At 36.6% G+C, this 144,179-nt stretch overlaps 1 protein-coding gene, 1 long non-coding RNA gene and 1 other non-coding gene across 5 annotated transcripts; 2 read left to right on the top strand and 1 right to left on the bottom strand.

Annotated features, from left to right (window-relative positions):
• Positions 1–76,281: 76,281 nt before the first annotated feature.
• On the top strand, positions 76,282–76,391 carry LOC129461439 (U6 spliceosomal RNA). The gene has a single exon (XR_008650553.1). It is a non-coding gene; the product is annotated as a U6 spliceosomal RNA (small nuclear RNA).
• Positions 76,392–86,244: 9,853 nt separating this feature from the next.
• DSC3 (desmocollin 3) lies at positions 86,245–136,216 on the bottom strand. Of its 3 annotated transcripts, XM_055235438.2 has the most exons (17): positions 135,704–136,072; positions 124,990–125,074; positions 123,599–123,798; positions 122,142–122,261; positions 118,834–118,989; positions 117,424–117,568; positions 115,411–115,577; positions 111,725–111,859; positions 111,130–111,315; positions 101,051–101,307; positions 100,801–100,943; positions 99,676–99,900; positions 96,896–97,120; positions 94,390–94,511; positions 89,415–89,672; positions 87,092–87,134; positions 86,873–87,010 (listed from the first exon to the last, which is right to left on the bottom strand). In XM_055235438.2, the coding sequence occupies exons 1-16, from the start codon at positions 135,770–135,772 to the stop codon at positions 87,108–87,110; spliced, it is 2,520 nt and encodes an 839-aa protein (XP_055091413.1). In that variant the 5' UTR covers positions 135,773–136,072; the 3' UTR covers positions 86,873–87,010; positions 87,092–87,107. The 3 variants fall into 3 exon arrangements, with proteins under 3 accessions (XP_055091411.1, XP_055091412.1, XP_055091413.1); XM_055235436.2 differs by lacking the exon at positions 87,092–87,134 and having other exon boundaries at positions 86,245–87,010; positions 135,704–136,216; XM_055235437.2 differs by lacking the exons at positions 87,092–87,134; positions 135,704–136,072 and adding an exon at positions 135,046–135,227 and having other exon boundaries at positions 86,245–87,010.
• Positions 134,892–142,040, top strand: LOC134731744 (uncharacterized). Its single transcript, XR_010114307.1, has 3 exons — positions 134,892–134,914; positions 140,104–140,224; positions 141,087–142,040. It is a non-coding gene; the product is annotated as an uncharacterized lncRNA (long non-coding RNA).
• Positions 142,041–144,179: the final 2,139 nt, after the last annotated feature.

The following is a 144,179-nucleotide window of genomic DNA, read 5'->3' as shown; positions in this document are numbered from 1 at the left end:
ATTTGATAAATATATTTTTAAATATAAAAAATTAATAGACATAAAAATGAGGATAATTGTTAACACTGAAGAGAGGATAGTGTGAAGAGTGGGATATAGCATAAGAGAAGTATACATAGGCATTGTAAGTCAGCAGTCCCCAGGCTTTTCGGCACCAGAGACTGATTTCCTGGAAGACAATTTTTCCACGGACTGGGGTAGAGTGGGGATGGTTTCAGGGTGAAGCTGTCCCACCTCAGATCATCAGGCATTAGTTAGATTCTCATAAGGAGCTGCAACCTAGATCCCTCACTTGCACAGTTCACAATAGGGTTCACACTCCTATGAGAATCGAATGCCTCTGCTGATCTGACAGGAGGTGGAGCTTTATAATTCACATATAAATTACATATATCTGTATGTCCCAAATATAATATTTTTTAAAATAAAGAGAAGAAGCTTCCATTTCAAACAAGATGAGTAAATAAGGACTGGCTTTACCCTTCCATCTAATCTAAACTACTGAAAAACCAAATAAAATGCAAATAGCAATGATTTTATGGATACTGGAATTAGACAAAAATAAAAGGTAGTTTCTAAGATATGGAAAACAAATGAGGTAATTCTTATGATCGCTCTAGCTTACAACCTTAAGAAAGTTTTCTGGCTGTGGTATGAAAGGAGAACACAGATCGACAATGAAAAAGGATGGTTAGAGCTTTCAGGGCAGAATACTGGAGGAGAGAAAATTGCACAGAATATGAAATGCAGAGAGTTTACCTTGGGATTCTGCAGAGTGATAATAATCAGTGCATCTGTGTGAGGAAATGAACCATGGCCAGGAAGAGAACTATCTAAAAGGATTAGGGGAAACAGTACTCAGGAACTATACAGGGCAAGCAAGCATGTCCTTTTACCAAAAGCCAGACTGGGAAACTTCCTAAATCATGGGAAACTGGGTATAATGTTCAGACAAGTCTCGCCTTAGTGATGGAGAATAATTAGCTCTAGACTAATGGCTGCTCTGGTCCTACATAACAAACCTTTAAAGCAACACCTGATGAAACTGTTTCCAAGTAACATAGCCGTATCTCAGAATAAAGCTCAAAAATGTTTATAGGAACACAAAAAGGTCAAGCACCCAACAAGGTAAAACTCACAATGTCTGGCATCCAATACAACACTAGCAGACATGCAAAGAAGCTTTAAAAGATGATGCATAACAAGGAAAAAAACAACACTCAAAACCAACATAAAACCTACACAGGTGTTAAAATTATCAGACAGGGATATTGAAACAATTGTTAGGAGTGAATTCAGTATGCGCAGAAAAGCCAGAGAAGGATTAAACATGTTGCATAAAGACATGGACAGTATAAAATGACACCAAAATCAAAAGTCTAGTGGTAAAAAGTATACAGTCTAAGATTTTTTAAATAAACACTAAATGAAATTAATGACAGACAAAACACTGCAAAAGAAAAGATTACCAAACCTGAAGACATAGCCATAAAAATGATGCAAAATGACATGCAGAGGGAAAAATGTCTGAAAAAAAGTAAAGCATCAGTGAACTACAGAAAAACTTCAAGCTGTCTAATAGGCAGGTAATTGAAGTCCTCAGTGGAGAGCAGTAGGGAATACTATATATACATGTTATGTTAAATATGTGTGTGCACATGTGTGTTATATATGTATATGTGTATATATGAGACACATATGTAACATTTTATATATATATATATATATATATATATATATATATATATATATATATGGAAAAGTCCAGACCCCTATTGTTTTATTGGTAGTCTCTACCAAACCTTTAAGGAAAAAATGACAATATGCTACGCAAACTCGGTGGCAATATTGCAAAGGGAAGACTCAAGTCTTTCTATAAGGACAGTGTTACCTTGATACCAAAATTGGACAAAGACATTCCCAAAACAAACAAACAAAAACTACAACCTAATTTCTCTTATGAACATATATGGAAAAATTCTAAATCAAGTACAATATATAAAAGTGTAGCACATCATGATCAAGCTCAATTTACTTCAGGAATGCAAGATTGGCTTAACATTAAGAAATCAAGCCATGTAATTCGCCATGTTAACAAGCTAAAAAAAAATACACATGATCATCTCAGTAGTCACAGGATAAGCATTTGACAAAATTCAACATCCATTCCTAATTTTAAAAAACTCTTTCAGCACACTGGAAATAGAAGGGAGAAATTTCAACTTAAAAAGGGGCATCTACAAACAAGCAAGAGCTATCAGACGTAATTGTGAAAGACTGAATGTTCTCATGCTATGGCAAGGAATAAGGTAAGAATATATTTTCTCACTGATTCTGTTTAACATGCTGGAGATTCTAGCTAGTGGTCTCAGGGAATAAAAAGAAGTAAACATCACCCAGATTAGAAAGGCAGAAATAATCTTTGAAATTCCCAGATGACATAGTTATCTGGTAAAATATATGATATAATCTACTGAAAATCTGCTACAACTAATAGCGAGTTTAGTAAGATGAAAGACGAGTAAAAGAAGATATAAAATGAATTGTATAGTTCAATACTAGTAATAAACAACTGGAAGTTGAAATTAAAAAGTCATACCACTTACAAAAACATCAAATATATGTAATACTTCAGTATAGATCTGACAAAATATATGCAAGAACTGTATGCTAAAAATACAAAATACTAAGAAAAATTTAAAATGCAAATAAATCAAGGCATATATGTGTATCAATTGGAAGACTATATTGTTAGATTATCAATTCTTCCCAAATTGATCTAGAAACTCAACAAACTCTCAGTTAAAATCTCAGCACACCTACAACCATCTGATATTCATCAAAGTTGACAAAAAAAGCAATGGGGAAAGAACTCCTTAATCAATAAATGGTGCTGGGATAACTAGTTAGCCACATACAAAAGACTAAACCTGGACCTCTTACTTACATCATATATAAAAATCAACTCAAAATGGATTAAAGACTTAAAGATAAAACCCTAAACTATAAAAATCCTGGGAGACAACCTAGGCAATATCGTTCTGGACATAGGAACTGGCCAAGATTTTGTAATGACGCCAAAAGCAATTGCAACAAAAGCGAAAATTGACAAATGAGATCTAATTAAACTTGAGCGCTTCTGCACAGCAAAGGAAACTGTCGACAGAGTAAACAGACAACCTACAGAAAGGGAGACGATATTTGCAAACTGTTCATCTGGCAAAGGTCTAATATCCAGCATCTATAAGGAACTTAAACAAATTTACAAGAAAAAAACAATCCCATTAATAAGTGGGCAAATGATATGAACAGACAGTTTTCAAAAGAAGACATATATGCAGCCAACAAGCATATGAAAAAAAGCTTAACATCACTGATCATTAGATAAATGCAAATCAAAACCACAGTAAGACACCATCTCACAGCAGTTGCATTGCTATTATTAAAAAGTCAAAAAATAACAAATGCTGGTGAGGTTGTGGAGAAAAGGGAGTGCTTATACACTGTTGGTGTGGTAGTGTAAATTAGTTCAACCATTGTAGAAGGCAGTGAGGCAATTCCTCAAAGACCTAAAAATAGAACTACCATTTGACCCAGCAATCCTATTACTAGGTATATACCCTAAGGAAAAGAAATAGTTCTATCATAAAGACTCATGTGTGCATATGTTTATTGCAGCACTATTTACAATAGCAAAGACATGGAATCAACTTAAATGCCCATCAATGATAGACTGGATAATGAAAATGTGGTACATATACACATGATCATACCGTGGAATAGTATGCAGACATAAAAAGCAATGAGAGCATATCCTTTGCAAAAACATGGTTGGAGAAACTAACACGGGAACAGAAAACCAAATACCACTTGTTCTTACTTGTAAGTGGGAGCTAAATGATGAGAGCACATAGACACATAGAGGTGAACAACAGACACTGGGACCTATTTGAGGGTGGAAAGTGGAAGAAGAAAGAGGATCAGAAAAAAAAGATTGTGTACTAGGCTTAGTACCTTGGTGATGAAACAATATGTACAACAAACCTCCATGACACGTTTGCCTATATAACAAACCTGAACATATACCCCTGAACCTAAAATAAAAGTTTTTTTTAAGCATAAAATCTCAGCTTTTTTTTTTTTTTTTTTTTTTTTTTTGAGATGGACTCCCACTCTGTCACTCAGATGGGAGTGCAGTGGCACGATCTTGGCCCACTGCAACCTCCACCTCTTGGGTTCAAGCGATTCTCCTGCCTCAGCCTCCCAAGCAGCTGGGATTACAGGCACATGTCACCAAGCCCAGCTATTTTTTGTATCTTTAGTAGAGACAGAGTTTCACCATGTTGTCCAGGCTGGTCTCAAACTCCTGACCTCAAGTGATCCTCCCACCCCTGCCTCCCAAAGGGCTGCAATTACAGGTGTGAGCCACCGCACCTGGCCAGCATAATTTTTTTATAGAAATGGAGAAGCTGATTCTAAAGTTCATATGGGAAAGCAAATAACCTAGAATGACCAAAATTACTTTGAAATAGAATGAAAAGTCGGAGGGCTAACACTACCTAACAGAGATGACTACATTATTTGTGGACCCTGTGCAAAATGAAAATGCAGAGCCCTTGCTCACCTTGTGGTTCTACCAGAATTCTAATGTTCACAGGCCATTGTGAATGCAGTATGCAAATTGGGTAGCAAGGATCACCAGACACACATATTGCATGTAGCTCCTCTGCTTACATGCTTCCTCCATTGTCCCATCAGACTTCACCTACAATACACAAAGCTCAAAGATAACATTGCTGAGAATTTAAGATAGCAACAGGAGAACATTAATCCAACCATGGGACCCTGTGGGGCCCTGTGTGACTGCACAGGTTGTATGTCCATAACTTTGTCCCTGTTACCTGATTTTGACATATTATAAACATATCCTAATCTAGATGGATGACAATGGCATAAATATAGAGAAACCCTAATCAAGATGGATGACAATGGCATAAATATAGAGAAACTCATCAATTGAACAGAATATAGAGACCAGAGTTAGATCCGTGCATATACGGACAGTTGATTTTTGACAAAAGTATAAAGTCAATTGGAAGGAAAAGCATTTTCTTTTTAACAGCTGATGCTGGAAAACTGGATCTCTTATGTAAAAATAAAAACAATTAACTTGATTTATAACTCACACCATATACAAAAATGAAGTAAAAATTGGTCATAGATCTAAATGCAAAACCTAACACTGCAAAATCTCTAGGGAAAAGAAAAGCACCAAAAAAAGCTTTACAATCTAAGGTAAGACTAAGATGTCTTACATACAACACCAAAAGTGTAGACCATAAAAGAAAAATAATAAATCAGATTGTAAAGTACTGTGAAGGGTCTGAATTTCTATCTACCTTGAAAACTAGCAAATTAGCCTGCAACAGATTTGTAGATGCTGACAGAAGACACAAGACTCAAATGACTTACTGAAGACACAAATGACAACATGAGCTTTATATTTACATCAATTCTCTTTGCCACTCAAGTCCCACGGCAGTTACCCAGAGCAGTCCAGGTAGCATACTGTGGGGGTTTGCAATACAACTGCAGAACAGCGTGCTTTGGAAATCCCAGCCTTTTAAAAGGGGCTGAAAGTAAACTTGCCCAACTTTTGGTCTGGAGGAGGACATTAACTCTGTGTTCTAAGGCTGTTTGTTTTACAAACATCTTTGAAATTACAATCTAGATAAAAAGTTGTCAGTCTGCTGAGATGTGCAGAAATGCAAAAGAATAATGGAAAAATTTTTATCAACATATCAATTTATCAAAATTTTGAACATTTCTGCTCATTGAAGACACTGTTAGGAAAGTAAAATAACCACATACTGGAGAAATATATTTACAAAATATATATATAAAATGAAGTCTTGCATTCAGGATATAAAAATCATTCAAAACTAAGTAATAAAATAACACAATTTTTAAATGAGAAAAAGATTTAAACAGACACTTCACCAAATAAGTGTATTAAAAGAACCTCCAAGTCATGTTATTAGAGAAACACACATTAAAACCACAATGAGATACCACTACATTATCAACTAAAATTGCTAAAATTAAAAAGATTGACTATACTAAGTGTTGGTGAGAATGTGGAAGAACTAAAACCCTCATATACTGCTGGTAGCAACAAAAATGCCAAAGACACTTGGGAAGACAGTTTGGTAGCCTCTTACAGAGTTAAACATATACTTACATATTATTCAGCCACCCCACTCCTGGGAATTTACCCAAGACATATTAAAGCATTTGTCTCATACAAAAACTTACATACAAATATTCAAAGAAGCTTTATTTGTAATGCCCAGAAATCAGAACAACTCAAATGTCAATTAACATGTAAATGAATAGACAAATTATAGGATATCCACACAATGGAATACTACTCAGCAGTAAAAAAATAATAAACTATTGATACATATGGATGAATCTCAAAAATCATGATGACTTGGTGAACTTCAAAAAGATGAGTTGAGGAAGACAAATCAAGTAAAAAGAGTACAGAGTGTTTGATTCCTTTAATATATAATTCTAGAAAAAGCAAACAAATATGTAGTGAGAAAAAGACAGCAATTGTGTGGAGGCAGAAGAGGGTAGAAAGTGTGAAAGGGCAAAATAAAGGGATCAAAGAAGCAGACAGAAACCTAGAAGGTGATGGCTCTGTTTATTATCTTGAGTGTGATTAGGGTTTCTCACACAGACACATATTTTATATATATTATATATATATATATAAAGTTAAGAAAGCATATGTTTTATACATGTACAGTTTATTGTATGTCAATTTACCTCAATTAAACTTTAAAAAGTAAAGCAAAATAAAAGAACATCCTTTCATGATAAAAGCTCCCAGTTAACCATGAATTGAAAAATGCCTCAACTTGTTAAAGATCATACACAAAAAAACCTGCAGCTAACAACATACTTAATAATATAAGACAGATTTCTTTCCCACTAAGATCTGAGAAAAGACAAGGACGTCCACTGTTACCACTTTTATTCAATATAGGACTGAAATGTCTACCTACTGAACAGGCAAAAAAAAGAATAACAAGCGTAAATAAGGGAAAAGAAAAAAAACTGTCTCTTTGCAGATCATGATTACCTATGTTGAAAATTCCAAGGAATGTGTAAAAAGACTCCTAGATCTGATAGGTGAGTTAGCAAGGTTGCAGAATATAAGATCAACACACAAAAATCAATCACATTTCTATATACAAAAATGAACACATACAGATCAAAACTTAAAACATGATGCCATTTTGAGGGATGTCCCCAATGACAGTGAAATACTTAAGAATAAACTTCATAAGACAGTTATGAATCTGTATGCTGATAATTTTAAAACACTGATGAAAAAAATCAAAGAAGACCTAAATAAGTGAAGAAACATACATAAATTGTAAGACAACATAGTCAAGATGTCAGTTTTCCCAAATCAGTCTTCATTGTATTTCTTACTAAAATACCTGTAATGATTTTTGTCAACATTGACAAAATAAAGTGAGAGGAGTCTCTGTACATAATACTAAGTCTTCCTATGTATCTACAGTAATCAAGGCATGTGGTATTGGTGGAGAAATAGATCAATGGATCAGAATAGAGTACCAAGAAATAGGCCAACACAAACGTGCCTGATTATTGAAATGTGCAAAACCAACACAATAGAGTAAGGATAGCTTTTTCAATAAATGATGCTGGGTTAATCTATAGGCAATTAATGAACCTTGACCTAAACTCAAAAGGAATGATGGGTGGGTGCAAGTGTGAATTTTAAAATTATAAAACTTTTTTCATATATAATAAAAATCTTTAAAATCTAGGGATAGACAAGGAAGTTTTAGACTTGACAGCAAAAGCACAATAAAAGGAAAAATTAAGAAAAATGTATATCATCAAAATGATAATTTTTTCTGTGAAAGTTCATGTGAATTGTATAAAAATACAAGTTATAGACTTGGAGAAAATATTTGCAGACCATATATCTGACAAATAACTGGTATCTAGAATACATAAAGAACTATCAAAACTCAATAGTAATAAGATACGCAATCGAGTTTGAAAATGGGCAAAGACGTGAACAGATAGTTCAACAAAGAGGTTAAACTGATGGCAAATAAGCAGTGGGGGGTGGGGAGGAAAGGCTCGATGTCAGTCTTTAGGGAAATGCAGATTAAAACTACAATGAGATGTCAGTATTCACCTACCAGTATGGCTAAGAAGAAAAACAGTAACAACACCAAATGCTGGTGAGGATGCAGAGAAACTGGATCTCACATATATTGCTGATGGGAATGTAAAATGGTACCACCTCTCTGTAAAACAGTCTGGCAGTTTCTTATAAAACTAAGTATGACATGAAGTCCTTGCCCACGCCTATGTCCTGAATGGTATTGCCTAGGTTTTCTTGTAGGATTTTAATGGTTTTAGGTCTAACATATAAGTCTTTAATCCATCTTGAATTAATTTTTGTATAAGGTATAAGGAAGGGATCCAGTTGCAGCTTTCTACATATGGCTAGCCAGTTTTCCCAGCACCATTTATTAAATAGGGAATCCTTTCCCCATTTCTTGTTTTTGTCAGGTTTGTCAAAGATCAGATAGTTGTAGCTATGTGGCATCATTTCTGAGGGCTCTGTTCTGTTCCATTGATCTATGTCTCTGTTGTGGTACCAGTACCATGCTGTTTTGGTTACTGTAGCCTTGTAGTATAGTTTAAAGTCAGGTAGCGTGATGCCTCCAGCTTTGTTCTTTTGGCTTAGGATTGACTTGGCGATGCGGGCTCTTTTTTGGTTCCATATGAACTTTAAAGTAGTTTTTTCCAATTCTGTGAAGAAAGTCATTGGTAGCTTGATGGGGATGGCATTGAATCTATAAATTACCTTGGGCAGTATGGCCATTTTCACGATATTGATTCTTCCAACCCATGAGCATGGAATGTTCTTCCATTTGTTTGTATCCTCTTTTATTTCATTGAGCAGTGGTTTGTAGTTCTCCTTGAAGAGGTCCTTCACATCCATAGGCGTGGGCAAGGACTTCATGTCTAAAACACCAAAAGCAATGGCAACAAAAGCCAAAATCGACAAATGGGATCTCATTAAACTAAAGAGCTTCTGCACAGCAAAAGAAACTGTCATCAGAGTGAACAGGCAACCTACACAATGAGAGAAAATTTTTGCAACCTACTCATCTGACAAAGGGCTAATATCCAGAATCTACAATGAACTCAAACAAATTTACAAGAAAAAAACAAACAACCCCATCAAAAAGTGGGCAGAGGACATGAACAGACACTTCTCAAAAGAAGACATTTATGCAGCCAAAAAACACATGAAGAAATGCTCCTCATCACTGGCCATCAGAGAAATGCAAATCAAAACCACAGTGAGATACCATCTCACACCAGTTAGAATGGCCATCATTAAAAAATCAGGAAACAACAGGTGCTGGAGAGGATGTGGAGAAATAGGAACACTTTTACACTGTTGGTGGGACTGTAAACTAGTTCAACCATTGTGGAAGTCAGTGTGACGATTCCTCAGGGATCTAGAACTAGAAATACCATTTGACCCAGCCATCCCATTACTGGGTATATACCCAAAGGACTATAAATCATGCTGCTATAAAGACACATGCACACGTATGTTTATTGCGGCACTATTCACAATAGCAAAGAGTTGGAACCAACCCAAATGTCCAACAACGATAGACTGGATTAAGAAAATGTGGCACATATACACCATGGAATACTATGCAGCCATAAAAAATGATGAGTTCGTGTCCTTTGTAGGGACATGGATGAAACTGGAAAACATCATTCTCAGTAAACTATCGCAAGGACTAAAAACCAAACACCGCATGTTCTCACTCATAGGTGGGAATTGAACAATGAGAACTCATGGACACAGGAAGGGGAACATCACGCTCCAGGGACTGTTGTGGGGTAGGGGGAGGGGGGAGGGACAGCATTAGGAGATACACCTAATGCTAAATGACGAGTTAATGGGTGCAGGAAATCAACATGGCACATGGATACATATGTAACAAACCTGCACATTGTGCACATGTACCCTAAAACCCTAAAGTATAATAAAAAAAAAAAAAAAAAAAACTAAGTATGAAATTACCATATGACCCAGCGGTTGCACTTTTGGGCATTCATACCAGAGACATACAAACTTATGTTCAGACAAAAACCTATACAGGAATATTTAAAGCAGCTTTATTCATAGTAGCCCCAAACTGAAAACAATCCAAATGTCCTTCAACAGGTTAACGATTAACCTGTGGTGTATTATAGTATGAAAAATGTCTCAGCAATAGAAAGAAAAATCCATTGATGCACCCAATATTGCTGATGAATCTCCAGAGAATTATGCTATAATTATGTTTACATTATAACATAATAATTACATCTATTAAAAGGATACGTACTATATGATTCCACTTCTGTAACCTTCTTGAAATGACAAAATGATAGAAATGGAGAACATATTAGTGGCTGACAGAGTTAAGGAGAGTTGGTGTGGCTGTAAAAGGGCAGCATGAGGGATCCTTGTGGTGATGTAAATATTGTTTACCTTGTCTGTATCGATGTCAGTATCTTTGCTGTAATTACAATCTATAGTTTTAGGAGTGTTACCATTGGAGGAAACAGGATAAATTGTACAGGGGATCATTCTGTAGCATTTTTTACAAGTGTTGTGAATCTACAATAAACTCAAAACTTAAAGTTTAAAAATAAAGGAACAAAGTTTATGATCTGCATATTTCAGACTATTTGAAGTTATGTCAAGTGTAAAACAATAACAAGAACAAAACTGTAAAAAAATTTTTAAAATATTTGAAGGTATATTAACCAGGCAAAAAATATAAAGTAAAATTAAACTCTCAAGGATAGAAAATACAGGATATTTCTAAAAAGTGATAAACTCTGAAATCAGTGAAACAAATACACCAGTCTAAATAAATGCTACACATCTGGTTACAAAATTGATATGTAAATATTACAAGTTACCTTTACAAAGAAGGAATATAAACAAAAATAATTTTAATAAAATTAATTTATGTTTAAAAAAACAAATGTTCTTTTAAAAGTCAAAATACTAAAGAAGGGACACTTCAATAGCTTCTGCTCCACATTTAATTCTAAAAATAAGAGAAATATGTGTTTTACAAATTGTGATGTTATCATAACAACTTTTTAGCCTAGGATATTTTTCTTTATTAGCCTTCTCATAATTTCCCTAAATAAAAAGCAAGCTCAGATGAAAACCGAATTACTTACTAAACTGTATATAAAGTTGCATGTATCTATGTTTGTTTCATTAAGTATCTACTTAAAGTTAAAATGAATGTTTGCAACGTTTAGTTTAACTTCTGCATCTAAATATTAATCACAAGTTCATCTAGGTGACTAAGCTCAAGAAAGCATCACATAAATAAATACACAACATTTATTTATGGTTCTGCACTATGTGCCATTGTTTGGCTCTCTTACTTGTTTATGGTGCTGTATGTTTGGCTCTCTTACTTGTTTGCATTAGGTGCTGTATAAAAAGTGATACATAGCCCAAGTGGCATGGTGCCATGACGAACACATAAAAGCAGAGTAGTTAATTTCTCAGTTTTTCATTGTAATGCTTATTTAAAGTGCCTATATATTATATAATAATATATAAAATTATTATGACTTTGGCATTTGATATATTACAAGCACACATTTAAAAAACTGTTTTTAAATCATTTGAAGATTTTTATCCAACAATTTTTTTAAATCCCACTATTGAAAAATAAATATCCACAATAAGAAATGCTTAGGTTTCAGGCCCTAGGTATCTGAATACCACACCAAAGTCATAGCTGTAAAAAATGTCTTTAATTTAAAGAGAAAGAGATAAAATGGAAAAATTCAATCCATATGTACTGTATTTGGATACTGAGGGAAACATTAAAATGAAACTCTGAGATAAAGCCTAAATCCCACAACACCATTACTAGCATTAATGGTCTCAACTATTCATGCTTTGGTTGAGGTCCCTTAGTTTATACATAACCTTTCTTTGGGTTCTTAACATTCACAGTCAGAATAATCTTTTTCTTACAGCAAACTTTCCATAATTAATTTTCAGAGCTGAAAATAAGCCTATGAATTGACCCAAAGAAAATCTTGATTTTGTCCATTTTCTACTATGCATTTTCTATGCTATCTTTATTTTAAAAACTGCTCTTAGGAATGTTATACTATATCCCACAGTGTTTCCTTAGCAACTTCTATAGTGCCGTTGGGCTACAGATCTTAATTCCACCACATGCTCTAAGTACTTTTTAAAAGTATAACATGTTTAAAGCTTAAGCTTTCATATATACAAAATTCAGCACATTTTCGGGTTTTCCTATGGGTACTTATAATAGCATCTGTTAGTGGCTGTAGATAGAAGTAAGCCAAGCTCCAAAAAAGACAATGAATAGCATGATTTCCTAAGAATAACTGAATTATGGTTCTTCAGAATTTAACATCTGAAATCCTCTTTAAAAGATCCACTATGTTGGATCCACATTTAAATCTTGTTTCTGTGCTTGGTCCAAATGAAGAATTACTGTTATCTGAATAGCTTTGAGTACACCACCCATAGATAACCCAAGGATATTGCTTTCTGAGCCCCTTAATCCCAAATCATATGAACGTTTTTGTATTTAAAGTGAGTCCAAATGTTTTCAAGCTTTAATGCGTGCAGTTATGTAACAATGATTTTGCACCATTTTTGTTTAATTCAATTTCTATTCATTGCATTTTAAAAAGAAAATGGGAAAATGCACAGAACTTTCCACTATATTACTAATACATCATTCTCTTTACATCAATGTTATCACCTATTTTCTCCATAAAAACAAAAGGTGTTTTATCATATTATGTACTCAGTAGGAGTAACTGTGATAACAATAATATACTTATGTTGGCCATCTAGTTCTTATATTAAATATTTTTATTCTGTATAAACAGAATAATTTTTAATTCTGTATAGGAGATGCTAAATGATGAAACAGAAAAATCACAGGCTGGACAGTCTAAAAAAAGTAATTCAAATTCCAGTGTCAGGCTTTACCAACCTTCTTTTTTTTGGTAAATTACTTAACCTCTCTTCATCTAATGCTTCAATGGTATAACTGAGTAGTGTAAATATGTAAATATTGAGTATGTAAAATATATCTACTTCAAAAGACTATGGAGGGTTTTTTTTAAAGACTTTTTTTTACACGTTATCTACAAAGATCAAGCATTGTTATTATTGGAGTAGATGTCCAGGATAACCTATTCAAGGAATACCAATTAATCCAGATTGATGAAGCCTGTATCTTCTGCAAAGGAAGCACTAATTCCACAACTATGCAATAATCAGCAGTAATTATTGAGGCTGTATTTCCAGATCAGAACATTCCATGTAAGCAGCTGTAAAAAGAACGTTTGCCACAATGTGGATGAACCTAGAGAACATTTATACTAAGTCTGGCCAGGTACAGAAAAAAAAAAAAGTATATGATTTCACTTATATGTAGAATCTGAAAACATTGACATAGAGGCAGACAGTAGAATGGTGTTTGCCAGGGACTGCAGTTGCCAGAAAGACAGAGAATGAAGGCATGTTGGACAAAGGGTACAAAATTTCAGTAAACAGTCCTGGAGATCTATTGTACAACATGATGACTATAGATAATAATGATATATTCTTGAAACAATCTCAGCATGGTATTGTGCCAATCAAAAAAAGAAAATATATATATTCTTGAAAATTGCTGAGAGTAGATTTTAAGTGTTCTCATCACACACACAGAAATATGTGGGGTGATGGACATGTTAATTTAATCATTCCACAATGTACACATATATCGAAAAAAATCATATTGTACACCATGTATGTATACATACACAATTTTTCAAAAAGTCATGTTGTACACCATATATGTGTATATATACAATTACATATAAATATTGTGCATATATATATATATAAACCCAGGCTGAATTTTCATGGAGGTGATGGTGACCAGTGGAGCAAATTGTGACCCATCTTGATATCAGGGACATAAAAAGGGAAGGGATAAAGCACTGTTTTGAGAGTTAAATGAAAGAATATAATTTTTATAAGTAGAGCTATCTATAACATAGAATAGATACTTAGAATGTTAGTTATCCTTTGCTTTGCCCCTTGAATTTTCAAATAACATCTTCTGAAAAAAATAATATTGCAAATGGGAATATTTTCTAAATTGTACCAAACATTATATACACATTTAAATAGATAGAAATAGAGATAATAAGTAGGTAATCAGATAGCTAATAGTAGATGTTTATTCAGCACCCACCCCTGTGAAGAAATCTTTACTTTAATCCTCAAAATAACCTTATTAGTGGGTACCATTACCCCACTTTACAGATGAGTAAACTAATTTTTTTTTTGTATGTGGCTACAAAAGGTGAGATCAGGACTAGATACCAGCTGTCTCCAGATCCCATTGCCTAACAAATATCAGTAACAAACCACAGAACTATGACAACAAATTGTTTCTTAGTTTTTTGAGACAGAGTCTCAGTCTGTCGCACAAGCTGTAGTGCAGTCGTGCGATCTCGGCTCACTGCAACCTCCACCTCCCAGGTTCAAGCAGTTCTCCTGCTTCAGCCTCCAGAGTAGCTGGGATTACAGGCGCCCGCCACCACACCCAGCTAATTTTTCTGTTTTTAGTAGAGACGGGGTTTCAACATTTTGGCCAGGCTGGTCTCGAACTCCTGACCTCAGTTGATCCACCCGCCTCCACCTCCCAAAGTTAGGATTACAAAACAGTTGTTTTTAAATATATAAAGATTAAACACATGTGACTCTACAACATCTAATGTTAAATTTATTTCACAATCCTCATGCTGATTACATAGCTGTCATAAAATTCAGGTCATACTTTTAATGAAACAGAAAATATTCTGATTCAAATCCCATTTCTTTTCCTTACAGATTTTTAGTTGGAGTTTACAGATTTTGTCAGGCAATAAATTGATGGGATCATAGACTACAAATATGAAAAAAATCTGCTTAAAAAACTTCTGGAATTATCAAATGCCTACTATTAATCCCACCCCCAGATATAAACACTGTCTTTTTAAAAAGCTGTACACTGGATTCTCAGAAAGATTAGGTCTCTATTGGGAAAGACAGCCTGTCTTAGAAGTCAACCCCAAACTATCTAACTCTACAGGAGATAAATGGAGATTTGCCTGGAGAGGGAAGTAAAATATTGCCATGAATCACCTTCCTCACAGCAGTTCTGAAGCTTTTAATTTTCAGCATTGCTGGTCTCCAGGTATGTGCAGTTGATTAGCAGTCAACAGAAATTGAACCAACTTCAGGCGGAGTCCTGGATATTAGTGTGTAACACTCTTTTAAACTTTTCTTTCTCTTCTTTTCTCTTCTTAAATCCATGCTTATTTTTCTGTTTTATTTTCTTTAAAAGAAAATACATGCAGTACTCATCTGTCACATGGGTATCACGAATGTATTCCAGACAAATTAAGAAATTAATGTATGTCTGAGTTTTTGTTTAATCCCTCTTTTTCTCCTCCTTCCACCGTCATGGTCCTCTTTCCTAGACCTTATAAGGAAACTGATCAGATCTCTGAGAAATGACTCATGATAATACATGCATGCCACCGATGAGAATATTCTCCATTTTCTCTTCCTCTCCTTTGTTTCTTTTTCAATTTTTACTCATCATTCTAGTTCCTCTTATATCAACTATCCTATCCTGTATCTGCTTCTGGTATTTGGCTTTTATAGTATTCAGCAAATACTGAATGCTCAGATTTTCCAGGATTTACACTTATAGGATTTCCCCCCAAAATTGTCTTGTTTGTGTTTGTAGACAGCATAGAATGTATTAATTTTCTCTCTCTTTCTATTTTATTTTAATTCAACTATACAGATTTTGTGAAATGCTTCTCATATATGTGGAGATCATTGAGTAAATATGTTTAATTAATTCATCAGCAACTCAAAAATAGTAGTAACAAGGATTATCTCTTAGGGTGTCAGTCTCATCTCAATCCAGAAATTTCTTAGATATTAAGTCTTCTGGGCAGTCTAATACCTATTATGCTATTAACATTTATACAGTTAGAGAGAAAACTGTTATTCAGAAGATAGCACCAGCATCAAATTAGGAAAATGGCTACTGGAAGTAAAAGTATTATATAATAATCATTACTCAATTGGCCAGGTGTGGTGGCTCATGCCTGTAATCTCAGCACTTTGGGAGGCCAAGGTGGGTGGATCACCTGAGGTCAGGAGTTTGAGACCAGTCTGGCCAAAATGGCAAAACCCCATCTTTACTAAAAATACAAAAACTAGCTGGGCGTGTGGTGGGCGTCTGTAATCCCAGCTACTCAGAAGGCTGAGGCATGATAATTGCTTGAACCCAGGAGGTGGATGTTCAGTGAGCTGAGATTGTGCCACTGCACTCCAGCCTGGGTGACGGAGTGAGACTCTATCTCAAAAAATAATAATAATAATAATTTCTCAGTATCAATGATAAGCTATAGGGAGAATAAAACACCATGTACACAGAACGAGTACCTGTTCTTTGTCTTCTGAATGCCATACTAAACGCAGGCACCAAATCTCTATTCTCAGCCCAGGCTTCCACTGTAAACCTGTTTCTGTGCCCTGCTGTCTCTGTAATTCAGCTTCCTCATTGGTGGCTGCGTTGGTGATTTCTAAAGCACTATCACCTGCTCCCATGTCTTCTTTACATGTTGTCAATTTTTGTGTCCTTTCCTCTTTTTCATCTCCAAGGGCTGGTCATGGCCATTCCACAGAAACCAATGCTGTCTCCATTTCTCCTTGGTGGAAAGTTTAAAAACTGGTCCATCCACCTTCTGTGGTAAGTTTAGCTCTTACACCAAATAGCCAAAGCCTAGCAAGAAGATGGGAAAATATCCAGGAGCTATTCCGTTTCTATACATACCCTCTCTTTGCTACATACTCCATTGACCTAATCTTTCCCAAGCCACGGTCACTCCTCTCGCAGCATTTCCTTACTTACTCTTGAAGTGGGCAAAACTTGGCCAGCATAATAAGTCCCTTTTAACTCCCTTTAGCACAACTAGAGTTGACACTCAAATGTTTGGTACAACTAGAGTTGACGCTCAAATGTTTATATAGCTGGAAGATGAATTCCCTTCCTCCAATATCTCAAACTGTTTTATATTTGCAGCCCAATATACAAATTCTTAAGTTAATTCATGCTAAAACCAGTGAGCAAAAGGCTAAGTTGTATATACATTGGCAAAGTTTTAAAACCTAGTATTATTCATTACTAAGGCTTTTTTTTGTTAAATTTCAATTATGTGCTTTTATATGCCTAAACATTCTCTCTAATATTAATTTCTTAAGAAGGTGATTTGGAGTTAATTGCATGGCAAATGAATTTTGGTGTTGCATAATTGAGAAACCTCAAGCCATTTTCTTCCGGGGATCAATAGATATTTGACATATAATAGCTACATTTTGTAATCTAATTAAAGGATTATTTGACATACTATAGCTTTGGCACATGGAGTCAAGTCTTTCTGACAGAGAGCACTGATGTTGATTGTTTATTTTGTCAGGAAATCTTTACTTATTACACTGAGGACTTGCTTCATAATAAAAGACCTCATACATAACATTAACAATAATTTGTACCACGAAGGGTATTAAATAATTTCTAGATTGCTCAATACTATGAATGTGGTAGAGATTGTTTGTATCATATGAAAAAGTGTCCTGGCATGCTCAAAGAGGATAGCTGACTATTTACAAAGCCACGGTCAGGATTAAAAGAAACCAACAAGGAATAGTGCATTCCAGGACTAACAACAGTGGAAGCTGTCACAATCCTAAGCCTGAAGGAACAAGGGAAGGGAACAGCTACAGAAATTTACTCTGCAGAGAGGGTCATCCGAAAGGAACTCTGGCCTTCTGCAGGGAGATGCAGACTGCCTATTGCACCCAAGCACAGAAGCAGCCAGAGTTATACAAATCTTGGTATTAATTTATTCTCAATTTTTTATATTCTCATGATGCCCACCATGGCTGTCTCCAAATGGAAGTCAACCAGCAAGAATTGCCGCCATTCATGGGTCTGCTTCCTGGAGCAGACAACAGAGAGGAATAATGGCAGAGTTGATCTGGAGGGGCAAAAAGGAAATACCCAATGCAGTTCTTTAACTTCTCACATCACAGAAAAAAACAAGCTATAACATTTTATATATTTTACAAAGCACTTGAGGATCTCAGCAACAACAATAAAAATCCTCAGAATTTTTTACAACTGTGTCATAGAAACATTGTACCTGGAGCTAAAAGATATTGATCATCTTCAAGGACTGCTTAGACAGCTGTCTTTCTAACTTAGAAAGTGTTCTTTCCCTACTTTGTTCCCAATTTGTTTTCCTGTAACAGAGGTACGCTGTATTTCTCTAGCGCCCAGGATGGCTCCAGCACATCTAGGCTCTCCAGAGTCCAGCCCTAAAAGAAGAAGACCTGTGTCCCTAAGGCTTATTTACTCCCGTGGGACCTCTCTTTCCACCATGACTGAAGTTAAAAATATGCACTTACTTTAGCAGATATTTCCCCTTCTGTCTGTGACTTTAGCCTACGGTCCTTGCAGAATAATAATATATCAATGAAATCGCCTAATTTCAGTACAAAAGGTAAAGTAGCCAACGGATAATTTTATCACAATTAACATTTCTGAATTATCAAAAGAAAGTGCAACTTTCTCTGCTTTTATATTCCTCAATGTTTGAGTTTTTCAGCTTCAATTAACTTTGGATGTGTCCTCATTAATACCACTATCTTGAGTTTCACAAAGCAAAACAGTTGGTGGTTCCACCCTCAAAATAAGATAAATAACATAAAGAACATGACTAATTCCTTCCTCCAGTTAGTAGGTCTCACTGTCAGGCTCTTCCAAGCTGCCTCTTAACCAAAATTATGTATCTCCAAAAACAAGCAACAATTTGCAATCACACTCTAATTAAAATCTATTTTTACAATAGTTTTCACAGAGGAAAACATAATATAGAGATGCAATTCTGCTTACATCGCAAAAATGTTATACATTGTTATTCAGGGTAATTTAACTTACAGATACAGCTTCCTACACATCTCCATTTCTGCTTGTGATGTGGGTCCCCAAGATCACCCTCAGATTTGATGATACACTCAGATTCACAGAACTCAGAAAAGTTATTATGTTGAAGGTTACAGTTTATTACAAAGAGATAATACAATTTAAAATTAGCAAAGAAAGAAAGGTTTGTAGCATGAAGTAAAGGAGAAACCAGGCACAAACTTCCATTTGTCCTTTCTCAGTGGAACTGTACAGACAGAACTTAATTCTCCCAGCATGATGTGTGACACAACATTAAAAGTGTTGTCAACTAGAGAGGCTCACTAAGGCTTGGTGTCCAAGGTTTTTATTGAAGCTCACCCATCTTCGCATGGAGCACCCACATGACTGACCTTGCTACTCTCAGTTTCCAATGCCCTCAGAGGTCAAACTGTAACTGCACTCACCAGGGCCCTAAGCAAACAAAAACACACATTTGCCGTATCACACTGTTAGCATAAACTGTGTGGTCCAAGGTGCCACACAGTTTACAAAGACACTTTTATTAGGCTGGATATTCCAAGAGCTCTGAGGTTGTCTTTCAAGACCCAGCCAATGCCCAATCCTGAAGGCTTTTGGAATGTGTAGGGTTTGGACAACTTAGGCTTGCTGAGTTCACTCTTTAATGCACGCTGCTGATAGATTTTTTAAAAATATATTTGCTTAAGGAAACAGTCCATTGCTTTGTTCTCTCCATTACAAAAACTATCAGCATGAAAAGTGTCTTCAGAGCTCTGTTTCTAAGACAGAAAACTGCTGTAGCTTTAAAAAAAGGCTTTTCAGGTATCTATTACCCCCACTCCACAGGATTTCAAAATTCTCAAGGCCATATTTTAGCCACTTTATACTTGCCTTTCCCCCGGTAGTTATTACAAGAAGAAAACATCTACCAAATATATGCCTAGAAATATGTGTTCAGATCCGGGAAAATGGCAAAGAAAAGTTGAGCCCTTTTTTGCGTGCTGTTTGCCGATCTCTGCCTTTACAACTTTTAGAAGCTGAACTCTGTCTAGTCTCCATTTAGATCCAGGAAGTCAAGTGCATTCTCTTATAGAAAGCAAACAACAATATCATGCCAAAGTAATAGTAGGAAATCCATGTAAGCCAAAAGAGGGAGAAATTGAAACAATAAAAATAAAATCCAACACTTTTAACGTTAAAAATAAATTATCATATGTTAGTAGTAAACTATTGTCAATTCTTTATTATTGTGTGTTTTATAAGTATTCTTTTTGGTAAATGCTATTTTCTTTCCTACATTTATTATATTGAACACACATTGACTTTTATTGAAACTTATTTCTGAAATATTCATCTTGTAGACAATTATTATTGAACTAAATGGCTATATAAAAATGATGTAGCATATTAATAATTCAGTCTTTGAGTTATGTTCTACTGACCCTAATAAGCCATCTGTTTTTCTAAACAAAACAACAACAAAAAGTAATTCAATGATTTAATGAATATCTCTAATAATTTAAAGAAATTTAAAGAAAAAAGTAAAATAGAATATAATTAAAGATAAGTGAAAGAGTCTTTAAAGAATGCCCATTCTTACATCTTTTATTTGGTGGTGCTAGAACAAAACATAATAGCATTGTATACTTTAAAAAACAAAACTTAAGGACCAATGTAAGCACTTAGACAAAAGTGACTTATGTATGAATCTCACAAGTGCTTCAACTATCAGGTTTAGACAGACATGGCTAGAACTGGAAATTGGCCAATAAAAGTATAAATTCAATTACATCCCTTTGAAGCAATTAAACTTGCCTGATCACTTGGACTGTGACAGAGAAAGCATTTGCTGTAGTAATATTAGATCAGTGAGAGGCAAGACAGTGCAGCATGAGGTAAAAGACCGATTTAAATTTTGCCTCAAGGTCTAGAGAGACTTGCTTTCATTTGCTAGAAATAAGCAAAACACAAGAAGGTTTAGTGTCACATATAAACAGTTATCAATCAAGATCTCTAGCTAATGCCAATAGACCTTAGGGAAAAGTTAAATGACTTGTATGCAACACAATGGTTACTGAACATCAGAAGAAAACCACAGCATGATAGGAAAAATAATATTTCATTTTTATTGAACCATTTATTGTAAACGATAATAGCAAAGATTTAATAGGAAAAATGTCTGTTGTTTGATTTAAAGCATTTATCTTTCTTCTTTCAGGAAAACGTAAGAAGTATACATTTATCCTGACATTCTGAGCTCCAAAAAAGCATTTGTTCAAGTGTTTTTGGTTGAATGTTTTGGCCTGAGCTATTAGGAAATTAATCTGATAATTTATTTTTAGTGATGCATCACTAACCTGAATGCCTTTGTGCTTGGATGAACCAACACATTTCTACAAATTGAACATAGCACGATTTCCTTTTCAGATTTCCCTATATAATTACTATTTGAAAAAGGTTTTTAACTCTCAATGCTTTAGTTAATGTAATGTTTAGTTAAATGATTTGACTAATTTTTCATTTTAGCATTATTATAGGTTCCTCCTCTTCTGTGAAACAGTTTTATTCTCCCAGTTCACTAACATCTTCACAACTGCAGCATTGACACTAAGCAAAACTGATCCCCTTGAAACAAAATCCTTCCTTCTCTGAGCTTTCACAGAAGTACTTTTTTCAAGCATTCTCCTCTTACTTAACGTATCTCTTTTTACCTTTTATCCTACTTCTCTTTCTCTTGTCACCTTATAAAACAGTATTCTCCACATTCCAAGACCATTCTTCTACGCTTTATTTCTCTTAGTGATGTCAGACTTTTCATTTTGAGAGAATGAAAGTCAATGCCTCTAACCCACCTCCCTCCCTCATGCTTCTACGTTCCCTCTCCCAATGCCTGATAGACATTTGTCAGGAGATGGTCCTCTGGAACCTCAAACTAACTATATCATAAACAAATTCCATTCCTGGTCCATAGCTTTTCCTTTCATTACTTAATTCCACAAAACAATCTGAATACCTACCATGTACTGGCTTTCGTCAAGACCAGAGAACATCAAATGTTTCTTATAAAATCCAGATAGCAAATGTTTTAGACATTGTAGGCCATATGTCTCTGTTGCAACTATTCAATTCTGCCATTTTAGTATAAAAACGACAATGTGGACATGGCCATGTTAAATAAACCCACCTATTAATGCAGAAATTTAAATTTCATATCATTTTCCTGTATCATGAATTATTGATCATCATTTGATTTTTGTCAACCATTGTTATCTCATAGGATACTAAAACCTATTGCAGGCTGGAATTGACACATGGACACAGTTTGCTGACTACTGTGGTAGATACTGGAGATTCAGCAATAAATAAGAAAGCTTATTTAGAAAGAAAGCTCAATGATCTTAATTTCGAAAAGAATCTCCCATTTGTATGCCAATATTGACTTCTGGTCACATAGCAACCTACGTCAGGTTTATTACTTATTACTTACTATAACCCACTCAATCATCAAGTAAAAAAATAATCTTCTAAATATTAACCTCTGCTTTGTAACACTTTGCGTTATCTCAATATCCATATTCAAATGTTTGTATTTATAAATAGTTGAAAATATTTTGTATTTCAAAATTTCATTTTTATTTTTTCCACTTTGCAATTTTTATATTGGCATTATCTTCCTTAATATTTTTAAAGCAGCTTTATTTAAGTATAATGGACATACAATGAATTACACATGTTTAAAGTATACATATTGATCTTTTTTAATTCATGTGTCAATTTAAACAACAGTTTTGAGACATAGTTCATATGTTATCCAAGTCACCCTTTTAAAACATACACTTCAGTTGTTTTTAGTACTATATTCTCAGAGTTGTACAACCAGTACTACTGTCAAATTTCACAATTAGATAACCCCCCAAAACAAGCCCAAAACCTGTTAGCTATTACTCTCTGTTCCCTGATGCCCTCATCCCTTGCAAACACTAATTTACTTTTTGTCTCTATAGATTTGCCTCTTCTGAATATGTCATATAAATCATACAATATGTTGCCTTTTTTTTTCTGGTTTCCATCACTTAGGACAATGTTTTCAAGGATCATCTACATTGCAGCAGGTATCTGTACTGGTTCAGTATTCCTTACTTGAAATGCTTGGGACTAGAAGTGTTTTAGATTTCAGATTTTTCTTTTCAGATTTGGGAATATTTGCATATAGCTATTGAGATATTTTGGGGATATGACCCATGTCTAAATGCAAAATTTATTTATGTTTCATATACACCTCATATCACGGCCTAAAGGTAACTTGACACAATATTTTAAATAATTTTGTGCATGAAACAAAGTGTGTGTATGTTGAACCATCAGAAAGCAAAAGTGTCACTATCTCAGCCACCCATGTGGACAATCGGTGTGGTGTTTTTGGCATCACCATCCTTCCTGACTCTGATTTTATATGCTACCGAGAAGCGATTATTTTCTCACCCTTATCTAAACATAAGTACTTAACAATAAAAAATATGGGCCAGGCGCTGTGGCTCATGCCTGTAATCCCAGCACTCTGGGAGGCTGAGGTGGATGGGTCTCCTGAGGTCAGGAGTTCGAGACCAGCCTGACCAACATGGAGGAAGCTCATCTCTTCTAAAAACACAAAATTAGCCAGGCATGGTGGCAGGAGCCTGTAATTCCAGCTATGCAGGAGGCTGAGGCAGGAGAATCACTTGAAGCTGGGAGATGGAGGTTGCAGTGAGCAGAGATTGTGCCATTGCACTCCAGCCTGGGCAACAAGAGAGAGACTACTCAAAAAAAAAAAATGACATATCATCTACACAGGAAAAAAAAAAATATGTTCAGGGTAAATAAGCAGCACAGTAGCATCATCAGAATACCTGCATCAGTTGTTAAACAATAGCAACAATAAACAATGGAGGACTTTTAGTCTCCACCTACAATGCCGTGTTTTCATTGCAAGTTTACCATACACTGCATTTTGTTTTTAGGTGAGAAGAAACGTCAAAAGCAGTTGTGGGACCAGGAAGTGGACCCTCTAGGGATGAGGAGGCATTCTGATCAATGGCTTCTTAAAATGCTTCATCCAAAGTCGTTTGCCTCATTAACAATGGTTGTTGTCTTAGAAGTTTCTCTTTGATTGCATAAATTTACATGATTTCTGGTCCTGTTATAAATGCGCACTGCTCTAGTTTTTCCATAAGGCCATCACATATTTTTGCCATGTCGTCTATAGACCCTTTTTCTGCAATGTTAGCAATGTCATCTTCATTGTCACAATTATCACTATCACTGTAATCCGAAACCACTTTGGCTATTTCACCATCCATGAGTGACAACTAGAGCTTCATTAACAATGTTAAAGGTTTTTCCTCCAGGTGCGGTGGCTCATGACTGCTACCCCAGTATTTAGGGAGGCCAAGGTGGACTTGAGTCCAGGTGTTTGAGACCAGCCTGAGTATCATGGAGAAACCCATCACTACAAAATATAGAAAAACTAGAAAAATTAGCTGGGTGTGGTGGTGCATGCCTGTAGTCACAGCTACTTGAGAGGCCAAGGAGGGAAAATCGATTGAACTAAGGAGGTGGAGGTTGCCAGGAGCCAAGATTGTGCCACTGCACTCCAGCACCTGGGCAACAAAGCGAGAGTCTGTCTTAAAAAAAAAAAAAAAAAAAAAAAAGTTTTTCAGTTATCCACTTCAGCTTACTGATGGACTCTGAAAGTATATATTTTTGCATATGTAAGGAAATCAGACATCATTTTTTTCCACTTGACCTCCAGAATTCTTCAAAGTCACCACATTATTTGTCATCACTGAACATACAGGCCAAAGGTTTTGCCAGGCATGCACAACTGTCTTTAGTCACTGCATTCTAAGCACTGGCAACAGCTTATACAGCATTCTTTATGCCAAATTTCTTTTGGAAACCTCCCACATCCACATCTAAGTTCATTGCTGCTGGCGTGCTGTTCAACATAGTGTTCTCATATTTACTCTTCATTGATCTAAGAATACCCTGGTCCACATGACTGAATTAGTAAAGCCTCATTTGGGAGAAAATACACAGCATAAACGTTCTTTTTGATGAGAATTTCAGCTGGAGGGTGAGCAGAGCAGTTACCAAGGAATAATAAAATCTAGGAGTCATCATCTAGTCCAGCTTCCCTGCAGTGACCACAAGCTGCTGACACAAAATGTTTGTAGAACCAATCAGAAAAGATGTTTCTGGTGATTTATGAGTTTTGCTAACATAATAGTGAATGAATAAGAAAACAGAAGGCCTAAGCTTTTGCCTATAACAGTAAATCTAAACTTATGTGTGCCTGCTGCATTAGCACATCCCAGCACAGTTATATTGTCCTTGGCATCCTTAATTCCTGTAGGAACTGTCTCATCAACTGTATTCAATGTCTTTCTGTGGCAATAATGCCAAAACAACAATGCTTCATCAGCATTATGGATTTATTCTGGCATCTGATTTTTATTAGCGATAACCTTGGCTAACTCATCAATAAATTTCTCCACTGCTTCATGATCAGCAGATGCTTTATTACCACAAACCTTTAAAAATTTAATGCCATTTTTATAAGTTTCTATCACGAGTCTATTGAACATTCAGTTTCCAGTTTATTGTAATAGACCTTTGCTTGTTTCATGATCAGCATATCATTAAGTAGAATGTGTTCACTCTAATACTGACAAGTTCACTCTTGCAATATACAACTGAAATCTTCATTTTTAACTTTATGCAATTTTTTAAAAAATCTATTAACTTTCAGCATAGAATTTCAACAATTTACCCTTCTGTTTCTTCAGGTTATATATGGTGGTCATTCCAACACTATACTCTTCTGTAAGATGTTTCACACTTCTACCACTGTCTAGCTTCTCCAACAACTTGACTTCCTGTGCTATCAATAAACAAAGGCATTCTCTTTTTCTTATTACTGTTACCCACAGAGGTATCTCCGGGCCTTGCTGATATTTTCTACAATACCCTTATGCCATAGAACAAAGAATAAGCAAAACAAAACACTGACTGTAAGTAAGGCACATAGGTCTTGGCCCCACATGGGTCATTGTGAGAAATATGCTGTTGGTATGTCTGAACTGCACACATGACATTTTGTTACCTTTTATGAGTGTGCTTCTGTGGGACAATTTTGGCATATGCAGAAAAGATAGTCTCACAGCCAAAAGGGGCTGAAAGGATCTTTTTTCCATTGGGAACACTAAATAAACTGTGTGTTGTGCATCTGCATTTTGATGAAGACCCATCATGTTAGGTCAGGTGTGAAACTTTCCACTTGTGATGCCGTGTCAGCTCTCAAAAGATTTTGGATCTTGGAGCATTTTAGGTTTTGAATTTTTGGACTAGAGATGCTCACCCTGTACTTCATTCATTTTATACCGAATAATATTCCATTCTATGGATATACCACATTTTGTTGTCACTCAACAGTTGACAAACATTTGGGCTGTGTCAACTTTCTGGCTATTATAAATAGTGTGTTTATACACATTCATGTACAAGATTTTGTATAAACGTATATTTTCATTTCTCTTGGACACATACCTTGGAGTGGAATTGTTAGGTCATGTGGTAACTCAGTGCTTAACATTTGTAGGTGTGCAATTATGCCACTATGCATTCACCACAATATATGAGGGTCCCCATTTCACCACATAATACAACTTTTGTGTTCACATACAGGATACTTGTTCAGATCTTTATTACCTTTTCCCTAGACAATTGCTATATCCTTCTGCTTTCATTATTTGCCTTCAGTCTTTCATTTATTGCAATTTATTCCATAATACCACTAATAACGGTTTCTTTTTTTCCTAAGCAATACTTTGTGTCACTACCCTATCTCACCAAACTCAAAAATTATATACAACCTAGGAGGAAAACTGTAAATAGCTTACTCTAAAAAAAAGAAAAAAAAGATTCAGAGGCCAGTAAAATTTGATACCTGTTTCCCAACAGCTTATATTATTTCACAACTAAAACTCTCCAGTTCAAACAAAACTACATATGCATAGTCTTAGAGTTACATCTTGAGTGAGCAAGACTAACTTTATCTGCCTGTGGCCCATGCCATCACAGAGGGACCCATACTTAGATGAGCCTTGAACCCACTTAAATGCTCAGCTGTCATCTTAAAATTCTTTTTTTCAAGTGTACAAAACACTTATTTTACTAAAGTGAACGTATTGTCTGTATCAGCAACTTTGGACTTCCTATGAAATAAACCAGTGAGATGTATTACCACAACGTAACTTATGCCTTATGGCCCAAGGAGGACTATGGCTCTTTTCTGTGGCACTGACCTAAAATTAGGGCACATTTCTGTCATTTCTTCACCCTCCATCCCTCATTCAGGATTGGCCTAGGGTAGCAAGGCATAGCCCCTGCTCTGTAACTGACTCTCATCTCCTCAGGACAGAAGGTTCTTACTGCTACCCGGACCTCTGATCCTGAGTTCCTTTTTTCCACATTTTTTTCTCAGATTTATTGAAGTGTAATTGACAATAAAATTTGATTGTATATATTTATGTATACAATGTGATTATTTGATATATCTATATATTGTGAAATGATTACCATAATCAATCACCTCCCATAGCTACTATTTGTGTGTGTGTGTGTCTGTGTGTCTGTGTGTGTGGTGAGAACACTTAAGACTTACCCTTCTAGTAAATTTCAAGTGCATAATACAGTAACATTAATTATAGTCACCAAGATGTACATTAGATATATAGAAATTATTCCTCTTAAAAAAAACTTGGGAACTTTTGACTAATACATCTCTATTTCCCTACCCCCAGCTCTAAACACCATTCTACTCTCCGCTTCTATGGGTTTTATTTTTCTAGATTCCATATGTAAGTGAGATCTGCACTATTTTTCTTTGTCTAACTTATTTTATTTAGCATAAAGTCTTCCATGTTCATTCATATTATGGCAAATGACAGGATTTCCTTTTGTTTAGCACTGAATAATAGTCCATTGTGCGATATATGTCACATTTTCTTTGTCTGTTGATCTGGTGATAGGCATGTTGGTTGATTCCATATCTTGACTATTGTGAATAAAGTTGCAACAAATATGGGAGTGCAAATACCTCAGTGACATACTGATTTCATTTCCTTTAGATATATACTCAGAAGTAGAATTGCTGGATCATGTGGTAGTTTTATTTTTAATTCTATGAGGAAACTCCATACTGTTTTTCATAGGCTGTACCAATTTATATCCCCACCAAAACTATACAGCGGTTCTTTTCTCTACATCCTCTCCAAAACTAATTATCTCCTATTGTTTTGATAATTGCATTTTAACAGGTGCAAGGTGATATATTATTGTGATTTTGATTTGGAGTACCTCAATGATTAATGATGTTGAATTTTTTTCATATACCTGCTGGCCATTTGTATTTCTTCTTTTGAGAAATGACTTTTCTGATACTTAGACAATTTTTTAATAGAGTTCTTTTGTTTTCTTATTTATGAGTTGTTTGAGTTCCTTATATATGTTGGATGTTACCCCTTATCAAATGTATGGTTTACAAATATTTTTTCTCATTCCTTCAGTTATCTCTTCATCTGTTATTTCCTTTGCTATGCAGAAGTTTTTAGTTTGATGCAATTCTGTTTACCTGTTTTTGCTTTTATTGCCTGTACTTTTGGGGTCATATCCAAGAAATCATTGCCCAGACCAATGTGTCAAAAAGCTTTTCCTCTATGTTTCCTTCTAGCAGTTTCATGGTTTCAGGTCTTACATTTAAGTATATAACCCATTTTGAGTTAATTTATGTATATGGTGTGAGATAAGGGTTCAATTTCCCTCTTCTGCATACAGATATCCAGTTTTTCCAACATAACTTATTAAAGAGATTGTCTTTTGCCCATTGTGTGTTCTTTGTTAAAGACCAACTGACCATAAGTATGTGGACTTATTTCTGGGCTCTCTATTCTGTTCCATTGGTCTATACATCTATTTTTATGCCAGTACCATGCTGTTTTGATTGCTGTAGGTTTGCATTATATTTTGAGGTCAGGTAGTATGATACCTCCAGCTTCATTCATTTTGCTCAAGATAGCTCTGGCCTTGCAAAGTCTTTTGTGGTTTCATATAAAATTTGAGATTGTTTTTTCTATTTCTATAAAAATAAGTCTTTAGAATTTTATAAGAATTATACTGAACTTGTAGATTGCTTCAGATAATATAAACATTTTAACATTATTAATTCTTCCCTTTATTTTGACTTTTTCAACTTATTTTTTCAATGTTTTGTAGTTTTGAGTATACATATCTTTTACGTTCTTGATTAAGTTTGTGTCCACATAGTTTATTCTTTTTGATGCTATTGTCAATGTAATTTTTTCTCACTTCTTTTTCTGATATTTGTTATTACTGCATAAAAACTCAATTTGATTATTGTATGTTAATATTTTATCCCGCAACTTTCCCAAGTTTGTTTATTCATTCTAGCAATTGGTGTTGTGCTTGTTTTGTTGCTGTTGAGGCTTTAGGGTTTCCTATGTGTAATATTATATTGCCTGAGAACAGAAAATGTTACTTCTCTCTTTAACAAGTTAGACGGCTTTATTTCTTCCTCTTACTGAATTCTTCTGGCTAGAATTTCCAGTGCTATCTTGAGTAGAAGTGGGTCTTGGTCCTGACATTAGAGAAAAAGTTTCAACATTTTACTGTTAGGATATTAGCTGTAGTCTTGTATATATGGCCATGACTATGTTGAGTTGTATTCTTTTTGCACTTAATTTGTTGAGAGTTTTCATCATGAAATGATATTAAATTTTATCAGAATTTTTTTGCATCTGTTAAGATGGTCATACAGTATTGATCCTTCATTCTGGTAACATGGTGTACTACGTTTATTGATTTGCATATATCAAACCAACCTTACACCCCAGCAATGTATCTCATTTGAAAATGGCATATGATCCTTTTAATTTGCTGTGGAATTCAATTTGCTAGTATTTCAGGGAGGATTCTTGTCACTATATTCATCAGAGATATTGACCTGTAATTTTCTTTTCTTTTTAGTGTCTCTGTCTAGCTTTGATGTCAAGATAATTCTGGCATTGTAAAATGAGTTTAGAAGTGTTCCTCACTCTTCAGTTTTTTAGAAGAGTTTCAGAAAAAAATGGCATTAATTCTTTTTTAAATGTTTCATGAAATTAACCAGTAAAGCCATCTGGTCTTGAGCTTTTTTGTTGTTGTTGTTGGGTTTTTAATTACTGACTCAACCTTCTTACTTGTTATTGGCCGTTCATATTTTCTATTTTTCATAATTCAATTTTGGTAGATAATATGTCTCTAGAAATTTATTTTTTTCTGGTTAAGCAATGTGTTGTCATATAATTGTTTTGGAAGTCTAAGATCCTTTGTATTTGGGGAGTATCAGTTGTAAAAATCTCCTTTTTATTTATAATTTTATCTATTTGAATCTTTTCTGTTTTTCATAGTTAAACTTACTAATGATTTGTCAATTCGTTTATCTTTTAAAAAAACAACTCTTGGCCGGGCGCGGTGGCTCATGCCTGTAATCCCAGCAATTTGGGAGGCCAAGGTCAGCAGATCACGAGGTCAAGAGACCAAGACCATCCGGGCTAACATGGTGAAACCCCATCTCTACTAAAAATACAAAAAATATGCAGGGTGTTGTGGCTGGTGTCTGTAGTCCCAGCTACTCAGGAGGTTGAGGCAGGAGAATGCGTGAACCTGGGAGGCGGAACTTGAAATGAGCCGAGATCACACCACTGCCCTCCAGCCTGGGAGACAGAGCGAGACTCTGTCTCAAAAAAAAAACAAGAACAAGTCTTAGTTTTGTTAATCTTTTCTACTGTTTTTCTAGTCTGTTTCCTTTGGTTTTTCTCTGCTGTTCATTATTATTTTCCTTCTGTTAATATTGGAATTAGAATGTTCCTTCTCTAGTTCCTTGGGGTCAAATAATATATTATTTCAGTTCTTTATTTTTTCTTAATGTAGTCATTTATTGCACAAAATTCCTTCTTAGAACTAACTTTACTGCATTCCCTAAGTTTTGATATTTTGTGTTTCTGTTTTCATTTGCCTCCAGATTTTTTTAAATTTCTTATTTATTTCTACTTTGATTCATTTTTTCTTTAGTAGTGCATTCTTTAATTTTCACATATTTGTGAATTTTCTATTTTTCTCCTGTTATTTATTTCTAGTTTCATACCATTATAATTATAAGTGATACTTGATATGATTTCAATCTTCTTAAATTGTTAAAACTTGCTCTGTGGCCTAACGTGTGATATATCCTGGAGAATGTTCTGTGTGCACTTAAAAAGAATGTATATTCTGCACCTGTTGGATAAAATGCTTCATCTATATCTACTGGGTCTGTTTTGTCTATAGTGTTGTTCAAGTCTTCTGTTTCCTTACTTATTTTCCATCTAAATGATCTGTTCATTATTGAAAGTGGGGTATTAATGATCCCTACTATCATATTGCTGTTTCTCCTTTCAGTTGCATTAATATTTGTTTTATATATCTAGGTGCTCCAATGTTGGGAGCATATTTATGATTTTTATATCTTCTTGATAAATTGGCCCCTTTCTCTTTATATAATGACTTTACCTGTTTCCTGTATCAGTTTTTAACTTAAAGTATATTTAGTCTGATGTAAATGTGGCTATCCCCACTTTCTTTTGGTTACCATTTGCAGGAAATATCTTTTTCCATTCCTTTACTTTCAGCCTATACATGTCCTTAAAACTAAAGTGAGTCTCTTCTGGCAAGATACAGTTGTATCTTTTTTTTTTTTTTTTTTTTTTTTGAGACGGAGTCTCACTCTGTCACCCAGGCTGGAGTGCAGTGGTGCAATCTTGGCTCACTGCAAGCTCCACCTCCCAGGTTCACACCATTCTCCTGCCTTAGCCTCCTGAGTAGCTGGGACTACAGGCGCCCGCCACCGCACCTGGCTAATTTTTTGTATTTTTAGTAGAGACAGGGTTTCACCGTGGTCTCGATCTCCTGACCTCGTGATCCGCCTGCCTCGGCCTCCCAAAGTGCTGGGATTACAGGCTTGAGCCACCATGCCCGGCTAGTTGTATCTTTTTTTAATCAATTCAGTCACTCTATATCTTTTCTTTAGGTAATTTAATCCATTTACTTTTATGTTTAAAGTAATTATTGATAGGTAAGAACTTTACTACTGCCATTGTGTTCATTATTTTCTGACTGTTTTGTAGTCCCTTTGTTTATTTCTTCTTCTCTTACTGTCTTCTTTTGTGATTTTATGGGGTTTTTTTGTACACTGGTATGTTTTGATTTCTGTATCTTTATATTTTGTGTATCTACTACAGGGTTTTTTGTGTGTTTCCTATGCGGTTTCCATAAAACACTTTTTAGTTGTAACAGTCTATGTTAAGCTGATAACAACTTACCTTCAATTACATACAAAAACTCTCTTCTTTAACTTCTCCTTCTCTGACAGTGTATGTTATTTTATGTCACCATTTGCTATTAACATATGTTATATATTTTGTATCCATTAATTTGGGTATAGTTTTTGTTTGTGTGTGTGTTTTTTATTTGTTTGTTTGTTTGTTTGTTTTTGGAGATGGGATCTCACTCTGTCACCCAGGATGAAGTCCAGTGGCACAACCATAGCTCACTGCAGCTTGAACTCCTGGGGTCAAACAATCCTCCTGTCTCAGCCTCGCTAGTGGCTGGGACTACAGGTGCATGCCACCATGCCTGGCTATAGTTATTTTAATACTTTTTGCTTTTTAACTTTTATACTAGAGTTAAAGGTGACTTACACATGACTATTACAATACTAGAGTATTCTGAATTTATCTATATTCATAGCTTTTCAGTGAGCTTGATACATACATGTATTTTCATGTTTTTAGTCCTTTCATTTCAACTTGAAGACCTATCTAGGATTTCTTGCAAGGCAGGTCTAGTGGAGATGAATTCCCATAGCTATTTTTTGTCTAGAAAAGTCTTTTTCTCTCCTTCATTTCTGAAGAATACCCCTGATGGGTATAGTATTCTTGGTAGGCAGTTTTGTTTTTTTTTGTTTTGTTTTTTCATTCAGCACTCAAATATATCATCCCATGCTTTCTGGGCCTGCAAGATTTCTGCTGAGAAATCCTTTGATAGTCTTATGGAGTTCTCCTTGTATGTGACAAGTTGCTTTTCTCTTGCTGTTTTCAAAGTTTTCTCTTTGTCTTCGACTTTTGATAATTTCATTATAATATGTCTTGGTAAAGATCTCCTTATATTTAATGTATTTTGGATTATTTGTGCTTCATGAATCTGAGTACTCATTTTCCTCTCCAGATTTGGGAAGTTTTCTGTCATTATTTCTTTACTTTTCATCTTCTTTCTCTTTCTCTACTCCTTCTGGGAATTCCATAATGCACATATCATTTTACTTTATGTCTCATAAGTCCCACAGGCTTCTTCACTTCAATTCTTTTTCTGATTCTTTGACTTGATAATTTCAAATGACCTGTCATTAAGCTTGCTGATTCTTCTCCTTGATCACGTCTGCCATTTAAGCTCTCCAGAGAATTTTTCAATTCAGTCATTGTGTTCTTCACCTCCCGAATGACTGTTTTTTATAGTTTCTATCTCTTTAACTTTTATTTTGTTTGTATGTTGTTTTTCAGACTTTCTTTAGTTGCCTATCTATGTTTTTTGTAGCTCACTGAGTTTTTTTATGTTTCTTTATTTGAGTTATTTGTCTGATAGTTCATAGATCTCCATTTCTTCAGAGTCAATTATTGATGGTGTCATGTTTCCCTGGTTATTCATTATCTTAGTGGACTTTTACTGGTGTCTTCACATTTGAAAAAGTACATATCTTTTCCAGTCTTTACAGACTGGCTTTGGCAGAGAAAGCCCTTTACCATTCAACCTGTTCACAGATTCTAGCAAGCCATTTGGTGGTGTCTACTGGTGGGCTTCCTACTACCATCCTTAGGTAGTCTGGCCTGGTATCTGGGTCCATATGCTGGCTTGGTGCCAGGTTCCTCTTGGGTGGGCATCCCAAGATGCCCAGAGATAGGCATTGAATCTGGGTCCACAAAGGAGGCCCTAGAGCCTGTATCTGCAGAAGCCAGCATGAAGCCTTGATTTACAGGAGCTCATATGGGACTGGAAAGAGCCTGTCTTCTGGGTCCATAGGAATAGGCCTGAAGCCTAGGTCTGCAGGGGCCAGCCAGATCCTGGAGTAGTCCAGGAGCTTTACTCTACAGATGCAAGCGCAGCTTCTGGGTTTACAGGGGCTGGTCTGGAGCCTGGATCCACAGTAGCCAGACAAGCACCGGAGTCTACTGGAACAGGACTGGACCCTGGATTCCCTAGAGTGGGCCTGGAGCTTGGGCCTTCTGGAGTGTAGGGCTGCAGGGGCTAGCCTACTGTTATGGTGGGCCTGGAGTCTGAGTCTGTGGTGGCTGGCCTGAACCCTGGGACTATGGGAGCTGGCTTGACACCAAGGTTCATTTGGGGTGAGCCTGTTGCTGGAATACACAGTGAAGTCAAATGTTAACTTCGCATGCCTTTTCCTCTGCTTTGAGTATCTCTCTCTCTGCTATTCTGCCCAGGCTTGGGGAAGCAGTGACATAGTTAATATGAAACTATCCTTCCTGCTCACTCAATGCATTTTGTCTTATTTTTGTGCTTCACCTAAGTGCTGTGATCTCTCACCTGGCTTCCTTAGCTTTTGTGAAAGTTTTTTCATGCATAGATGGTTATTCAAATTGATGGTTCTGTTAGGGAATGAGCACTGGAGAGTTTTATTCTGCCATCTTGCTGTCACTCCAAAATCTCTTCAATTTCTCAATAGTGTTTTAACAAAAGGCTCAATCTTTTTATTTTGTGATGAAACATGCAAATTATACAGCCAGTCCTGCCTGTGAAAGTCCTGGAGTTCTAGTATATAGCCCCACCATTCAGCATACACTATTTGCATCGCAACTCCTTTTATTAACATTGCAAAACACTTGCCTTCTATGTTTCATATTAGTCGATTCTTTATGTTCCTCCTATGACATTAATGTTCACCAACTTTTCACTCTGCTGTCAGTTTTTATCTTTATTCTTTTGGAGAAGTCACGATACCTATCATTATTTTATTTTTAGTTCACAGACCAAGCTGATATACAACCTGAACTAGTTTGGCAACTTTATTTTTGACTTTGAGATCCAGACTCTTTGGACATTTTTTTAAAAGTACTCTAGCTTAGAACAAAGGCTCTCATAGTAGAAGTTTTGATCAAATATACCTTGATATTGCAAAAGTCCCTCAGGCAAAAAAAAAAAAAGTATGTGATGTCCAAGTGGAAAAGATTTCTAGCTTATAAATTTCTTTTCTATCCTAAAAAGCATCTAGTACCTTTTAGCTTTAGCAAGCACACCATTTTGGCCACAATGTATAGACATACCTCACTTTCAGAGAAGGTGCCTGCTTCAGAGTAAATGTAGGATAATTGAAAGTTTACAAATTAGCACATTCTTTCACTGCTTTAAAGTGTCAACTCAGAGAAAGGAGGTAGAATTCCACAAGAAATAGTGTAAACTTAATTATTTAAAAGAAGGCATAATTGTACAAGTTTTTAAAAAGGTTTAGACCCATATCTCAAGGTTTCATCTTCTATTTAATTTATCTGCCACCAACAATGCCATAGTAGACAGTGAAATAAGCCAATTTTTAAAACTAGAAACTGTTCACATTAGGGGAGATTTTAGACACATTAAAATCAGCTTCACCTTTTCTGATCTAAAAACAAAACAAAATCCAACCGAATACTTGAAGAATTGTGAGGAAATAGTAGCCATATTGTCTATTTCATAATTAGCTTAAAGTTTGCTTTAAAATTTTCTTTAAGGTGTGGTTTTTCTTTCTTCATAACATTCATTGACTGTATTTAACCAACGTTTAATTCAATTATTTCAAGTTTATCAGACAATAAACTTTGGTGAAGTTTCTTTGAATTTGAAATCAGTGAGTAAAAATAGAGCACTGAATATGTATTCTTTGTCATCAAGACTTAGAAAAACATGGAATTCTTTACTATTGGTTTTCAAATTAGACATCTGCTAGGTAACTTCTTTCGGCTTGTTTTAAAACAGTGCGTAGACCTGTAAAAATTCCAAATCAAACACTTCACTGAAAAAAAAATGAATGGAGTTACTGTTTGGGCAAACTGATCTCTTTGGTTAAACAATTAAATCCAACTTCTAGGAGTCTCTTGAACCAATATAATTTTTTAAAATATTAAGTCCATAAAATTTCACTTTAAAGTGCTTAAATTCTGCAGCCCTGAGTTAGGATCTGAAGATTAATGAGATAGTTTATCATCACTAACTAGTCCACAAGAGAATGAATGCTAATTAATTCATCATCCACGAAACTACCCCAAATGAGGACATCCATAGAGAAAACACATAGCTGTACTATTACCTAAAATATTAAGACAGTATAATTGAGCGTCTTCAACATTGACTGCACATCAGAGTAACGTACACATGTGTGCAAAGGTTGTGGGTGTGAAGATCAGGGGTGGAAAATTACCAGGGCATGAGGAGTCCTACCCTCAGAATTTCTGATTTATTTGGTTCTGGTGGAGCTGGGAACTGGATGTATTGTAAAGCATCCCAAGTATTTTTAATGTGCGCTTTGGTGGATATAATTTTTTTTTCAATTTATCACCAAGAATTTTAATACAGCCTCAGACAAATGAGTAATGGATTCATTGTAGCCGCACCTATAGATTTGCATGAAAAAGTCTCAATATCATTATTCCATGTGAAAGAAGTTTTGTTTTATGTTAAAATAAATGCAGGGCACTTTCCTTAAAACAGAGCCCTGAATTGTGGTGGTGAAGGTTCTGTCTGCTTTGTTTCACTTTGTGTTTCATCTGTGGGCACGATAATTACAGCTGAGTCCCAGAAGCATATGGTAGTGGGCTGGGGAGAAGAAAACCAAATGAGGACAAAAGCACAAATACAAAAATAAACATAAGTCAAGTTTGTGCTGCTGGGTAGTTTTTTTCATCTTTCTGTGAGGTTAATTAACTGCACAATATGTCTTTGCCACTCTGATGCATCCAAAGCATCCCAGAAGGCTCCTCCTCCACAATCTAAATTATAATGATGCTTGATGGTTGCAGAATTTTTAGTTTAGCTAGAGTGTACTGAATCATTCCGGACAATGCAAAAGTGAACCTTAACCGTTGTCCATATTGTAAACTGAACTTCCACTGCAGGATCTTACTGAGGCCAGGAGCTGGTGCTGACAGATTCCACAACACGCATTCTGCACTCTGGCTGTGAGAGGTCCTACCCCACACTATATCAAACCTACCAAATGCTCCCATCAACCAAATTAAAATTGCTTCAAAAGTTTTTACAAGGAGTATTATAAATTTGCTTTTAAAATTATCTGCCTATGAGCCCTTCATTTCATTATAATTGATGATTATTTTTCTGCAATTTTGAAGAATTGAGAAAAAATTATCCCACAGATTGTTTCCAAATTATGAAGATGACAAGTTACCTTTTGTGAACACTTAACTAAACGTTATTTGGTTTCTTTAGAGTTTTTTCCTTAAGTTTTACATCAAACATTTCTTTTCTAGTCCAAGACATTATCATAGTCCTCTAACATCTCTTAGACCCTAGACTTGTGCCTAAGTATCTGATGAATAAACAAGACCTTGGAACCCCGACTCTAAGATTCCAATGAGAGACTGAATCCAAAAAGGGATAGTGGACAGAATATATGTGACAATAGAACTCTGAGCTACAATTCCTGCAACAGACAGCCCAGAGCAGACAAGACTAGTCATGGCCTGCCAGCTACTCTATTCCGCCTTTCCCTCCAATCAGAACTTGCCTCAAGCCTTCCCTTTTCAACTATAAAGCTTATTTCCCTAACTGCCTTTGAGTCTCTGCCAATGGCCAGTGATTGTGGCTGATTCCCTTGCTATAGCAAGTACCGAGTGAATAGCTTCGCTTGTTTTCATTCAACTAGTCTTCCTTTATTTCCAAGCCAGCAAGGAAATATTGGAAAGGAGCTGATGACTGACTCCACATCTGACTTCTAATGATGTCTTTCATTCCAGCTTGCATTTAGAGGTCTACATGACATTATACACCTAATGAAGAGAGTGGGAATCAGCAGTTTACATTGAAGAGACTAAAGAATTTGGTAATTCAATACCATAGCAGTATAGTCCATTCTGATTGATAAAATATTGGTGCATTTTAAAATAATAAAGTTTTTACTAATCACTTTTAGAAGCAGACTAATCTGCAAAATGGTGGCCTTTATGCAAAAGACCACATAATCCCTGGCCAAAGGTAAGAATCATTTAGGATCACTCAAATCCAACTAGGAGTAGCAATACAAAGAGAAATGGCTGTTAGTCTCATGGGTGTCAAAATTATTTCTCTTTCTTGAGAATATAAAAAAAAACCCTAGAACTACAATGTTATATTAGTGAACATAATTAAATAAAACTGTACAATATTGACTCCCAATAGCCTTACCTTCATTCACTATCGTTAGCTGTAGAGGTTTTCTCATTCCTCCACAGACTTCAATAGCATAATGTAAGAAATCAGCAATTTAAACATAGTCGATTTTATTATTGATGCAAAGACAAACCAGTGAGGAGAGAAACATAGATCTGAATTTCAAGTATCCAAAGCTGTCTAATTAAAATTCAAGATTATACTTAATCATCCAGATTTCCCAATTGTATAAGTAGTGCTCTAGAATTAGGGCAGTCTTGACTCACTATAGCATCTTTTACTGTTCTCATTTGCTGACTGAAATACTATGGCCAGAAACAAACAGAAGAAAATGAGTGTATGTGTATGTGTATGGATGTATGTTTGTGTGTGTTCCAAAGAATGGTATTCTTGTTGTTTCTACATGCCCTTGATCTTAGGTGTTCTCATCTCTCTGTCTCTCTCACATACACATGCACATACACATACATGCATGTGCACACACACACAACTGTAGGAGGTGATGATTATGTGAATTAGCTTGATTGTGGTAATTATTTCACAATGTAGATATATATTAAAACATCATGTTGAATATCTTAAATTATTTACAATTTCAGTTTTTGTCAGTTGTACCTCAATAAAGCACAGAAAAAATAAAATAAATTTATTAATATTATAAATATATGGCAGTAAAATATATAGACAACTTATTTTCATGTATGATAAATATATATTTTAACATTTAATCATTAATAAAACATGAATAATGAATGTAAAGTTATGAATGAGACTGAAATAGCTACAGTCTATAAAATACAGTATTCAATGTTACCATGTAGCTTTTAGGCAAAGTTTCTATGAATTATGCTCAGGTGTGTTAGCCAACTGCCAACATGGCCCTCTAAGAGTCACATATTCTGGAATTTACTTCCAGTTGTATGCTTTTACACATTTTACCAGGGTGGGCCTGTGTAACCAATAGAATAAGGCAGAAGTGATGAAGAAATAATGATGTGTCACACCCGAGATTAAGTATAAAAGTCACTGTGATTCCCTTTCCCACTGGATGTGGGGAAAGCCAGCTGCCATGTCCTAAGCACTACTATGGAGAGGTCCATTTAGCAAGCACCTGAGGCCATGATTGAGCAGTGTTGGAGGCAGACTGCCATCCCCAGCCAACTGTAGTCCCAGTTGACATTTGACTGCAACCTCATGAAAGACCCTGAGCTAAACCACAAGGTAACCCACTCACTCCCAGAATCTTAATGCTCAAAAATTGTATGAGATAACAATGTTTGTTGCCTTATGTTGTTTCTTTAGGGCTTCTTTAATTTTTAATTTAATTTTTTAAATTAATGTAAATGTTAGTTCAATTCTTTAATTAATTTATAATTAATCTATAATAATTTAATTTGATAATTTAAGTTTTCATTTTAATTATTATGGGTAAATAGTAGGTTTATATATTTATGGAGTACATGAGATGTTTTGTTACAGGCATGAAATGTGTAATAATCACATCGTGTAAACTGGAGTATCCAACCCCTCAAGCATTTATCCTTTGTGTTACAAACAATTCAGTTATACTCTTTTAGTCATTTTTAAATGCACAATTAAAGTATTATCGACTACAGTCACCTGTTGTGCTACCAAATACTAATTTTGTAGTAATTTGTTATGCAGCAATAGATAACAAATGCAGGTGGAGATAAAAATATACAATAACCTAAAGGACAATAATTAAACTGTTGCAACTTAGCCTGTATGTGGAAATTAACTTATCTGCAAAAGAAAATATATTTTTATGTAAGTACAATACCATTTTAGATAACTACTAAATCAATGAATATAGGCAAAGCATTTACAACAATGGCTGACACATAGCAAATTCCATATAAATAGCATATATGAAAATGATAACCAATTAAGGCAAAATAAAAAAAAAAATAGGGCTGGGCACGGTGGCTCATGCCTGTAATCCCAGCACTTTGGGAGGCCAAGGTGAGCGGATCACCTGAGCTGAGGAGTTCGAGACTAGCCTGGCCAACATGGTGAAACCCCATCTCTACAAAAAATACGAAAATTAGGTGGGAGCTTGCTTACCTGTAATGCCAGCTACTTTGGAGGCTAAGGCAGGAGAATCGCTTGAACTCAAGAGGCAGAGGTTGCCGTGAGCCGAGATCGCATGACTACACTCCAGCCTAAGTGACAGAGTGAGACTGTGTCTCAAAAAAAAAAAAAAAAAAAAAATTAAATAAATAAATAAACTTATCAGAGGCACGAAGTTAAAATTCTCAGAACTTGAAAACAAGTACTTTTTAAATATTACTTTTGTAGCTGGACAAGTTAATTCCAGTCACTTCCTATTAGATGAGAGATTTGGAATCAGAAAGATTCTAACTGGCCCCTGATGCCTCATTATTCACTGTTAATTGAATGAATTTTGTGACTTAACTCAGGGTTAGGAGGGAATCAAGAGCTCTTAACCTGACAGTAGTGGGGCTGATGCAGAAACTGCAGAGTTGACTTCATGTTAACAACCAAGATGTGCTTTTCTTATATGAGACTAGAATGTGTTTTCAGATGTAACAGCCTCTTTGGGGAGGTATTTGAACCTAAATTATCTTCTTCAGGCCAGAGGCTATGCTCCATTAGCATTTAGCAGGAGACCAAGTGATTTTTTTACTTTTAAAACTAATTTTTCTCCTTGATGGTGGTGATAGTAGCTTTTCTTTAATTCTTAAGACAAAATTTCAGAAAAGCTAGAATTTTAAACGTAACAGCTTCAAAAATGGTCATCTCAGAAAGAGCAGCTGCAAAAAGAAGCTGTTTCAAGCTACAACCGCTTCAAATTATTAGCCTTTGGAGATAGTAGGTGTTAGATTCAGCAGGGTTCTAATACCAGGACTATGTTTACATTCAAGTTAAACCAAATATAATTAAAATTTATTTCTTCAAAGTAGGGACCCCTTTGTGTAAGAAAATAATTGAAATTTCTACTTATGCAAAATTTAAGTTTCTACACTTAAAACTCCCATCTTGACCATGCTAATAAGGATGCTGAATATTGGATCAACATTTTTCCCTTTTGAGTAGCACTATGTATTTATCCTTTGGTTGTTTAATTCTAATGTGAAAATTAAAAGTATATATCTGTATGCAAAACAGGGACTATAAATCTAATTTTCATTATGATTACCAAAGTTATCTGAAACTTTTTAAAAGGAGGAGATATAAATTTGTATAGTCAAAGAAAAACCCCTTCTCCAAATATACCTCTCTTGCAGCAGCCACTGTTGATACCTCCACGGAAACATGTAACTCTTCCTTAATGTCAAGTGTGATGGTGATTTGTCAGCTTTGATCTGACCTGATCCCTTTGCAACACTGACACCCTGACTACTTCTTAGAAAATGTTTGCTCTTTCAGCTACATTGCCTGTGCTTTCTGCAGCTTCTCCACTTATATTTTTATCTCTTATAGATCAGTTCTCTTAGCTGGTTTCTTTTTTCTTTATCAATCACGAATTGAATTGCTCCCAGAGTTCTGTCCTCATCTGACATTTCTTTCCCACCTTTACTGTATAACCTCATTCCATAATTTTGGCTCATTTTTCTGGTCACCTCCATGTTTCTATCTTCCAGGATACGCTAATTATCTCCTGTGCCCCATCTTCCTCTTCTCATTTAGCAGATTTCTAGGGTTATTATCTTTAAAGGGATATCTGCTGCACATTTATAACTCCACAACCCACAAGAACTTCAATTCAGCATATCAAGCACGATCTCATTTTCATACCATACCTATAGCATCTCCTCATCAGGAGAGTCCTGTTTCAATAAATCATGATGCCTCTTACCTAGTTACTAAATATTGAGTTTTTCTATGTTTCTCCTCTCCATGCACTCTCTGTATAAGAGTCTATTCTAGCATTCTACTTGCTAGCATTTTTCAAGTTATTCTCATTTTTTGCCATTATACTTTCCTTAGTTTGGAATTTATTATTTCTTGCCAAGAGTCCTATATTAACTTCCCAATTAGAGTCCCTACCTCCAACTGTGTGTCATGGTAGGCAGAATAATGGCCCTCCAAAGGTGCCCATGACCTATTTCTTGAAACTTGTGGATATGATACCTTACATGACAAAAAGACTTTGCCAGTGTGATTAAGGTTAAGGACTTTAGAATGAGGAGATTATCCTGGATTTTCTGGATAGGCTCAATCAAATCCCATGAGCCCTGAGTTTAAGCAGGAACATTTCCTGAATGCAATCACAAAGAGGTGTGAGAACATAAGAAGGGTCAGGGAAATGAAATCTTGCTGCCATTGAAGATGGAGGAAGGGACCAGAAGCCAAGGACCACAGCTGTATCTAGGAGCTGGAAAAGTCAAGGAAGCAGATTTTTCCATAGAGCTTCCAGAAAGAAACACGGTCTGTTGACACCTTGATTTTAGCCCAGTGAGTCCTGTGTCCATATTCTGACCTATATAATTAAATAATAAACATAAATAGATAAAATATTTTCATATATAACATATATGGAAATATATATACCATATTTTTAGTATAAAATAATAAATGTGTGTATTTTTAAGCAAATGAGTTTGTGGTAATTTGTTAGGGAAACAGAGAAAACTACTATATCCCTATGAATAATTTTAACTTCACCAACCGAGGATCTTTCTAAAATGCCAATATGTTCATGAAAATATGTTTATTAATTTTTATGCTGTATAACAAATTGCCACAAACTTAGCTGCTAAAAAAAATACACACATTTATTATCTCACAGTTTCCATGGATCAGGCACACCTTAGCTAAGTGTTCTGCTCAAGATGTCAGCTGGAGTGGTGATCTCATTTAAAGCTCATGTTCCTCTCCCAAACTCACTGGTTGTTGACAGAAATCTGTTCCTTTTCCCTGTAGGACAGAAGCCTTTAGCACCTAGAAGACACTGGCAGTTCTCTTCCAGGTTCCCTTTCCACACATGGCAGATCATTTCTTCAGGGCCAACAGGAAAGCAACTGCTATTGCTTCTCCTTTCTGTGACCTCAAGACCTTCTTGTGAAGGGCTCAACTGATTAGTTTGCATCGACCCAGGATAATCTCACTTTTGATAAACAAAGTCTATTTATAAAGGAGCTTAATTGCATTTGTAATCCTTCATTTTGCCATATAACATAATTACAGGACTAACCTCCCATTGCATTGGTTATAAGCATGTTATAGGTTCTACCTACACTCAACAGGAGGATCTTACAAGTGTGTGGGTCCCTTGATCATCTTAGAATTTGGCCTACTATATATGCTACTTAAAAATTCTGGCACCTGTATTTCTTCTCTCACCTCCATGCTTTTTCACTTGTCCTTCTAGAATGTCCTCCTGGAATGTATTCAACACCCCACCAACCTTCGAGATGCTACTTCCAATCCTGTCTTTATCTCTGGCACAGCATCATTCAAACTGAACCAACATAGTAAATTATCACACTCGGAAATCTTTTCTCTAAAAATAGATTTAATACATCATAATACCGTGTGTGTGTGTATGTGTGTGTGTGTATCTGTGTGTGTATAAATCCATTGGATTTCTTTGGCTAGTATCTCAAGAAAGCTGAGTATAGCTAACTGTACCCTTCCATTCTGTCAATGTTACAAATGTTTTCAATCAACAGATCTTCTATGGTTCTACCTGAGGTGACTGCGTTCTTCCCTGTGTGTTGTGGCCATTAATTTTATACTTTGGGAAATGGTTTTGATCCATAATTGCTGACAAAAGTTGTACAAATAATAGTGTTAGACCTGTCACAAAGTATCAGAGAAAGACAGTCATGATGAATATTAAAATGCAAATTTTCTGTAGGAAATTGTAGTGTAAGATAAAGAATAAAAATCATCAGGCAATTAGGTAGTGACAGAAGCCATTTGATATTGTGGCAGTCATTGCACATATCATTGTGTGAATTGGATGGAACATATCTGGAGGACCTTGATCTTAGGAGCTGAAGCCCATCTTAACTGCAGGGGTGATTTGGACACATTGAAGAAGCAGGATAAACCTGTACCCCAAATTTAGTTTGAATGTTATGATGTCACATACACCAAGAGTGTGCAAAAACATTTATTATTTGGCCAGGAGTGGTGGCTCACGTCTGTAATCCCAGCACTTTGGGAGGCCAAGGCGGGCGATCACGAGGTCAGGAAATCGAGACCATCCTGGCTAACATAGTGAAACCCCGTCTCTACTAAAAATACAAAACATTAGCTGGGGGCGTGGCGGGCGCCTGTAGTCCCAGCTACTCGGGAGGCTGAGGCAGGAGAATGGCGTGAACCCGGGAGGCGGAGCTTGCAGTGAGCCGAGGTCGCGCCTCTGCACTCCAGCCCGGGCAACAGAGCAAGACTCCGTCTCAAAAAAAAAAAAAACACACTTATTATTCATATAATGAGGCTTTCAGGGAGAGAGCAGAGTAGGCCTCCCTCACTAGTTTGAAATGTCTTGAGAGAGTAAGGGAAGTAGACTGGCTTGGGTTTTTATTGTAGCTAGGAGGCAGGGCCAGGGTGCGGGGTGCCACATGCAGATAAGGACATGTGTGGTTTAGACTTCCTACTACTACCAAAAGAGGGAGAATCTGGGCTTTTCTTCCCCTGGTGTAGAGAGGACAATGGAGCATAAAACCTTAAAAACTATTAGATCAAACAAAAAAATTGAGTTAGATTATTTATTACAAAGAAATTTGGGAGATTTGAGAAAGATTGCCAATATATGATGTTGGAAATGTATTTGCATAGGAATATTATAATGAGTTCATAGCTGAATTATTTCCTGCTCCATACCCAGGTCTGTAGTGCCCACCAACTCCCAAGGGCACGCAGGAACACAAGTAATTGACTGTTGAACATCCAGATATCTCAGCAATAGATTTTGAACAACCTAAGGACAGGAAGCATATTTTACATATCTTCATATTCCCAGACTTGAACATGGTACTCTAACATGGAACTAGCATACAGTAAATGTTCAATAAATGTTTATTGAATAAATGAATCTATTCACTCTAATATACTTTTAAAACTTATTTTAAAATATTTGAGCATAAATAGTGTGGTAGCAGGTATGATAATTCACCCTTTGGGCAATTAAAGTGTGTACTACTTTAATCAGGATTACACACTCCAAGATGGTTGGTTATCATTTTAATTACTCTTACCCAGAATCCTCATTCCAGATGCAGCTTCCTCAAAAGCTTACATTATATGTATTTATCATGAACATAATAGGGTGTGAATTGACATAGGGACTCCATTGATAAAATAAGTAGTGTCCCAGTTATGTGGATTGACTAGAAATACTGTGTAGCCCCTTGGCCCTGGCATGAGCATGGTCTAAGGATCTAATAAGCCAAGTAGTCCATCTCCTTGGGAGTGATGATTATAGCTTAGGGCTCCGTTCAGGCTTCTGCTCAGAAATATACAGAGGAGCCTGAACCACAGGGCTCTTGAATACAACCCAAAATGGCCAAAGAGCATGAGCCAAGCCTCTCTGGTCTTGGGGTAACCTCATTCTTTCACCACAGTTGTGTCAGTTGCCAAGGGTGTCATACGATTTTTTTAAACGTTGGGAGATAATACTCTAGAATTTGTAACAGCCTCTTATAAGAGTTGTTAAAAGTGGTGAGAGCTGAGACCTCAGAGAGCTTACAAGAACAACATACATGGTTATTTTTTTTGCCTGTTCTCTAATATATGTTTTTACATATTCAGAATTATGTGTGCACAATTGGGTCTGTCTTTATCTGGCCATCTTCTTAGAAGGACACAAGTCACATTAGATTAGGGGCCATATTATTCCGGTATGATGTCATCTTAATTATATCCACAGTGTAATTAAAAATAAAGTCACATTCTAAGGTGCTGGGAGAGAGAACTTCAACACATGCGTTTGAATATACAATCGGGCAGTGAGATTGTTTAGGAAGTCTAGAGCCATCACTCGCCTCCATTCATCAAAGGCTACTGATATCTGCAGCAAGAAATATAAATAATATAAACCACTAAGCTGGTTTAGATAGGTTCACAACAATCCCTAGTTTATCATAGTAAAAAGAAAGATTCTTTAAGACTTCTTCAGACTTATAATTAAGAAATATTTCATGTAGAGGGTCTTACTGGTTTCCTAGGAATATCATAACAAAGTATCACAAACCACACGGCTTAAAACAACAGAAATGTATTGTTTTACAGTTTTGGCAGCTACAAGTTTGAAATCAAGGTATTGACAGCGCTGCACTCCCTCTGAAACTTGTAGAGAAAGAGTCCTTCTTGCCGCTTCCCAGATCCTGGTAGTTGCTGGCAGTCTTTGGCATTTCTTGTCTTGTAGATGCGGCACTTTAACATCGTCCTCAGAGACTGTCACATGGTATTTTCCCTGTGTTTCTCTGCCTTTAGGTGGCCATCTTCTTAGAAGGACACCAGTCACAATGGATTAGGGGCCTCAACTAATTATACCCACAGTGTAATTAAAAATAAAGTCACATTGTAAGATACTGAGGCATAGGACTTCAACATATTTTGGGGAGGGAGATACAATTCAACCCAGAATAGGGTCTATTTATTAACTTTAGCATCTGAGACCAAAAGATAGCTGTTGTTTAATTATTCATTCAAGAGATACTTGTTTAGTTTCTCTTGTGTATGAAATGCTAAAATTTCAGTCCTTGTTCTCAATCTAATGCTGGGGCAAAAGCAAGTAGATGCTGTGAAGCCACTGTTCCAGTGGCGGGTTAGGCTTCATTATGGGGAAGCATAGAATTTGAAAGAGGAAAATAATTATAATAGATTAGGTTACCACTCTATTGAAAGTTTAAAAAAACAAACACACACATTTGCTCTAAGTTCTAAAATGTTCTAAGCTCCCATTAGGAAATTTCATTTCTTCTGAAAAAAAAAAGTAAAATTTTTAAATATCTGATCTCATAGAAAATAAAGCTAATAGCATAACAAGGTGATTCAGCAACTGAGAAAGCAGTTTGGGATGCAGAAAACCAGCATCCATTTATCAGCTTCCACATTTCTTGTGTTATCGGAAGTAACCAGTGTTGTCAGCCAAAGAAGAAAATATGACAATAGTGTTTTTGTTTTCACCAACAGGTGAAATCATGTTTCAATCCCTTTACTGGCAAAGCATTTTTGCTTTGAAATATAATAAGTTTAATGCTTATGTAACTTCATTATACACTTCACATCGGAAAATCAGAACAGCATATCTGTTTCCTATAAAGAAACAACAATAACAACAACAAACCTCAATTTTGCTTCTTAGTTAGCACAGAAGTAGGTCCAGAAAAGGATTCAGAAAAGCTCTTAACCCCAGGCTCATGCCATGGGTTACACATGTACAACATCCTCCTTAGACACAGAAATTTTGCAGCTCACCCACCTGGCCTTCAACTGGTGAGCAGGCCTGGTTGTCATCCCTCAAGTGTCCTGGTTTCTCTGTAACACCCTCCCCACTGGTCTCTGAAGCTCACATTCTTTCTCTCTCTGCTTCTTGCCTACCCTTCAAGGTTCCTTCTCTTCTCCCAGCCTCTTTTTACCTTCTCTGATGCTGAAGAGGGCTTTAGATGCTTGTACTGGAGGCATTTCTTCTGTGCATTGTGCTAAAGTGTCTGTCTCTCTGTTCCGAATGACATTCAGGGGCAAAAAGCCTTCTCCTCCCTTAATGTTTCTAACCCGGAAAGTGCCTGGTGCCAGAACTGGAATTGGCACATACCATGCCCCAGCTACAGGACGGAGTGGGAGAAAAAAATATCCTTCCATATTTAAATTTGGGGAAAAATTTAATTTCGTTAATCTTAGGCAGGAGGACATAAAGAGATTCCGACCATATGCATTTACAGTGTAACATACTCTTAAGCATGTCACAAGAAGAGGTAGTGTGAAAGAGAAAGAAAAGGAAGGAAGGAAGGAAGGAAGGAAGGAAGGAAGGAAGGAAGGAAGGAAGGAAGGAGAAAGAGAAAGGGAGCAAGAAAGAGAGAAAGAGAGAAAAAGAGGAAGGGGTAAGGGAGGATGGGAGGAAGAGGAGAAAAGAAGGAAGAAAGGTACAGAAAATTAAAATTATCCCCTCCAAATGTAACAAAAAGGTTGTTAGTTTTATTGATATTTTGAAGATGGGATGAAGGACAGAAATTTACTCTGTGAAGTTAAGGCTTAACCTTGAAAGAATAATGATGATAGTGATAATCTTTTCCCTTTGAATCATTCATGGAAAAATTAATATGTATTGTTTTTAAAAGCTAATACTAGATTGGGTGTGTTATATTTATTTTTAGGTAACATAAACAAAAAAATCCTTAAGTTAATATGTTTTCAGTTCTGTATCTTCTAATACTCTAAATGTCTTCCCAACATTCTAAATATCTTCTAATTCTAAGAGGCATAAAAAATAGATAAAAATCCAATTCTCTCTTGTCCTCTTACCTTAAATGACTTTTTTTTTCCAGAATGACTATAATTTCATAATAAAGTACATGGTCCTTACACTTGGGGTGTTTTGTACAGTAAATTTTAGATGTGTGACATAACTCTAACATATGATTATAAAACAAGTTCTCCCAGTCTGGTGAATGTAAGCTGATAGAGAGTTGCCGCACACAGATGGTGCTTGGATGAAGGCATTTGTCTCCTAGCAGGAGCCTTGCATGGTAAAGCTCTAAATTCCTGCTGGACAAAATATGCAAACCACAGAACCATAGGATGTAGTGATCATATTTACTCAGGTTTTCATTCATTAAAAATACCAGTTGAATTATATCACTCCAAATAGGATACTGTACTGCTGCCACACATGGAGTTAGCAGCCATTCTTCCAAAACTAAAATGCATTTTTTTATTTCAATGTGAGTGTGGTAGGCAAAATAGTGGCCCCCCACAGGTGCCAATCCACAGAACCTGTGGATATGTTACTTTATATGGCAAAATGGACTTTGCAGGTGCAATTAAATTAAGAGTCTTGAGATAAGGAGATTTTACTGGATTATTTGGGTGGATATAATGTAATCTTAAGGGTCCTTCTAAGAAAGAGGCAAAAGGGTCAGATCAGAGAAGGAGAAGAACACAGAAGCAGAAGAATTTGGCAGCCTCTAGAAGATAGAAAGAGCAAGGAATGGATGTTCCCATATATCCTCCAGAAGGAACTCAACCTCTGATTTCAACCTCATAGGACCTATTTTAGATTTCTGACCTGCAGACTCTAGGATAATAAATTTGTGTTGCTTTAATCCACTAAATCTGTGGGAATTTGTTATAGCAGCTATAAGAAACTAATGCAGTGGGTCATATTACTTGGTATAAGACAATCAATAAAGTGCAATATTGAAGAGCTTAGGCTCTGAGTGCAGACAGACCTGTTAGAATATGCTGTTCTGACTCTTGTGTAATACTAGGCTAGATAATTAACATCCCGAAGACTAAATGTTTCTTATTTGTAGAATGGATATGAAAAACAAAGTTTTTATAATGATCAAAGGTGATATTTGCAATGCACCTTAGAAGGTGTCTAATTCTTGTGACAAATATTAGCCACTGTTATCACATATTAGCACATATCTTTACCAAAAATTCAGAAGTGTTTTTTTTTTTTTTGTTTTTTTTTTTTGAGACGGAGTCTCGCTCTGTCGCCCAGGCTGGAGTGCAGTGGCGCAATCTCGGCTCACTGCAAGCTCCGCCTCCCGGGTTCACGCCATTCTCCTGCCTCAGCCTCTCCGAGTAGCTGGGACTACAGGCGCCCGCCACCACGCCCGGCTAATTTTTTGTATTTTTAGTAGAGACGGGGTTTCACCGTGGTCTCGATCTCCTGACCTCGTGATCCGCCCGCCTCGGCCTCCCAAAGTGCTGGGATTACAAGCGTGAGCCACCGCACCCGGCCCCAGAAGTGTTTTTACTATAATATTATCAAAGGAACATTGGAACAACCCTGTCTTAGGTAGATATTATCATCCCCTCATTGCTGCCAGGAAAATGAAACTTCGACAGTTGAATTGAACAAAGTTATCCGGAGCCACACTCAGAATTTTATGTTTGAATATGAAGCAGAATATAGAAGTGCTGAATCTGGGAAATATGATCCATCTATAACTTCACAAAATGGAAGGAAGAACAGAAGATTAGATTGTAACTTGGATCACAATTTTTTAAAATATTCTCTTTTGGAAACAAAAGCATAATCAGGCAATTTGTAGTCAGCTTTCTATTATAGATACCAAATCATACTCTTGGAAAACTTGAAAGTAATTGACTTTTTATTTATTTTTAAATACCTGGAGCCATAACTTTAACTTACCTTATAAAACAAATGTGGCTTTTTATTTTCACATCAGAATATTTTTAAAAGGTTAGTGTGAAGTGGCTATAAATATGTGAAGATTTCAACAGCTAAGACAAACATCTCAGTAAATAACTTAATTGAGCTGTGAATATTTAGTGATTGAAATCCGATTACTTTGTGGCTTAATTTGAGTACTGCTTGACTGCTCTGCAGTTTCAGGCAATTTAACAATGTAGACAGCATATGAAGATGGAATGTTAAATAGTGACTGAGGCTCTCAAAGTAAAAATGTCTGAATTGTGTTCATTTTTCTAAGCATGCCATTGGGTGAGATGCAGCCTGGATTCAAAGACTCCTAATGGGCAGAATATATAAAAGTCACTGAAAGCACAGATTCTTTCCCCCCACATCTCTGGATAATTAGTTTTACTCTCTTGTTGAATTTTGATGCTCACTGGGCTCATAAAGATTCATAGCATAACATGAAAAATCACCTTCGCCTCTGTAAAATACAGTTCTCTCTATGATAGTAATTAAGTAGGGTCAGTGAGTTCTTGTGATGACCTTATGCTTTTAGAAGACATTTAGGGTAGAGGCTCTTCTGATGGATGTTTTTGATATTCTAAAACCCAACTAATGAATTTCTGATATTTTGCAATGCTGTATACTTAAAGACACTGAGCTTTAAGAGATTCATAATAAGTTAGGTCAATAGAGAGAGCAAACTTGGACACTGCGTGCTGAACAAACCGTTTTCCTTGGTCTATCTTTTTGTAAGTACAAAGAGACTGGGAAAGGTCAGCCTTTTGGTTCTATTCAAGCCTTCAGCTGATTGGATGAAGCCTACCCAACATTAAGGAGGGCAATCTGTGTTACTCAGTGTTCCAATTCAAATACAAATCTTATCCAAAAACACCCTCACAGACACACCCAGAATTATGTGTGACCAAATATCAGGGCACTCCATGGACCAGTCAAGCTGACACATAAAATTCACCATCACATTGCTTCTGTCATTAGTTCCTTTTATTCCACCTTCAAAATAAATCTATAAGTTCTGTTCATCTCCACTCCTGGCACTCAGCCCTGGACTAACACAACAGTCTCAGTTTTTCTACATTGATCTCACCCCGTCCCTTTCTATTTGTCTCACAGAAATCAGATGCCTTCTTTAGAAACTGATCCTGTTACTATCTTCTCAAAACCTGTCAATGTCTTCTTAGTTAAGAAAAAATTAACTCACCACGGTGCCTCATGCCTATAATCCAGCATTTTGGGAGGCCAAGATGGGAGAATCACTTGGGCTCAGGAGTTCGAGACCAGCCTGGGCAATATAGTGAGACCTCATCTCTACCAAAAATCAAAGAAAATAGCTGGGTGTGGTTGTGTGTACCTAAAGTCCCAGCTACTTGGAGGCTGAGGCAGGAGGATCACTTAAGTCCATGAAGTCTAGGCTGCCGTGAGCTGTGATCGTACCACTGCACTCCAACCTGGACAAAAGAATAAGACCATGTCTCAAAATATAAAAAACTTGAAAATCCTCCCCACGACTCTCAGGGTCCTATTCTGACTGCTGCCCACCTCTGCAGGCTTATTCTCATCTTTATTTACATCAATATATCAACATATTATTATTTCAACATGAAATCAACATAACAATAGGAATAAGATATTTTACATCCCTTTTGCCATACTGTCTTCAAAACAACCTGGACCAGCATTTCTTGATTTGGACTGGCCAGATTCTGAGTACTCAAAGCCACATGTAGCACTAGTGTTGGTCAGGGCAGTTCTAGACAATCAATTAGTTACTGTCAATGGGAATATCATATCAGGAGAAACATAGGTCATTTAATACAGGGGTCCCCAAACCCCAGGCCACAGACATCAAGTGGTCCGTGGCCTGTTAGGAACCTGGTCGCACAGCAGGAGGTAAGCTGCAGGCGAGCAAGCAAAGCTTCATCTGTATTTGCAGCCACTCCTCATTGCTTGCATTACCACCTGAGCTCTGCCTCCTGTCAGATCAGCGGCAGCATTAGATTCTCATAGGAGCGCAAGCCCTATTGTGAGCCACATATGTGAGAGATCTAGTTTGTATGTTCCTTACAAGAACCTAATGCCTGATGATCTGTCACTGATCTGTCACTGTCTCCCATCACTCATAGATGGGACTGTCTAGTTGCAGGAAACAAGCTCAGGGCTCCCACTGATTCTACACTATGATGATTTGTATAATTATTTCATGATATGTTGCCATGTAATAATAATGGAAATAAAGTGCATAATAAATGCAATGCGCTTGAATCACCCTGAAACCATCCTCTTTCACCAGTCTCTGGAAAAATTGTCTTCCACAAATCTGGTCCCTGTTGCCAAAAATGTTGGGGACCGCTGATATAATATATTATTTCCTTCACAAACAAAAAAAGCATTTTTTCTAGAGTAAAAAAAAATGCTTGAGAAGTGAAATCTTTTCTAGTAATCTCTAAGCTAAATTATTTTATGTCAATGTAAATTATAATTATCCATCTAATAAATTCTAATACCTTAGATTTAATTGTTGCTCGTTTTCTTAGTATTAACATTTCATTTTTATAATGATTATATATTAATGTTGTGACAAATTATGATGTTTCAATATACTTTTATGAAATGTTTCCTTACCAACAAAGAAGTATTTCATAAAACCATTTTTGGCATTTATAATCAAACGAATGCAACAGCAAACACAATAGCATGTTCATAATTACTGTGATAAATGTGGTGTAATTGTAAGAGCTACTAGCATCTATCCTTGATACATTGTAATATTGCTATTAAGGAAACAAAAGATATTTTAAACACCTTCTAATTTTTAATTTCAATAAAGACTGAAAACTACTAAAATTGATTGTAATATGAGCAAAACTACACTCCATTAGTTCTGCCCTGAATTAACTTTTTTCCAGTTGAGTATACTTTTTCAGCTTTTATATCACTGAGAACTAAGCAATTGTTCAGTCATGAAAGACCATTTAAATTTGGTGGTTTCAATTGGTCATTTGTACTTACTAAATGCAATTCTGAGTATCTGTGTATAAATTGCAGTGATCATTTAGCAGCTCACTGATGGGTTATCTATGCCCATAGTAGAAACAAACTCTTCAAATTAATCAATGGTCACAAGCACAGCCAGAAATAGAAGTTTAAATATAATTCTCTTAAACCTTCTATATCTCAATCATAAAATTAATATGAATCATTGCACCTTGAAGTGAGAAGTTGTCATTCATATCCAAGTATCCTAAAGGTTGTCTACAAAATAAAAAAATTGGATATTCCAAAATCTTCAAAACAGTCATTCTTCCTAGTCTATAGATGCCATGGTTATCCAAAGAAATACAGGAAGTTCTATTTAGTTTCACCCTGGAATTAAGCTTAATATTTCAACATTTCCCATTACTCTTTCATTAGGAGCAACTAACCATAAGGAGTGGAAGATTTATCTTTGTCAGTGAAGTAGGCATTCAGGGTACAAATGAGATATATGTTGGCAAATTATTAGAAAAGAACCAGGTGATAAGGATTTGAAAAACCTTGCTTTCTCCTTCCTAACATGGTTTAGCTCCAGCCTGAGTATTTCTTGAGTTCTTGATGAAAGCAAAATTACATCAGTCTGTGATTCGGATATAACTTTATGTTGGGAGTAGATAGTTGTTTCCTAACAGCCACCTGAAACTCTAAGCTAACTTGCTTCTCCCTATTATAAATAGGAATTCTACAAAATCATCTGTCTCCCCTGGACCCCTATCCTAGCTACAGTTTCATTGTCACTCTTCCAGTTCCTTCCGGTTTGATACTAGTATCTTTCCAAGCTTCTGTTTAGTCTCTTCAATCTTCAGACATTGTTTCCAGACGTTTCCCTCATTTCCCCCTCCTGTCTTAATTCACACTTCCTTCCAGGAATTATCCTAGCCACACTTTCTGCTTATAATCATTCTGTCTTCCTTCAATAAGTTTTTGTGACATTATAAAAATAACATTCCTAAGATCAATATGTTCCTCTAGATATAGATGAAGAAATCTGTTAACTTGTTAAAATAGGTATTTTGGTTTTCTTCAAACTGTGCAGAAGAAACAATGCTCTACTGCCTATAAAGCAGTGCTTCTCAAACCTGATTGTGTAGAGGAGAACAGATTTATTTCTCACTCATCATAAGGTGCATTGCTGACTCCACATGACAAAAGGCAGTTGTTCATGTCATGGGAGACTTCAAAAATGAAGACAGAAAGACCCAGGGAAAATCATGTATTGTTATGGACAGTCATGCAGAAGTATGAATGGTAAGAAACTGAAGGGAAGTTGACAAGGTTTGTTTGTCCAGATCCTTCTTGGTGTTTCTGAGTGGCATGCCTTTCCTCCAGTTTTAGGGCAGGACACCTTTCAAATGAGGGTGTTCAGAGGAGAAGCAGCGGAATAGACGGGAGAGATTTCCTAGGTCTTATGACCTGCTTCAGGGGATAACAGAGGAGGAAGAGTGAGAGTAGCCTTCCTGCTTCTGCTGGTTCCTCAATTGCCAAAGAGCCCTATTTTGGGGTAGCACTTTCTGCACCACATCAACCACACACAAGAAATACATGCTGGGGCCCAAGGCCCACCTCAGGGGCTCTGATTTAAATGACTTGGGGTGAAGCCCAGTCATCTGTATTTTTAAAGTGATTCTGATGTACAATCAAGGACAAAAATCTGTTGTAATGTGTTAGATTATAGAACTCTGGGTAAAAAGAGCAGCCCTGAGTAAGGAAATTACTACCAGCTCAGGTTCAGTAGAGACGAAGAAAGTACTGAGAACAGATGTTGTGAGGTGGACTTGCATGAGAAGAGGAAACAAAAATAGTCAGGGAAGCTGGGAACCAGGGAACGGGGTAGACTGTCAATGTTGAAAGAATTTAAAGGCCATTGTGAACAATTTATACTCGGAACTAAGGACAGAATTAGTAACAGGAAGATGTTAAGGATGTATTTAATGACTTAAACTGGGAGAAGAGTGTAAACTAAGATAATGAGTCAGGCCAAAATCAAATAAAAATGTATTTTTTTCATATGTTAAAAAGAGATAATAAACCTACTCTTAGAAAGAGAGATGATCAAACTTAATGCCAAATCTAGTTAGTAAAAGGAAAAAAAAAAAAAAAAAAAAAAAACAAGAAAATAAGAAAACAAAAAGAAACCTTCCCTAGCCCCCTGAGACTACCTCTCCCAACTAGCTGCTCCTCTTCCCTTCACAGCCCAGGCAGCATGGCTAAGAAATATGGTCCTATTTTTAATACTTCTTTGCCTCCAGGTACTCATCCACTTGTCCACTCACAGTGTTTAGCTTTCCAGAACAAGGACTCCGGAGCCACTCTAAACAGGTTCATCTGTGACCTCTTTATTGCGATATTGCGTGGGCCTCTTTCAGTAATCTTACGGGGACCCTCAAGCAGACTTTGTCAGAGTTGATTGCTCTCTTATTGAATTCCTCTCTCTTCCCTTGGCTTCTATGACATATTATCCTACTGGTTATCCTCCTATATCTTGGAAAAATCTTATTTTCTCACCTTAGTTTCTCTTCTTACTTTTCTCAGGATCTGTCTTTAGCCCACCTCACACTCCACACTATACCCAGGCATTTTTATCAACTCCTGTGGTTCAACTATTCTCAGAAGGCTGATGATGCACACATCTTTGTCTCCTGCACAGACACCTCCTCCAAGCTATAGAACTTGCATGTTCTCTCAGATTTTTTATGGACACATTTACACTCAATATGTTCAAAACTGAGTTCATGATCTTTCTCCAAATCGTATGACCAGATTCCCTTAGTCACCAACGTCAGAATTAATAAATCATTCTTAATGTTTTTTCTCCCTCTCTCCCCTATGCAAAATGCATAATCCTCATCCACAAGGTATTGTCTAAGGACAAGAAGCTTTGAGATCACCTGGGAGCTTGTTAGAAATGCAGAATCTCAGGCCTCACTTCAGACCTATTGACTCAGAATCTGTAGTTTTCAAGATCTTCTGGGTATTCTTACATACAGTAATGTGTATGCTCTGAAATTCACACCTTAAAAATGCCTCAAATTCAACTCCCACCCTGTATCTCTGATGTAACTATGATAAGCCAAGCCATGGGTTCTCAAAACTTGCTGCATATTACAATCCCTTGGGGGATTTTTTGTAAATACGAATGCCAAGTTCTAGCCCTCCAGATTCTGATTTAATTCATCCAGAGTGGAGCCCAGGAATCAGTAAGTTTAAAAAGATCCCCAAGATGTTTCACTATGTAGACAGAACAAAGAACCATTTATCTAAGCTAAAATCGCCCTTTAACTACGTGATTGTAATAGTCCTTAAACTAGTTCCTCTGTCTTCGGTCTTTCAACCCTCCTTATTTCCAATAGAGTGATCTTTCTTAAAATCTGTATGTAAGAACTTTCACTGGCTACTGTTGGCTCCAGCACTGAGTCTGCACAGTTCAACATCTCCCCCTGCTTATTGATCCAAGGCCATTTCTCACCATAGCCTGTGCTCCCCTTGTACTCTTCTGTGTCACAACCAACTGATTTATTTGCAGTTCATCAAATGGACCATGGGGTTTTGTGCCATCGTCTTTGCTTTCAATGCTCCCTTTCTCTGCAGTGGCCTTCTTGGTCCTGATTCTGAAGATCTACTCTTTGCATACTCAATTTAAGCATCACCTTCTCTGTTATGCCTGTCCAGACCTCATCCTTACCTCCCTGTGGTAGACCTCATCACTCTTCTCTTTGCCTCTTTTATATTTCGTGCATATCTACAATACCACATTATAGTTATATTCTAATTATTTGTTGTTATTCCTGCCTCTATCAGTCTACAAATTGGAAGCATGAAGCATGTAATTCCCTTCTGCATCTCCAGAGCTTCAGAGACCATAAGTACATATGGAATGCATACATGAAGGAATAAAGTAAAATTCATACATATTTTTCTTAAACTTGGTTAAAATGATATGTTCTATAATGTAGATGTGCCTTTGCCGTATAATGTGATAATATATAAATATCCACATTTTCATCAAAAGACTGACTAAATTTTTATCTTAAAATAATTAGTTTCCTGCCTGACTGTAAGATTGAAGAATTATTATGCCATTAATCATGTGTCACTCGGATGACATTTAGCCATCACTTCTTGATTGTGAGGTATTAATAGAGGCCAGGAGTTAAAGTGGAGCCTTCGGGAGTTAGACAGCACCTAGTTCACATCCCACTTCTATTTGTCATCAGGGCAACTTTCAGCAAATTTCTAAACCCCACTGTTCTCATCGACAGTGGAAAGACTTTTATCCACAGTAATAGAAAGTAAAATGAACTATTTTGACATCGTTTTTAATTTTGAGAGTAAAAAATTTTGAGTTTTCTCAACTACTCTTCTAAGAGGTGTGTCTGCTGTGACTTTCTTACCTAAAGAAGACACCACTAATCAATTTATGGAAGCTCTCAGAGGTGGAACTTGGAGGACTTAAAAACCTAATCTAGATTGAAAGGAGTAACTGATGTAACGTAGCATTTTGTTACACTTATTTATCCAATATAACAAATATTTACTGAGTACTTTCTGCATATTAGGCACTGCGGAAGATATTAAATTAGTCCTTGCCGTTAAAACATTAATATAGGTGGATAAAAAGGCATGCATTCACTCTTGGGTGCAATGTACACTATTTGGGTGATGGATACACTAAAAACCCCAATATCACCACTATGAAAGATATCCGTGTAACACAGCTACACTCATACCCCTAAATCTATACACATAAAAAGCCAATGCATGTAATAATTATACCTCATATTTAATACTTTATGCCAGATGATGCCTATATTGCATTAACTCTCATATCCACTCTAGAAGGTATTCATGATTAAAATCTTTGTACTGTAGAGTTTTCATAATTTGAAGAGTGAAGTTTCATAGTCTGCTCAAAGGTGCCCAGCTAACAGGTGACAGAAGTGGGATTCAAACCAGGTGTTGTCTAACTCCCAAGGCCCCACTCTTAGTAGCTCTCTACCAACTCTTTACAATCAAGGGATGATAGCTAAATGTCACCTGAGAGATGCACACCATTGATGGTGTAATAATCCTCCAATCTAACAGCCAGGCAAGAGCTAATTAGCCTCAGATAAAAACTGTCAGTCTTTTGATGCTGCAAATTCAGATATTTGGACACATCTGGTTAATTCACAGAACTTCTATTTTTCATCCAGATGGCTTGTCATTATAAATGTCATAATATAAACACAACCAAACTTGAACTGCTCAAGCTTTCCTAAATGAACCGCAAAGCACTCATTGCTCTTTCAGAAGTAAAATGTTGATTTTGATATGCTATCATCATCTTTTGTGTGGTGCCCCATAATTAAAAACTTTTGATGCTTCATTTCAGGACTACCAAGCTGGAAAATAGAAAGTTCTATTGATGAGAAATGTGGAAGTTTCTTTCTAAAAGATGGAGACAAGTGAGAAATATCACTGGTGTTACAGTCACCTCTGTAGAGTGGAGCTTCTGTCGATTCAAAGGATGCTGGCCTGCTCTAAGGAGAGTAAGATGGAAAGAGACCCAGACCCCAGTAATGGGAAAATGTAACCTTCATAGGAGTAGTAGCAATGAAGTCTGTCCATTAGGTAAATCACAAGACAGAAAAACTACAAGATATTTTTAGCTGTTTTAGTGCCTGTGCCTTTCCATAAAAATCTTAGTATTAATATGTTTGTCTGTGTCTACACACACACAGATGCATGCATATGTGAGAGCTGGAATTTTGATAGGAATTGCATTAAATCTATTGATTTGCTTTGAAAACTACCAAGTAAAACAACTTCAGTTATCAGTAAATACTGGTATTTAAGCAACACATACACACTAACAAATACAGGTATCTGGAGAATGTGTTCCTGTTCAGATACTCCACAGATTATATAAGGGTGAGCTCAGGCTTTGTCTCAGGAGTAAGACTGTATCATGATGTCATGTGTAAAATAATTCAGTAACCAATATGTTTTGTTTCCAGGTAGACAGCAATGATATGTAAACAAAATGAGTTTTGTCACTGTTTTTCAGATACACTTTTTTTTTTTTTTTTTTTTTTTTGATATGGAGTCTCACTCTGTTGCCCAGGCTGGAGTGCAATGGCATGATCTCGGCTCACTGCAACCTCTGCCTCCCGGGTTCAAGCAATTCTCCTGCCTCAGCTTCCCAAGCAGAGTAGCTGGAACTACAAGTGCGCACCACCATGCCTGGCTATTTTTTTTATTTTTGGTAGAGACGGGGTTTTACCATGTTGGCCAGGCTAGTCTCAAACTCCTGACATCAGTGATCTGCCTGCCTTGGCCTCCCAAAATGCTGGAATTACAAGCATCAGCCACTGCACCCGGCCTCAGATACACTTTTAAGAATTGTAGGCCATACATCTCGTGGAAATTGAAGGGTAATACCTGCCTACATTCATACTCTTGTAGAACTAAGACTAGCATGACTTTTTCTGTCCTCTTACTTCTTTGGAGAAGAAACTGACATCTCAGCTAATAGTCATTTATTTTACACTGATGAATTTTAAGCTTTTATCCAAATTCATCATAATTAGAATCAGATAGTAGAGTTCTGTGTGAGGCACCAGTAGCGTCCTTTAGAAAATCAAGCGGATTGTAATTAAGAACTGATGTGATACTTGGCAGAACCACAGAGTCTCTGGGTCACTTTCTGCATGTTCGCTGTGAAGAGCCTTCAGAGGAAGCAGCTGGAGCTCCAAAAGGACATTTGACTGGTAAATTGACTTGATTGATTCAAATTTGATTACATACTGGACACACATTTAGTTCAAGTTAAGCACATTAATATCTATCAGTTAGAATAAAGACCCAATTCCTTCTTTGTCATTCATTAATAAAACTTAATTACTTCAACAAAACATTAATGGAGAAAAAATATTGGCTTGCATAATTCATTTGGAAAAATTAATTAATTGTTTTATTAAGGGCAGCCTGTTCACAAAGTAATTACTGAGGCTTTGATAGAGAATTGCTTTATGTTATTTACTTAGCAAGTGGTTGTTTACCTCTTTCATTTGTTATGTATATAACTTTTTCCTCCTAGAGGGAAATTAAATATAACTTGAAGTCATGATTGTAACTATGTACTTATAATTGATAAGGTGACTGCATTTCAATATGATGTTTACTAAATTCAACCTGTATCCCAAAGATAGAAGGCTTATTTAGTGGCAATGTTCTTCCTAGCTAGATTTTCAACACAGTAGTATTTAACAAATAATGTCCTAATTTAGTAGGTAACTAGAAGGCATAAATGAGGGAAAATAAACTTTAGCAAGTTTGTATCACAGCTTTCCTTTCAATCAGGCAAAGCCATGGTTTGTTAATACTTTAACATAAAAGTGCCAGGAATAAGTATTTAATATGAAAATTATAATAATTAATGTTTCCTGAAATGTAATATCCAGAGCTGTATGAATGAGTAATTAAACATAAAACTGAATCAATAGTTCAGAATCCTATCTTTCTTTCAACTTACTTCCTTTATGACTTTGAGATACATACTAAACCTCATATAGCTATGTAAAATAGAACTATCAACAGAAAACTTCCTGGTATATACTAATGACTTAATTGGTTTCACAATTAATACAATGACCAGTATTAATATTATTTAAGTTAATTGTTAACAGTGTTTTAAAATTACTCTTTCATTAAATGCAACTGTGAAAGAGCGAGTCATTTGTTTTAAATTATAAATAGGTGATGAGAAGCTAGCCTTCTTTTAGAAGATAATTCATTATCTGCTGTGAATAAGTGAAAGTATTTCTACATTGCATTGCCTAAAAGAGACTTTCATTCCATTACAGGGTAGATTATTCTGCAGGTAATAGCAAGAACACTTGCATAATAGCAGCATGTTTCATTAAGATAAAAAAAGATAAAACCTGCCGTAGTGGCATTCCAAAATAAATCAGCCCAGCTCTGCGCTGATCAGCATTCGCTTTTTCACTACTATGTGGATATGATGGATATTTTTCAAAGCTTAGTTTAGACAAACTGTTCAGAAAGGAATGAGTTCTCCTGATCAAATGAAAATTAAGGTGAAAATAAATGTCCTTCCTCCCTCCCCCCATGGAAATATGTAAGAATAAGAGACAATTATTTCTCAGAACTGTTAAGTCCTCTCAGGATTTTTCTCCTTCATACATTATGCAGCAACTATTTCAAACTCAACCTATCTCTGAGGGGCGGAAGATAGAGAAAAATAAATGAGGGAATGCCAGTGAATGTCATTCTTCCTAGAGACAGAAAGCACATATCTGCTTGAGTCTCTTTTTTCTATTATGCCGCAGAAGCAGATGGCTCAAACCGTTTTTTTAAACATTGGATTTCTCCACTTTATTCATTTCTCAGGTAACCACAGGATGGCAGCATAGGACGATAAATCAAAATTGATTGCTTAATTCAAAAACATCCACCAGCAGTTATTAATCAGACTTCAATCCTTTCCTGCCTAACACATGGAAATGGTGGCAAATTCATTCATGGGGAAGGTGTGTGTGATATTTAGTTCTCCCCGTGTGTGTGTTTGCAATGACACCCCACCAAGAAATTTCTCAATTTAGTCCAGTAAAACGGGCATGACAGAATCTGTCTTTCATGCTGTAGTATCCTGTAGCGTCACAGTTTTATCAATCTGAACATGATTTGTAGTGAGAAATATTATAGCTTCAGAGAAGATGTAAAACATCTATCCATGACAGCCTTAGAGCTTCTTTTTTTAGGAATACCCAGTTTCTCGTCTCTGCTCCCATTTCCCTCATTTATAATGATAAAATTAAAATGTGCAAAAATCCATTCTGATTATATCAAGTTATTTCTGCGCATTAATATAGGATTTTTTATTTCCCCATTATTCACTGCAGAACAGGATATAATTTATTTCAAAGTTGGATGAACTATCCAATTAATTTTCGGTACTTTTCAAAGTTTAAAAATTACAATCTTCTCAAAAATTACTTTGGATTTGAAATAACCATATTCCATATAATTTTTTAACTTTATATGTATTTCCTGTTTCCTCATGTGGCTACAAATGCTTCAAATGATATTATCTGTCATGCTTAAAAATCCTCACTTAGAACAGCACTTGACCTAAAAAATGTTCCGTATGGAAATGTTTTATAAAGAGTTCCATTTGGGAAGTTCTACACATTCTTCCTTTTGAAAAGAAGGGATATAGACATTAATATCAGCCTTTTAAACCCTGCTATTAATATATGCTAATTTAGAGGATATAAACCAAAATGTTACTATTATTTTTCAGGATCCACAATATCTCACAACAGACATGTTGACATCGGCAAGTACTGAACTTTCAATCTACTTTGTTGTCCACTCAGAATATTTGTTAACAAAAAATCCCAAAAAAATCCAAAATTCCTGAAAGAATTTTTAACTCTATTTTTAAAGTTTCTCATATATTTTAAATGATGTGAGTCATTCCATTTATTTTTAAACAATTTTTGTGAAGATTGTGCACCGCATAACTTTGACCTAACCATGAAAATGATTGAATTTATCAATATATATTGCCATCTAGTGGCCATTTCTTAAATCACATTTTGGATCTGGAAACGGAGTGGACATTTGCCTCAAAAGTGCCACACTGCAGTGATTACATCCAGAAAGATAATTTTAGAGTAATCTCTGAACTCAAACTAACTTATTATAATTCCATTAAGATAACAGTTTAATTTGTTAGGACCACTTTCTTTAGGAAATCTATTTGATTTTCATTTCCTTTATCCATCTTTTCAAAATTTACTGCATACGTCTTAAGGGTAAATAATAATTAACCACTACTTCTAAGAGGTCTAATGTTAGACTGCCTTTGAACTGCCTACCCATACACATTCCCAACTGGCTGTTTACATGCAATTTAGTTTATAAATGTTCTAATCATTTCAATTTGATGATAGTCATACTGCCTTTTACAAGAAATAATAGTTGTAATGTCAGCTAATTGCAACTAACTAGAATTAAGCTTGTGGTCAGTTCCAAAAGTGATAAAATATTCCTACTTTAAGCCCTAAATATAGTTACTGTTTCATTAATTTAACAAATATTTTTTTTAAAAGCTATTTGGTGTTCTGTATGCTAGTAAGTAGAAATAAATGATAAGCAAGTTTCATCTAACTTCTGCTTCATGGGGCATCTATGGGAAAAAATAAATAGTAAACACATAATTATATGCAAAAATACTTCATTGGATTATGAGAATCATCTCTATTCATTCAGATACCACCCTCCTTAAACATACTGGGGAAGAGAAGCTTTCATACGTCTACCCACTTCTGCACCAGCAGCTGCTTCACCAAGTCTATTCCCTGCTGGTCACTGCATGAATCACCCACCACACAATATGGTGTTGCTGCCCCACGAAGAACTCAGTAAATGTGGGAGAACCCACTCTACTGCCTTCCTCCTTTGTGTCTCAAGATTCCAAACCGAAAGACCACAAGGGCACGTAAGATAGTACTAAGTGTTTGGGGGATAAAGAAAAAGGAATTACAACCTAGAGGAGAAAACTGTGTGTTAACCATGATCATTACCATAGTAATAAAAAATGTTGCCAAGAGTTACATTCTTCAGAGCAGACACCTCTGGATGCACCTCGATTCCTAGCAGTTCCTCCCTGTCCTTGGATCCATGTTTCTCTAAGAAAACTCCTGACTTTTCAAATCTTCCCACAGCAGTTGAGACCGTCCCCCTGGGAGGTATTCAAAGATGCTTCCTTCTTCCTAGTTATTCATCCAGCTGGTAACTTATTGAACCCAACAAGCAGATGCATCACACATACATAAACCACACACACACACACACACACACACACACATTATTTTCAGGGGCATAAAGCTTAAATTGACAATAAGAAAAAGACTTATTTTCCTAAAACAACCCCTTCCGTTGCTCATAGAGGCAGCATCCTTTGCCAAAGAATAGTGGTGGTTTCCGTTTGTTACTTTTCCTTTTTCTGTTTTTTCTTTTTGAGACGAAGTCTTGCCCTGTTGCCCAGGCTGGAGTGCAATGGCACGATCTCGGCTCACTGCAACCTCCACTTCCCAGGTTCAAACGATCTCCTGCCTCAGCCTCCTGAGTAGCTGAGATTACAGGTGCCCACCACCACACACCCAGCTAATGTTTTGTATTTTTAGTAGAGACGAGGTTTCACCATGTTGACCAGGGTGGTCTCGAATTCCTGACCTCATAATCTGCCCACCTCAGCCTCCCAAAGTGCTGGGATTACAGGCATGAGCCACCGCGCCTGTCCTCTTTTTCTTTATTTTTTTAGATAGGGTCTTGCTCTGTTGCCCAGGCTGGAGTGCAGTGACACCATCACAGCTCACTGCAGCTTCTACCTTCCGGGGTCAAGCCATCCTCCCACCTCAGCCTCCCGAGTAGCTGAGGTGCTCACCACCACGCCCAACTGGTTTTTTATTTATTTATTTTTTTTTTTTGTAGAAACAGGGACCTGCTATGTTGCCAGGCTACTCTCAAACCCTTGGTCTCAAGGGATCCTCCTGCCTCAGCCTCCCAAAGTGTTGGGATTACAGGTGTGAGCCACCATGCCTGGCCACCTTTTCTTTTTTATAAGCCTATGTTCCAAGGCTTCCTGATATATATAAAACAAATAATAAATTGGGTACATTGCAGAGCCATATACCCTTTGACGACTCTCTTAGCTACATAAAGACACAGCAGACATTCTGAAATTAAAATTACTGGGAGGTCTTCCCTTTGCATATGAGGTTAGGTTTATGAACAAGGAATTTTTTTATTTTTTTCTTACATAAAAGGGAGTCAGAGTAAGTCTTTTATTCTTCCACTTATTCTTCTAACCAAGCAACATGCCTGGAAGTGAGCGATGGGTAGGGATGGTGATGGTATTGAAGGAAACGGTGGTGAATTTTCTCCAGTTACACAGTTTGAGTAACTGCTCACAGGAAAATCAAACCCAGTATTAAAGGTTTGGAAGACAATAAAGTTAAGATGATTCTTCAATAATTAATATAAATTAGCTTGAATAAAAGACTGTTAAAGAGAATGGGAAGAATTCCAAGTAGAAGAAAAATTGTACGCAAAGGCCTCGGTGCAGAAAGGAGCTTGACCTCATAAGGCTAGGTTAGTGGAACACTGATATCATCATTCCTTAGCAGTCCATTGGGACTATTTCAATGAGAACACTTTGGGATATGTATTTCTTTCCAGTGAATTGTGTTAACTATGTTATATCACATCATGAAATTCAGGCTTGGTTATTATTCAGTGGTATCTACTTTGCCTTTTCCCTAGGCTAAGGATGTTAAACTACCCAGTTCAACCCCAAAAGTACAGATGAGAGTCCATTTTCGATCACATACCCATTTCACCAGGAGTCCAGGAATCTTCTAAGAGATTCAGATGTTGTGACCATTATTGAGCAGAAATCTTCATAAGATAACCAAAAACTGTCATGAAAACTTATGACATTTGTAGCTCCCACTCACATGTTGGAACTGGAGTGCAGGTGCTTTTGGGGCAAGCAGTGTGACATTTCCTCTTAAATGGGAACTAGACAGCAGACAGTTGGGGACGCTGGATATAATTACATGACCTCCCTATGCTGACACTATGCACAGCTGGTACCTGGAAGTCTCTCCTCATAAACCCCAAACGCCTGAGTTCAGCTCTTGAGTCTGACAATGGTCCCACTCAAAATGATGCTGGCCTGCTACGGATGCTTTTATCCTGGCTTAGAGTGACTCTCCCTTCAAAGACTAAGATACCGTCTTTCCTTGCAGCCAGAAACGGGAGACATGGGGACAGAGTGCAAGAGTCAGAGAGAGGGGGAGACAGAAAGTGGGGGGGCGGGGTAGAAAAGTGGAGTTTTCATAGCTTGTTCACTTGGAAAGAAGTTCAAAAAGCAGCTGGGGAAATGTAAGCATAGTTATCATGTGAAAGCAGAAAAGATGTTTCAGAAAATAATGATAAAAATGATGCGAACATACCATTGACAATTTTGAGATAGTTGGCCTGAGAGACCAGTGGAAATGAGAGAGAAAGAGAACAGTCTTTTTCAAAGTGAATATTCTTAACCAATCCTTAACCAATAGAGCTTCCAATTTTCAAATGCTTCGCTAAAATAACAGAAGTCTCTCCATCTTGTTTCAAATATTTTTAATCTTTGCAATTCTAAACTAAGAGAGTTGGAAGCTGTTACACTCCCTGCTTGCCAGCAGAGACATCAGGTGCTTTTTCAATGAACAAACTACCAATTTAGTACAGCTAAATAAAACTAAGCAACAAGTATCTATTACTGACTAACAAATTATGGCAAAACTTAGTGGCTTAAAAGAAGACATATTTATTATCTCTCAGTTCCTTTCAGTTAGAAATCTGTTCTATTTCAGGGTTTTTTACAGGCTATAATAATGGTGCCAGTGGCCTATAATCATTGCAAGGCTCAACCAGTTAAGGATCTGCTCCCAAGCTAGCACGGTTGCAGGTAGGACTCAGTTCTTCACGGGTTCTTGGAGTAGGCCCTCAGTTCCTCTCTAACCTGTTGGCTGCAGGAGGCCCTCAGATTTTTGCTGTATGGGCATGCTCAACATGAAAATTTGCTTCATCAAATAGTAGAAGCTGAAAAAGCAGTAGAGTCAACAAACAACATGGAAATTGCAGTATTTTGTAACCAAATTACAGAAGTCACACCTCCTCAACTTTGTAATGCTCTGTTGGTTAGAATAGAGTCCCAATCTCTGGCCTGTGTTCAAAGAGAGATTACCTAAGAGTATGAATCCTAGGATATTGGGATCACTGAGGACCATCTTAGAGGTCTCCCTGTCACAAAAGGAATAGGTTTCTTGATGAGACTTGTAATCATCCTAAATGCCTATTTTAACTGCCTACTGCATACATTCATACACACAAGAGAGCTTGCAATCTACATTTGAACTGGAATGACAATTCAACCATGTCTTCGAAACCTGAGAAATTGTCCTATGTCTCAATCCAAAGCAATAGCTGGGAAATGGTTTAGCAGTGGACACTTATTATCTCACTGCCAGCCATGCATACTAGTAATACCTGCTAATGCACACATTTCAGCAGCCAGCTTTTTAGTGCTATGAATATTTTAGCCAATATTTAATACCATCAATATTTAACTGCACTGTTTGGACCAGTATTAGATATTTGGACTCACCAATGAATAGGAGACAGTATGGGTCAGGGTTCAAGGAGAACAGACTATACCTCAAGTAGTTTTAGCAAAAATATTAATTAAGAGTATTAATTGTTTACAGACTTGTTGAGAAGCCTGAGGAAACACATTCTAAGTTGAATATGTAGGAAGTAACGTTGAGCCACACTGCAGAACAATGTCACCATGGGAGCTAGTTCTACAGCAACTGGCTCCAGGAGTAAACCACCACTTCTACACTTACCAAACTACCCCATCAGGACAAAGCCACAACCAAGAAGCATCAATTCGCAGGAAGCAATTGCGGAAAAATAAGGCACCTCCAATATAGTTCTTTCTAGAAGAAAAGCATATGAGAAACACAAACCAGGCCTCTGCCTCACTTCTGCCTTCTAAGGCATGTACAAAGGCACCTGATGGATGGAACCTAAATTGTGACCAAAATCCTAAATGCAAATCAGGCTGAGAAATTTAGCTATTACGTTTCTGGCTTATAAACTGCAGGAAGGTACATGACAAGGAACAGGAAATTGATGTTTTCAGTGCTGGGTCAATTTGAGTGATAGTTTTTCAGGCCTTTGAATTTGACTCAAAGTAACTCTTGGCATGACCAGAAGAAGAACTGTGTGGCCACGTATCCCTTCACCGTCACTGTACCAGCTTCTCACCTCCTTTTTCTAGTTGCATTCCTAGAGAAAATGCTGGATCATTAATTTCCATATAGTAAATAGCAAGACGGAGGAGTATAAAATGGGACTGTGATGACACAGAGATCCGTTCCTGCTAACTTTAAGTTAAGAGATTTTTTAAATGTCACATTTTTTTAAAATTACAGGTGGTTGCAATTGTTACTTTTGCCTTCAGCAAACTTACAAGAAGAAGAGAAAATCAATATGAACTGGAGAAGAGATAACTGGTCCAATATAGAGATACATATCTTGTCCTTCAGCAGCTGAGACACAAATTGAAGAAGCATTTGCAATCAGTATCACTGATAGGACGCAGAATCCTCATCTGATTTGTCGACTAGATTAATTTGCTTCCTTTTCTTATTCACACTGAATAAGGTCTTGCCACTGGATTCCATACTTTTTCCATACTTTGATTTTATGATAGCTGCACCTGTTCCTCCTCACCTTATTTGCTGGTTCAAGTAGACAACCACATCAACACATGAGCACAACAGTTATTGTTTCAAGTTTCCAGGTAATCATCCTATTTTAAATTATAGTTGGTGTTTACCTTTCACTTTCTCATATTTTTGTCTTTTTGCTTCTCTTGATAAAAATATTTTCCGTGGTGTCTCAGTAAAACCTTCCTTTTCTCCAGTAAATTCCACCATGATATAAAATAATCTAAATCCTTAGTTTGAATGCTGTTCGCTTGAATGCTTTTGCTTCTAGAGCTCTGGTTTTTCTTTACTTTCTCCAAATTCTGACATAGACTTTTTTCTTTCTAGGTAGGAATTTTGCCTAGTTTATTTTGATTTCTAGCTCTGTTAGGTTATTTAATAAATTTTTGACTACAATTTTGGTTTACAGAGTCATTTTTTAGGATCTTTGTCTACCATTTCCCTTGCCTTCAGGTGTGGTGCTTTTTTTTTTCCTGAAGATCTTGGCCACATCCTCGCATCAAAAAAATATCCAAATCATATTATGATTCACTACTCATTAATATGGAAAGAATGTCTAGACATCCTTTTCCTCTTCACTATTCTCACACAGAAATTAAAAATCCACACTTTCATGGAAAAGAAAACTCCTGCATTACCCAAAAAATCTTAAGTACAGTTTTAAAATATTTACGATTATTTATATTAATGTTTTTAAAACATTTTCTTTGGTATTCTCTAATGGAAACAAATCCTGTCTAAATTTGCAATTAATTTTGGAAGAAAATATTTATTATATAGAAGTGTTGTTGTAACATTAAGATTTTTGTCATTATTCTTGGAACCAACCCAAATGTCCATCAGTGATAGACTGGATTAAGAAAATGTGGCACATATACACCATGGAATACTATGCAACCATAAAAAAGGATGAGTTCATGTCCTTTGTAGGGACATGGATGAAGCTAGAAACCAACATTCTCAGCAAACTATCACAAGAACAAAAAACCAAACACCACATGTTCTCACTCATAGGTGGGAATTGAACAATGAGAACACTTGGACACAGGAAGGGGAATATCACACACCGGGGCCTGTCGTAGGGTGGGGGGAGGGGGGAGGGATAGCATTAGGAGATATACCTAATGTAAATGACCAGTTAATGGGTGTAGCACACCACCGTGGCACATGTATACATATGTAACAAACCTGCACATTGTGCACATGTACCCTGGAACTTAAAGTATAATAATAAAAAAAGACAATAAAAAAAGACTTTTGTCATTATTTTCTCCAGCTAGAACATCTGTGTATAAATTAAAGAGACAGTAAGAAGAAACAGAAATAAAAAGACTAAGTAGGTGCTAAATAAATGTATAACTCATCCTTGATATATTTTAAAAATTGGGGTAATTTTTTTAACACTACCATTGTTTTCATGAACTGAAGACAGATAATTCTTAATGTCTAGTATGGAAAACATATGGATTCTAGACATGATATCAATAAAATGTATGTGGTTAAAGTAAGAGGTAAGAGATTAGCTTTTGCTTTTACCACCCAGATTTTTGATGTTGATACACAAAGCTAGAGTATAACAGCCTAATATGTATGCATCTAGATAAATCTAAAATGGTTTTATCTCAAGCTGAATTCATCATAATGTAGAATAAAACCAGGTAAAATAAATTTACCAGTTGCAATCAAACAAGAAATGAAGCTTAGTCATATGCACCCCCCAACTTCAAAAAGAAACAAACACCAAAGTAAATAAACAAAAGTCTTGTTGATTTTATATGTAGCATAGCTTCTGACCTCCATCCCACCTCAAAGAGAGAGTACTGAGAAAAGAATATAAATTATTTTTTAAATCCTGAATATTCCTACCAATAGCCTTCAATTCTGACATAAGCTGACAGCTGCTGTGACGAAAATTACAAAGATAAAACCACCAAGACTAGGAAACTGCTGGGAGCAGAAGTTTTCAAGGTTCGCATTGAGACCTCAGCTTACGTAGGAAGATCACACACAGCTTTTCATCTTTCAGTGCACTAGGCTGAGTGGAGGATGAAACTTTGCTACCATAAGAATGGAAAGGATCCCCAGCTGGGATAGTTCAGATTGGTGGAACTTGGGGATGATATGTGTTTTGTTATTTATACTTGTTTTCAATGTTTATATTTTTAATAATAAGCATATATCATTTTTATTATAATAATATCTTTTTCATAAAACAGAAACATAATACCTTTTAAAAAACAGGAACATTATGATTATCTCGTTATACCTTTTTATGTTGCTGTTTTTTATAAAAGATACATGCAGAAAGATTTATCATATTAAGTGGTTATTGACTCGGTTGGGCATTGACATTCTAGCACACTCCTATGAGCAGTCAACACCATAGAGCAGCTCACCTCTCTCTGTTTACCCTTGTGTCATTATTAAAATAATCCTTTGAAAGTGCTTGGTTGACATTCTCCAAAATGACCCCTTTATTCTCAAAGGTCTTATTTGGACAAATTTTTATCCATAAAGCACTTCTTAGTTAATTGAAAATGTAATTGGAAGCAAAACCAACTTTAAAGCCTACTTGTGAGGATATTTCATAATTACAACATTAATTGGGTTGATTAAGTCAACATGATTTTGAAAATTACCTTCACAGGCCAGGCGCGGTGGCTCATGCTTGTAATCCCAGCACTTTGGGAGGCCGAGGCGGGCGGATCACGAGGTCAGGAGATCGAGACCACGGTGAAACCCCGTCTCTACTAAAAATACAAAAAAAAAATTAGCCGGGCTTGGTGGTGGGCGCCTGTAGTCCCAGCTACTTGGAGAGGCTGAGGCAGGAGAATGGCATGAACCCGGGAGGCAGAGCTTGCAGTGAGCCGAGATTGTGCCACTGCACTCCAGCCTGGGCGACAGAGTGAGACTCCGTCTCAAAAAAAAAGAAAAGAAAATTACCTTCACAAAGACAGTTCCTATGTCCACACATTATCGTTTCTCAGAAAAAAAGTGTAATTTCTTCTAAAAGAAAAAATACAAGAATTCCTTAAAAACATAAAAAAGGATTTTAAACATGAAGTCAACACTACTAGGTATTTTAAAATATATTTTTTAAAAAGTCAACAAATATATATATTTGTAAATGAAAGCAAATAATTTTATGACTTGAAATAATTATAAGTGATATTTGAAGTATATATAAAGTATTTGAAGTATATTTACCAACTCTACAGGGAGATCAAGCACAGCAATGTAAGCTGTTGTACACAAATATTACCAAAATCAGGAAGTATTTTATAAATAATTTCTACAGACAAATGTTATCATTGACCCTGAGTCATTAGGATTTAACATTCTACTCATGGCTCAGTGAGGAATAAAGCTAAACTTCTAGACAATAAACAATGCATTCTTTAATTATTTTCTTCCCAGCACATCTTTTTACACATAAAATACCAGAAGATGCATATAAACATGAAAACAAATGGAATTATTTGGAAAGTTAAGAATTCTATAGAATCCAACATCAGCAGAAGGGCAGACTAAAAAGCTCCAAATGCTTTTCCTCCAAAGAAACGTTAAAAAACAACAACAACAAAGCACCCTGAAATGATCTAAACCAACTTTGAATGAGCTCTGAAAACAAAGGTTTGTAGCAACCAAGCAAACACCAAATCAAGAAGAAGACATCTCCAAAACGGTAGGAGACATTTTGTGGTGTTTTTACTTTCTCCACTCCGTCCCTGGCCCAGTGGCAATCTTGGTATTGGAAAAAGCAACTCAGTTTCTATTTCCCCTCATCCTCAAATTGAAGGGAGCAGAACATACCTTATTCACAAATTATTGGGCATATCTGTTCTAACCCTGGTTGGAGGTTATTTGAAGAACTGATGTGCTAGTCTCTGTCTGGTGTAATTTGGAATACAGGCAAAGAAAGAGGTCCTCACAAAAGCTGTAAGGAACTGCAAACCCACACATGCTTGGGATAAGAGATCACACACAATAGACCATCTAAGGCACAGAGGAGAAGCTGGGGTAAGACTCTGGGAAATTAGGACATTGAATAGCAACTGCTTATATACACAGGGGATTTTAGAGAGTCACAAGTGCATGTCCAGCCAAGATTCATGCTCAGAAATGTCCTGAGAAGACCTTAAGCTTTCACCTCAAGGTGAGACCTAGCATCAAAGCAAGCCTAGCTAACCGGTGAATGGCTACCCCTGCATGAAGTACTTTTGTGTAGACTGGGAGAGGTAGTTGTTCTTCCTTTTCAGTCTTGTGTGTGTGTATGTGTGTGTCTGTGTGTGTGTGTTGCAAGGGGGTGTTTTTGTTTGTTTCAACTCCTGGCATTCAAGGAAATCTCTTTCAAAACATTTGCTGAACATGAGCTAAAGGAACAGAGGCTTCAATGAGTACATATAACAAGAATAATTGCTGCATAGTTTAAAAATGTCTCAAAACAGATGGATTACTGAAGCTTTTAACAATTAAAGAAATAGAAAGTCTTGAAGAATGGGGAAAATCTGATTTTCAGAGTTACTGCATTATAATAACGAAATGCCCAATTTGCAACAACAACAAAATAATCACAAGGTATATAAGGAACAGGAAAACATGACTCATCCAAAGGAACAAAATAAATTGACATAAACTGGCTGGGAGGAAGCCTAGACATCGCACTTACCAGACAAAAAAATTTAAAACAACTGTCTTAAGTGTGCCCAAAGAGCTAAAGGAAAATTATAAATCTGTTTTAAAAAATTGAAGTGAAAAAGGGAAATAGGAGGAAAATAAAACATGTATTCCAATTCCCTTATCTATAGTAGCTAAGACTCAAAATATTTAATATATCATATAAAGAGGGCAATTCAAGTAACAGAAGTCTTAGCATATTTAGAAGTACAGAGGTAAACACTATGAAAGACAATACTATTGACTAAAATTGTGTAGTGAGGAGAAGTAAAAAAAAAGAAAAAAAGAGGAAGAGAAGAAGTAATAGGCTAATTTTACCACCACCTAACGTTACTTTAATATCCACAAGTGAAAAAAGCATTATAGTAAGTTTTGCGATCAGAAAGTGTGATCTTCCAACTTTGTTTTCCTTTTTGTTTGGTTTGGCTATTATAGGTCCCTTGAGTTTCCTTATCAATTTTAGCATCAGTTTGTCAAATTCTGCAAAGAAACCAGTTAGGATTCTGATAGGAATTGTGTTGAATCTGAAATCAGTCTAGGGTTTATTGCCATTTTGACAATATTATGTATTTTTCAAAAAGCCACTTAGATCAGTCTCTATCCTGAAACCTTAACCTAATCAATTTTACAGAATTTTTAACAGAATTTAAAAAAAATAGGCCATAATTCACGTAATGTTGACAAGGTATGGAAAATAAATAAATTTTATCAAAGAAATTATCTCAAGTATACTTATTTATTTATTTTATATTTTTTTTTTTGAGACGGATTCTTGCTGTCGCCCAGGCTGGAGTGCAATGGTGGGATCTTGGCTCACCGCAACCTACACCTCCCAGGTTCAAGCCATTAGCCTGCCTCAGCCTCCCAGGTAGCTGGGACTACAGGCATGCGCCACCAAGCCCAGCTAATTTTTTTGTATTTTTAGTAGAGATAGGGTTTCACTATGCTGGACAGGCTGGTCTCAAGCTCCTGACCTCAAGTGATCCACCCACCTCTCCCTCCCAAACTGCTGGGATAACAGACGTGAGCCACCATGCCCAGCCAAGTACATTTATTTGATTCATGTAAAAGCAGCAGGAAGAAACACTTATAAACACACCTGAATTGCACTGAGCTTTTATGGTGTGTTAAAATAAAGCATCTGGTTTTAAATAAAGAAGGGAAAAGCAAAGAAAATAAAACAATGTATTAACTATGAATTAAGGTACAGCTGAAGTAATTAACAATAGATTAAATGGATCAATAATTACCATATCATACATTAGTCATGTTTGACACCTTCCAAAAATTATCTAAAATATGTTACTTGGACACATACATAAACTCAGGGGTAGAATTAACTCCGTAGTAAAACAATTTGACAAGTGACCTTACCTCTATTTATACAGAATGTCAGTAAACACAATTGATCGATTTTTATTATAAAAGTTACAGAAATTTCCAGATTTAATCACCTAGAAAACTTTGTTTTAATCTGCTTAATCATAAGGAAGATTGTTCCATATATTTGTTTGACAGGCTTCTCAGAATCTAAATATTCATATCTTTTGCCTTTCTTACCACCATGTAAATTGTAGAACTGTTGGTGCAAAGATCAAAAGAAAACCTAGACTGAGGGACCAAAAGATGGCATAAGGTTTGGAAAGATATGTGGGCTGAGTGTGAAGGGAACGTTTTCCAAGCATTGTAACAAGAGTGCATTGACTTGAGGTGGAGACAAAACATTAAAAGGTAATGTAAGCTGGCTGGAGGGAAAGCATCAGATCTGAAATCAGTTCAGGCTCATTGCTGTGAAGATATGTTAGAAGGCAAGTTAGAGTCCCATTGTTAGAAGAAGAACAAGATGCCAGATATTGATCCTGGCAGCTTAGGTTCTCAAAAACACTTGCTGGTTCACGTCTTTTTATATATTCCCTGTGATATTCCAGAGTCACTCACATAGGGCCTCCACTATGACATGCAAATAAGGCATCTGGCAAGTGGCAAAGCCAGGATGCAAACTCAGTTCTAACTGTGGGTTAGAACAAAGAAGCAGAAAAAATAACACAAAAGAAAGAGGAAGGAGGAGGTGGGCGAGGCGGATGACTGGGGGAAGAAAATAAAAAGAGTGTTGGCTTCTGCAACACATATACTAAAATTGTACATCAATGACACAGAGATTAGCATGACCCCTGCACAGGGATAACATGCAAACTTTGTGAAACATTTCATATAAATTGAAGAATGGGACCGGCATGGTGGCTCACGCCTGTAATCCCAGCACTTTGGGAGGCTGAGGTGGGTGGATCACTTGAGGTTAGGAGTTTGAGACCAGCCTGGCCAACACGATGAAATCCCGTCTCTACTAAAAATAGAAACACAAAAACTAGCCAGGTGTGGTGCTGTGTGCCTGTAATCCCACCTGCTTGGGATGCTGAGGCAGGAGAATTGTGTGAACCTGGGAGAGGGAGGTTGCAGTGAGCCGAGATCACACCGCTTCACTCCAGTTTGGACGACAGAATGAGACTCCATTTCCAAAAAAAAAAAAAAAAAAAAAAGTATGTTTTAAAAAGAAGAGAAAGCAAAGAAAGAAGATGAAAAGAAAGAGAAGGAAAAAAAGAAGAAAACATGTGTACAAACATTTAACCTATGGTGCAGACACTATTATAGCTCATGTCTCTGCTCTGCTCAAAACCATCCAACAGATCTTATTCCAAGTGAGATCCCATATCATTATTACTTTTTAAATTTTGCTTGTTTGTTTGTTTGCTTGTTTTGAGACAAGGTCTCACTCTGTCACCCCGGCTGGAGTGCAGTGACACAACCATAGCTCACTCAGCCTCCAACTACTGGGCTCAAGTGATCCTCCTGCCTCAGCCTCCCAAGTAACTGCGCTTACAGGCATGTGCCACCACACTAGCTAATTTATTTAATTTTTTGTAGAGATGAGGTCTCACTATGTTGCCCAGACTGGTCTTGAGCTCCAGATCTCAAGCAATCCTCTCGTCTCAGCTTTCCAAAGCACTAGAATTATAGATGTGAGCCACCATGCCTGGCCTCCCACCTGCTATCACAGTCAATGACCCTACAGACCCTGGCTTCCCACTGTTGCCTTCTCTTCATCTCCTGTTACTCTTCCTTGCTCTCAGTCAAGTTCAGCTGCATCCACTTTATTGAACATATCAAGCAAAATAGCACCTCAGGGCGCTTGAGTTAGCTGTTTCCATTCCCCAGAAGTTCTCTGACCGTTTTTGCCCCATGCCCACTGGTTTGCTCCCTCACTTCCTTTCACTTCCTTCAGTTCTCTACTCAAATACCGCCTTTTCGTAAGAGCGTCCTTCGACCACTCTTAATAAAATAAAAACCTGCCATCGTTCTCTATGCCCCTCACTCTGCTTTATTTTTCTTCGTATTATCTATTGCTGCATGATGTATTATACATGTATTTGTACATTTGTTTATTACCTGTCTCCCCTCTGTTTCTGGGATGCAATTGACAAGAGAACACAGATTTTGACATTTTATTCACTGCTACATCTTTAGCCTCTAGAACTGTGTGTGCTTGGCATGTGGTAGGTAGTTCACCAAGAAATATTTGTCAAAGTTTGAATGACTGAATAACTGAACAATCGAATGAAGAGCCCTGTTTTAGAGAACGAACTGAAACACAGAGAAACTAAGTAGCTTGGCCAGGTCACTTGGAAAGTTAAACATTTTTCTCATGGTAAGCCAAACAATTATTATACCTGTTTAGAACATAACTTGCATTCAAACTTGAAGCTTATATTTTGTGTGTGTGCGTGTGTCTGCCTGTGTGCATGTGTCTGCATGTGTGCGTGTGCCTGCGTGCGTATGTGCATGTGTGCATGTGTCTGCGTGTGTGTGTGCCTGTGTGTGTGCACAAGTGTGCGTGTGCATGTCTGTGTGTGTGCGTGTATGTGTGCCTGTGTGTCTGTGTGCATGTGCATTTGTGTGGGTGTGTGCGTGTGTGTGTGCATCTGTGTGCGCATGTGTCTGTGTGTGTGCTTGTATGTCTGTGTGCTTGTGTGTGCATGTATGCAGTCTCTGTGTGTGCATATGTGTGTGTGTGCACGTGTGTGTGCATGTGTGTCTGTGTGTGCATGTGCATTTGTGTGGGTGTGTGCGTGTGTGTGCATCTGTGTGCGCATGTGTGTCTGTGTGTGTGCGTGTATGTCTGTGTGCGTGTGTGTGCATGTATGCAGTCTCTGTGTGTGTGCATGTGTGTGTGTGTGTGTGCGTGTGTGCGCATGTGTGTTTATGTGTTGTCGTTCTCTTTGGATCATTGTTCTTTTGTTGCCTTGTCCTCGTCTATCAACACAATAATCTGATTCTGTTGTTAGTTTGGTATGCATGTTGATGTATAGATTGGAGATAGGAAATTATGATAGATAGCTGACATAATTTGTTTAATTGTATTACCAAAAAAATCTGGTGAGAAAGGTTGGTTAGATTCAAAAATTACAACTTTTTGAAGCACTAGTATAATAATTTTAAAATAAAATTTTAAAAAAATTTTTTGAGAAGTCCTCTTCTGAAGATCTTAAGAGCAGAAATCCTTCACTTTGATTTCCAATTAATTGAAGAGGCATATAATAGTTGAAATTCAGACACAATCTATGGATAGAAGAATGAGGAGAACCCTAATTTTAACCTAATTAAATTGTTTTTGTTTCACTCTTGCCACCTGCCTAAATGGGAAGGATGTCAAGATAAAGACAAAAGTTATGAAAAAATAAAGGTATATTTTCTACATCTGAATTTGTGATTGATGATATGATTTGTAGTTTAAGTTAACATATAAATAAAATTGAATTCCTTCTAAATGATATGTGATCTTTCTGGATCAAGAGGCTGAGGTGAGTGGCTTTCTTTTGAAGAGTACAGCATTTCAAGGTTTAGACTGAGAAAGGTATTCATGTTACACTACTCGGAGACATTGCTTTGTGGATCAGAGATATCCCGCTTCACTAAGGTGGAACCACAGAACGAAAATGTGACTAAACCAATATGATTCTGAGAAAACTCATGTCACTTTTTTCTTCTCTACTTTTGTTTTCTCTTTCTATGCCTTATATGCTTAAGACCTTTTTTTATATTTCCCCAAATAAACTTATATAATATATATCTGCTTTAATGTGTCTGTGATGATTCACATTAAGAAAAAAAAACAGAGATCTCAATGTATTAGAAATGTCTGTGAAATTCTTCTTTAGCTTGGACCACATTACATTATGTCACAGAAACTTGAAAAGTCTATGAGCCGTAATTTTAATGTCACAGCACAATTCTATAACTGGTAGCGCAATTTATGCAGAATCAGATTACATATGTACAGGGAGTGAAGCTATTAAGGTTAAAACTAGAATCTATCTTTTAATAAAATAAATTACACATTTGTATTGCACAATGCACATTTACCTTAAGGTATTCGGAAAATAAAATCAATATAAATTATGTGAGAATTCAGTAGCAAAATACTCAGACCCCTTGTGGAATTATATTGCATCTATTAGTTTGAGCCAATAAAAAACACTGGTTTATAGTGTTCATAGTGCATATATTCCTCCCACTATGGTTGCATTGTGCATGGGAGGCAGAGAAATATTCTTGAATGGGTAAGTTGCAGCTGTAGCTTTCTTCAAATTGGTTTCTGAAGATCCTTTTCTCTTTGAAGTTGTCCTTAGTAACAACAATCCTGGCACTGTCAATGTGTCTGTCCAGCCCTACGTGTCTATTCCTGTTTGTTCATGGGCGTGGGAGAGGTCTGAGTCACTGAAGGGTGTGTCCCCCACTTTCTTGTAGATACTTGAAAAGGAGCCATGCACACTGGTGCCCAGCGGCAAAGACAGAACACCTGGAGGACTCACGTGGAACTTACGTAACCCACCCCCGCTCCAAAAAAAAACGAAAAGTGCAAACCAGTTTATCTCCAAAGGAAATGTTTCTTGCCTCTCTTTCATTAATTTCCAGTTGTTCTTTTGTTTGACTAGTGGGTAAGAATCTCAGTTCACTTCTCCTATGTTCCAGAAATTTAGCTTCTTTTATTTTTCTGTTAGTCAATTTCTATTTAGAGTCCTAACTGAACCAAAGTCATAGAAATAAATCTGTCTTTGGGATTTTTTCACCCCGATGTTTCTGAGGCTGAGTGTAAATTTTGCCTACTCCTGTGGGGTAATAAGAGTTCTGGGTAAGGACGGCATCTGGTGTTTGGTCATAAACTTACACAGGTGGTCACTGAGGCAGCTCTTACTCAGGTCATGGTCACCTGGGAGCTTCAGACCAGGAATTTCCATGTTCATTTTATGGTTTACTTACATAGTAGCTAAGAAGCGCTGAGAGGCCAAGTTGCTTAAATGGGATGGGAGCTGGGCAATAAGAACAAATCAAACACCAGAAAAGAAAAAAAAGTGTTACAGAATTTTTGTGTGTATTACAATCTCATGCTTTTGGGGAGAAAAACTAATTTCTTCCCCATCTTCTCAGGTGCCCATACTAAATCCTGTGGTCTGTCTGTTCTCTGGAAGGTAAAATGTTGGGCAGCCAACAGACAGGGACAGAAGCTCCTGGGGAGGGTCTCTTGAAACTCAACAAAGCACAGTCTGGGAGAAAGAGCATCTTATATAGAGGCAAATGTGATCATTTTTAAGTAGATTTGATGCTGCTACTTTTTTGGTGAATTTATTTTAGAGCAGAGGCTAGTATTTTAGTGCAAGCCACTCTCAATCATGAACGTAAAAAGTCTAGGCAAGGACTCCCTAAAGATGCTCCGTGGTGTTACACAGAACGCATTCTGGCACAGGAATGTAGCATGATATTTTCAGCAGACATTACCCTCCAGAATGGATTCTATTTTCGACAGCATGCTGACTAATGCATAGAGCAGGTTGACAGAAACATGGATCCATTTAGATAGCTCAGATCTGAACAAGAGCAGATTTTCAACTCAAGTTTCAGCTTTTTAGAAGGTTTTACCCTTTGAGTACAGTAGAATTATGCCTGGATTTATAAATTTTTATCCAGAAGGTATTTTCCAGCTTAAATAAAATTAAACAATTTTAATTTTTCCAAAGCAAAGTTAAACTAATTTTTAAAATTATTTTATTAAAATTATTTTAATAGGAATTACTTTCTGCTTATATTTTACAATGAAAATTGAATCATTTGATTAATTGGCCCCTTATATAAAATTAAACCATTTATAGTATTTGCATTGTCAGTTTTCTTTGTGAACATTTATGCTAGCCAATTTTTATAACTGTAAATTTTTGCCAAGAAGATATGATGCTTCCACAAGTAACAAGTATTTGTACATACTGCTATACTTATTATCAGATCTATTTTTGCTTTATCTCATTTGATGTTCCTTTTAAAAATACTCATTTTGAATTTGATAGAAGACTGATAATTATATTTGTTTCTGAGAAAAGCCTGAACAAGTCCTTTCAGATATTCTAGGATTTCATTCCCAAGTAAAGGGATGCATGAACAGTCCTCATTTCAGTGAAAGAAGCCAGACACACAAGGCCACACCTGTATGATTTCATTTATATGAATGTCCAGAGTAGGCAAATCCATAGAGACAGAAAAGATATTAGTGGTTGCCAGGGGATAATGCAGGGAGGGGAAGAGGAGAATGACTGCTTAAAAGGTTTCCTCCTGGGGTGATGAAAATGTTCCAGAACTAGATAGTGGTAACAGTTGCACAACATTTTAAATGTACTAAAGTCACTGAATTATACACTTTAAAATGGTGAAAATGATGAATTTTAACCACTCATAACCATATTTTATGAATTTTACCATTTTTTAAGTAAAGGGAAAAGAAGGTTCTGAGATTCAAACCTTTGCAATCAAAATAAACTGTCGAATGGAGAAGCCCATAAACATATTCTGAATACTGTTTAATTTTTCTGCCCATGAAACCAAGCCCAATTCTAAATAATATAAGAGCCAAAATAAACTGTCTAAGCTGGTATTAACCTTTTTCTTAAATTAAAAATGTTATCAGTTTGACAGGTGCAGCAAACCACCATGGGACACATTTACCTGTGTAACAAACCTGCACATGTATCCTGGAACTGAAAATAAAATAAAATAAGTGTTATCAATGTTCATTGTGAAAAAATCAATACAGAAAGAATAAATCATCAATTCCATTGTCTGGAAATCATGTTTTGGGATTATATATATGCACAAACTTTATTTCCCTAAAAAGAGATTAGCTATTGTTCGGTAGTATATCCAACTACATAATTTTACCAACTACCTCACACTTATAATTCTTTTACTATGTGCAGGCAGTGCTCTATGTACTTTAAGTATATGAACTAATTTAATCATTCAACAACCCCATGAGGTTGGCATTGTTCATTGATTTTAATGAGAAAGCTAAGAGAGGAAATAAGTAGCCTTTCAAAGGTCACACAGAAGTAAGTGACAGATCCAGGATTCATATCCAAGCATTCCGGCTCTAGTGTCCATGCTTCTCAACCATTATGACCCAATATTCAACCAAATCAATACTGAAGACACTTGAAATGTATCCGGTATTTTGCTATTACAAACAAAAATCCAATGAACATTCTTGAAGCCATACACAAAAATAATGGTTACAATAGCAGTTACTGGAATTGAAATTTTGGTTCAACCTACATTAAAATGTAAGGCTTTTGATATAACTAATAGATTTTTGAAATGATCAGTCTTATGTCTGTGGGGGAGCACACTCCTGCATGGGGAAAAGATTCACTGTAAAGCACAGAGCACCTTTATGGTTGGATCATCTTGTGATTAAAGTTCAGGTGTTATCTATCCTGTAAGTGGCAGAATCAATACTGCAATATTGCCTGCTTTTCTTTTTAACTCATGTTTTCCCTTGACTACACTGCTTCTCAAAGTAAAACCCCTGTGTCAGTGTACTATTCATGGAATACTCTGCAATTATAACCACCTTCTAACACTTTTAATACCCAATCAAAATTTATTATACATATGTATACATAGATACCCATCTGTAAAGTTGTGCTTCAAAATAGTGATCTCTTCCCAACATTACAATATGTATTAATGATGTCAACAATTTGATAATGAAACATTGTCCAAAATATTCCCCATTAATACAACAAAGACGTAATTGAGTATTTCTATTTCCATACCAGCCGTCAGCACAATTTTGCAATGTGATCATCTTAGAATTATTTAATCTCTAAATACAGCAAAAACAAGAAACCAAGTTAATATTGTTTTATTACATCCCCCCATATCTGTAAATATTACTTTACACATCCAATTTTTGCTTATTTTAAGCAGCCAAGTTTCTTTAAAAGCAAAGTAACTTCTTTTAATAGCAATATTAAAGCTCTGTTTAAAACATTGCAAAACAAACCCCACTGCATTTTAGACAGCTGCTTCCTTACAAAAGTAAGAAAAAACATTCTGTACATTTACATAAAAAATTCTAGATCATTCACTGGGGAAAAAATGAAAGCTTTAAAAATATATTTTTTTGCACACTCCAATACCATAAATTTCACCTTACACATAAAGGAAATAATACTACGTATGTGAAAGTCAAATAAAATATAGAATTGAATCCCTAAAATTAAATTTTCATTTGAGAGAAAAGAATTACAAATTAGGGCATACATGCAGACCAGGCGGTTTTCAGCATGTTCAAAGAACAAAGAGACGGTTACAGGTTTTATAAACAGGGAAGTGACACTGGTTGCTCTTTGAGAAAGTTTATCAGCACTAGTAAGGTCTTGGGGAGGTGGCAGGTTTTGATTGGCGAGTGAGGGAGTGCGCAAAACGCAGTGGGTGTTTCAGTAGCCATTAGATAAAACTGACTTCTGGTTACAGCAGGCAATTTCAGCAACTAGGCTTGCAGAGAAATCCATTCTCAGAGCAATATTTTGTGCCCTGAGTTCTTTCTCCCCCTGGCTTCTCGACTGTCTTTTGGTTGAGTATTTCAAGATTGATCCGATTCGTATGATCAACTTTCACACATGTTCAAAATGATTACATTAAAAGAAGAAGACTTTAAACGGAAAACAAGGCTGGGCCTGGTGGCTCACACCTGTAATCCCAGCACTTTGGGAGGCCGAGGCAGGCGGATCACAAGGTCAGGACATCGAGACCATCCTGGATAACATGGCGAAACCCCGTCTCTACTAAAAATACAAAAAATTAGCCAAGCGTAGTGGCGGGCACCTGTAGTCCCAGCAACTTGGGAGGCTGAGGCAGAAGAATGGCGTGAACCCGGGAGGCGGAGCTTTCAGTGAGCAGAGATTGGAGCCACTGCACTCCAGCCTGGACGTCAGAGCGACACTCCGTCTCAAAAAAAAAAAAAAGGGAAAATAAAAAGTCTAAGTCTAAAACATATAGATTTCAGGGTCAAATTAGAAAACAGAAAATGTAGGAATAAATCAGAATTTTAGATACACATTTAATTCATAGACCTTCTTAGTGCCCAGAGGGAGGGCTACAGAAGGAATACAGCAATTCCCATGAATGCCTTGTTTGTTCTGCACAACCAGTTCAGGCTTATCCTGCAAATGCCTTCAGACTCATCATGCAGTCAGCTCTGTCTCCTTGATTTCTCACTCCAAATAAGGTGAGCCATAGAGAAGAGGTTGGCTGATCCCTCACCGGACTCAAATAGCAGTTGCCATTGGCCTGAGAAAGGAAAAGGCAGGGCCAAGCCTAGGAAAAAGTATGAAGCAGACGATGTTGCCTTTACTCCCACCCATATTCCTTGTGGCCTCTCCTTGCCCTTGAAGGCCTGCGTCTTCATGTTGCCCTCTGACTGTCCAAATAACCTACTTGGGCTGCTTTCTCCCAAAGTTCCCTCTGTTCTAAAATGACAACTTGATCTTTTTCTTTCATACATTCAAAATTCCTATTCTTCTATTATTTTAAAATTTCTCTGGAGAAAGCAAACTGATTAAAAATTAACTCATGCTGAAGGATGGTGGAAAACTTGGAGTCACTTAAGGGAATCTCTGCTGGAGGTGTTGCTGACAATGTTAGCAGAAAGCCAAAAGAAGGGGGCCCACGAGGCCTGGCTTTCCTTGATTCACACCAATGCCACCCAGAAGAAGGGCAGTGAGGCCGGGCGCGGTGGCTCACGCTTGTGATCCCAGCACTTTGGGAGGCCAAGGCGGGCGGATCACGAGGTCAAGAGATCGAGACCACGGTGAAACCCCGTCTCTACTAAAAATACAAAAAATTAGCCAGGCGTGGTGGCGGGCGCCTGTAGTCCCAGCTACTCGGAGAGGCTGAGGCAGGAGAATGGCGTGAACCCGGGAGGCGGAGCTTGCAGTGAGCCGAGATTGCGCCACTGCACTCCAGCCTGGGTGACAGAGCGAGACTCCATCTCAAAAAAAAAAAAAGAAGAAGGGCAGTGAGGAGAAAAATGAAATTTTGTAGCTCCCAGGCCCTGATCAGGTGTCAAGTTTGTGGGGCTTAGGTCTAAGGACAATCAATCTCCCTAGGGTGCTTTCAGTAAGATCCTTCCCTCAGCTCCCTCTAGCCTCTAAACTGTAGGAGGACATGGTTATTTGGATCTAAATTAAAAAGATGTTGGTCAATATAAGAGAGAACAGAAACAGCAATAGAGGATTTAACTTCAGTAAAGGTAAGTTTTAAAATGTTTTTGTTATTAGTTCCCCCAAAAAAACACCTCATCTCTGGACCCTTGCTACCAAAAAGCAGGGAACCTTAGCTACAGCGAGTATTCCCCAGTTTGCTGCTAACTTGTGGATACAGAAATCTCGAAACAGACTGCAAAGCAAACCTACTGTTCCACTGGGTTCCCTATTTCCTTCCCACAGAAACCAGAAAAGTTTAATTTGTTTACAATTTTAAACAGATTACACAAATTGGACAGGAACTATTTCCTCATAAACTCAATTATAATGTAGCATTTAAGAGCCAGGCCTAGGAAGCTCTCTCTTTTTTCTATTGTAGGACAAACTATACCCCAGCCTCATTTCAAGTTTTTACCATTTTCGTCTTTGTTTTCATTTCATTTTAAATGTTGCATTGATTAATAATAATACACATACACACATTTATTTCCAACTATATTTCTATAGAAAATTGCTACTTCATAGGGCACTTCAACAAATTTCGCCTCCAAAGTCAAATGACTTCGGTAGTGCGGTAGGGGTGAGTCCCAACTCTTTATGAGCTGCAACATTTTTAATTTAATTCAGTATTCATTGTTTCTTTTCCAAAACTTTCTTCACATAGTGATATTCAATATTTCTTGTTTATTTTTTAAGCTATCACTCAAAGTGAATATATAATAATGTGATATTAGCATAACTTAGCTATTGTGGGACTGATACTTATCCAACATATTTATTATTAAAATATCTGTAGAAAAAAGAGCAGATGCTTTAGAGACCTTAATTCCAGTGCTGGAGTTTGAGATTTACCAGTTGTCTGTTTTAACATTTTTCACTTTTTGGAAAAGATAAGCAACAACTTGCTTTAAAAATATAAATTGGTGAGTAGCATAATTCAAAATTGAGAAAAAAATCATCATATACATACATGTTGAAATTGAACTGTATAATATTATTTTTGGAAACCTCCAGAATGTCTGGCAAAGACCTAATTGTAGCACTGTGACATTATCTCTTTGCGCATGCTTCTGCTAATGTAATAAATTTGGGTTCCAAATTATTTAAAAAGTCAAGGCCATCTTCTTCCTGTTTTTCACTGCAGCAGCCCACAGAACCAGCTGGAGATCCTCTTCCCTCATAGTTATAAGTGAGGACATAATCTTGGGATGGCATGTGGTCTTCATTCTGATTACATCGATGCAATTTCTGTAAAATTTTTTAAAAAATGAATTGTATTATAGTTTTAAACAACTTAAATATATGAACATAAAATTTATTTTTATTTACCTTTTATGTTTAATTTTTAACCAGTGTGTCCTCTAATGGATTCCTACACACAAAAAATGCACATGATTGGTCTATATCACAACCATACCATAAAGTCAGTATAGTTTACATTTCTAGTAATCCACATAAATAAAAAATCATGTATACAGGTTTTATATTTAAGTACATTCAAGTTATCATTAAATGCTTATCCCTAAATTTTATACAAAGAGGTCAGCCCAGTCTAAAACATAGAGACAATAGTCATACTGGTTAGGAGTTTCAGATAGGGTGTCAAACAGCCTTGGTTGTGAGTCAAAGCTCTGGCTTTACCAACTAGCTATATGACTTTGGGCAAGTGACCAAATATCCTTTAGTCTCAGTGACCACCTAACAAGATTATTTTAGAAATTGATGACAAAATAATAACGCATAATACACATATTATGCCCAGCACGTATTAAAGGTAAAATACATGTTAACTTGAATCACTATTATATGCAGTTATAAAGTAGGTAGGATTTACCACATTAACTTCAGAATCAAGTTCCAAGATACCCAAACATGGCAAAATATATACATGCACCGAAAAGTTCAATGAAATTAAAAAGAATGAACATAACCCATGTTGCAAAGACTGGGCTTTTGTAATGAAGATGCCATGCATTCAGCCACATCTACCCTCTCTGCCACTGGCCTGTCTGCCAACTCGTCTACTGCCGTGTCTCCTCCCTTTCCTCACCTGTGTGCCCACTCCTTGCCTATGTGGAGTTCATTGGCATGGCTTATGTTCTTTCTTCATGACACTGTTAGCCTTACCTCCCATTACCTGGTGTGCAACTGAGGAACCCTCCTAAGACTATGTCTTAAGCTTCACTCCATCTCAACCTGATATTACATGAATACTGTCTAGAAGTAGAAAAAGAATTAACACTTGAATTTGACCCTCCAAAATGCTATGGATCCATAACCTACAGCCCTATACCAGAGTATCACCCATTTGCATTCCATCCAAGGATTAAAGATCCACTGTTTGTCCTGCAATGGCACTGGTATCCTCTGATAAAAGGGGTAAAAATTTAGTCCAGAAGAGTATCTAATCCAGTGACTTTCTACCTAGCTGCACATTTGAATCATCTCAGAAATGTAAAACAAAAACAAAATAAAAAAGCCCAAATTCATTAAATTAGAATCTTTTAGAGTAAAACACAGACATTAGTATGTTTTAAAAGCTTCATAGAGGATTTTGCCAAGCCCAGTGGCTCATGCCTATAATCCCGGCACTTTGGGAGGCCAAGGTGAGTGGATCATTTGAGCCTGGGAATGGGAGACCAACCTGGGCAACATGGCAAAACACCTTCTCCACAAAAAATACAAAATTTAGCCAGGTGTGGTGGTGTACACCTGTAGTCCAAGCTACTCAGGGGGCTGACATAGAAGGATCACCTGAGCCCAGGAGGTGAAGGCTGCAGTGAGCGGAGATTGTACCACTGAACTCCAGCCTCAGCAACAGAGCAAGACCCTGTCTTTAAAAACAAAACAAAAAAAAAGTAAAGAAAAGAAAGAAAAAACCTTCTGCTTCATAGGGGATTTTGGTATGAACAGAGAATTCCTTATTTTGATTCCTTCTTTCTTTCATATTCTTGCTTTCCTTAGAATAAAAGCACTTTACATTTGCATAGTGCTTTGTATATTTAAAATATGTCCTGCAATGGTGACTATAGTTCATAATAGTATATGTTATATTTCAAAATTGCAAAGAAAGTACATTTCAAATGTTCTCACCATGAAAAATAAGTATTTGAGGTGATGCATATGTTAAGTGTGATTTAATCATTCTCCATTGCAGACATAAATCATAATATCACTTTGTGCCCTATAAACATACAATTAAATTTCGTCAATTTGCAACAAGATAAAAAATATATATAAATCATGCTATTTAATCTTTATCCTAAAACTGCATACAAATGTTGGTGTTTTCACAGAGAAATACAGGTTTCATTTGAAAAGTTTGTAATTGTGAGGAATAGAATTGCTTTCACAATCTTCTATATCAAAAGGGTTCATGAGGTAAATACACAACTAAAAATGAGACGTTAGTGAAGAGTATTAAAAACCTCCTATATTTATGGGATTGTATAAATTAAATGAAATATGAAAAATGAAATAAAATCTCTTTTAAATTAAATAATGTAACAAAATCAAAGAGCACAGGAAAATGAACAGAGCAAGCAAGAGAAAGCCCACAGAAAAATATAGAAAATATATGTTAATTTGAATTATCTATTTTTCTCCATTTGGAGGTTTAAATTTTAGAGCCAAAACACCTAAGGAAACTCACTTCACCGAGACGGGGCTGAGTAAAACTGTGCCACTCCGAGTAAGTGTATCTGCAGTTGTCCACCTCCGTGTGTCCTCCCCTGCAGGAGTCCAGGGTATGATGATGCCCAGCCCCCCGGCAGGATTCCAAGGTCTGGTTTCCTCCTTTCATCATTTCAATGGTTTCCTGCCCTTCGTTTTTCATTCCTGATCCCATAGTACCACAGAAACCTTGGCTAGAGTTGTTGGCAGTTTGGGTCATAAATCCATTGGCAGAGCACTGAAAAAATAAAATAATTCATGTTGAGAGGAAATGGATTCTCAGTTGTCATGAGAAAGCAAAGGAGAGAGAATATTTATTCAACCTTTTATTCATTCATTCATTCATTCATTCATTCAACAGACATTTATCAGTTTCTAATTATGTGCCCAGATGCCATCTTCATTCATTTTGTGCTGCTATAACAGAATACCTGAGACTGAGTAATTTTTAAAGAACAGAGATTTATTTCTTACAGTTATGAAGTCTGGGAAGTCCAAGATCAAGGAGTTCACATTTGGCGAGGGCCCATCCCATGACAGAAGGTGGAAGGGCAAGAGCAAGAGGGAGAGGGAGAAGGAGAAAGGGAGAGAGGAGCAACAGGGGACTGAGCTTGCTTTTACAATAAGCTTTCATGATAATAAACCCATTCCCGTGATAAGGACAGTAATCCATTCATGAGAGCAGAGCCCTCATGACCTAATCATCTGCTAAAGTTCTCACCTCTCAACACTGTTGCATTGGGGATTAAGTTTCCAACACATCAGCTTTTAGGGACAAATTTCACCACAGCAAATGCAAAAGCCTAGGGATAAAGATAGACATAGTCTCTCGATGGCTCCAAGAAGCTCTTATTCCAGGGAGAGAGAAAAACAAATACTTTAAGAACGTGATTACTCTACTATGTAGGTGAGCACAAAATGTGACAAGAGCACAGAAGTAGAGCATTAAAATTCAAATCCAAACAGGGTAAGTGAAATAGAACAGGTAACTGGAAAAACTCTGAGCTAAGAGACTAGGGACTAGTAGGAGTGGGACAAACAAGGCAACCACTGTAGAAGAGTCTGGAGGAAAAGGCAAACAATGTCCTTCAGGGGTCCCCAACTTCAGTCAGTTGAGAACAGCTACCACATAAGATTAGGGTTGGGGGGAGGCTAGAAAGGTTATAAGAGGCCATAAGATATAAAGATCTATATGCTTAAAAAATAGACTTCATTATGAAGATTACAGGGACTGTGAAGAATTTTAACTCATTACAGAGAGAAACAGATTTCAAAAATATCATTCTAGGCAATAATGTGGAAGACAAATAAGAAGACAAATTTAGGGTCATGGAGATCAGATGGGGGTCACTGCATCTGATCTGATCTGATATTCCAGGTGAAAATGATAAGGACCTAAGCCAAGGTAGAAGCAGTGATGACTGAAAGAAGTAGATGGACTCCATAGAGAGTCTACAAGTATCTAGATGGATGAGGCAATCAAGGACAGAGTCAGAAGCTGTTCTTTTGCGTTCCATGAAGGCAAATAGGTAGATGGTACAACTCACTGAAACAGGGAGGAAAGATGTGCTTACAGGCAAGAGGAGAATGAGCAAATAAAGTCTGAACATGGTAAACCTTAGAAACATGTGGGATGTCCAAGATGAATATATGAATATGCGGATTTGGAACTCAGATGAGAGATTTGAGCCAGAGATCTAATTCTGGGAGACACTCCCAAATAGGTGATAGTTGAAGCCATGAGAATAGAGGACCTATCCAGAGAAAATTGTCAACCGAAAGAAAAAAGGGCTAAGGATAGAACCACAAGAAAAATCACATTTTAAGGGGAGGGTAAGAGAAACACGGCTGTGACAGGCCAGATCTGAGTAGCCACTGAGATAACAGAGAAAACCAAAGAGGCAGGACTCTGAAGCCATGAAGAGAGAATGTGGTAAGGAGTGGGAGCAGCCAATGATGTTAACAACAACAACAACAGAAAAATCACAGCAAGGTAAGAATGGGTTCAACTGAAGTATAAGTGCCCACTGGATTTAAGTGAAAGAATAGCCATTGATGACCTTTGCCAAAAGAATTTCCAGGGAGTGCGGGGTAAGCAGGAAGGAGTATTATAGAGAAATCAGATATAATTTTTTCTTTCCTAAAGTTCAGTTTGAAAGAAAAAGAGAGATATGGAGGGAACTGGAGGATGACAAAGAGTCAAGGAAATGCTTTCAAATTAAAAAGTCTTCATTAAACATTAACCTAATACTGGAACTTCACTCCAACCCTCTGAGCCATAGGACAGAAGTTTAGTTACAGTGGTAACCTACACATGTCAGTTTTCATTACAAACAGTTACATTACTTTCAGGACAAGAGCCTCCATTACACATTCAGGTTCCTTTGTGCCACCTTCTTTATCAATTTAATTTTTTTCTACTTAAAATGCAGTCTTTAACTAAATTGAAAGATTTTTCAAGTACAGATGATTTATTGAACCTGAAATATACCTAAAAAAGTCATACTTACTATCTCATTGCCTTAGAAAAAAATACCAGAAAAAAAAGAATGGAAAAGTAGCCATTTGGTGGCAGTGCTACCCTACATTTTTTTACTTAAGTTGCTGTTACAATAAAATTCAATTACAAAAAAAGGAAAAAAAAACTCTCCTAATTATTAAATCTTCTGGATAGTGTAATTTTGTTGTAATAAACACAAGTTCAAAGATCATGTTTGTAAGTGAAAAAAAGAGGAATTTAAAATAAACTAAAAGCAATGCTGAGCCTACAGGGCTAGCTTTCATACTTTTTATTCTCTGCTCCTTTCTGTCCTCCTCCATCCGCATTTCCCAAAGTTCATTCTCACAGGGTATCAACAACTGCTTATCCATGTCACTAATTTCTAGGTTTACTTTTCCAGTCCTGATTATTCACCCAACTCCTAACCCCATGTGCGTGCCTTCAAATTAAAATGAAATTTTATGTTTTTGTATAAATTAATAATTCCAAGCCCCTTTTAGAAGTGTTCCTAACACAGAACAGGTACATATTGTGAAATGGCCACTCAATATCATCAGCTCTAGCATTGAATGGCGAAGAACAAATATTAAGTAAAAGTCATCCATGCCAGTCTGAAGAATAAAATAAGAACTTACTACAAGTCAAGGACTGTCAAGGGATAAAACCTACTTCCTCGCTGGAGAGATAATCACAGGTTTCTACAAGTAGGCGTGTCAAGCATAGATGGGCTATGATTTTGCACGGGGGTATGGAGGAGTTGAAGAGAGAAATAGTGAATAAGAAAGGCATCTTCACCCCGAGACATAGAAAAGGCTGGATATGTAGTCATTGTCCCTGGCTATAGCCTCTGCCACTTTGACTCTGCTTTTTATTTTGTTTCTTAAGTTCAGCCAGTCAACAATCTTATCGTTTATACCTTTGAAATATTTCTTATTCATCCTTATCTTAATATAACAATTACCATCATCCTGGTAGAATTAACTCATGCTTAAACTAAGCTTTCATCTTCCCCAACCCTGATGTCTTCTTATTCTCACTGATCCCTCTACTGACTCAGCTTCACGCTGCTTGCATTATACCTCTCTCCTGTAGAAAAGCCTTGGCTGGCTCTCCCTTACCATGAGAATAAATCCGAAATCCTTAGTGCAGCATTTAAAAGTCCTATCTCCCACTTGTTTCTTAATATTCTCTTCTCTAACACCAAACTTGTTTCAAGCCTCCATTCCAACACATGATTTCTTCTATTCTAAATCAATGTATTTATTATTTGCTAAATAGCCCATAAACTTTATCCTCTCCTGTCTTATAGGCTATGCTGTTTTCCTCTTCTTTAGCTATTCTCACCATCTCTTCACTTTCAAACCCTTCTTATTCTTTAAGTTACCAAGTAAGCTGTACCTCTTGTCACCAGCCTTTCTGGTTGATCCAAACTACATGAGTACATTTAGGTATCATAGGTATTTTTGAACTCTGACAGTGCTTTATCATATTGGTTTATTGTCATGTTCCTATTTTGCTTTTCCATAAAAGCAGGATCTATTTCTCATAAATAAGTTGGCATCTTTTTGAGGTGAGAACATGCCTTGTAAGTACTTTTGTGTGTGTGTATATATATATATATATACTGTGTGTATATATATATATATATATATACTGTGTGTATATATATATATACACTTTGTGTGTATATATATATATACACTTTGTGTATATATATATATATACACTTTGTGTATATATATATATATACACTTTGTGTATATATATACTTTGTGTATATATATACACTTTGTGTTTGTATATATATACTTTATGTATATATATACGTATACTTTGTGTATATATATACGTATACTTTGTGTATATATATACATATACTTTGTGTATATATATACTTTGTGTGTGTGTGTGTGTGTATATATATATATATATATATATATATATATATATACTTTGCACAAAGCAAGAAGCATAAAAGCACCTCAGAAGTCCTAAGAAATATATAAGGAAAGAGAGTGGCAGTAATCTTCCAAACTCCTCTCCCTTTCTTTTAGATATATCTCATTGATATTTTCCTGGTTATCTTGAGAACTTTTAGCAAGCTTTTTTCCCCATTATAAATGGTCAACAAGTTACATACACAAATTATATCTGGAAATATACATTGTAGGGTGCAAGCCAAACAAATTGTTGTTATAATAAATATTCAACATCAAAGAACAAGTTTAAACTATGACACTAGCGTGGAAAAAAGATAACTAAAACAATACATCTGAATTAAGAAGTTTAATAAATTACCACTATATAAACATATGAATATTGACAGACAATATTTATGCCTACTAAATCTTATTCAATTAAAAATATAAATTAACTCCTAAATTTTGAAATGAGTTTATGAGGATGAATTAAATAATCGGAGATACAAATACATATTTATTTAAAAATTACTTACCACTCTATCATCTCCAGGTGCTTCTGTGTTTGATATAATTAAGTTTTGCTGTGCTAAATCTTCAGGAAAACGTTTCCCTTTAGTTGCGCCAAAAACTCCACATACTAAAGTTAGCAATACAGCTGAATTTAAAAATAAAAATAAAATAACTTACTTTAGCATACATAGAATAAAATAATCATCATTTATTTCTTACGACCTAAGGATCAAAGTGGAAAATAAATCCACTAAGCATGGTTTCCCATGAATTATCTTGGCTGTTCTGAGTTAACATATCACCAGGTAGCTTAGATTTTAGAATCAGAAGCAATCATCTGTATTTTTTCATTATATCTCGCTAATTGAATTCTGCCCATCAAAATAAAGTACTTAGAATCATGAGTTAAGCAGTACATTAAGACAAAGACTTTGAAAAAATTTACTGCTTCCTCTAAAAATAATTTGCCTACATGAAAATGTAAAAAAAGAATTGTGTACATAAAAACATGAGAAAAACAGACTGCTTTCCTAGAAAATATTTAGCTTAATTGAAACTACTTTGTATCTTGCCTATTAAGAATTCTTATTCTAAATCATAATTGTGGGAGATTGAAAATACATGATAATTAAACTAAGAATAATAACAACAATTCTTCCAGTCTAAAAGACCCTATAGTGCATTGGCAAAATCCCCAAACCCAGAGCACTACATATTTTTGTATGGCCTGTGAGCTAAGACTTTGTATTTTAAAATGGTTGAAAAAATTCAGAAGAATAAGAGTTTATAATGTGAAAATTATGGCCAGGCGTGGTGGTTTATGCCTGTAATCCCAGCACTTTGGGAGGCTGAGGCGGGTGGATCACCTGAGATCAGGAGTTCGAGACCAGACCGACCAACATGGAGAAACCCCATCTCTACTAAAAATACAAAATTAGCGGGGCACAGTGGCACATGCCTGTAATCCCAGCTACTCGGGAGGCTGAGGCAGGAGAATCACTTGAACCTGGGAGGCAGAGGTTGCAGTGAGCCGAGATCTTGCCATTGCCCTCCAGCCTGGGCAACAAGAGCAAAACTCCGCCTCAAAAAAAAAAAAAAAAGAAAGAAAAAAAGAAAATAACATGAAATTCAAATTTTACAGTCCATATATAATGTTCTATTGGAACACAGTAATGCCCATAATTTACATATTTTTATAGCAGTGCTACTGTTTGAAGGACAGATTTGATTGGATACAATGGAAAATACATGGCCTGCAAAGCTTGACATACATACTATCTAATCCTTTACAGAAAAAGTGTGCCAACTCTCGCCTACCCCACATGGCCCCGCACTACCTTTCTGGCTCCATTTCCTAATCCTCTTCCCCTTGTTCATTCTCACCACACTGGTTTCCCTGCCACTCCTTGTTTCTCCAGACATAATCACAAATTAGGGCCTTTCCACTGATTTCCCTCTCTGACTAAAAGTTCCTCCCCCAGGCGTTCCACCTGGCTAACTCTTTCACCTCTTCCAAAAATCATTAAAAATAATCTTCTCAGGCCTGACCTAACTCTCTATTGAAAATTGCAATCACTGGCACCAATACCCTCCTCACCAACACACTCCACGGCACTACAGATCCTAATTATTTGCCTCTCTCTTTTTTCCTCCATAGCATTTAATTTATTCATTAACTGTCACAAGGCAGAATGATTGTTTTTGCTTGTTTGTTTGTTTGTCTTTCCCTATTTTTCCTAAGCACCTAGAACAGTTTCCTGCCTACAGTAGGTGTTTGATATATGTTTATTTTTTGACTTGATGAAAAATAATGAACACATTAGAAATTTACTATGTACTGTTCTAAGCACTTCACATGCATTACCTCATTTAATCCTCAGTGCTACACCATATGGTAGGCTACTACAGTTATTCCTTTTACAGATGAGGAAACTGAAGCACAGTTAAGTAATTTGCCCCAGGTCACATGGCTTACAAGCGATGAAGTTGGGGTACAAACCCAGGCAGTCTGATTCCTGAGTTCTTTGCTCTTAACTTCTACTCTTATCACAAAACAAAGCTAATCTAGGCTGGAGGAGGTTAACAGAATTTAAAATTGGTAAGATATACCCAAGAAGAGACATTGCTGAGAACAGAACATCTCCCGTAACTCTGTGGCTGGGTGGTAAGAGGATATGGAATGAAAGTGGCTTTTAGTGGAGTTTCCTAAGGCACAAATTTTAGATTGTTCTATTTAGCCCTAAAAGGAGTAGCACTGGAACCAAGAAATAAAGACTATTTGTTTGTCAGATTCTGTGAAATCTAAGGAATTTTCAACAATTATGTCTAAGCATAAAGTCTTTTATCTCAAGAAGGATCATGTTCCCTTCACAGAAAATACTCAAATAGAACTCAGGTAATAACACAAAAGGAACTTGGAAAGAGACTCACACCTGACGGATGCTTGGACAAGATTATTTTTTAAACACCTTTTCCCGCACCTAGATTTTTTATTATATATTTTAACTTCAAGAAAGTGAAAATACTTACAAAAGAGCAGTGCTATACCCAGTAATATTGCAAGGATTGCCCATTTTCCAAGTATTACTCCTGCACTCCTTGAAGTCCCACGACACTGAGTTGGATGAGTACATTCACGTAGATTAACTCTCAATAATTTTGTTGCAGCTTGGCCGGCCCTGTCTTTCACAGTAATAGGAATGGTATATTCTTGAAATCCAGCATTTTTCTGATACGAAAGACGGGCAGCTGTATCTGAAAGAAAATAAAAGAAGTTTATTTTTAATGATCATTTATTCTTCCCTTAGCATTTGTTTCATCACGCTTGTTTTTGAAGGCATCATTCTCAAGGAACTGCCTGCCACATGAAAATAAATAAAAACGGAGGACTATCTTCAACCTTTCAAACTCTAATATTATCTTATATGTGTTGTCCCTTGTAATTCCTTAGAAGGGAGCACTAAAGAAATAATTTGGCATTGGAGTGCCCAGTAGTATTCCAGTAATGTTTATCTATACAAACTAATAATGTTAGGTTGGCTGTTAACATACACTTCAAGCATTTTTCTTTAGTACCAATGTATCTACAGGTACATACAAATAGTTTCTGAAGTTTACATTCTCTTATCCATTGACCTTCTAGTATTTGCCCATTATTCATGTGCATAAGGTAATTTTTCAAAGCACAATAGATTGTTTACGATTAACGCCTTTGCATCTATAAGTAATCTTAGTACCAGAAGCTAATTAATGTCACTCAGGCTACTTATAAGGCTTACACAAAACAGAAATATCTATATAACAATTCACTTTTATCAACTCCGATAGTCAATTTTCCCCAATAGTCTTGGTCTGTTATTTTAATGACCATATTATCAACTAACCAAAAGCTCCACAGAATTTCAATGGCAGTTACAACCTCCCTGAGTTTTTATAATAGACTAAGTAAAATGAAAAAGTAGCATAATACACACCCTGGAAGTCATCTGGAATTCCTAAGCCTTGATTAAATGCTCTGCCGTAGCTGTAAGAATGTCAAATATTTTGGCTGCACCTCATACCTGAAGGCTTCCTAGAGGAATATGAATTACCACTTGGGTTTACTTAGGACCCTTCAAGACCACACTGTGTCTAAGGTAAGATCCTTGAAATCCCTCCGCTCCCTCAAGACAACAAGTGGAGCCATAGTCATGTCTCAGTTATTCACAGTAGTGCATTGGCCTCTGATTTTCCTTCACTCAACTCTGCCCCCTTCATATTGTCCTCCTGTCACCAGTGTCACCTTTAAAAGACATAAATCTAGGAATGGCATTGCCTTACTTGCACATTCCCAATGCATAATTGCTGTCACCTACTATACCAAGGTTAGTCCCCTCAGCCTGGCACACAAGGCCCTTCACCACCAGATTCCACCCTTCCTTCCACCCAAACTCTTGGCATTCTTACTAAAACCTTCTAAACTCTAATGACATGGATGTACTTATTCTCCTGGTATGTTTCTTCTTTTATGCACATTATTAATCAATTATTGAACAAGCAAACATTTATGAAGCAGTTAGTATCTACTAAGCATTAGGCTAGGTGCTGGAAGTACAAAGATGAATTGCAAACGTTCTAGGAAACTCATGTATTGGAAGGGAGAAGTAATCAGATGTTAATACAACAGGAAAGGCACTGCAATGCAGGTGGTGAAGGGTCATGGTGCCACTCCTTCCAATTCAAGACAAACTTCAGAGGTGGAGCATCTCAGCTGGGATTGTGTCTGTCTTGTTCATCTCTATATAAGTCCTCAGGATCTGGACTAGTGCTTAGTAGATAGTAGGTGTTCATAAATATCATGACAAAATATCATGCTCGTAAATATCAAGCTAAGAAATGGAAAAGGAGGTATTCTATGTAGATAGGGCTATACACACAAAAGCCCAGTTGCATGAAAGAACATGGCAGTAACAACAGAGTGAAGTATGGATGAAGTACAGAACACGATAGCCCCCAGAAACTGCTACAATAGGCAGCAGCCCCTCAACACTCCTTCCCATATACCTTCCTATATCCCGCCAAGTTCACTTCCAGGATACCCTAGAGTGCTTGATCTATACATCTGAGTTCCTCACTTCCAGAGTCAGCTCACAATACAATTTAAACTACACATCTTCTGCTCTCTCCTCACCTTGCTGGTATTATTAGTATTATTATTATTATCATACTATTATTATTTTGAGACGGAGTCTCCATCTGTCCCCCAGGCTGGAGTGCAGTGGCACCATCTCTCAGCTCACTGCAACTTGCGCCTACTGGTTTAAGCGATTCTCCTGCCTCAGCCTCCCCAGTAGCTTGGATTACAGGTGCCTGTCACCACGCCCAGCTAATTTATGTATTTTTAACAGAGATGGGGTTTCACCATGTTGGCCAGGCTGGTCTTGAACTCCTGACCTCAAGTGATCCACCCACCTAGGCTTCCCAAAGTGCTGGGATTACAGGCACGAGTCACCGTGCCCAGCCACTGGTACTATTTTTAAAAACATGCACACACACACACACAAAGTTTGTCTTAATGATAAGCTGCCCAACATTTTAACAAAGCTTTTCTTTGTTGTAAATGTAAATTTTGCCTTCATAAAAATTACAACTTCCTTCATTTTATATATAACAGAGCCCCCATACAATATTTGTAAAAGGTTAGTTTATCCTTCTAAAATATATTGAGACTCAGTTTTACTTCATGCTTTGTGTAAGTAAGCAAGTCAATCTATCCTCCAGTTATTCTCAGTTATTTCAGAGTTTATAAATCATTATTTTTTATTAAATACCATTAACTTTGGTGAGGCTCCACAGTCTACTGATTTCTGGAGAAGTATTGGGCAAACTGAAATAAAATGGAGCTCCATGGACAGGTTCATCGGGATCAACAGCTAAAATGTCGGTATACCCCATTTTTGGTTTGCAAATGACCACACAGTCTTGAAGTATTTCTGGTGGATTATCATTTACATCTTCAATGTTCACAGCAAGTGTTCCAGTACATGATCTACCATCTAAGGAGAAAGGAATAAGGTTTAGTGTTATTTTAAAATTCTTTTATAGTTTCTTAAAGAAGAAAAAGTCAATTATATTCTATATATGAACTTTTTCTAATTTATATATGATCTTTTTTAAATAAACTGATTATTAAAGGAAATGATAAATAAATAAGAACATAGATGGATAAATAGAATCTGCAGCTAATGTGAAATGACTATTGCTGCTGATAATATCAGATACAACTGCCAATAAATCTTTTACCAGAATTACTACCAAATAAAAATAAATGCCTGAATTTCAATCTCTATTTTTGGGGTTTCCAGGTGCCACGTATTAATAAGCAGTAAAGTGGTTACAGATAAGATTTCTAATCCCAGTATATATTCAAACCACCAGGAAGATTTTTTTTAAATATAAGATTCCTAGGCTCCACGACCGGAGATTCTGATTCAGTTAGTCTAACAAAGTATCTACAGATTAATATTTTTATTTTAATATGAAGACAAGGTTGAAAAACTCCGGGTTACTTTAAGGAACAGAATTCAAGAAAAGGATCATTTTGACCTAATATTCAGCTGAACTATATAAAAGCTCAATTTAAAGTGACACAAACGGATGTGGAAGAGTCTGATGAGACCATTTTATCTAGTTTTAGATTTCAGTTTTATTTTTGTCCTCTAGCATAGAAATATATAAGAATGTAAGGTCCTGCCCTATTGGGGATATAAAGATAAATAAAACACGGCTTCTTGTCACCAGTTTCACCTTGTTAGATAATTAAGAGAGACAGAAAGAGTCTTTAAAGTAATTTCAAAGAATTCCATATACTTACCACCAAAAAAACTGCATAAGAATAATTACATTTTATCCTCTAACTCCTTTATAAAATACCAGATTAAAACTTTTTTTTTTACCTTTGTCTATTGCCAGGACTGTAATATTATACAACTCATTTTTGGGAGTTTCGACCTCCCTATCCAGGATTTTGGAAGTTATGATTGACCCTGAAATTTCATCAATGGTGATCCAGCCTTTAGGATCATGCAATTTTTTATACCTGTTAATAAAAAAAAAGTCTTTAGCATTAGAAAATGTTTTGAAATAAGTTACTATCTCAATGATTACAAATACATTATTAGTATGTGGTTATAGATTTATTTTTACCTTAAACCATTGCCATTTCTATTTTCGGGGTCATATGCCTTATAGCCATTGATCCTTGACCCCACTGCTAAGTTTTCTTTAATCCGCACATATTGGGCTGCAGGGGTGCATTCAGGCCCCTCATCCAGATCCCTCACATGAACTGTAACCAAGGCTCTGTTCAAGGCTGTCACTCTGGGAATATCTCTAGTAAATGGCGCTTCATTGTTTACTCCAATTTCCAGGTTCACTTGACGGTTTTCTTCATAATTCAGTGGCTTTAAAATAAAGTCCATGTATATCAGTGTCAGTGTAAAATACATTTGGCATTTCAAATGGCAAGTGAACATTTGTTATTCTGACCAGTGCTGCATAAATTCTATGTTCACATTTTGTTAATACTGACTTTTATCCCTTGCTATAAAGAGAGTGGATCCTGTGCTAAGCCTTTACCAAGAATGGTCCAAAAGCCTCTGCAGGTGGTTTTATAGAGTTGGACAAACGAAACTCCTGAAATATTTTTATATTTCACTCTTACTAAGGAAAATTACTCTGATTCAAAAAGTAATGCAAACAGATGACAGTATTCTTATGGCCCTGCTTGGAGCACTGTCTAACAGGCTGGGCTAAGGGTCATCTGAGTATGGGAAGGTGCCTTTATTTGGCTTATCAGTTACTACTGACTATGGCCCAGGCATTTTATAACTCTTGGAAAGTTTGATGTTGACTTTCACAAAACCAAAAGGTGCAATGATTTCATTTTCTGTCTCATAGAAAAGATATCCCCAATATTTTGTTTTATTTTATTTTATTTTATTTTTATTTTATTTTATTTTATTTTATTTTATTTTATTTTATTTTTGAGACAGAGTCTTGCCTCATTCTGTCACCCAAACTGGAGAACAGTGGCGCAATCTTGGCTCACTGCAACCTCTGCCTCTTTGGTTCAAGCGATTCTCCTGCCTCAGCCTCCCATGTATCTGGGACTACAGGCACATGCCACCATACTCAGCTAATTTTCGTATTTTTTTCTTTAGTAAAGATGGGGTTCTGCCTCTTAGTCAGGCTGGTCTCGAACTCCTGAACTCAGGTGATCCACCTCCCTTGGCATCCCAAAATGCTGGGATTATAGGCGTGAACCACCATGCCCAGCCCCAAATGTGTGTTTTAATTGCTCTCTAAGGCATCTAACTGAGCCATCTAATTTCTGATTTTCTTTTATCAAAATCCATCCAGAGTCTCATTTCTTCTTAGGAATCAACTTGTCTTTTTGCTGGTTCCTTCATGAATGAGTTAAAATCTTTATCCATCCATGCCCACTACCTATTTTTATGAAAATTACATTTTTGATAACTTGAGAATGATACTTTAGCATTGTCTATAATTTATCCAATGAAACTTTCACAGTGGATACACAGAGCAGTAAGGGAAATACTATGTGATTGATTTTAATTATCATTGAATCTAAGGCACTATTCTAACCGCAAAAATAAACTCACTAAATCCTCATGACATTATGAAGTAAGTATTATTGGCCTCATCCTCATTTTACACAGCAGAAAAGGGGAAAAGGAGATAAACTGATTTTTTTTAAGGCCAAAAGATAATCATTTGAGCGTGAATTTGAAGCCAGGTAGTCTGACCTGAGTCCATCTCCTTAGCCTACGCTATAATCCCTCTGCTATCATGTGCTGCTTAATTGGCTCACTGATCTCTAAAAAATTTTCAAATCAATCTTTGACTAAAATTCAGTTTTAGATAACAAATCAAGTAAAACCCATAAAACATTATGTTACACTGTACTATAAAGTTGAAGCACTTTTTCGTCAATTTCTCTTTCTGCTTATCAACACAATCACTGGCTAAACATTGAACAAAATCAAAACTGGTGAATAAAATTATTTTAAATCTTTCTCCACACCTAGGTATTAACGGAGTAAGACACTAATATCACGAGTCCACTAAAAAGTCAAGAAAGTTTCTGAATCTTAGAATTTACAAAATGTATGTAAAACCTTTTTTTTTTTTTTTGAGACGGTGTCTTGCTCTGTCGCCCAGGCTGGAGTGCAGTGGCGCAATCTCGGCTCACTGCAAGCTCCGCCTCCCAGGTTCACGCCATTCTCCTGCCTCAGCCTCTCCGAGTAGCTGGGACTACAGGCGCCCGCCACCACGCCCGGCTAATTTTTTGTATTTTTTAGTAGAGACGGGGTTTCACCGTGGTCTCGATCTCCTGACCTCGTGATCCGCCCGCCTCGGCCTCTCAAAGTGCTGGAAACCTTTTTTTATTCTGTATGAATATCCCAGAAACTGGAGGGTCAAATAAAAAAATATTAAGATCTGTTCATTTGATGCTGATGAATACTGCTTCACACATTTCATGTGCTGGTGTGATCACACAGAGAGTAAGAGCAACTGCTGGCGATGAGAAATGGATGGAAATTTAGAGAACAGCTGCTGCACTGGAGGAGGTGCAACTATTCAATCCAGAAACACTCGCTGAAGCGTTGGAGTTTCTTTGTCCCATTTTTCGAGGCTTAAGATGGATATTGTCTTAGTAGCTTAAAACTCTCCAAAATTAAAAATCTGGTGAGATGAAATCCTAAAGTTTAATGGGATTACTTAATCTCATTAATTAATAGGAAAGCATATAAATTCTCTTCCACCTCAGGGTACGTTTTTGTTTCGCCACTTAAAAAAAGTACTTAAAAATATCCCACATCTGCACTGAGATGTTAACAACTCCCTAGAAAATGTATAGTTGTGGAAATGGAGCTGAGAACTCTCCATGTCGAGAATGACCAAGAATAATATCATCCTCACTCAAGCCCTTATGCATCACTGCTGCTGCTCAAATGGACAGAAGCCACTGAGATGGAATGAGTTTACCCAGAACTCAGCAAAAGGCTGTATCACTCATGCTTTGTGGTTACAGAAAAGTTATCTATTTTGGAACATTATAACACTAGTCTCAAGGACATAGTATAACTTTTAAAAATAAAATAATAATATCCCACAGTTTACCAAGTGCTTTTACGTTCAATATTATATTTGAAGAGCTATTAGGGAGGCAGAGAGAAGTATTGTTCCCATTTTACAGATAACACAGAGGCCAACTTTCCAAGATCACACAGCTGTGGAAAACAATTTAACATAGTGCTTGACAGTGTATAGTTAGAATCAAAGAGCTAGGTTCAAATTCTGTCTACACTACATCCTAGCTGTCCGGCATTGGGAAAGTTATTTAGTCTCTAAGTTTTCTGTGAAATTGTTGTAAGAATGACATTTAACACTAAAGCACAAAATAAGTGCTTTACACTAAATTCTGAGTAATCTCTCAAGCTGTCACAGAGGCAAATGAAGGGAATAAATGATGTATGTTTTTGTTAACAGCCAATATAATGCAATAAAAGGAGACGCTAACTAATAAGACAATGTTTGCAAGATTTATTCAGCTAAAAGAAGTATACCAGAGCAATTCTTGGTTTGGCCTACTGATTACTTAACTCTTTCAGGTATAAAGGAATGAATAACGTGCACTCTTTCCCTGGATATAATTCTGACTAGCAAGGAAGAACCAGGGCATTGGAAGAGGAGGATTCCTTTAGAGTTAATAACATAGTGATGTCATTCTTTAATCAGTACGCAAAACGTTAGTCATCATTAGGTACATGGCCTACATGACAGAAACATGGATTTTGAACACCCTGATTATACAGTGTTTGATTTTCAAATAAAAGATGGCTCACTGAGATTAAAAAGTACTTAAAGATGCCAGGCACGGTGGCTCACGCCTGTAATCCTAGCACTTTGGGAGGCCAAGGTGGGCGGATTGCCTGAGCTCAGGAGTTCGAGACCAGCCTGGGCAACACGGTGAAACCCCATCTCTACTAAAATACAAAAAATTAGCCGGGCATGGAGGCATGCACCTGTAGTCCCAGCTGCTTGGGAGGCTGAGGCAGGAGAATTGTGACAGAGTAAGACTCCATCTCCAAAAAAAAAAAAAAGTACTTAAAGACATGATTTAACCACACAATCACAACTCTTTCCCAAGGAAAAGAATAAGATACTTTCAAAGACTAGCGTGGCTATCAAGGGATCCCTGTGATAATTCAGCTTTTCTAAGGGTTTGGATAAAATATGAAAAGGATAACACAACATGACAAAAGCAAATTTTATTAATCAAAATGTTAGCAAATAGTATGAATGACTCAAAGAAAAAGAGAAGGTACGATTAGCAAAGGAGCTAGTAATGTCAGAAGAATATAATTTAAAAAGTAAACTCCCAAAAGTAGAAATGAATTAAGGTTCCAGAAAGAGAAGATCCTCTTGTGCAAATGAAGTAATGGCTTTATCAAGCTAAGTAACTCAAGTATGGAAAAGAGGCCACATAACGGAAGCAAGGATGCCAAGCCAGAAGGAGAAGAGCTCAGGGATTTTGAATAAGAGCTCCCCACCAGGGAGATCTGGGTTTGTATCTTGGCTGCACGAACAGTTATCTCTCCTAGATAGTTTGGACAATCGACACCCGACTGTGGGGTACAAATCACCTATCTTAGCTGTGTGGACTGCAGCATGTTATTTCTCTTTGATTCAGTCTACTCAACTGGAAATGAGAAGAATTAGAATAACAACCACATGGGCTTGTTTTGGAAAGATAAATAAATCTTTTAATTCAATGTTTTTGGGGAGTTTTGTGGGACACTGTTTCAGAGCATGGAAAAAAAGAAGGAAATAAATTGTTTTTATGAAGCAAGCATAAAATTGATAGTAAAAACTTAATAGCAACTATACGAAAGGAAAAACTATGGTAAATCCTTTTTGTGGATATGGATGTAAATCCTAGACACAAATTAGACAAAACAGCTGAAAAAAATGAAATTACGATCTTGGCTATGACTTATGAAAAAAATGCTAATTCTCTCCTACTCTTTCTATGAAATTAATATAATTGTAAAAACATCAAAAGAGATGTTTTTAAACTTAGGAGCTGATTTGAAAGTTCACATGGAAGAACAAACAAGCAAGATATTCATAAGAAAAAAATCCACAAAGGAAGATCACTAGGTAAGCATGGCATGGAACACTGCAAATACTAAAATGCATATTATACATTTGATATTCTTAAATAGCTAGCAATAATACAGCAGCATATAGATGCTAATTAATAAACAATAAATTAATGGTACAAAAGGGAATGTCAATGTCAAGAACAAATTCAAATGTACATGTATCTTATTTTATGACAAAGAAACTATGTCAAAACATGAATTGTATTGGAACAGATAGAAAAACTAAAATTGGATTCATATCACAATTGTTCTAGGATAAATTTCATACATATCAAAAATTTAACTGGATAGATAATTAAACAATAATAATGTAGAAGAATTTCAGATAAAATGCTTTCATAATGTCAACACCATGATAATGACACAAATCTCACAACCATAGAAGCCTCTGATAAATTGTGACCTTGAACAAGCAAGCCCTGCCAACAAAACAAATCCTGGAGTTCAAAAACCAACACAAGCAAACTTATAAAACAATAAAAATTGGTAAAAATATTTGCAAAAATATTTCCTTCCATAAAACTCTTATAAATAAATAGTTAATAGATAAGAAGAGCAAAATATAGAAAGTGGCTAAAAGACAGGACTAGTGAGCTTGAAGATATAAAATATATTCAATGGCGTCTTCATATAAAAGAAATGCTCAGCTACACTGAAACACCATTTTTTTTGCTATTCAACTGATACATATCAAAACTTGATAATATAATTGGCAATTATTTTACAATGGGCATGTGTGTACATTTCTGGTGAGCACGTCAACGTGCACCACCTTTCTGGAGGACAATCTGGCGATAAAGCAACCACAGAAAAAAATAGCCATGTCCTTGACTAAGCAATTCCATTTCTAGAAATTTATCCTACATTTAAATTGTAGTATATTCATTGTCGTATATTTTGAAATAATAAAAAAATTAGAATTTCCATTGATATGGTCTAAATTTCCATTTATAATGAACTAGTTAAATAATAATTTACATTCATATGATGGATATTTTACTGTAATGTCTATAATAGATAGCTGTAAAAAATGGCAAAACTCTTTACATACTGATATGTAATGACTTCAGAGAAATTTGTTGAATGAACAAAAGCACAGAATAAGGAATATAGAATATCCATAGATGTGGTCTAAATTTCCGTAGACATGGAACTGGTTAAAAAAATATGGTATTATATATTTTTATATATATGGTCCATACTATGAAGTATTACCAATGTATATGTAATAGACTCAAGAGATATATTAACTGAAGTAAAATGTATTTGTTTTGAAGAAACATGATAAGATTACTTAAACATGTTTGTGTATATATAAAATTCCTTTTGAATAATACACGGGAAACAGGTGGCATGTATTAATTCTTCCAAGCAGAGCTGAGTGGCTGACAGACCAAGTAAAAGTGAGATGTTTTACACCATGCTTTTTGTTTCTTTTGAACTTTGAATTTTTGTTTCTTTTGAACTTTGAACTAATGAACTGCTTACTGAAAATGTTAAAATTACTGGCTTTATTATTAAATAAATGTAATAAAGAATCTATTGACATTTAAAACAATTAAATGAGATACTACAGGTTAAGCACTTGGCATAGTGTCTGGCATTTAGTAAATAATAAATGTTAGCCATTATTGTTAATTCGCATTTAATATGAAGTATGAATTTGAGAATATAATTGGATTTCATGATAAGGGGCTGCAGATATAATAGATTCTGTGACATATTGAATACAAAATGCCATGTGGGCTTAATGAGGCATGGCATGCAGCAATGGAAAGATAATTAATTTGGGAACAAAATAGACCAGATTTGTATTCCAGGGTGGATAGTTAATATATGCTTGACTTTGAGGAAGCTATTTACCTTCATCAGCCTTAGGTGGTTGTTGTGTTTTCGAGGTTTGCCTTTTTTAAAAAATCAATGTAAAATAGGGATAATTACACCTTGTCATATAGGGGATGTGAAAACTACGTACAACTTATGTAAAATGCCTAGCATTTTCTGTGACATAAAAGGAACTTGATTCATGGTAACTACTTTAAAAATATTAAAAGTATTTCCTTCATGTAGAAACTAGGATGTAATATCAAATATAAGGGCAACTATCTTATGTTTTAAAATAATGGAAATAAATGTATATAAATGTATTGGGGAAATTTTTTATATTCTCCAGATGTAAAATTAAGTTAATCTGAACCAAAAACAAAGCAGTAAAGTATTATATCTAACTGCTTCCCATTCTGGAGAATCCTAGAGTGCTACTCAGAAATGAAACAAATGCATATCAGTCACATGGAATGAGAAATATTCTACGATATAGGTTATAACTCCCAATCACCTTTGGAAATGTTTTTCTTAATACCTCTATGGTCATAACTCCTTGGACAAAAAAGCATACAAAAGAACATTGAGTACATATACTCATTGATTAGGCCTTTTTAAAAATTAGAGTATATTCTTTTGAAAAAGTTTACTAGAGATCATTTTGTATTGGTCAAAAAAACTTGCAAATAGAAATGTAATTCCTAGTGGTATTTAAATTTTATCTCCTCTAAGCAAGACAAAACCACTGATATTAAATAATAACAGTAATGACAGAGTTTCTCCATATGAATCTTGAATAATGACCTTGAGAGAGACTGGAGGAGCTGCCTTCTGACCAAGCAGCAGATAGACAGCACACCAAAAGGTCTGAGCTTGGGTCTCTGACAGAAGCTACTGGAGTTATGTCTTCCACCCTTCCCAAATCTTAAACTATTCCTTTGACTTATTTACAGGAGAAACCAAGGGTTGGTGGGGGTGGGGTAGGAGATCAGCAGGACTTGTTTTCTGAGCACCAGTCATGACCCTGCTGACTAAAACAGAATCTCATCGAAACAGTATGCAGTCAAGAAACCAGCCACAATCAGTTAAACCAAGAAGATGAGGACAGAGATCTCTAGTTGACCTCAGTGCTCATTATATGTTAATTATAATGCATTAGCATGCTAAAAGACGTTCCCGCCAGCGCCATGGTGGTTTACAAATGCCACAGTAATGCCCAGAAGTTACCTGATATGATCTAAAAGGGGAGAAACCCTCAGTTCCAGGAACTCCTGCCAGTTTTCCAGAAAATTCATGAATAACCCGCCCCTTATTTAGCACATAATTAAGGAGTAGCTGTAAATACAGCTAGCCAGCAATCCACAATTGCTACTCTGCCTAGGGAGTAGCCCTGCTCTGTCTGTGGAGCCACCATTTTCCTTTGTCTGTTGCTCTAATAAGCTTGCTTTGCTTTCACTTTATTGTCTTGCTCTTGAATTCTTTTCCAGGTGAAGCCAGGAACCCTCTGGGCTGAGCCCCAATTTTGGGATTCGCCTGCATCAGGAGGAAGAGGGGAGAAGGGTGTCCAGGAGAACATTTAACAAAACATCTGTTGCAATCACATCAATTCGAAACATATGCCTGTACTACCTAAGTGTTCAGCCTTGGAAACTGTATGAGATACACAGTAGCCCTTTTCAGAACAATTATACACCATAGCCCCTCAGCCAGTTCCCATGTGTGCTGATAGATTCACATCTCAAGACTCAAAGATTTGGCTCTTCAGATTCAGGGGTCCTTCTAAAACCAGAGGGCTCCCTCAGCAGACAGCAGGCACAGCCCAATCCAGAAGTGCAGTGAATTTAAGGATCCCTGGGTGAAACCTTCAACCAGTGGGGCCTGGGTACTGAGAAGGGATGTGAGGGGTAAATACCCCAAGTATCCATTTTTGAGGGGATAATTATGAGGCAAGTTCTACATGGTTTCTTGTATGGATGAACACCAAAGATGACTAGCTCAATAATGTAGACTAGATTGGCTTTTCCTCCTTCCCTGTCTTATTTCCCCATTTTAACACTGGCTTCCTGGGACCCACTTCCTAAATATGTTCCCATATTCAGGTCTTTGTCTTGCACTCTGCTTTCTGGAGAGTCCAAATAAAGACTAGATTGATTTGGACTAATAAAAAACAAAAGCAATCAGCGGTATTTTCTTATTTCCTTTCCTATTACTCTCAACTATAAAGCATAGTGGTTTTTTTTAAGTACTTGTTTTTTAGTATTCAATTTGAGCAGATCATATTATAGAAAAATAAAATAAGGAGGCTTGATGTCAAGAGTCTATATTTGACTCTTCACATCTGGACAGAACTTGCCAAGTCTTAGTATATGAACCTTGGAAATTTTTACAGAGGAAATAACTGCAAATAGAGGTGTTTGTGTACCAAAGATGCCACTTTATCATTTTTGGCAGATAAGCCTCTTTCACTCAACGAATGACCTCTATTCTTGTCCACAGGACAATATTAATTTTTGTTTTGTTCTGGGCTAGAAGTATAAAACCAATGATCCTTTTCAAACAGATCCCTTCCTACCCTCATAACCTGGATCCTAGAATGTACCAGCACAACCAAATATACAATATACTGAACACAAAATAAGTTCGTTCATTGCTGTCTGAGATAATACTAAATTTCATTGTCAATATCACCTTTAAAAGGATAAGACACAACCAGGCATATATTATAGAGAAAATGAGAAGAATATGGGTTTGTATGTCACATCATGTAAGAATTAAGAAATTGAGAATATTTATCTTACAGAAAGTAAGTCTCAAATGAACACAACAGCCTTTTCAAAACAATTATAGCTGTTCTGAATAGCATTAGAGGAAGAATCAGAACCAAACATATGAGTTATAAGAAAAATAACCTGGGCACAGTAGAAGTAAGAACTTCTGAGAACCAAAGCATTTCAAATGTGGAATAAGTGGCCAATGGAGCTATGGAGATCCTTATAAATGAGAATGTTCAAGCAGAAGCTAGGTGACTAGCAATCAGCAATAGAATTACAGAAGACACACCGGCATGAGATTGGAATAGTGGTTTAAATAGATTTTAAATTCTCTTCCAACTTGTAGAGTCTATGGTCTGAAACTATTTGGTTGATTAAATTATTAGTTAACTAAAACCTGTTAATTTGCTAAGTTGTCAATTATACATTACTGTACCTTTACAACACAAAGAACACCTTCATTAGTTTCTTTGTCTGTGCTGATTTTGAAATGTCCGTTTTCATTTCCCTTTAAAATGGTAAAATTGACTCTCCAATTGGCAGTGTTAATTAAATCCTTATCTTCTATAGGTATTCGTAAGATTTCCACATTGAATGCATTTTCCTCTACAAATGCCTCATACTGAAACAGAAAGAAGTCATTGAAAATTGAAATTTTATTTTATAGACAACTTTAAAAAAAAGTTTCTTCCATTCCAAAAATACTTACCATTATAATTTTATATAGATTATTTTAAAACTATGAATCGTAAACGCTATTGTTTCATTAAGGGTTATCTTTAAATAAAAGAAAAGTTGCATTACAAATGAAGACACATGTTACTGGCCTTTGACAGAAAGGAGATAATAGAAACATTTAATATGAATAAATAAAATAAATTTACATATCGTTTGTTTAAACTTTAATTTTATTCATAAAATACATATACCTCAAAGTATGACACTTCATGAAGTATTAATTTTATTAATTCAGTTTAAATAAAAAATGACAGCAGATAAGACAGAGGCAGATTTTGATATTATATACTTACAGCATTTTGTCTGAAAGTGGGTGCATTATCATTTGAATCTGTTACTGTTATGATACAAGTTGATGTGCCTATCAATCCAAAAAACTGGCCATCCATGTCTTGTACTTTCATTATCAATGAGTACTTGTCTACAACCTGAAAACGAAGCAAATATTTAACTAGTCTTGAAAAATTTTTGTTAGATTTATAAATGAAACCTCAATTGCACACTCACTCACTCACATACACACACATCTGTGTGTGTCTGTGCTTTTACCTGATTTCCACATTTGCACAGACTCTAGGAATTTGGTAGACAAGGATAAAGCTGAAGAGGCAGGCAGAGATTAAATTACAAAGACCCGTACTCAGAAATTATGCTTTAAGTAACAGGTAATAGCAAAAAGGTTTTTGGAAGTCATGGGGCAGCACAAAATAAGAATATTTGAGTTTTGTTTTGTTTTGTTTTGTTTTGTTTTGTTTTGTTTTGAGACGGAGTCTCACACCGTCACCCAGGCTGGTGTGCAGTGGCACGATCTTGGCTCACTGCAACCTCCGCCTCCTGAGTTCAAATGATTCTCCTGCCTCAGCCTCCCTAGTAGCTGGGATTACAGGTGCCCACCACCACGCCCGGCTAATTTTTTGTGTTTTTGTAGAGATGGGGTTTCACCATGTTGGCCAGGCTGGTCTCAAACTCCCGACCTCGTGATTCACCTGCCTCGGCCTCCCAAAGTGCTAGGATTACAGGCGTGAGACACCACACCCAGTCAGAAAATTTGAGTTTTAAAAAAATATATACTTAAGGAAGTTTTGGCATAATTTGGAGTAAGCCGAAAAATCAAAGCAGTTAGTTGAAACTCCCCTGCAGCAATCATCTAAAACAGGTGGCTTAGGCCAGCTCAGTGGCTCACGCCTGTAATCCCAGCACTTTGGGAGGCCAACATAGAAGGATCGCTCAAGGCCAGGAGTTTGAGACAGGGCTGGGTAATATAGCAAGACTTCATCTCTACAAAAAAAATAAAAATTTAGCTAGGCACGGTGATGTGTGTCCGTACTCCCAAGCTACTTGAGAGGCTGAGGCGGATGGACCCTTGAGTGGGAGTTTGAGGTAACAGTGAGTTGTGATCATGCCACAGCACTGCAACCTGAGCGACAGAGCAAGATCTCTTCTCTAAACAACAAACAAATAAATAAATAGGGCAAGTGTCCCAAATCTGAGGCAGTAGCAATGAGGACAAAGAGAAAGGATGGCAGGAAATTTACTTGGGAGTTAGAATGGAGTAGGACTTAACAGTAAATTCCATATACAAGTTAAGAGAGAATGATTATCAGGTGTCCCACTTGGAGAGATAGGAAGATAGGTGCATCATCAAACAATACAGGAAATGCAGGAGAACAATTCTCGGAGGAAGTAAACACTATTGAGGTTGGCAAAGGGGAAGAAATACTGAGTTTTGTTTTGCATATGTTGAATCTTATGTGCCTAAAGGAAATCTAAGGAGTAAAGTCCAAAAGGCACCTGGATATATGGCCTCATATGTACAGAAGAGATCATGACTAGAAATGTCTATCCAGAAGTCATCAGTATCTAGATGGTGGTTGAAATTATGGCAGGAATCAGATTATTCAATTCAGGAGAGGCTGCAGGATGAGAAGAGCCTCGGATATAAGGACCTACAGCATTTCTAGCATGGAAGGAATAAGAAGACTATACAAAGGCCACTAAAAAGAAAGATCAGAGAAGCAGGAGGAAGACCAGAAATCTAAGGGAAGAGAGAGTTTTAACAAGTGTCAGCAATAGACAGGGACTTAAGGTTGCTGTTAGATTTGCAAAAAATGAAATTTTGCAGATGGTGTGGTGATGGTGAATTGAAGTCATTAATTTGTGATACAATCATCTTTGTGGCCTTCCTCTTTTATCTTACTGTTCTTTAGTCAGGCTTTTATTCTTTTATTTTTCTTCATTTTTTGTTTCCCTCTATCTCTTCCCTCAGTCTTTATTTTACTTGATCTCCCTTCCATACTGAAAGTCAATATTCTGGTCAGGTGCCATGGTTCACGCCTGTAAATTCCAACACTTTGGGGGGCTGAGGCAGGCTTATTGCTTGAGCACAGGAGTCGAGACCAGCCTAGGCAGCATGGCAAAACCCCGTCTCCACAAACAATAAAAAAATCAGCCAAGCATGCTGGTGTGTCCTGTAATCCCAGCTACACGGGAGGCTGAGGTGGGAGGATTGTTTGAGCCCAGGAGGTAGAGGTTGCAGTGCACCATGTCTGTGCCATTGCACTTCAGCCTGGGCAACAGAGCGAGACCCTCTCTCAAAAAGAGAAAAAAATACGAAAGTAAACGAATATTCCCACCTTAAAACGCTCTTCCCGTATGCTTTAAGAATCCCTGATATTCAGTTTATCTTCCTCTAAATTCATTGCTTTTTTTTTTAATCTCTTATGATTTTTACTTCGCATGTTGTTCCCCTCAAGGCTCCATGGTTGTTGCCCACAAAATCCTAGTAGATTTTTTTCTTCATCAGGAAAGTAGCAGACCTGGGTTTGATCCTAAAACTGCATCCTACAAGTTGTGGACCCCTAAATTTCATTTTTCTAAACCTCATTTTAAAAAATGTGATGACTAAAACCTGTTAACTTGCAAAGTTTCAATTATTCACTTGATTACTACATCATCTCTACATACTCCACAGATGCAAAAGCACATCAGATTTTCCCCTTAAAACTTTCCCACTTCCTATTATCCTTATGCATTTTATCTATAGCATAAAATGCTCTGGCCCCATAAAAAATAAAAATAACGATAATTAAAATGTTTGTACTATTTCTCAGTCCTTTTTATAGATTCCCACCATCCATCCCTATTTCTTTGGCATCAAATCCCATTGATTTCTTCCTTATAATATATTTTCCAGTCATATTGACTCTTCTATATAAGGTATTCTAGTTGTAGCGGGAAACATTGAACTATTCCAATAAAGCTATTTTGTGCATATAAAATTGATTCATCTGCCTTAGTCAATAATGCATGATTGCTGACAAAATAGAACAATAAAAACTAAAGATAAGATTCAGTGAAGTAATTTGAGTTTAGCAAGTCAGTCAATGTTTCTGTCACATTTCTCCTTTATAGATTGGATATAACACCTATCTAGTCAAACAAAAATATTCTAAAGGGCAAATAAAATTATGCATTAAGAAGTTCAATATAAAGTGCTAGATACATGACAATATGCTATTACTATCATCCAAAAAAGTGTTTCATATTTTTAAGAATCCATCAATTTTATTTCAGCTAATCCTTTCCCCACTAAAAGTAGATATATCTATAATAATTAAAGTAGAAATCAGGGCATGATCTACACTCATAGAACAAGCAAAACTAATTGTCCTACATGAAAATTGAAACCTTTGCTGAACTGGAACCAACTAGCCACACATAAGAAAAAAAATTTATAATGAATTTTTTTCTTTTCTCATCCCTTCTAAATGCCAATTGATCTGCATTTCTAGTCCTTATGGCTACTCTAACATAAGGAAATAGAAATAATATAAAAAACAGAAAAAATTGTTAGGAATTCTTATTGTCTTATGCCTAAAATAAAATTACACTATTAATCCACAGGATAGCAAGTTATAATAAATGGGGGAGGGAAGCTTAATCCTCAGTGAAATGAAATTCTATGGAGTGTGTGAGCTACCTCTCTGTCCAAATAATGAGAGACTGTGGTGATTACGCCTGTGCTGGGATGCACAGAAAAGAGCCCAGGCGATCTTGGTGTCTGCTGCAAAATGCTGTATTTCAGGCGCGTATGCATTGTGTCCGGTTCATCTCTGTCTGTGGCACAAACCACCCCCACTGTAGTACCTACACATTAAAAAATAAAAGAGCCTTTAATTTAAAGAATTGTTAAATATACTTTCAAAAGTATCTACATTCTTAAAATGTTAACAATGATGGTGGAAACCTAATTTAAAATGTATTTATTACCAGAGTATTATTTTGTCTTTAGATAGGACTGATGAGGATAACTTCAAATTTATCACACAAAACTTTGATGCTGAAAATTAAGGTATACTTTTGCTCACAGTTTAACACATTTGATCACAAATTACTAAAGAAATTAGTTAAATGGAAATCAAAAATAATTTGAATACGTATTTGCACATATTTCAATAACAAACCTAGCTGGAGGAATAAACCATGTCTCCTTAATTATCAGATTTTTTAAAAATTGGACTTTTGATTAATAGCTAAATCAAGACTGATTAGTGGTATGCAGTAATAATATAGATGATCAAGTTGACCTTTAGTAGTCCAGCCTCTCCTTTCTATAATGTTTTTGCTACTTCCTGATTTGATTTGTTTTAATAAACCAGTTTAGTATCACAGCCTTAACCGGTCTGAACCTACTAATAAAATGTGCTTAAAGTACCTTGGGTTAACCTGGGCATCGAAGTGTTTGTCCTTTATTTTTCTCTGTTACTATAGAAGAGAACAGAATCCTGAAGAAAGCCTGAAACCAATTACCCCTTTCTGAAAAAGGGAAAGCATACCCCATTGCTAATTAATTAAAGGCAATATAATGTCAATGTAATGTCATAGAATGGTGAGGCTAAAAACATTATAGGTAATCTAATGTAATAAATTCCTTCTACAAGTAAGAAAACTCAGAGGGACTTCCATGAGTTTCCACAGTGAGTTAGTAAGAGACCCTACATCAAAAACTATGTTTTCTATGCTATAGTGGCCATTTTATTATCTGTGTGTATTCCATAACATCATGTTGTAAACCTTCACTATACACAATAAAATTTATTTAAAAAGAAACAAAACTAGGTTTCCTAAACTCCAAACCAATAATTTTTTTAAATTTTTTAAATTGTACCATGTGAGTAATAAAGAGGTTAACATCTATGACATCAAGTTAACAAAGGAAAACATGAAGGGAAAAAGCAGATATAATATTGCAGTGAAGATCTAAGCAACTACTGGAAACTTTAAAAAGCAAATTAGCAAAGTCATCCTTTATGACTGAATCCTCCTTCTTTTAACTTTATTGTGAGTGGTTATTCTCCATATTACAAGTCTCAGAAGCCATCATAAGTGCCACATTTTAAGGGCCAGGTAAACTAAAATACTTCAGTTTTCCACTTGTAAGAGCAAGTGTTTAGAATAGAGAACATTTGATGTAAGTTTCTCTGAAGTTATTCTGGTATTCATTCTAAATTGGAAGTAGTGAGGTAGTAGTTTTAAAAGAAGATAATATAAATAGGAGCATAAAAAACATTGTACCCTCAGTGGAAGCCATTTAACACCTTCCTAAATAAAAGCTCCAAAAAAAAAACTATACCGATTTTAGTTTTATTGTTCATTCCACCGTGCATGTCCTCTCTTGGAGTTGAGAATAATGAAAAACCCACATGAGGAAATGAAATAAAATATATAAACTGAATATTACACAAAGCTTGAACAACTATTAGCTGCCTTTACAGTTAATTAGTATCATATTGACAATGACAGAAACTTCTGTACTATCTGGGTAAGGCATATATTGATTGAAAGTGATGGGATTAAGTGTTTTCTGGTAAGTAGATACTAGTTCAACGTTATCTCAGGCTGATCTGGCCTTGAGTATAAAAAGCTCAATGTCTTTTAAAATGTACACAGGCATATTTAAAATGATTATTTTTATTCTTAAAAGCAGACTTACCAGGTCTACTACTTTCCAAAACTTCAAAATTATAAACTGCTTCTGTGAAAACAGGGTGGTTGTCATTTTCATCCTCTACTCTGATGGGTAGTGGGAGAGGCAGATCTGCTGAATATCCATCTGCAGTTGATGCATAAGCAATCAACTGCAAAATAGCAAAAAGAAAGTTCCATTAATATCAGATTCTGGCAAGACAGAATAAGATGCTTTATCTACTACCTGCCTTGCAAATCTTTTCAATAATAAACTACTTTGAAGTTTTTTTTACTCACTGTGTTTTTAATTATCAAAGCACCAAATGGAGAAACACTTCACTGCAAAGAGCATCCAGTATGTGGTGGAAATGGCTTTCGCAAATAAAACCTAGGTCAGAGTACAGTGAAGTCAGGGCTGACGCTGTCCACTAGACTGAGGAATTAAATGTGAATATAAATTCTCTCTATAATCAGAAAATTATGCTGGAGAGAACAATTAAACTCACTGCAATAGGAAAAATTCCTACTACATTATCTAAATAAAGCAGCAATTCCCAATTTGTCGCTACCAAGCCCTGTTATTATTTTACCTAATAGACCACATATTTGTAAGCATTTTTCTGACAAAATACATGTACTAATTTCCCCATTGCTGATTAAAGGCAATGTAATGTCAAATAGAATATATTTCTATTCAACATGTGATTACAACACTGAATTGAAAATTTTCTAAGCAAATGCAAAGCATGTCACATGGGGACATCAGTCATGTTTGTTTACACAGCATCTCTTCCTTCTTTTTTGTAGGAACAGAATCTCTCTTTCCGATAATCATTCCATCGGAACCATGGGAATGACACATGACCTCACAGCATTTACCATATTATACTGAAAATTATCTGACTTATTTGCCTTTGACTATAAGCTCATCTTTATCAGAATACTGGCTTATTAGCCCTTATTTGAGTTTGGTCTCCCACTTTCACTTTCTTATGTAGTTCTCAGATGTGATCAAATAATCATCTGTGTGGAAGAAAGACAAAAATGGAAGTAAGAGCAGTATAGAAAGAGGATTCTTCCAATCAACTGTAGGCATGTCTTGAAGTGAGGAAAAGGTGCCAGCAACCAGTGAGAAAGAGAAAGAGATTATCTCATAAGCAAAACCAACTGTTTGGAAATTTACTGACATTTACATCGAAATACATTGAAATTTATGTTCAAATATTGAACCTCTTTGCTTCATTTCAGGCTTACCTAACAGCAGTTGAGACAAAGATTACCAAGTATTCCAAAATATTGCACATTCTATTTCCCATTGACTCTAAGATACCCTCTAAGAAGAGAGTGCAAGGAGACAGGAAAGAGTAGCTGGAGTAAGCATCAGAAGAAACATAGTTTAATAATTTAAAGTCAGGCATATCAATAAAAGTCCTACATCAAAAACATCATATTCTTCACGATCCACAGGCCGAGTGCAAAATAGATTTCCAGTGTCTCTTTCTATATAAAACAAATTTAAAGGTTCTTGATCAACTCCACGTCCACTTATTGAGTAGAAGACAGTATAGTTCTGTGCTGCATCAGATTCAACCTAAAAGTAGAAAAAAAGTATGCAAAAAAATTAAAACTAAATTCAGTTACAATATCTTTTAAATGCAGCTGATGTATCTTTTTTAAATTAAAGAGATAATTTCAATAGAAAAGGTAGAAAAGAACAATAATAACCATTGTTGGCAAGGGTAAGGCAAAAAGGGATTCTCATAGGAAGAAGGGAATCCCAGTTGGAATGTACCTTAGGAAGAAAACTGACAAAAATTAAAAGAATAAGCTATGAAGATAAACAGGGAAGGATCTTTCTGGCAGAGAAAATAGGAAGTGCAAGGGAATAGGCCGGGGTTTTGCCTAGCATGCTCAAAGAGTGCAAGAAAGCCACTGTGATTGGAGTAGAAAGAGCATGGAAAAAAGAAGGAGGAGATGAAGAAGTAATGAGGTAATAGGGGCCACATCACATTGGAGAATTCGAGAATGCGGGCTTTTCCTCGGAGTCAAATGAAAAACCACTGGAGAATTTAGACAAGAGTAACATCATCTGATTTATATCCTTAAAGGTAATACTTGCTGTTTTGTCAAGCATGACTAGATGTGGTTGGATGGGTAAGGGAAAAAGCAGGCAGACCACTGAGGAAGTTACTGCAAAAACCCAGAGAAGAGACTGTAGTTAGACTAACATGATAGCCATAGAGGTGGTGAGAAGTGGTTAGATTCTGGACATAATTTAAAGGTACAGCCATCAGAATTTGCTGATGGGTTGGATGTGTGGTATAAAGATGGAAGTCAATGACACTATGTCAGAGAGTGCTAGTATCTCTTAATATCTATTCTGCCCATCTTCCTTAGTACTAGAATTTGTAGTGATCACAAGGTTGCCCAGAAGAAAGGATTTCTCAGTCACCCTTGCAATTAGTTAGAGCCACATGCGAAGGTCATGTCAAGGGAATGTGAACAAAAATGATATGTGCAAAATCCAGTTGTGCTCTAGAAGGTGAGAAAGTGTCTTCTCCCTGTTGGACACAGAGGCAAGCCATCTGGAACCTGCAGGGACAGCCAAGCTAAAAAATAAAGAAACCTGGGTCCTTGGTGTTTTCTCAGATTAGAACCTTTTTACCAGATCACACTTTTACAAGAAAGGAATAAACCTCTTTCTTGCTTAAGCCACTATTATTTGGGATCTCAATAAAATGCACCTATGCCAATAATGCATAATAATACAGAAATCAAAAGTTTAACTATGAGAAGAACAGACATATAGGCTAAATTGAAGCTCAATATCTGTTTCATTTTCCTTCTATGGTGTCCTCTCATAGTGTAGATGCTAGAAATAGTCAAACAAAATAAACCAAAACCCCCAAATTTTGCAGAATCTCTTGAAACCAGAGTTCTGGATTTAAACATGTATGGTCAGATGTGCTTGAACAAGATTGGAATGCCAAAAGTGAGGTAGGCAGGTGTCTCATTTTTGCTGCTTCTGTTATTTTTGCTGGCATCACGATTTACGTTTCTCTCTTTCTTTCTTTCTTTCTTTCTTTCTTTCTTTCTTTCTTTCTTTCCTTAAGGTAGGCAGTTGTGTCATTTTTGCTACTTCTGCTATTTTTTCTGAGAGCTCAGTTCAGATGCATTTGTTTTCCTTCCTTCCTTCCTTCCTTCCTTCCTTCCTTCCTTCCTTCCTTCCTTCCTTCCTTCCTTCCTCTTTCCTTCCTTCCTTCCTTCTTCTTTCCTTCCTTTTCTGCAATAGCATACGTACTACTAGATGTTCGCCAACAAAGTTTTAAGTATTCAGTATATAAATAGTATTTAGAGTTATGAGATCTGATGAGATCACTGAGAGAGTAAATGTCAAGAAACAAGAGATAAGATTCATTGACTGAACCCTGGAGCTCTCCGAAGTTTAGAGACTTGGAGGGAGGCTGGGAGGATGGATGAGGAACATCCAGCCAAACATACTAAGGAGTGATCAATGAAGTAAGTGGAAAACTAGATGAATGGTGTCCTAGGAGCCAAATGAAGAAATACTTCAAAAAGGAGGGAAAGGTGAGCCATGTCAAATGTAAATATGTCAAGGAAATGAGGACTAAGATGGTGACTGGTTTTGCAAAGCAAAGGCTAAAACTGGCTATGATTGGTACAGCTTTGGCAATTAGAAGTCATTTCTTAATATGCTTCATCAGTGTTCAAGTTATAATATTCATGGAGAATAAACAAATAAAGTTATAATATTCATGGAGAATAAACAAATGTCTAGCACTAGGGTAGAATAAAAAATAAGTGTGAACGACTGTGGAAGGATAGTTAAAAACTGAAACAATTAGTACACAGATTACACTATTAGTATTAAATATCAAGCACACTATTAGACATTTAAGGGGAAAAAGGCAAGCAGAAGGCCATAGCCCAATGGTTTCAATTGTGCGTGTTCCATTTAGATCTTAGTGAGAAAAGTAAACCTGATCATGTCAGTAATCTGCTTAAGAATTTCTCCTTATTATTAAGATAAAGTTAAACTTACTAGCAGAATGCACATAGTCCGTAGTAGTTTGACCCCTACCTCCCTCTTCAGCCTCATCTCCCTGCTCCATTCCATCACACCTTGGAAGACTAAGCCATCCAGAGCTCCTCTAAGGAGCTCTGACTTCTGTACTTCCCTCTTCTTCTACAATTATTTACCTGCAGAAAAATTTTCCATTCTTCAGGACTCAACTCAGTTGTCTCCTTCTCTAAGCCTTCTCTTGCTTTTTACCACCTTACCTCAAGGTTTAATGTTCATCTCATTTGTTACCAAATCACCCAACATCTCTACACTAGAATCATAGCACTCATCACTAAAAATGGTAATTATTATCCTACTTCTGTCTCCTTCACGAGGCCAATAACCCACATGAGAGCAAGGACCATGACTAAATTTACTTATATCTTTAGGACCTAGAGCGGAACCTCCCACAGGATATAGTTAAGTGCTCAGTAACTCCCTGCTAAATGAATGAATAAACAAAGATCATTCAATGGTTTTAGAGCCTTTCTCTTACTATTAGGTTTTTAGTAATTTTCTTTCTCATTTTACTTTTGTTACACCTCATGAACATCTTTAACCAGATCTGTTTATTTTTATATGTTTGAAGAGGTATTAAATCTCAATGAAACAGATTCTTAGAATTAAAGCAATCCTGACCAGAAAAGGTGTAAACCTACTTGTTGAAGAAACAATGGGAAAGGGCCCAAGGAATTCTCTTGCATAGAGCAAGGAATAGGTGCCCATCTCCTCTTGGCACGCCTGAGAACAGTTTCTCTGGTATGTCTTGTCTTCAATACCTGAATTTAGAGAAAAACAAATACATAAATAAACAAAAGCATTACAATCTACTTTGTGTAAAATAGTGGACAGCTCATAAACCTAATCCTTCTCTGGAGGTTCAGTGTCAGGCATTTCCATGCTGAAGCTAAACCAGTTAATAAAGTCTTTCTACATTAGAAGGGTAAGAAAGAATATATCCAGATTTAAAAGGTTTCAAGAAACAGAGAATTTCTTTTTGTATACCATTCTAACACTGACTATACTTTCATGTTAGGAAAATCACCACTATATTCTTAGTTCTTCTTGCTTTGTCCCAAATAGAGACACAGAACGTATTCTCTCTACAACAATCTCCAGATAGCACTTACTTGTTCTTTTAGTTAAAAGCTCATGCCCTTAGGTCAGAGAAAGAAAATGTGTGTCCTTCACTGCCATAGTGCTCCATCTACACAGTCTGATACGGTAGCCCTTGGCCACCATAAGTCATGTGATTATTTAAATTTAAATTAACTGACGCTAACATAAGAAGCTCTATCCTTCGGTTGCACTAGCCACATGCCAAGTGCAGAGTAGCCATTAATATTGAGCTATCATATCAAACACTGCAGATAGTGCCGTCTCTATCATGGGAGAAACTTCTATTAGACTTTTTAGTGATGTCCATCTCATTTCATGACGCAGCAAGGGAGACATTTCATTTCATAAGAATTAATTAATAATTGCATTAAACATTTAGCAAAGTGCTAAACTGTAACTTAAATTAGCTTTATTATTGATACAGTTTATTATTGATACAGAGATTAGGTGTAATCCAGTCTAAACCTTTCATCATTTTGTGACTACTTTCATAATGGCATTCCTCACTGTAAAGGTTTTGCATTAAAAAAATTCTGAATTCTATAATAGAGGGATAACCAAACTGACACCAGTGCACAAAAGACAATAGTTAGAATTTAGAGGTGGAAGAAGCCCTCACAGAGGAGAAATAATTCAGATTTAATAAAGTAAAACCAAAACCAGAGTTCAACAAGTGTTAAGAAAGAGAGAGAGGGAGAGACAAAAATAGAGTGAGAAGTAGAGAGAAGGATAGAAAAAGGGAGAGAGGGAAGGTGACAGGGAGGGAAGAAAAGGAAGGGGAAGGAAAGGAGAAGGAAAAGGGAAGGAATGAAAAGGACAGGATAAGAAAATGGAGGGGAAGGAAAAGGGTAAGAAAATGGAAACAAAGTGAAAGGAAAGGAAACAAAATGAAAACAAAAGGGGAAAATACCCTATTTATCCTTGTTTCTCTTTGCAATTTTTAATGAGAGTATTTTAATGAAAAAATGACTGAAAATATTTAATGTACTTTAAATACCTTCTTCTGATGTTCTAGCAGCACAGTAACCTCTTTCTGTGTCTGTTTCCTTTTGTCAGAAAGCCATATGGTAAATGATCTTTTCTTATCAGACAGCACAACAGCCCTGGCTGTGTACACTGACCCATCATTTAGAACTCTGAAATCAGGATCACTTGACTGGATGAGGTCGGCAGATCTGAAGCACTCTTCCAAATTAACTGCAAGTAAAAATTTCCAAGTTGTAAGGTAAAAACACATGAGAAGAAAAAATGTGTTAAAATAATTCATATAATCTTAAAAACCATGAAGTGGGATGAAATAAGCCAATCAATTTGCATTTAACAGATATCTTAACCTGGTTTTTACATTACTTAAAAAATGATCATTTTCTTTCAGTTAAAAAATAATTACTGAGTGTATATTTCTATTAAATAAGGTGTTTTAAACCTTTATATGCTTCTAATAGACTTATGAAAATGACCTTCCAATTAAAGATGTGGGCATGTTATAATCATGACAAAACTGGGCAACATGCCCCCAACACACCTGAATAAACATACAGAAGAGCTTCCCTAACAATACAATCTGAGTGTTTAAGATACACCTATATTCAGTGAGAAGTCATGAGCCAAAGAGCAATGGAGTGTATGAGTTTGGTAAAGAGTCATGTTAGAAAAATCCGTTCTCCGAAATTTTCTTCCCACTGGCACTTTTCTGTACACAATTTCCCCTGGAGGCCCACAATACTCTGTGTGTTCCAAGCTTTCCAAGGCCCCACACTGAAACTCTACATGGAGTCTTTCTTCCCTGGGATTTCTGGCCTCTAGTAATGGGTAATAAAATGCATATAAATATCAAAATGTACCTGTCATCCATCCCATTCTTCAACTATTTGTCTTAACATAAAGCAAATGGATAAATTACTACTCAGTTAAGTAACAACCTCTCAAAGGATTCATTTGCTGTCCATGAGTCGTGTTTTCACTTTAATTCAAATCTGCCTCAGGTGGAAATATTTAACAAAAAATAAATAAATAAATAAACATATTTAGGCCTAGGAGCCAAATGAAGAAATACTTCAAAAAGGAGGGAAAGGTGAGCCATGTCAAATGTAAATATGTCAAGGAAATGAGGACTAAGATGGTGACTGGTTTTGCAAAGCAAAGGCTAAAACTGGCTATGATTGGTACAGCTTTGGCAATTAGAAGTCATTTCTAGTCATTAGAAATATGATGACATATTTCTCTCTTCACATTTTTAACAGAATGATAACTTCTGGTTTACTCCCTGGAGGAACATCCCTTATTAGTAGATTCAGGCTAACCCAAAAGGCAAAGGTATTATATCATGCTCTTTCCAGCCTATGTAAACTAAATTTCTGCTTTAAAAAGACTTTTAAAATTTCTCACCTCTGCCAATTATTTTGTCTGCCTCTAGTTTAGAGGGTACATTAAGTATCACCTTTTTGCAGGCTTCACCAGAAAGACTGAAGATCTAGAATTTAAAAGGTCACATTAATACAGTAGAAAGTAAAGATTAAAAAAACATAATCATATCAATAGATGTAAAACAAGCAACTGACAAAGTCCAACACCTATTTATAATAAACCCCCAGAAAACTAGAAATAGAAAGGAACTTGCTCAATAAGATAAAGTTCATTTATGAAAAACAACTAACTTCATATTTAAAGGAGAAAGACAGAATTATTTCTTCTAACATCAGGAACAAGACAATGATGTCCACTCTGCTCTAACTGCTTCTTTTTTTCTTTTTCTTTTTTTTTTTTTTGTGTGTGTGTGACTGAGTCTCACTCTATGGCCCAGGCTGGAGTGCAATGGCGTGATCTTGGCTCACTGCACCCTCCACCTCCTGGCTTCAAGCAATTCTCCTGCCTCAGCCTCCCAAGTAGCTGGGATTACAGGCACCGGCCACCATGATCAGCTAATTTTTATGTTTTTAGTAGGGACGGGGTTTCACCATGCTTCTATTTAACATTATACTGGAGCTTCTAGCCAGGAAAATTACACAAGAAAATAAAATCAAAGGCACCCAAATTGGAAAGGAAAAGGTAAATTGTTTCTATTCACAGATGACATAAATTTGTAGACAGAAAATCTTAGGAATCCTTGGCCGGGCGCGGTGGCTCAAGCCTGTAATCCCAGCACTTTGGGAGGCCGAGGCCGGCGGATCACAAGGTCAGGAGATCGAGACCATCCTGGCTAACACGGTGAAACCCCGTCTCTAATAAAAATACAAAAAATTAGCCGGGCGTGGCGGCAGGCGCCTGCAGTCCCAGCTACTAGGGAGGCTGAGGCAGGAGAATGGCGGGAATCCGGGAGGCGGAGCTTGCAGTGAGCAGAGATCACGCCACTGCACTCCAGCCTGGGCGACAGAGCAAGACTCAGTCTCAAAAAAAAAAAAAAAAAAAAGAAAATCTTAGGAATCCACTAAAAAACTGTCTAAATAAATGAGTTCAGTAAGGCTACAGGATACAAGATGAACATGCGACTGCATATCTGTACACTAGCTTTGAAAAATTTGAAAACTAAGCAAAATATTGATTTGTAGCATATCAAGAAGAATAAAATACTTAGGAATAAATGTCATCAAATAAGTATAATATTATACACTGAAAACCACAAAACATTGCTGAAGGAAATTTTTAAAGACCTAGATAAATAGAGAGATAGCCCATCTTCATGGTTATTCCCCAAATTAATTTACAGATACAATACAATCTCTATAAAAATCCCAGATAACTTTTTTGAAGAAATTGAATATTAATCTTTCTAGAAATACAAGTTATCCAAATAAAATTGAAAAAGTAAAAAAAATTGAAAGACATATTTACCAATTTAAAACTTACTACAAAGCTACAATAATCAAAACAGAGTGGTGCTGACAATAGAATAAATATATAGATGAATGGAATAGAACTTAAATCCCAGAAATAAGGCCTTACATTTATGGTTAGATTCCAGAAATTTCAAGAGAAATAAATAGTCTTTTCAACAAATGGTGTTGGGATAATTTGATACCTTCCTGAAAAAAAAGTGAATTTGAACCCCTACCTCATACCATACACAAAAATTAACTCAAAATGAACCACAGACATAAATGTAAGAAATAAATTATTTAGAGGTAAACTTGAGAGCAAATCTTTATGATGTTGGGTTAGGAAATGATTTATTATATACAACACGAAAAACACAGTGATAAAGAAAAGTTGTTAAATAATACTTACTCAAAGTAAAAACTTCTGCTCTCCAGAAAAATATCACTTTCTTTACAAAAGTGAAAAATACAACTCATAGAAGAGTTTCTCTCTCTTTTTTTTTTTTTTTTCTGAGACGGAGTCTCGCTGTGTCGCCCAGGCTTGAGTGCAGTGGTGCGATCTAGGCTCACTGCAAGCTCTGCCTCCCAGGTTCACACCATTCTCCCGCCTCAGCCTCCCCAGTAGCTGGGACTACAGGTGCCTGCTACCATGCTACCATGACCGGCTAATTTTTTTGTATTTTTTAGTGGAGACGGGGTTTCTCCATGTTAGCCAGGATTGTCTCGATCCCCTGACCTCGTGATCCGCCCACCTCGGCCTCCCAAAGTGCTAGAATTACAGGCCTGAGCCACTGTGCCCGGCCTGAAGAAAATTCAGACTAATAAAGGATTTGTATCAAAAATATTTAAAGAATTCCTGCTACTCAATAATAAAAAGATAACACAGAAAAATGGGCAAAGGATCAGAATAGATATTATCCCAAAAAAAGATATTAAAATGGTCAAAAAGTAGATGAAAAGATGCCCAACATCATTAGGTTTTAGGGAAATGGTAATGTAAACCACAATGCAATACCTACTTGCTAGGATAACTAAAATAAATAAGACAGAAAATAACAAGTATTGGTGAGGATGTCGAGAAACTGAAACCCCTACACATTGCTAGAGGAAATGTAAAGTGGTGCAGAGACTTTGGAAAACAGTTTGGCAGTTTCTCAAAAAGTTAAACATAAATCTATATGATCCAGCAATTCCATTCTTGCTAAAAGAAATAAAAAAGTCCACACAAAAACTTGTCATGAATATCCACAGTACATACCATTATTCACGATAGGCAAAAAAGTGAAAACAATCCATACAATGAAATGTTATTCAGCTCTAAAAAGAACTTTGTTAAGTACTATGCACCTACAAAACATACTCAGTGAAAGAAAGTAGATACAAAACAACACATACTGTATGATTTCGTTTACATAAAATGTCCACAATAGGTAAATATACAGGAACAAAGTAAATTTCCATGGGAAGTGGTTGTAAATGGGTATGAGGCTTATTTTTAAGGTGATGAAAAGCTTCTAAAATTAGATTGTAGTAATTATTGCACATTCTTCAAATTTACTACAATTCACTGAATTGTACACTTAACAAATGTGAATTTTATGGAATGTAAATTATATCTCAATAATGCAGTTTAAAACAAAAAAGGACACTGTCATTGATCGAAAAAATGACTTTCCACAATCACTTCTACAAATTGGCAGTGAAAGGCCTTGTCAAATTTATAAATTCACAGAAGTAATTTCAGCACAATAAAGTGGCATAATAACCACAAAGAAGTATTTTATTTCTGATATAATCAAATATGAAACAGATTTCTGCACAAAATTAAAATATTTTAAAATATGGTAACATAACTGTAAATATATGTATATACAAATATATACATTATCACAATTATTCTAATATGTGATCTAAAATTATTGTACTTCTCAAAGATTCACCTTACTCTCACTTGAATTAGTCAGAATAAACAAAAATATCACAAAAATATGGACAAATAGGGCTGACATGTAACAATGCTGTTTAATTTAGATATAATAAGCCAATAAATCATTTTCAGAAAATAATAACCAGATTGCAAACTGGGACAATGAAGTAATAAGTCATTTGCCCTTTTGAAAAAACCATATCATACATATGCTTAATTTAATATTTTCCTTAAGTATATAGTTGTCACCTTGGGTGAAAAATGGTTTCCTTCAACAAACCACCCATTGATTGAAATATATCATAACTCTGTAGTTGGTATTTTTGAATCCCCCCAAAAAAGCTATGCCCAATATATATTTACTCTCATCTCTTTGCAAAATATCTGAGTTAACTGTGAAATATTTAAATCAATTAAAACATAATAAATGCTCAGTGCCCATCTAGATCTTTAAAAAAAATGAACATTTTGCAATTTTTGTTCTATTTTTTAATTAAAATTTACCGATATAGCTAAAGTCTTATGCTCTATTATATTTCCAACTCTTCTCCAGGGAATAGTGTTTTCAGAAGTTAAAATTTATACTTCCTCAGTAGGATTTTATACTTTTATTAAATAGTATATGCTTGTGCCCATAAAATATAAGCTCGTTTGGGGTAGTATGTGTTTATACGCATCCTTTTGCAGTTTGCTTTTTTCACCCAACAGTATGTTTGAGACTTTTCCATAAATGTACCACAGTTTAGTTTTAGTCATTCTCCTATTGATAGTTATTTAGATTGCTTTTCATTTCTCCTGTTACAAATGACACTATGCGAACAGCTCTGCCTAAAGCGGAAATTACTGTGCCATACATGAGCATCTTCAATTTTATTAGCTATTGCCAAGTTGCTCTCCAAAGTACTAATATCAATTTCTATTAATGCCCCCAGCATATTAAATCTCTCTATTTCCCATATCCTCCCTTACAAATAATTTTATGACTTTTTCCATGTTGCCAACCTAATGGCTGTTTTAATTTGCATTTTATTAATTTTTAGTGAGATTGACTGTATTTTCTTGTGTTTATTTACCATTTATCTTCTGTAAATTGTCTATTCTTCTCCTTTAATCACTTATCTATTGTTTGTACTTGTTAAATTTATTTTTTTCTTGTAGGTTTACTTAGTTTGCTTTTTAACTTTTATTATGAAATCTTCTGATAAACAGAGTGCTTCAATTTTGTTTTTTTATTTGACACATCTTTATTAAAATTTTATGTATACCAGATACTCAAAAACTTCAAAGTTCCCCATTGCTCAATCTTTTTTTTTTAAGTAGTATTTTTGCTCTTTTTAGACTTTGACTCTCAAAACAATGTTATGATCAGTTCCCCAAGTTCTGTAAAAATTTATTTTAGGATGTAGATGAAATTCCATTTCCTTTAAATAGTAATTTAAAGAGGATTTGACATTTAGGGCTCTTGAGCCTTTACATCCGTGAACATGCTTCATTCTCACTTACTGATGAATTGTATTTCCTTTTTGCATTTTTTTTTTTTTTTTTTTGAGACGGAATCTTGCTCTGTGGCCCAGGCTGAAGTGCAGTGGTGCGATCTCGGCTCACTGAAACATCTGCCTCCTGGGTTCAAGCAATTCTCCTGCCTCAGCCTCCTGAGTAGCTGGGATTACAGGCGCCTGCCACCACGCCAAGCTAATTTTTGTATTTTTAGTAGAGATGGGGTTTCACCATGTTGGCCAGGCTGGTCTTGAACTCCTGACCTCGTGATCTGTCTGCCTCAGCCTCCCAAAGTGCTGGGATTACAGGCATGAGCCACCGCACTAGGCCGAATTATGTTTGCTTTTCAGTAGAGCTTTGCAATTTTTGCTATAAAGGTCTTTCACATTTTTTGTTACATTGATCTTAGATACATTGATTTGTTGCTGTCATGAATGGGATTCTTCTTAACATATTTTTGAGTTGTCCCTTGATAATATATAGAAATCATTTAAAAATATTAAGCTTATATCCATGAAACTTGCTTACTTTTATGAGTTCTAGTATCTGTTAATAGTGTTGGATTTTCTATGTTGTTAATCCTGTCGCTGGCAAAATGACAACTAGGTTTCTTTTCTTTTAATCCTACAGGTCTTTCATTATTGCTAATTTTTATCTGATATGCTTGTTAGGACCTCTTCTGGAATGCTGAATAGAAACACCAGTACTGACCGTTATGGATTTGTTTCTAACTTAAAAAGAATATTTTTACAATTTTGCCATTAATTATGAGTCTTTTTCTCTTTTCCTTTTTTCCTTGTAACATTCATTCATTCATTCATTTTTGTTAGATATGTTTCATTACATTAAGAAAGTTCATTCTTGGCCAGGCGCGGTGGCTCAGGCCTGTAATCCCAGCACTCTGGGAGGCCGAGGCGGGTGGATCATGAGGTCAGGAGTTCAAGACCAGCCAGACTAACATGGTGAAACTTCGTCTCTACTAAAAATAAAAAAATTAGCCAGGTGTGGTGGCGTGAGCCTGTAATCCCAGCTACTCAGGAAGCTGTGGCAGGAGAATCACTTGAATCTGGGAGGTGGAGGTTGCAGTAAGCCAACCTCCAGCCTGCACCTCAGCCTGGGCGACAGAGCAAAACTCCATCTCAAAAAAAAAAAAAGAGTTCATTCTCGATATTCTTAGTGTGCTACGAATTCTATGAATTCTTTTGAAATGAAATGTTTCCACTTTCTTGAAATAATCAGTTTTTCTCTGTTGATACATTTTCTCTGTTGATAGTATGTTAAAATACAATAATAGATGTTCTAATGTGAACCCATGTTTCCTCTCCTGAGATAAGCCTTACAAGGACATAATATATTATATCTTACAAATATATTGGTTTGTTTTTAATTTATCTCAATATTTCACATATTTGTCTGTAAGTGAGATCAGGCCACTATTTTTCAACTTCATACGATCCTCATAAAATGAGTTAAGAAGAGTTCTGTATTTTTCTATTCTTTGAAACAATTTACATAAAGTACACTGTTCCATATAATTTTGAAAGAATTAACTTATCATAAGCCTGGGCCTGGTGGATCTAAAGAAGTGTGTGTGGAGCTCTCTAACTTCTAATTCAATTTATTTAATGGTTATAGGTCTATTTAGATTTTGTATACCTCCTCAAGTCAATGTTGGTTATGTGTATTTTGTAAGAAGTTGTCTGTTTTGTCTGTATTTTCAAATTAATTGGAATTATCTATTAATATTATTTTACTTTTTAACATCTGTTCTCTCCAAAACTATACTTCCTTTTCGTTCCTAATATTGTTTTATCTATGCCTTTTCTATTTTTTACTTGCTCAATTAGAGTAGGGTTTGTCTATACTCAAGAGGTTTAGTTTAGTTGATACCCTCTATCGCTCATTTCTTTCCTTTTTTAAAAATGTTCTTCTTAAAATATATTATAAATACCAAAGATTACATATAGCCTGTGTGTGTTTTAATAAATAATAAAATGAACACTAGGGTACTCACGTTCAAGGTTAAGACATGGAGCATTACTAATATTTTCAAAGTTCCTAACTATATAGCAGTAGTTCATTCATTTTCATTGCTGCATAGGATATTATTAGAAAGAATGTACAGTTAATTCATTAATACAACTTTTGAAAGGGATAATATTCAATAGACTTCAGTTATAGTATGTTTCTTGAAACTATGAAGTCATTTGATACTATGTTTTTGTGAGGTTTGGATGCTTTATTGAAAATAAAATAAAGTAAAAAATGTAAAGACACTAGTATATTAATGATGATGAACTAATGACCTTTAGAGATATTTATAATAAAAATAACTTCTATATACAAGAATGCCCATATTTTAAATTCAAATATAACAAAGTTTAAAAATGATAATATAAAGTATTACCTACTGTAGCCTAAGCAAAATAGTTTTGTTGCATTTTATAGTACTAAGCAAATTGTATTAATTGCATGATAGAAACCTTATCAGACGAATCATTAAATCCTGATTGAAAAATTTAATGCCAAAGAGACAACAAAAATTTAAAGTGTTATCTGCAGTTGTTTCACTTTTATGCTATTGTTTAATTTTATAGTAAATACACAAAGTAGGCTTTCTAAAATGACACCCTACTTCAGTAGAGAAGAAAAAGAATGGAAATTTATGGAATGTCTTAAATGTGAAGAGGATCTTCTGGATTGAACACAATAATTACAGAATTTTAAACTCTTCCTTTCTCCTGTGGCCATAAGTCTTCTGCAGAATGGAAATATTAGCTTTCAAATTCTTACCACTTCCAAGGTAAATTGCAAGATTTACTGCTCTACATTCTCAGGACTTAGATGAGTCTAATAAATTTGTTTCTACCCAAACTCATTGTAAGATGGGAATTCCAGCTATCATACTTTCAACGGAAAGTATGATTAACTACAGGTCACCACAGATACCATATATGGAACAAGACTGCCATGGGAATTACAACAGGATCAAAAAATGTGCATGAGCTTACATTTATTTATTCAGAACGTGCTTCCGTATCTAGCTGTATCTCACAGGATCATCAACAATCTCCTTTTAATAAGGTAGCTGATAATGCATCAATCTAAATATATGTATACTATAATTTTGATTTTTTTAAGCTTGCAGTTTTAAAACTAGTTTTCGTCTACTTCCTTTATTTTCCTTAATCTTCTTGTCACAAATGTAAAAGTCTTTAGAAATTACTATACTCCCTTTTATTTTAAAATGATGAATATATCAAATATTACCGAGAGCAAAAACATCACAAGTTTTTCTGGTAAGGACTCACATTATTCACATTAACCCTATCAAATATAAAAATTTGGATGCCTATTTAGCAGCATAGGTTGCAGGCAGAGTTCATATACTCCAAAGAGGAAAAGTACAGATTTTAGAGGAGTTACTGCAAACGTTTCAACTATTTTAGTTCCTTTAGAAGAGGAGCCCTTTTAACAAAATGATGGATTAGCTGTGTCCAAGTACGTGCCATTTATAATGTATACTAGATAACATAATTCTTAAAGTGGATTTGATAACAGTATTAACACATATTTTTAAAAGAATCTTATTATTTGTAACAGGCAGAAGACAACTGATCTCATGTAAATTAGTTTCCACCATTCCTAACAATTCTGGTTACATTAAGAGGAAAAAACACTTTCTGAGGCAATCAAAAACTTACAATAGTGAGATGCTCTGATATGCTTCTTTTTTTAGTACCTCCCTCTCACTTTTTTCTTTGTGCGTGTGATTACTAGAAACTGTATTTACACTTCAGAGTGTGGTGGGAAGGAGATACAGGAAAAGTGCAGAATGGGAAAATTCCTCAGCCTGTTGGGCTGCTTATTGGGAAGGCTAAAATTTAACAAGTCTCGGATTCTTGTTAAAGACTTGCTTTGAAAAGCTGTCTCCTTAGAACAAGCAATGTTTTAAAGATAAGTAATGGTTTAGAGATATCCATTAAAGTCTCTATAAAATGAAAAGTGTTTCTGGAATGCCATGTCATTAATATTATATAGAAAAGTTGAGAGGCGTAGGAGTCAAAAGGAAGGAAATACATACATGAGATGGTCAAGAGAAGTGTTAATTTACCCATCTGGTCCGAAATTCCAAGTGTTTGTAAACTGACAATTGCAGATGAAATAAATTGTCATTTTCTGTGCACTTTCCGGTATTTAAGTCTCCAGATACAGCATTTAACCTAAACTCAATGGAATTATTTTTAAAAAATCTTGAACGAGTGTGTCCTAGATCAAAGCTGAAGTTTCCTCCATTTAGATTTACGCGCACCTTCTTCCTTGCCACAGCCCGACACCCCCACCCATGCCTTGCCGGGAAAGCTCCTGGTCTTCCATGGCCTCTGGGAGCCTCGAGTGAATGCGAGAAATTCTGAGAGCAGCACCCGTAGTTTCGTTCCCCCATCCTCAATCCCTTCGTAAAGCAAACACAAAACCCCAAATGCATGATTGTAAACTGAAAAACTGAAAACGCCTTTAAATATATTACAAAAGAACACATTTTGTAAGCAGTTTCCATTTGTAGTCATTTCATAAGCTCAGATACTTTGTTGGAACAGTTCCTGGGCAAATGGATGCGCTGATTTGTCCAATTCCTTCTCTATAAACATATCGTAGATCATAACTACCAATCCCATATTCATATCTCGCTGACCTAAAGGGAGGGCAACCCTTGGACCCACTCCCACTTGCCAGGGTGGAGGGCCAGGAAGCAGTAAGAATCCGCGAGACCAGATTCGGCTCACTGCGGACGCGGGTATAGACCTCGCTCCCATCAGACCCCAAGCGCATCCATGGATGCGGGGAAGTCGCGGGTCCGCGGCTACTTTCTGGGCGTGCGGAATGAAACTGTTGAAGCCTGAAGCTTCGCGTGTAACCGCGCCGCCAGAGTTCGGAACACTTCATTCAGTGTCCCGTGTTCTCAGAGCATTGTCTCTAACTTCCTCTCCTACAGGGTTTCGTCCTGGGCGGCAGGTTTCCGGAGACTCGAAACCCCAGGCTGTGCTCTGGCCGCGCAGTCCACCCCGGAGCCGGAGTAAGTACGATCCGACCCCACCGCATCCATCATCCCCCACCACTGTCACCATCTACCCGCCTCCACACCTCGGCCGCATCCCCAAAACACAACACGACCCCAACCCCCATTCTGGCCCGGCCTTCCCACACCTTCGCGCCCCGGCACATCCCGCCTCCGGCTGGGTGGCTGGCTGGGGTGGACGCTTGGGTGAGCTTCTGAATACCCTTTAGGGGAGATACCGAGAAACCCGTTTCTCAGGGGCAGCCCCACCAAGGGACCCAGGGACACAGCCCCGACTCCACTCACTAACGAACCCATCCAGGTCAACTGGGACCCGGAGCGGGGGAGGGGGCAGCCCCTAAATCCCATTTCAAGTCTGTGCTTTGAGCTCTCAGGGATCCTAAAAAACTGACCAACAAGCTCTCTTCCTCCTTCTCCACCCAAAGGCGCCCTCCAACCACCATCACCACCAGCTCCACCACCTGGGGAGGAGCGTGAATCCCAACCCCCCATGCCCAACCCGCGACGGCGCCCGCTAGAGCGCAGCGAAGCCTGAGCGCGACTCAGAATTCCAACCATCGAACACGGTGTCTCAAAACAAAAAGCTCAGTCCAGAGTCGACCCGCAAGCACACGTTTTCTCTCCTCACTCCTGCAGGCCCGAACTTGGGGCTGCTACCAGACCCGCAGCACCGATCTGAGCCGCCGTTGTCACGTTTCGGCCCGCTTTGTCCCCAGCTCCGTGCAGCGTCCAGGGCGGATCCACCCCCGTCCCCACCCCAGCCCTATCCGGCGAGATCTGGCTTACCACGAGGGTCAGCAGCAGATGCAGGCAGACGGCTCCGCGCACGGAGCGCCGGGGCCCAGCGGCGGCCATCGGGATGCCGGGCAGGGCCAGGAGAACGTGGGCGCCGGAAGGGTGCCGAGAGCGAGACCTGCCGAGGTGTAGGGCGCGGGAGATGCTTGTCTCACCGCTGCTTGTTTTTAAGTGTCTTTGGCCTCTCTCAGGCTTGCCTGCCCGGGAGCAACTTCACTTCTGAAACTGGATTGGACCCAGAGGACGCGGAGAGGCCACTCCTTGTTATTTCTCAAGTTTTATCATCGCCGGCGCCGCTGAGGAGCTGCCCGAGCCTGCCCCTCTGCTCCCCAGCAGCCACTCGGGCGTTCGCGCTCGGGAAAGCGGTCTCTGGCGCACCCTCTGCCAGCTCTCCCACGCCTCGTCTGCCCCGCGGCGCTGCCGCCCCTCCCGGCCCGCAGAGAGGCCCTGGCAGCCCAGATCGTCCCAGGGCGGCCCCGTCGCCGGCGCTGCGCGGTGCATCTCAATGCAGAACCCCAATCCGCCCGCAGGGATCCCTGCCTCGACACGGGCTCTGCTGGATGCCAGGAACACCCTTGTCACTGTATCAGCGGATCTCCCCTTCGACGTCTGAACAAATCCTGCCAATGTTTTCAGATTAAAGCAAAATACATGTACTGTATTCTCTCCAGATTTGACTAACATGACAAAATACACGACAGAAGGAATTTATCCCAAATGGCATGATAAACAGGTTTTGGCATGTCAGAAATTAAAACCAAATTTAAGAAATTCTAATCTAACCATTTTTACGCACCCAAAATATGAGTGATTACACTCAGCGCTCTATTAACTGTCAGTTTGGGGGACTCATATGAACCTTCTAAAAACGACTTTGTTCTTAGACGTAAATTATTGGTTTACTACTTTCTGGTACCAAAATGAAATTTTTCAGGTGGTCAAAGGAATATCTACCACACAAAACCTTCTAAAACGAGGCTTACAGATTCTACATCATGCAACGACTATTTATCAGGGCCCAAAGTTGGCCAAGCTTTGTGTGAGGGCATGGAAGAAACGAAATGCATAAAATCCAGTTCCTGTAGGAAACAATTCAAAAAAAGGGAAGAAAGACAATCATTCCTAGCCCACTAGGCTACACTTTTTAATAGAGATGTCGTTCGTAACACCAGGGGGACATTCTCTTATTTCTCCCTAAACTGAATTTTATGTTCCCCGAGCTCCCATCTACTGGATTCAGGAGGAAATCCCTCTCAGACATGAGATGCTACTCCTCGAAGTCCATTCAAAAGTTCCAAGGTCAGGAATTTCAGACAGCCAATTAATCATGAAAGGGTGTTATGACCTTCATTCATCTCACTCTGGCTCACGTCTAATAGACTCCTCGTCGTCTAAGCCATGTATTCCCTGAAGTCTGGGCCTTTCCTGAAATTCATGAGGCTCAGCTTTAAGGGCTCAGACACTCTAAGTTGAGCTTCCCAGTGTGAATCTCCCAGGCACCCGTCAGTGGAGGTCTCTGTATGGAAGAGCTCAGTCTCAGAGAAAGTTCTCCAAACTTCTCTCCACTCCAGCGTTTTCACCTCCCATCCTCCACGTGCCTCCAGCATGACCTCAGGGAAAGCTTCTCAAAGTCTCTTCCAGCCCCCTAGCCCTCAGAAACTCAAGTAGAATGGTTTTCTTGAACTTAGATGAGTAAAGGAGATGGCTAGCACCAATCTCCCTCCCTCACCACTTTGAATTCACTGTTAGAGTGAAGGGTTGAGGTGTTAAGGCATTTTCGAGGAGAGGATCTAACTTAGCTGAAGAAAGCTTTGAAGAAGCAAAATGTTGCGATAAGCCCAGCAAGGAAAAGGGAAAGGGTAGGAGAATGCTCCAAGATAACACAACATCAACAGGACACGAGACGCTCTGGAGAGCCTTGTGAGAGTGCCCTAGGCTAAGAAAGCAGAAAGAGGTTGGTTCAGAATGGTTACATGGAATGGCTGGGAATTCGGTTAGAAAGATGGTTCATGACAAACCATGCTGAGGAATTTAATTTCATCCTGACAGAAATGGAGAACCATCCATTCAATGTGTGAAAAGGGTTAGTAACTACTGTTACAAAATTGTCACTTTTGGTGAGTTTGCACATATGAACCCATTTGTGCTATAATATGGCTTTCTTTAATACCTAGGGAATGAAAGACTTTGAAGTGTTTTTCTTTATTCTAACTATTCTTAGTTTGTCTATGATTTCAACTTTATCTTCAGATTTATGAGAGTCTGGCCTGGTTAGGACTGTCCTTTGAAAGACTAAAACTCTAAAATTGCTATCCTCTGGTTGTTTTGGCTGTGCTGTGTAATAGAGGATATTGTTAAGCCTACTGACTAATATGACAATTGCTGTGAGCTTCCATTTTTAGCTTCTGCAAAATAAAAGTTGTAGGAATCTGCTTTAGAAAAACTGGAAGAAAACATATTATGGATATTTTTAACTTGTATTGCAAAATTCTAGGTGCAATATGAACATTAATAACTGAATGTAGTATTAGTAATGATTTTGGAATTTCCTGTTTGTCCACCATGAGTATATTAATCTAAGTCCTAATAAAAAGCAATGCATTTTTATCATATAAAGAAGAATCTTTACAGATTACAACATAAATATGACTTAAGGATAAATTAAATTGCTTATATTTTTTGCTTATATTATTCCCATATAAATTATGATTTAAAATAATTTGTCGATTTTTTTTAAATACGAGCTTCAGTTTAGATACAGTTAGAACTGGATGCTTTGTATTATAAAATTAACTTTAAATCATCATGAGGTATCATAAAGCATAAAGAGTTTTCTGAACTGTCTTTATCTTAATACCTTATCCCTCAAACTGCAAAGTCAGTTGGAAGTCACTGCTAAAAGGATAATGAGCCAAAATGGGAAAATAATTTATTATTTTCCCTTGTTATGTTCTTAGTTTGAAGGGTAAGAGCAGCAATAACAAAGGATCAAAAATGGGAATTGACTTTAGACTAAAGAACAAAACTTCAGGAATTCAGGTGAATTGCAACATTTTCAGCAGAAAGCAAACAAGATAACGAAGAAGAGTACTCTTACTCTGGACCTATGAGAAATCTCTGGCTATGGAAGAGCTAACTAAACTTAGGAGGTGGAACCTGACCTCTGGCCCATGAGCCAGGCTGCCTTGCACAACTCAGCACCAACAGGTGCTAGTCTAGCACACCTACTCATCTCAGTGGCTTACCTGGACGGTGACATGGCAACTGTAGGTTTCCTCAAACACTCCTACAAAATACCGCCAGGACAACTGTATGATGTTTGAGACAAACTTACGAGAAAGAGCAGAGGAATTTATGGAAAAAAAAAGCTTGAATTAAAAACAAGTAAAAGATTTGTTTACACCTGTGGCACAAAAATGAGTTCCACCATGGGACATGAACTCAGAAGCATGTTTGGAATATTATTTAGGATAAATAGCCGCAGTGTGACTGGAGGCTCTGCAGATTTCCCAGAGCGCTATTGAGAACAGCCATGACTTTTTGGCCATTTCAAAAGACTGCTGGGGCCTTGAGGATAAAAGAAGGTTTGAGTCAAAAGTCAATTATAAATATCGCATTGCTGCCCACTACCAGAGCCATCCCAGAATCCCTATGTGCCTCCTTCTCACCTATTTACCCATGGCAAGCACCTAATTAACACTTGGTGCTAATTTCAATCCAATGAGAATGCTACTCCACACAGCAATGAGGACCTCAACTCTAGATCCAAATGACCCTTGGCCTCCAAGGACATTTCCCCTTCCCCTTATTCTGCTGTGGGTCTCCTCATGTCCTCACTTCTCATCCTAGGATTCATATCTCCCCAGAATGACTGACAGTAGGACTATCCCTTCCTCTCAGGAGAAAGCTCACGCCCACCCGCAGAAATGTGACCTTTCACTATAACCTTGGCAACAATCATTCAAAAGTCGGACATTTGTACATTTCTCAAATTCAGCATTATCCAGTCTAAGTGACACTATTACAATAGTTTAATCCAAATACGGCGTGCCAAGCTCAGAAAGGTTCCCTTCCAGTCTCTTCTTGTTAATTAATGAGTCAAGATCTTTTACAATGGGGTTAGTCTTCCTTCACTACAATCTTCAGACTCCTTTACAAATATCCTCTTCTTCAACCAGTCCTTTTAAGAAGGGAGGAGCAATCTTCCAGTAACTTCCCACTGGCTGGAAGGAATGGTAATTTCCACACAAAAGACAAAACCCTATTGTGTGAGTGATAACTGCTTATAGCGACTAAACTAAAGCCATATAACAAAGCCCTGATACAGGGTGAATTTTTTGTCCACCTCATCTCAGAATCATCACATAATTCTTCACTTTGATTTCTTCTAGAGTGAAAAATCTCTTTCCACTGGATGAGACTGCAGTTTCTCCTGCATGTTCACATGTCTCCAGGAACTCACTGTAGGCATCTGTCTGTTCAAAAGGCATTGCTCAAGAGTGAAGCTTGCAGGTGTGAGTGGGCTGACTGCCAGATCTCATGTGTCATTGATCCCAGCGTCATTCCCTGATTCACTGCCCCATCAGTCTTCTTTTTTCTCAGAAGTTCAGGATGACCATTCCTTAACATCAGCCTGGAGAAGTGGTGTATACCCCAGCTTAGATGCCTATTAACTAGCTCTGGAGCAGAGAGGCAGCTTTTGCCACCAGCTCCCCATAGGCTAGCAAATTATTTAACTTAACGGTCGTTTATTATTTTATTAGTTCATAATTACATATTAATTAATGCTATTTACCTCAAGATTTGTTCATCTTGATTTGTCTTTTCTTTTCAGCCTGCTCAGTTTCCCAAGCCTTTTGTCTCTAGATGGGGGTAGCTTTCTACCAATTAGCTATTTAGTGTTCATTGAGTAGGTGCAATCCCACAACAATAATCAGTTCTTTTCTTGCATTGCTTTCAAGGCTCATATCTGCATCTGTCTTTCAAATGTTATAAGCTATACCCCTCCCTAACTCCCTAACTGATAAACAGTAGTCTTGACTTACACACATCTATGACGGGTTGTACCAGATCTCTGTTTCTCTAAACAACTCTAATACAGAGGTCCTGCCTGAACATTTAAAAACTGAGGAGCTAGTAATAGTCCTAGTAGGTTCGTAGGCATGTATCAAAAAGGCTGTTTTGTTCCCCCTCCTAGTAAGATTGCAGCATTCTTGATAAGTTCAATAAAATTGGTTATTTCTCCCTGTTTCCAAGTTCTGTTTAGACAATGGCCAAGGAAAGCCATGAACTTACTATAATCCTTCACTTTTCAAAGAGACTCTCTGACAAAAATTGTCCTGCTAGGTCCCTGAAGTAATCATTTTTTTTTAAGTTTCAGAATACATGTATTGGAGAAAAGACATCTGCCAGAAGAACTTCTTTATTTCCTGCTCAAGACAATATTAAGTAGTGATCAGATTATTATCTGGACCCTCTAATAATGAATTATGTGCTAAATTGCTGTACTGTCCCATAGATCTAAAAAGAAATTAGAGACCTTGACCTGCCCTCCACTCCTCGTATCCTAGGATGGGTGGAAAAAAAGAAGTTGCAAATAGACAAGCACCATGAATATGATCATGACATCTTTTCCCTGTTATGATGAACTGCCTTTCTGTGATAGTCCCAAGATAATTGACATCAATTTTGGCCGGTCTTAACGTCTCCTTTCTCACTTGCTACACTGGGAGTTGGGCTTTTACTCTTCAGAGAGATTGGAAAGTGATTGGCACACACATGTTCTTAAGACATAAGATAAAGAATATCTTATTTTCTACCACATTCTTTATTACAATATATAAAGTATTCTTACAATAAGGCGGTCTGAGCCTTGCTCTGTCAGGCTCTCCCAGTGGCAGTTTTCCAAACTCATCAGTTCATAGAATTAAGTATTGTATTACAGCCATTGGCCAGAAGTAGGCCAGATTTCTTCTCCCAAGATTCTCTAAGGGCCTCTATCCTATTCCCTCCTTGGAATCTTTGTTTAAATTTTGAACAAATGAGGGAAATGATCTTTAATTTACAATAAATATTTGTATTGGGCTACTATCAAGGCAAAAAAAATGAAATTATTTCAGCAGCAACATAATACTATAAAAATGGCAAGATTTGTTCCAAGAATCACAAGGTTCCAAGGTGGCCCAACCTAGGGACTCTAACCCCTTCTGCTTAGAGACTAACTGAAGTTTTGAATTGTTTGTCGACTTGTTTGATGTAGTCACCTTGGGATAGGTCCACATGTTTTTCAAATCTCTGGCCTCTTAATCTTGTAAAACTGGATAATTTTGAAAATTATTTTTCCTTTTCCATTTGATCCAATTATTGTGATCCATACACCTATTCCCAGCCAGTTGGCCAAAGAATAATATTCCTGACCTTTCTTTCTTTCTTGAGTAATAATTTATATATAGTAAAATTCATAGGCCATAAATGTACAGTTCAATGAGTTTTGACAAACATGTATGCCTATGTTACCATCATTCAGGTTGAAATATTTCCTTCACCCCAGTTCATACTCATCCCTACCCTGGGGCAAGCAGTGTCCTGCTTTCTGTCACAAAAGAATAGTTTTGACTTCTCTAGAATTTCACATAAATGGAATCACACGTTGCATTAGTTATCTATTGCTGCTTCAGTTTTTATCTACTAGACATCACTTGTGCATTGCTCCAAAATTTAGTGGCTTAGAGGAAGGACTTATGTCACAGTTTCTGTGGAATCTGGGCATGGCTTAGCAAACCATATCTGGCTCAAAGGCTGTCATACAGGCTGCAATCAAGGTGGTCAGCTGGGGCTGCACTCATCTCAAGGCTGGATGAGGGAGGATCTGTTTCTGAGCTCACTCATATAGCAGTTGGCAGACGTCCCGTTCTTAATGATTGTTGACCAGAGATATCAGTTGCTTGTCACAAGGGCCTCTCCAGGGAATCAAACAACATGGATACCTGGCTTCCCTCAGAACATGCGAGAAAAATAGAGTTCCAAAAATGGAAGTCACAGTCTTTTTGTAACTCAGTATCAGAAGTGACACCCTTTCACCTCTGCTGAATTCTATTGGTAGAAGTAAATCACCAGGAACAGTCCACAGTTAAGGTAAGAGCATTACACAGAGAAGTGACATCCAGGAGGCAGAGATCACTGGACACCATCTTCACGGCTGAATGCCACATGGTATCAATGCTTTTGTGTCTGGTTTCTTTCATTCAACATATTTTAAATTAATACAATGTGTTTGAATATATTAGTAAGATATCAGTTTTCATTTCTTTTGTATTTATATCTACTTGTAGAATTACCTGGTCATAGGATAGATGCTATACTCAACTTTATTAAAAACTACCAGACCAATTTCTTACTTCTTCCTTAGTAATATATGTGAATTTCAGTTGTTCTACATACTTGCCAACACATTTTTGTCAGTCTTATAGTTTTAGCCATTGTGGGTATCTCATTGTGGTTTAAATTTGCATTTCCCTGGTGACACTATGTTTCATTGTGTTTGGAATTTTCTCTGATGGCTATTGATGTTGAGTAATTTTTCCTATGCTTATTTGCCATCTGTAAGTACAATTGGGTTGTTTGTTTGTTCTTTATTGTTTTGTAACAATAATATTTACCAAATGTTAATGAAAAGTTATTTATTATGTATAATATATACATTATTTAAATGTTTATTAAAAGAAATTTCAGCCTGGCCAACATGGTGAAACCCCGTCTCTACTAAAAGTACAAAAAATTAGCCCGGCATGGTGGCAGGCACCTGTAATCCCAGCTACTTGGGAGGCTGAGGCAGGAGAATCACTTGAACCTGGGGGGCAGAGGTTGCAGTGAGCTGAGAATGTGCCATTGCACTCCAGCCTGGGCAATAAGAATGAAACTCAGTCACAAACAAACAAACAAAAAAAATTAAATTTTGTGCACTTTGAATGGAATTATCTTTTATTTGTTAAAAACACAACTTGAATTTTTCTTTCTATTCCTCCTTTTCATAAGAACTCTGAAAGTCCTTGTTTCACAGGCTGAATTTATAGGTAGAAAGAAGAAGGCAAAATTATCTTCTCTAGAGAATTACTATCTAAACTTTTAAACCAAAGGACCCTTTAAAGTTTTGTTGTGGTTGCCAAGATAAAATTTGTTGTCATGAAAGACAAAGGCCCAGCTCTGCAAATGACTCAAAGGTGTGGGAAGTTTCAGCTGCACCTGGGCCAGAACTGACTAAGGCCTGTTACGTCCACAAGTGAAGTTACACATTTAGGAGCATTATCATCAAGAGGAATAGTTTTGAACTCTGGCTGCATGTTGGTGTCTCTTGGGGAGCTTTTAACAAACACCAACCACCACGACCCACCTCAGAATCCACCTCAAACCAATTACATTAGAATCTTTGGGGATGGGAGCTCTATATTGTATGTTTTATGTTATTTAA

This window comes from Symphalangus syndactylus, chromosome 1 (assembly GCF_028878055.3).
Source record: "Symphalangus syndactylus isolate Jambi chromosome 1, NHGRI_mSymSyn1-v2.1_pri, whole genome shotgun sequence".
In the NCBI taxonomy this organism is placed as follows: domain Eukaryota; kingdom Metazoa; phylum Chordata; class Mammalia; order Primates; family Hylobatidae; genus Symphalangus; species Symphalangus syndactylus.
Note: the sequence above shows the minus strand (reverse complement) of the source record. Positions and strands in the feature narration are given on the sequence as shown.

Bases quoted from the DNA above. Each gene is read 5' to 3' on its own strand.
- DSC3 (XM_055235436.2), bottom strand. From the start codon at position 135,772: ATGGCCGCCGCTGGGCCCCGGCGCTCCGTGCGCGGAGCCGTCTGCCTG. The intron at 123,799-124,989 runs GTGAGAAATTTT...TTTTACTTGCAG, and splicing joins AGACAAAATAATTGGCAGAG to TTAATTTGGAAGAGTGCTTC. The intron at 94,512-96,895 runs GTAAGTATTTTC...TTTTAAATTCAG, and splicing joins GGGTATAGCACTGCTCTTTT to CTGTATTGCTAACTTTAGTA.